At 41.2% G+C, this 121,017-nt stretch overlaps 2 protein-coding genes and 1 pseudogene across 2 annotated transcripts; 1 reads left to right on the forward strand and 2 right to left on the reverse strand.

Annotated features, from left to right (window-relative positions):
- Positions 1–59,169: 59,169 nt before the first annotated feature.
- LOC133083025 (testis-specific Y-encoded protein 3-like) lies at positions 59,170–69,885 on the reverse strand (the record flags this gene model as incomplete). The annotated part of the gene is made up of 5 exons (XM_061179685.1): positions 69,307–69,885; positions 68,091–68,168; positions 59,597–59,708; positions 59,354–59,499; positions 59,170–59,239 (listed from the first exon to the last, which is right to left on the reverse strand). Coding segments are annotated over exons 1-5 (985 nt in total), but the record flags the coding sequence as incomplete, so codon positions are not given.
- An 8,682-nt stretch (positions 69,886–78,567) lies between these two features.
- On the reverse strand, positions 78,568–88,276 carry LOC133083026 (RNA-binding motif protein, X chromosome-like). Its single transcript, XM_061179686.1, is given in 9 exon segments — positions 78,568–78,869; positions 79,390–79,478; positions 79,551–79,685; positions 80,620–80,734; positions 81,885–82,028; positions 85,219–85,402; positions 87,352–87,360; positions 87,362–87,459; positions 88,168–88,276. Coding segments are annotated over 9 exon segments (1,185 nt in total).
- On the forward strand, positions 82,598–83,565 carry LOC133083035 (protein SET-like; annotated as a pseudogene).
- Positions 88,277–121,017: the final 32,741 nt, after the last annotated feature.

Genomic DNA, 121,017 nt, shown 5'->3' on the forward strand with positions numbered 1-121,017 from the left:
TGTCTTTTCCTCTTGGTTGCAGTTTCCTTTGCTGTGCAAAAGCTTCTCAGATTATGTGTAATTTTTAAATTTTTGTTTTCATTTCCATTTCTGTAGGAGGTGGGTCAGAAAGGATCTTGCTGTGATTTATATCATAGAGTGTTCTCCCTATGTCATCCTTTAAGAGTTTTATAGTGTCTGCCCATAGATTTCAGGCTTTAATCCATTTTGAATTTATTTTGCTGTATGGTGTTAAGGAGTGTTCTAATTTTCTTCTTTTACATGTAGCTGTCCAGTTTTCCCAGCACCACTTACTTAAGAGTCTGTCTTTTCTCTATTGTATATTCTTGTCTCCTTTTACAAAGACAGTTAATATTATGTGCGTAGGCTTATCTCTGGTTTTCTATCCTGTTCCATTGATCAATATTCCTGTTTCTTTGCCACTAACGTACTGTCTTCACTACTGTACTTTGTAATACAGTCTGACATCAGGAAACCTGATTCCTCCAGCTCCGTTTTGCTTTCTGAAGATTGCTTTGGCTATTCAGGGTATTTCGTGTTTTCATGCAAATTGTGAAAGTTTTTATTCTAGTTCGGTGAAAAATACCAAGGATTGTTTGACAAAGATTGCATTGAATCTGTGGATTCCGTTCGGTAGTATAGTCCTTTTCACAATTTTCATTCTCCCAATCCAAGAGTATGGTATATCTCTCCATCTGATTGTATCATCTTTATTTTCTTTCATCAGTGTCTTATCGTTATCTGCATACAGGTCATTTGTCTCCTTAGGTTGGTTTATTCCTAGGTATTGTATTCTTTTTGTTGCAGTGGTAAATCTCAGTGTTCCCTTAATTTCTCATGCAGATTTTTCATCGTTAGTGTATAGGAAAGCAAGAGATTTCTGTGCATATAATTTTTATTATGCTACTTTAGCAGATTCATTGATTATCTCTAGTAGTTTTCTGGTAGCGTCTTTAGGATTCTCTGTGTTTAGTATAATGTCATCTTCAAACAGTGACAGTTTTATTTGTTCTTTTCTGATTTTGATCCATTTATTTCTTTTTCTTCTCTGATCACTGTGGCTAAAACTTCCAAAACTCTGTGCAATAATAGTGATGAGAGTGGCGACCTTATCTTGTTCATGACCTTAGGGGAAACGTTTTCAGTTTTTCATGATGGACAAAGATGTTGGCTGTGGGTTTGTCATATATGGCCTTTATAATGTTGAGGTTTGTTCCCTCTATGCCTAGGTTCTGGAAAGTTTGTATCACATTTGAGTGTTGACTTATTTTTTAACATAAGTTTATTTATTGATGTATTGATGTATTGATTGATGGATTGATTGATTGATTGATTGATTGATTGATGGCTGTATTGGGTCTTTGTGGCTCTGTGTAGGCTTTCTCTGGTTGCGGCGAGCGGGGTCACTCTTCCTTGCTCTGCACAGGCTGTAGGCGCGTGGGATTCATTACTTGTGGCATGCAACTGCAGTACCTGTGTCTCACAGGCTCTAGAGCAAAGGGCTCAGTAGTTGTGGTGCACGGGCTTAGCTGCTCCGTGGCATCTGGGATCGTCCCAGACCACGGTTCGAACCCATGCGCCCCGCATTGGCAGGCAGACTCTCAAACACTGCGCCACCAGGGAGGCCATGAGTGTGGACTTTTGTTGAAAGCTTTTTCGGCATCTAGTGAGATGATCATGTGGTTATTATCACTCAATTTATTTATTTTTTTTACATAGGTGGACATCAGCTACGTTCAAACATGATTGCTGCGAAATGTATTTCTTTATTTATTGTTTCTTTAATTTTATTTGTTGTCTATTTTTTATACAGCAGGAACTTATTAGTCACCAAGTTTATACACATCAGTGTATACATATCAATCCCAATCTCCCAATACATCACACGACCACCCCCAACCCCCCACCGCGTTCCCTCCTTGGTGTCCACACGTTTGTTCTCTATGTCTGTGTCTCAGTTGCTGCCCTGCAAACCAGTTCATCTGTACCAATTTTCTAGGTTCCACATATATTCATTAATATAGAATATTTGTTTTTCTCTTTCTGACTTACTTCACTCTATGCCAGTCTCTAAATCCACCGGCGTCTCAACAAATGACCTGATTTCTTTCCTTTTTATGGCTGAATAATAATCGATTGCATATATGTACCACATCTTCTTTATCCATCCATCTGTCAATGGGCATTTAGGTTGCTTCCATGACCTGGATATTGTAAACAGTGCTGTAATGAACATTGGGTGCATGTGTCTTTTTCAATGATGGTCTTCTCTGGGTATATGCTCAGTAGTGGGATTGCTGGGTCACATGGTATTTCTCTTGTTAGTGTTGTACGGAAACTCCATACTAGTCATCAAAGTAGCGGTATCAATTTCCATTCCCACCAACAGTGCAAGAGGGTCCATTTTTCTGCACACCGTCTCCGACATTTACTGTTTGTAGAGTTTTGGATGATGACCACTCTGAATGGGGTGAGTTGATACCTCATTGTAGTTTCGATTTACATTTTTGGAATGACTAGTGATGTTGAGCATTCTTTTATGCATATGATGCCTATCTATATATCTTCTTTGGACTAATGTCTATTTAGTCTTCTGCCAGCTTTCGTATTGGTTTTTTGTTTTATTTTGATATTGAGCTGCCTGACTGTAAACGTTTGAGATTAATCCTTGGTCAGTTGCTTCAACTGAAAATAGTTTCTCCCATTCTGAGGCTTGTCTTTTCCTCTTGGTTGCAGTTTCCTTTGCTGTGCAAAAGCTTCTCAGATTATGTGTAATTTTTAAATTTTTGTTTTCATTTCCATTTCTGTAGGAGGTGGGTCAGAAAGGATCTTGCTGTGATTTATATCATAGAGTGTTCTCCCTATGTCATCCTTTAAGAGTTTTATAGTGTCTGCCCATAGATTTCAGGCTTTAATCCATTTTGAATTTATTTTGCTGTATGGTGTTAAGGAGTGTTCTAATTTTCTTCTTTTACATGTAGCTGTCCAGTTTTCCCAGCACCACTTACTTAAGAGTCTGTCTTTTCTCTATTGTATATTCTTGTCTCCTTTTACAAAGACAGTTAATATTATGTGCGTAGGCTTATCTCTGGTTTTCTATCCTGTTCCATTGATCAATATTCCTGTTTCTTTGCCACTAACGTACTGTCTTCACTACTGTACTTTGTAATACAGTCTGACATCAGGAAACCTGATTCCTCCAGCTCCGTTTTGCTTTCTGAAGATTGCTTTGGCTATTCAGGGTATTTCGTGTTTTCATGCAAATTGTGAAAGTTTTTATTCTAGTTCGGTGAAAAATACCAAGGATTGTTTGACAAAGATTGCATTGAATCTGTGGATTCCGTTCGGTAGTATAGTCCTTTTCACAATTTTCATTCTCCCAATCCAAGAGTATGGTATATCTCTCCATCTGATTGTATCATCTTTATTTTCTTTCATCAGTGTCTTATCGTTATCTGCATACAGGTCATTTGTCTCCTTAGGTTGGTTTATTCCTAGGTATTGTATTCTTTTTGTTGCAGTGGTAAATCTCAGTGTTCCCTTAATTTCTCATGCAGATTTTTCATCGTTAGTGTATAGGAAAGCAAGAGATTTCTGTGCATATAATTTTTATTATGCTACTTTAGCAGATTCATTGATTATCTCTAGTAGTTTTCTGGTAGCGTCTTTAGGATTCTCTGTGTTTAGTATAATGTCATCTTCAAACAGTGACAGTTTTATTTGTTCTTTTCTGATTTTGATCCATTTATTTCTTTTTCTTCTCTGATCACTGTGGCTAAAACTTCCAAAACTCTGTGCAATAATAGTGATGAGAGTGGCGACCTTATCTTGTTCATGACCTTAGGGGAAACGTTTTCAGTTTTTCATGATGGACAAAGATGTTGGCTGTGGGTTTGTCATATATGGCCTTTATAATGTTGAGGTTTGTTCCCTCTATGCCTAGGTTCTGGAAAGTTTGTATCACATTTGAGTGTTGACTTATTTTTTAACATAAGTTTATTTATTGATGTATTGATGTATTGATTGATGGATTGATTGATTGATTGATTGATTGATTGATTGATGGCTGTATTGGGTCTTTGTGGCTCTGTGTAGGCTTTCTCTGGTTGCGGCGAGCGGGGTCACTCTTCCTTGCTCTGCACAGGCTGTAGGCGCGTGGGATTCATTACTTGTGGCATGCAACTGCAGTACCTGTGTCTCACAGGCTCTAGAGCAAAGGGCTCAGTAGTTGTGGTGCACGGGCTTAGCTGCTCCGTGGCATCTGGGATCGTCCCAGACCACGGTTCGAACCCATGCGCCCCGCATTGGCAGGCAGACTCTCAAACACTGCGCCACCAGGGAGGCCATGAGTGTGGACTTTTGTTGAAAGCTTTTTCGGCATCTAGTGAGATGATCATGTGGTTATTATCACTCAATTTATTTATTTTTTTTACATAGGTGGACATCAGCTACGTTCAAACATGATTGCTGCGAAATGTATTTCTTTATTTATTGTTTCTTTAATTTTATTTGTTGTCTATTTTTTATACAGCAGGAACTTATTAGTCACCAAGTTTATACACATCAGTGTATACATATCAATCCCAATCTCCCAATACATCACACGACCACCCCCAACCCCCCACCGCGTTCCCTCCTTGGTGTCCACACGTTTGTTCTCTATGTCTGTGTCTCAGTTGCTGCCCTGCAAACCAGTTCATCTGTACCAATTTTCTAGGTTCCACATATATTCATTAATATAGAATATTTGTTTTTCTCTTTCTGACTTACTTCACTCTATGCCAGTCTCTAAATCCACCGGCGTCTCAACAAATGACCTGATTTCTTTCCTTTTTATGGCTGAATAATAATCGATTGCATATATGTACCACATCTTCTTTATCCATCCATCTGTCAATGGGCATTTAGGTTGCTTCCATGACCTGGATATTGTAAACAGTGCTGTAATGAACATTGGGTGCATGTGTCTTTTTCAATGATGGTCTTCTCTGGGTATATGCTCAGTAGTGGGATTGCTGGGTCACATGGTATTTCTCTTGTTAGTGTTGTACGGAAACTCCATACTAGTCATCAAAGTAGCGGTATCAATTTCCATTCCCACCAACAGTGCAAGAGGGTCCATTTTTCTGCACACCGTCTCCGACATTTACTGTTTGTAGAGTTTTGGATGATGACCACTCTGAATGGGGTGAGTTGATACCTCATTGTAGTTTCGATTTACATTTTTGGAATGACTAGTGATGTTGAGCATTCTTTTATGCATATGATGCCTATCTATATATCTTCTTTGGACTAATGTCTATTTAGTCTTCTGCCAGCTTTCGTATTGGTTTTTTGTTTTATTTTGATATTGAGCTGCCTGACTGTAAACGTTTGAGATTAATCCTTGGTCAGTTGCTTCAACTGAAAATAGTTTCTCCCATTCTGAGGCTTGTCTTTTCCTCTTGGTTGCAGTTTCCTTTGCTGTGCAAAAGCTTCTCAGATTATGTGTAATTTTTAAATTTTTGTTTTCATTTCCATTTCTGTAGGAGGTGGGTCAGAAAGGATCTTGCTGTGATTTATATCATAGAGTGTTCTCCCTATGTCATCCTTTAAGAGTTTTATAGTGTCTGCCCATAGATTTCAGGCTTTAATCCATTTTGAATTTATTTTGCTGTATGGTGTTAAGGAGTGTTCTAATTTTCTTCTTTTACATGTAGCTGTCCAGTTTTCCCAGCACCACTTACTTAAGAGTCTGTCTTTTCTCTATTGTATATTCTTGTCTCCTTTTACAAAGACAGTTAATATTATGTGCGTAGGCTTATCTCTGGTTTTCTATCCTGTTCCATTGATCAATATTCCTGTTTCTTTGCCACTAACGTACTGTCTTCACTACTGTACTTTGTAATACAGTCTGACATCAGGAAACCTGATTCCTCCAGCTCCGTTTTGCTTTCTGAAGATTGCTTTGGCTATTCAGGGTATTTCGTGTTTTCATGCAAATTGTGAAAGTTTTTATTCTAGTTCGGTGAAAAATACCAAGGATTGTTTGACAAAGATTGCATTGAATCTGTGGATTCCGTTCGGTAGTATAGTCCTTTTCACAATTTTCATTCTCCCAATCCAAGAGTATGGTATATCTCTCCATCTGATTGTATCATCTTTATTTTCTTTCATCAGTGTCTTATCGTTATCTGCATACAGGTCATTTGTCTCCTTAGGTTGGTTTATTCCTAGGTATTGTATTCTTTTTGTTGCAGTGGTAAATCTCAGTGTTCCCTTAATTTCTCATGCAGATTTTTCATCGTTAGTGTATAGGAAAGCAAGAGATTTCTGTGCATATAATTTTTATTATGCTACTTTAGCAGATTCATTGATTATCTCTAGTAGTTTTCTGGTAGCGTCTTTAGGATTCTCTGTGTTTAGTATAATGTCATCTTCAAACAGTGACAGTTTTATTTGTTCTTTTCTGATTTTGATCCATTTATTTCTTTTTCTTCTCTGATCACTGTGGCTAAAACTTCCAAAACTCTGTGCAATAATAGTGATGAGAGTGGCGACCTTATCTTGTTCATGACCTTAGGGGAAACGTTTTCAGTTTTTCATGATGGACAAAGATGTTGGCTGTGGGTTTGTCATATATGGCCTTTATAATGTTGAGGTTTGTTCCCTCTATGCCTAGGTTCTGGAAAGTTTGTATCACATTTGAGTGTTGACTTATTTTTTAACATAAGTTTATTTATTGATGTATTGATGTATTGATTGATGGATTGATTGATTGATTGATTGATTGATTGATTGATGGCTGTATTGGGTCTTTGTGGCTCTGTGTAGGCTTTCTCTGGTTGCGGCGAGCGGGGTCACTCTTCCTTGCTCTGCACAGGCTGTAGGCGCGTGGGATTCATTACTTGTGGCATGCAACTGCAGTACCTGTGTCTCACAGGCTCTAGAGCAAAGGGCTCAGTAGTTGTGGTGCACGGGCTTAGCTGCTCCGTGGCATCTGGGATCGTCCCAGACCACGGTTCGAACCCATGCGCCCCGCATTGGCAGGCAGACTCTCAAACACTGCGCCACCAGGGAGGCCATGAGTGTGGACTTTTGTTGAAAGCTTTTTCGGCATCTAGTGAGATGATCATGTGGTTATTATCACTCAATTTATTTATTTTTTTTACATAGGTGGACATCAGCTACGTTCAAACATGATTGCTGCGAAATGTATTTCTTTATTTATTGTTTCTTTAATTTTATTTGTTGTCTATTTTTTATACAGCAGGAACTTATTAGTCACCAAGTTTATACACATCAGTGTATACATATCAATCCCAATCTCCCAATACATCACACGACCACCCCCAACCCCCCACCGCGTTCCCTCCTTGGTGTCCACACGTTTGTTCTCTATGTCTGTGTCTCAGTTGCTGCCCTGCAAACCAGTTCATCTGTACCAATTTTCTAGGTTCCACATATATTCATTAATATAGAATATTTGTTTTTCTCTTTCTGACTTACTTCACTCTATGCCAGTCTCTAAATCCACCGGCGTCTCAACAAATGACCTGATTTCTTTCCTTTTTATGGCTGAATAATAATCGATTGCATATATGTACCACATCTTCTTTATCCATCCATCTGTCAATGGGCATTTAGGTTGCTTCCATGACCTGGATATTGTAAACAGTGCTGTAATGAACATTGGGTGCATGTGTCTTTTTCAATGATGGTCTTCTCTGGGTATATGCTCAGTAGTGGGATTGCTGGGTCACATGGTATTTCTCTTGTTAGTGTTGTACGGAAACTCCATACTAGTCATCAAAGTAGCGGTATCAATTTCCATTCCCACCAACAGTGCAAGAGGGTCCATTTTTCTGCACACCGTCTCCGACATTTACTGTTTGTAGAGTTTTGGATGATGACCACTCTGAATGGGGTGAGTTGATACCTCATTGTAGTTTCGATTTACATTTTTGGAATGACTAGTGATGTTGAGCATTCTTTTATGCATATGATGCCTATCTATATATCTTCTTTGGACTAATGTCTATTTAGTCTTCTGCCAGCTTTCGTATTGGTTTTTTGTTTTATTTTGATATTGAGCTGCCTGACTGTAAACGTTTGAGATTAATCCTTGGTCAGTTGCTTCAACTGAAAATAGTTTCTCCCATTCTGAGGCTTGTCTTTTCCTCTTGGTTGCAGTTTCCTTTGCTGTGCAAAAGCTTCTCAGATTATGTGTAATTTTTAAATTTTTGTTTTCATTTCCATTTCTGTAGGAGGTGGGTCAGAAAGGATCTTGCTGTGATTTATATCATAGAGTGTTCTCCCTATGTCATCCTTTAAGAGTTTTATAGTGTCTGCCCATAGATTTCAGGCTTTAATCCATTTTGAATTTATTTTGCTGTATGGTGTTAAGGAGTGTTCTAATTTTCTTCTTTTACATGTAGCTGTCCAGTTTTCCCAGCACCACTTACTTAAGAGTCTGTCTTTTCTCTATTGTATATTCTTGTCTCCTTTTACAAAGACAGTTAATATTATGTGCGTAGGCTTATCTCTGGTTTTCTATCCTGTTCCATTGATCAATATTCCTGTTTCTTTGCCACTAACGTACTGTCTTCACTACTGTACTTTGTAATACAGTCTGACATCAGGAAACCTGATTCCTCCAGCTCCGTTTTGCTTTCTGAAGATTGCTTTGGCTATTCAGGGTATTTCGTGTTTTCATGCAAATTGTGAAAGTTTTTATTCTAGTTCGGTGAAAAATACCAAGGATTGTTTGACAAAGATTGCATTGAATCTGTTGATTCCGTTCGGTAGTATAGTCCTTTTCACAATTTTCATTCTCCCAATCCAAGAGTATGGTATATCTCTCCATCTGATTGTATCATCTTTATTTTCTTTCATCAGTGTCTTATCGTTATCTGCATACAGGTCATTTGTCTCCTTAGGTTGGTTTATTCCTAGGTATTGTATTCTTTTTGTTGCAGTGGTAAATCTCAGTGTTCCCTTAATTTCTCATGCAGATTTTTCATCGTTAGTGTATAGGAAAGCAAGAGATTTCTGTGCATATAATTTTTATTATGCTACTTTAGCAGATTCATTGATTATCTCTAGTAGTTTTCTGGTAGCGTCTTTAGGATTCTCTGTGTTTAGTATAATGTCATCTTCAAACAGTGACAGTTTTATTTGTTCTTTTCTGATTTTGATCCATTTATTTCTTTTTCTTCTCTGATCACTGTGGCTAAAACTTCCAAAACTCTGTGCAATAATAGTGATGAGAGTGGCGACCTTATCTTGTTCATGACCTTAGGGGAAACGTTTTCAGTTTTTCATGATGGACAAAGATGTTGGCTGTGGGTTTGTCATATATGGCCTTTATAATGTTGAGGTTTGTTCCCTCTATGCCTAGGTTCTGGAAAGTTTGTATCACATTTGAGTGTTGACTTATTTTTTAACATAAGTTTATTTATTGATGTATTGATGTATTGATTGATGGATTGATTGATTGATTGATTGATTGATTGATGGCTGTATTGGGTCTTTGTGGCTCTGTGTAGGCTTTCTCTGGTTGCGGCGAGCGGGGTCACTCTTCCTTGCTCTGCACAGGCTGTAGGCGCGTGGGATTCATTACTTGTGGCATGCAACTGCAGTACCTGTGTCTCACAGGCTCTAGAGCAAAGGGCTCAGTAGTTGTGGTGCACGGGCTTAGCTGCTCCGTGGCATCTGGGATCGTCCCAGACCACGGTTCGAACCCATGCGCCCCGCATTGGCAGGCAGACTCTCAAACACTGCGCCACCAGGGAGGCCATGAGTGTGGACTTTTGTTGAAAGCTTTTTCGGCATCTAGTGAGATGATCATGTGGTTATTATCACTCAATTTATTTATTTTTTTTACATAGGTGGACATCAGCTACGTTCAAACATGATTGCTGCGAAATGTATTTCTTTATTTATTGTTTCTTTAATTTTATTTGTTGTCTATTTTTTATACAGCAGGAACTTATTAGTCACCAAGTTTATACACATCAGTGTATACATATCAATCCCAATCTCCCAATACATCACACGACCACCCCCAACCCCCCACCGCGTTCCCTCCTTGGTGTCCACACGTTTGTTCTCTATGTCTGTGTCTCAGTTGCTGCCCTGCAAACCAGTTCATCTGTACCAATTTTCTAGGTTCCACATATATTCATTAATATAGAATATTTGTTTTTCTCTTTCTGACTTACTTCACTCTATGCCAGTCTCTAAATCCACCGGCGTCTCAACAAATGACCTGATTTCTTTCCTTTTTATGGCTGAATAATAATCGATTGCATATATGTACCACATCTTCTTTATCCATCCATCTGTCAATGGGCATTTAGGTTGCTTCCATGACCTGGATATTGTAAACAGTGCTGTAATGAACATTGGGTGCATGTGTCTTTTTCAATGATGGTCTTCTCTGGGTATATGCTCAGTAGTGGGATTGCTGGGTCACATGGTATTTCTCTTGTTAGTGTTGTACGGAAACTCCATACTAGTCATCAAAGTAGCGGTATCAATTTCCATTCCCACCAACAGTGCAAGAGGGTCCATTTTTCTGCACACCGTCTCCGACATTTACTGTTTGTAGAGTTTTGGATGATGACCACTCTGAATGGGGTGAGTTGATACCTCATTGTAGTTTCGATTTACATTTTTGGAATGACTAGTGATGTTGAGCATTCTTTTATGCATATGATGCCTATCTATATATCTTCTTTGGACTAATGTCTATTTAGTCTTCTGCCAGCTTTCGTATTGGTTTTTTGTTTTATTTTGATATTGAGCTGCCTGACTGTAAACGTTTGAGATTAATCCTTGGTCAGTTGCTTCAACTGAAAATAGTTTCTCCCATTCTGAGGCTTGTCTTTTCCTCTTCGTTGCAGTTTCCTTTGCTGTGCAAAAGCTTCTCAGATTATGTGTAATTTTTAAATTTTTGTTTTCATTTCCATTTCTGTAGGAGGTGGGTCAGAAAGGATCTTGCTGTGATTTATATCATAGAGTGTTCTCCCTATGTCATCCTTTAAGAGTTTTATAGTGTCTGCCCATAGATTTCAGGCTTTAATCCATTTTGAATTTATTTTGCTGTATGGTGTTAAGGAGTGTTCTAATTTTCTTCTTTTACATGTAGCTGTCCAGTTTTCCCAGCACCACTTACTTAAGAGTCTGTCTTTTCTCTATTGTATATTCTTGTCTCCTTTTACAAAGACAGTTAATATTATGTGCGTAGGCTTATCTCTGGTTTTCTATCCTGTTCCATTGATCAATATTCCTGTTTCTTTGCCACTAACGTACTGTCTTCACTACTGTACTTTGTAATACAGTCTGACATCAGGAAACCTGATTCCTCCAGCTCCGTTTTGCTTTCTGAAGATTGCTTTGGCTATTCAGGGTATTTCGTGTTTTCATGCAAATTGTGAAAGTTTTTATTCTAGTTCGGTGAAAAATACCAAGGATTGTTTGACAAAGATTGCATTGAATCTGTTGATTCCGTTCGGTAGTATAGTCCTTTTCACAATTTTCATTCTCCCAATCCAAGAGTATGGTATATCTCTCCATCTGATTGTATCATCTTTATTTTCTTTCATCAGTGTCTTATCGTTATCTGCATACAGGTCATTTGTCTCCTTAGGTTGGTTTATTCCTAGGTATTGTATTCTTTTTGTTGCAGTGGTAAATCTCAGTGTTCCCTTAATTTCTCATGCAGATTTTTCATCGTTAGTGTATAGGAAAGCAAGAGATTTCTGTGCATATAATTTTTATTATGCTACTTTAGCAGATTCATTGATTATCTCTAGTAGTTTTCTGGTAGCGTCTTTAGGATTCTCTGTGTTTAGTATAATGTCATCTTCAAACAGTGACAGTTTTATTTGTTCTTTTCTGATTTTGATCCATTTATTTCTTTTTCTTCTCTGATCACTGTGGCTAAAACTTCCAAAACTCTGTGCAATAATAGTGATGAGAGTGGCGACCTTATCTTGTTCATGACCTTAGGGGAAACGTTTTCAGTTTTTCATGATGGACAAAGATGTTGGCTGTGGGTTTGTCATATATGGCCTTTATAATGTTGAGGTTTGTTCCCTCTATGCCTAGGTTCTGGAAAGTTTGTATCACATTTGAGTGTTGACTTATTTTTTAACATAAGTTTATTTATTGATGTATTGATGTATTGATTGATTGATTGATTGATTGATTAATTGACTGATGGCTATATTGGGTCTTTGTGGCTCTGTGTAGGCTTTCTCTAGTTGCTGCTAGCGGGGTCACACTTCTTTGCTCTGCGCAGGCTGTAAGCGCGTGGGATTCATTAGTTGTGGCACGCAACTGAAGTAGCTGTTTCTCACAGGCTCTAGAGCAAAGGCTCAGTAGTTGTGGTGCACGGACTTAGCTGCTCCGTAGCATCTGGGATCGTCCCAGACCACGGTTCGAACCCATGCGCCCAGCATTGGCAGGCAGACTCTCAAACACTGCGCCACCAGGGAGGCCATGAGTGTGGACTTTTGTTGAAAGCTTTTTCGGCATCTAGTGAGATGATCATGTGGTTATTATCACTCAATTTATTTATTTTTTTTACATAGGTGGACATCAGCTACGTTCAAACATGATTGCTGCGAAATGTATTTCTTTATTTATTGTTTCTTTAATTTTATTTGTTGTCTATTTTTTATACAGCAGGAACTTATTAGTCACCAATTTTATACACATCAGTGTATACATATCAATCCCAATCTCCCAATACATCACACGACCACCCCCAACCCCCCACCGCGTTCCCTCCTTGGTGTCCACACGTTTGTTCTCTATGTCTGTGTCTCAATTGCTGCCCTGCAAACCAGTTCATCTGTACCAATTTTCTAGGTTCCACATATATTCATTAATATAGAATATTTGTTTTTCTCTTTCTGACTTACTTCACTCTATGCCAGTCTCTAAATCCATCGGCGTCTCAACAAATGACCTGATTTCTTTCCTTTTTATGGCTGAATAATAATCGATTGCATATATGTACCACATCTTCTTTATCCATCCATCTGTCAATGGGCATTTAGGTTGCTTCCATGACCTGGATATTGTAAACAGTGCTGTAATGAACATTGGGTGCATGTGTCTTTTTCAATGATGGTCTTCTCTGGGTATATGCTCAGTAGTGGGATTGCTGGGTCATATGGTATTTCTCTTGTTAGTGTTGTAAGGAAACTCCATACTAGTCATCAAAGTAGCGGTATCAATTTCCATTCCCACCAACAGTGCAAGAGGGTCCCTTTTTCTGCACACCGTCTCCGACATTTATTGCTTGTAGAGTTTTGGATGATGACCACTCTGAATGGGGTGAGTTGATACCTCATTGTAGTTTCGATTTACATTTTTGGAATGACTAGTGATGTTGAGCATTCTTTTATGCATATGATGCCTATCTATATATCTTCTTTGGACTAATGTCTATTTAGTCTTCTGCCAACTTTTGTATTGGTTTTTTGTTTTATTTTGATATTGAGCTGCCTGACTGTAAACGTTTGAGATTAATCCTTGGTCAGTTGCTTCAACTGAAAATAGTTTCTCCCATTCTGAGGCTTGTCTTTTCCTCTTCGTTGCAGTTTCCTTTGCTGTGCAATAGATTCTCAGATTATGTGTAATTTTTAAATTTTTGTTTTCATTTCCATTTCTGTAGGAGGTGGGTCAGAAAGGATCTTGCTGTGATTTATATCATAGAGTGTTCTCCCTATGTCATCCTTTAAGAGTTTTATAGTGTCTGCCCATAGATTTCAGGCTTTAATCCATTTTGAATTTATTTTGCTGTACGGTGTTAAGGAGTGTTCTAATTTTCTTCTTTTACATGTAGCTGTCCAGTTTTCCCAGCACCACTTACTTAAGATTCTGTCTTTTCTCTATTGTATAATCTTGTCTCCTTTTACAAAGATAGTTAATATTATGTGCGTAGGCTTATCTCTGGTTTTCTATCCTGTTCCATTGATCAATATTCCTGTTTCTTTGCCACTAACGTACTGTCTTCACTACTGTACTTTGTAATACAGTCTGACATCAGGAAACCTGATTCCTCCAGCTCCGTTTTGCTTTCTGAAGATTGCTTTAGCTATTCAGTGTATTTTGTGTTTTCATGAAAATTGTGAAAATTTTTATTCTAGTTTGGTGAAAAATACCAAGGATTGTTTGACAAAGATTGCATTGAATCTGTTGATTCCGTTAGGTAGTATAGTCCTTTTCACAATTTTCATTCTCCCAATCCAAGAGTATGGTATATCTCTCCATCTGATTCTATCATCTTTATTTTCTTTCATCAGTGTCTTATCGTTATCTGCATACAGGTCATTTGTCTCCTTAGGTTGGTTTATTCCTAGGTATTGTATTCTTTTTGTTGCAGTGGTAAATCTCAGTGTTTCCTTAATTTCTCATGCAGATTTTTCATCGTTAGTGTATAGGAAAGCAAGAGATTTCTGTGCATATAATTTTTATTATGCTACTTTAGCAGATTCATTGATTATCTCTAGTAGTTTTCTGGTAGCGTCTTTAGGATTCTCTGTGTTTAGTATAATGTCATCTTCAAACAGTGACAGTTTTATTTGTTCTTTTCTGATTTTGATCCATTTATTTCTTTTTCTTCTCTGATCACTGTGGCTAAAACTTCCAAAACTCTGTGCAATAATAGTGATGAGAGTGGCGACCTTATCTTGTTCATGACCTTAGGGGAAACGTTTTCAGTTTTTCATGATGGACAAAGATGTTGGCTGTGGGTTTGTCATATATGGCCTTTATAATGTTGAGGTTTGTTCCCTCTATGCCTAGGTTCTGGAAAGTTTGTATCACATTTGAGTGTTGACTTATTTTTTAACATAAGTTTATTTATTGATGTATTGATGTATTGATTGATGGATTGATTGATTGATTGATTGATTGATTGATGGCTGTATTGGGTCTTTGTGGCTCTGTGTAGGCTTTCTCTGGTTGCGGCGAGCGGGGTCACTCTTCCTTGCTCTGCACAGGCTGTAGGCGCGTGGGATTCATTACTTGTGGCATGCAACTGCAGTACCTGTGTCTCACAGGCTCTAGAGCAAAGGGCTCAGTAGTTGTGGTGCACGGGCTTAGCTGCTCCGTGGCATCTGGGATCGTCCCAGACCACGGTTCGAACCCATGCGCCCCGCATTGGCAGGCAGACTCTCAAACACTGCGCCACCAGGGAGGCCATGAGTGTGGACTTTTGTTGAAAGCTTTTTCGGCATCTAGTGAGATGATCATGTGGTTATTATCACTCAATTTATTTATTTTTTTTACATAGGTGGACATCAGCTACGTTCAAACATGATTGCTGCGAAATGTATTTCTTTATTTATTGTTTCTTTAATTTTATTTGTTGTCTATTTTTTATACAGCAGGAACTTATTAGTCACCAAGTTTATACACATCAGTGTATACATATCAATCCCAATCTCCCAATACATCACACGACCACCCCCAACCCCCCACCGCGTTCCCTCCTTGGTGTCCACACGTTTGTTCTCTATGTCTGTGTCTCAGTTGCTGCCCTGCAAACCAGTTCATCTGTACCAATTTTCTAGGTTCCACATATATTCATTAATATAGAATATTTGTTTTTCTCTTTCTGACTTACTTCACTCTATGCCAGTCTCTAAATCCACCGGCGTCTCAACAAATGACCTGATTTCTTTCCTTTTTATGGCTGAATAATAATCGATTGCATATATGTACCACATCTTCTTTATCCATCCATCTGTCAATGGGCATTTAGGTTGCTTCCATGACCTGGATATTGTAAACAGTGCTGTAATGAACATTGGGTGCATGTGTCTTTTTCAATGATGGTCTTCTCTGGGTATATGCTCAGTAGTGGGATTGCTGGGTCACATGGTATTTCTCTTGTTAGTGTTGTACGGAAACTCCATACTAGTCATCAAAGTAGCGGTATCAATTTCCATTCCCACCAACAGTGCAAGAGGGTCCATTTTTCTGCACACCGTCTCCGACATTTACTGTTTGTAGAGTTTTGGATGATGACCACTCTGAATGGGGTGAGTTGATACCTCATTGTAGTTTCGATTTACATTTTTGGAATGACTAGTGATGTTGAGCATTCTTTTATGCATATGATGCCTATCTATATATCTTCTTTGGACTAATGTCTATTTAGTCTTCTGCCAGCTTTCGTATTGGTTTTTTGTTTTATTTTGATATTGAGCTGCCTGACTGTAAACGTTTGAGATTAATCCTTGGTCAGTTGCTTCAACTGAAAATAGTTTCTCCCATTCTGAGGCTTGTCTTTTCCTCTTGGTTGCAGTTTCCTTTGCTGTGCAAAAGCTTCTCAGATTATGTGTAATTTTTAAATTTTTGTTTTCATTTCCATTTCTGTAGGAGGTGGGTCAGAAAGGATCTTGCTGTGATTTATATCATAGAGTGTTCTCCCTATGTCATCCTTTAAGAGTTTTATAGTGTCTGCCCATAGATTTCAGGCTTTAATCCATTTTGAATTTATTTTGCTGTATGGTGTTAAGGAGTGTTCTAATTTTCTTCTTTTACATGTAGCTGTCCAGTTTTCCCAGCACCACTTACTTAAGAGTCTGTCTTTTCTCTATTGTATATTCTTGTCTCCTTTTACAAAGACAGTTAATATTATGTGCGTAGGCTTATCTCTGGTTTTCTATCCTGTTCCATTGATCAATATTCCTGTTTCTTTGCCACTAACGTACTGTCTTCACTACTGTACTTTGTAATACAGTCTGACATCAGGAAACCTGATTCCTCCAGCTCCGTTTTGCTTTCTGAAGATTGCTTTGGCTATTCAGGGTATTTCGTGTTTTCATGCAAATTGTGAAAGTTTTTATTCTAGTTCGGTGAAAAATACCAAGGATTGTTTGACAAAGATTGCATTGAATCTGTTGATTCCGTTCGGTAGTATAGTCCTTTTCACAATTTTCATTCTCCCAATCCAAGAGTATGGTATATCTCTCCATCTGATTGTATCATCTTTATTTTCTTTCATCAGTGTCTTATCGTTATCTGCATACAGGTCATTTGTCTCCTTAGGTTGGTTTATTCCTAGGTATTGTATTCTTTTTGTTGCAGTGGTAAATCTCAGTGTTCCCTTAATTTCTCATGCAGATTTTTCATCGTTAGTGTATAGGAAAGCAAGAGATTTCTGTGCATATAATTTTTATTATGCTACTTTAGCAGATTCATTGATTATCTCTAGTAGTTTTCTGGTAGCGTCTTTAGGATTCTCTGTGTTTAGTATAATGTCATCTTCAAACAGTGACAGTTTTATTTGTTCTTTTCTGATTTTGATCCATTTATTTCTTTTTCTTCTCTGATCACTGTGGCTAAAACTTCCAAAACTCTGTGCAATAATAGTGATGAGAGTGGCGACCTTATCTTGTTCATGACCTTAGGGGAAACGTTTTCAGTTTTTCATGATGGACAAAGATGTTGGCTGTGGGTTTGTCATATATGGCCTTTATAATGTTGAGGTTTGTTCCCTCTATGCCTAGGTTCTGGAAAGTTTGTATCACATTTGAGTGTTGACTTATTTTTTAACATAAGTTTATTTATTGATGTATTGATGTATTGATTGATGGATTGATTGATTGATTGATTGATTGATTGATGGCTGTATTGGGTCTTTGTGGCTCTGTGTAGGCTTTCTCTGGTTGCGGCGAGCGGGGTCACTCTTCCTTGCTCTGCACAGGCTGTAGGCGCGTGGGATTCATTACTTGTGGCATGCAACTGCAGTACCTGTGTCTCACAGGCTCTAGAGCAAAGGGCTCAGTAGTTGTGGTGCACGGGCTTAGCTGCTCCGTGGCATCTGGGATCGTCCCAGACCACGGTTCGAACCCATGCGCCCCGCATTGGCAGGCAGACTCTCAAACACTGCGCCACCAGGGAGGCCATGAGTGTGGACTTTTGTTGAAAGCTTTTTCGGCATCTAGTGAGATGATCATGTGGTTATTATCACTCAATTTATTTATTTTTTTTACATAGGTGGACATCAGCTACGTTCAAACATGATTGCTGCGAAATGTATTTCTTTATTTATTGTTTCTTTAATTTTATTTGTTGTCTATTTTTTATACAGCAGGAACTTATTAGTCACCAAGTTTATACACATCAGTGTATACATATCAATCCCAATCTCCCAATACATCACACGACCACCCCCAACCCCCCACCGCGTTCCCTCCTTGGTGTCCACACGTTTGTTCTCTATGTCTGTGTCTCAGTTGCTGCCCTGCAAACCAGTTCATCTGTACCAATTTTCTAGGTTCCACATATATTCATTAATATAGAATATTTGTTTTTCTCTTTCTGACTTACTTCACTCTATGCCAGTCTCTAAATCCACCGGCGTCTCAACAAATGACCTGATTTCTTTCCTTTTTATGGCTGAATAATAATCGATTGCATATATGTACCACATCTTCTTTATCCATCCATCTGTCAATGGGCATTTAGGTTGCTTCCATGACCTGGATATTGTAAACAGTGCTGTAATGAACATTGGGTGCATGTGTCTTTTTCAATGATGGTCTTCTCTGGGTATATGCTCAGTAGTGGGATTGCTGGGTCACATGGTATTTCTCTTGTTAGTGTTGTACGGAAACTCCATACTAGTCATCAAAGTAGCGGTATCAATTTCCATTCCCACCAACAGTGCAAGAGGGTCCATTTTTCTGCACACCGTCTCCGACATTTACTGTTTGTAGAGTTTTGGATGATGACCACTCTGAATGGGGTGAGTTGATACCTCATTGTAGTTTCGATTTACATTTTTGGAATGACTAGTGATGTTGAGCATTCTTTTATGCATATGATGCCTATCTATATATCTTCTTTGGACTAATGTCTATTTAGTCTTCTGCCAGCTTTCGTATTGGTTTTTTGTTTTATTTTGATATTGAGCTGCCTGACTGTAAACGTTTGAGATTAATCCTTGGTCAGTTGCTTCAACTGAAAATAGTTTCTCCCATTCTGAGGCTTGTCTTTTCCTCTTGGTTGCAGTTTCCTTTGCTGTGCAAAAGCTTCTCAGATTATGTGTAATTTTTAAATTTTTGTTTTCATTTCCATTTCTGTAGGAGGTGGGTCAGAAAGGATCTTGCTGTGATTTATATCATAGAGTGTTCTCCCTATGTCATCCTTTAAGAGTTTTATAGTGTCTGCCCATAGATTTCAGGCTTTAATCCATTTTGAATTTATTTTGCTGTATGGTGTTAAGGAGTGTTCTAATTTTCTTCTTTTACATGTAGCTGTCCAGTTTTCCCAGCACCACTTACTTAAGAGTCTGTCTTTTCTCTATTGTATATTCTTGTCTCCTTTTACAAAGACAGTTAATATTATGTGCGTAGGCTTATCTCTGGTTTTCTATCCTGTTCCATTGATCAATATTCCTGTTTCTTTGCCACTAACGTACTGTCTTCACTACTGTACTTTGTAATACAGTCTGACATCAGGAAACCTGATTCCTCCAGCTCCGTTTTGCTTTCTGAAGATTGCTTTGGCTATTCAGGGTATTTCGTGTTTTCATGCAAATTGTGAAAGTTTTTATTCTAGTTCGGTGAAAAATACCAAGGATTGTTTGACAAAGATTGCATTGAATCTGTTGATTCCGTTCGGTAGTATAGTCCTTTTCACAATTTTCATTCTCCCAATCCAAGAGTATGGTATATCTCTCCATCTGATTGTATCATCTTTATTTTCTTTCATCAGTGTCTTATCGTTATCTGCATACAGGTCATTTGTCTCCTTAGGTTGGTTTATTCCTAGGTATTGTATTCTTTTTGTTGCAGTGGTAAATCTCAGTGTTCCCTTAATTTCTCATGCAGATTTTTCATCGTTAGTGTATAGGAAAGCAAGAGATTTCTGTGCATATAATTTTTATTATGCTACTTTAGCAGATTCATTGATTATCTCTAGTAGTTTTCTGGTAGCGTCTTTAGGATTCTCTGTGTTTAGTATAATGTCATCTTCAAACAGTGACAGTTTTATTTGTTCTTTTCTGATTTTGATCCATTTATTTCTTTTTCTTCTCTGATCACTGTGGCTAAAACTTCCAAAACTCTGTGCAATAATAGTGATGAGAGTGGCGACCTTATCTTGTTCATGACCTTAGGGGAAACGTTTTCAGTTTTTCATGATGGACAAAGATGTTGGCTGTGGGTTTGTCATATATGGCCTTTATAATGTTGAGGTTTGTTCCCTCTATGCCTAGGTTCTGGAAAGTTTGTATCACATTTGAGTGTTGACTTATTTTTTAACATAAGTTTATTTATTGATGTATTGATGTATTGATTGATGGATTGATTGATTGATTGATTGATTGATTGATGGCTGTATTGGGTCTTTGTGGCTCTGTGTAGGCTTTCTCTGGTTGCGGCGAGCGGGGTCACTCTTCCTTGCTCTGCACAGGCTGTAGGCGCGTGGGATTCATTACTTGTGGCATGCAACTGCAGTACCTGTGTCTCACAGGCTCTAGAGCAAAGGGCTCAGTAGTTGTGGTGCACGGGCTTAGCTGCTCCGTGGCATCTGGGATCGTCCCAGACCACGGTTCGAACCCATGCGCCCCGCATTGGCAGGCAGACTCTCAAACACTGCGCCACCAGGGAGGCCATGAGTGTGGACTTTTGTTGAAAGCTTTTTCGGCATCTAGTGAGATGATCATGTGGTTATTATCACTCAATTTATTTATTTTTTTTACATAGGTGGACATCAGCTACGTTCAAACATGATTGCTGCGAAATGTATTTCTTTATTTATTGTTTCTTTAATTTTATTTGTTGTCTATTTTTTATACAGCAGGAACTTATTAGTCACCAAGTTTATACACATCAGTGTATACATATCAATCCCAATCTCCCAATACATCACACGACCACCCCCAACCCCCCACCGCGTTCCCTCCTTGGTGTCCACACGTTTGTTCTCTATGTCTGTGTCTCAGTTGCTGCCCTGCAAACCAGTTCATCTGTACCAATTTTCTAGGTTCCACATATATTCATTAATATAGAATATTTGTTTTTCTCTTTCTGACTTACTTCACTCTATGCCAGTCTCTAAATCCACCGGCGTCTCAACAAATGACCTGATTTCTTTCCTTTTTATGGCTGAATAATAATCGATTGCATATATGTACCACATCTTCTTTATCCATCCATCTGTCAATGGGCATTTAGGTTGCTTCCATGACCTGGATATTGTAAACAGTGCTGTAATGAACATTGGGTGCATGTGTCTTTTTCAATGATGGTCTTCTCTGGGTATATGCTCAGTAGTGGGATTGCTGGGTCACATGGTATTTCTCTTGTTAGTGTTGTACGGAAACTCCATACTAGTCATCAAAGTAGCGGTATCAATTTCCATTCCCACCAACAGTGCAAGAGGGTCCCTTTTTCTGCACACCGTCTCCGACATTTACTGTTTGTAGAGTTTTGGATGATGACCACTCTGAATGGGGTGAGTTGATACCTCATTGTAGTTTCGATTTACATTTTTGGAATGACTAGTGATGTTGAGCATTCTTTTATGCATATGATGCCTATCTATATATCTTCTTTGGACTAATGTCTATTTAGTCTTCTGCCAGCTTTCGTATTGGTTTTTTGTTTTATTTTGATATTGAGCTGCCTGACTGTAAACGTTTGAGATTAATCCTTGGTCAGTTGCTTCAACTGAAAATAGTTTCTCCCATTCTGAGGCTTGTCTTTTCCTCTTCGTTGCAGTTTCCTTTGCTGTGCAAAAGCTTCTCAGATTATGTGTAATTTTTAAATTTTTGTTTTCATTTCCATTTCTGTAGGAGGTGGGTCAGAAAGGATCTTGCTGTGATTTATATCATAGAGTGTTCTCCCTATGTCATCCTTTAAGAGTTTTATAGTGTCTGCCCATAGATTTCAGGCTTTAATCCATTTTGAATTTATTTTGCTGTACGGTGTTAAGGAGTGTTCTAATTTTCTTCTTTTACATGTAGCTGTCCAGTTTTCCCAGCACCACTTACTTAAGATTCTGTCTTTTCTCTATTGTATAATCTTGTCTCCTTTTACAAAGATAGTTAATATTATGTGCGTAGGCTTATCTCTGGTTTTCTATCCTGTTCCATTGATCAATATTCCTGTTTCTTTGCCACTAACGTACTGTCTTCACTACTGTACTTTGTAATACAGTCTGACATCAGGAAACCTGATTCCTCCAGCTCCGTTTTGCTTTCTGAAGATTGCTTTAGCTATTCAGTGTATTTTGTGTTTTCATGAAAATTGTGAAAATTTTTATTCTAGTTTGGTGAAAAATACCAAGGATTGTTTGACAAAGATTGCATTGAATCTGTTGATTCCGTTCGGTAGTATAGTCCTTTACACAATTTTCATTCTCCCAATCCAAGAGTATGGTATATCTCTCCATCTGATTGTATCATCTTTATTTTCTTTCATCAGTGTCTTATCGTTATCTGCATACAGGTCATTTGTCTCCTTAGGTTGGTTTATTCCTAGGTATTGTATTCTTTTTGTTGCAGTGGTAAATCTCAGTGTTCCCTTAATTTCTCATGCAGATTTTTCATCGTTAGTGTATAGGAAAGCAAGAGATTTCTGTGCATATAATTTTTATTATGCTACTTTAGCAGATTCATTGATTATCTCTAGTAGTTTTCTGGTAGCGTCTTTAGGATTCTCTGTGTTTAGTATAATGTCATCTTCAAACAGTGACAGTTTTATTTGTTCTTTTCTGATTTTGATCCATTTATTTCTTTTTCTTCTCTGATCACTGTGGCTAAAACTTCCAAAACTCTGTGCAATAATAGTGATGAGAGTGGCGACCTTATCTTGTTCATGACCTTAGGGGAAATGTTTTCAGTTTTTCATGATGGACAAAGATGTTGGCTGTGGGTTTGTCATATATGGCCTTTATAATGTTGAGGTTTGTTCCCTCTATGCCTAGGTTCTGGAAAGTTTGTATCACATTTGAGTGTTGACTTATTTTTTAACATAAGTTTATTTATTGATGTATTGATGTATTGATTGATTGATTGATTGATTGATTAATTGACTGATGGCTGTATTGGGTCTTTGTGGCTCTGTGTAGGCTTTCTCTAGTTGCTGCTAGCGGGGTCACACTTCTTTGCTCTGCGCAGGCTGTAAGCGCGTGGGATTCATTAGTTGTGGCACGCAACTGAAGTAGCTGTTTCTCACAGGCTCTAGAGCAAAGGCTCAGTAGTTGTGGTGAACGGACTTAGCTGCTCCGTAGCATCTTGGATCGTCCCAGACCACGGTTCGAACCCATGCGCCCCGCATTGGCAGGCAGACTCTCAAACACTGCGCCACCAGGGAGGCCATGAGTGTGGACTTTTGTTGAAAGCTTTTTCGGCATCTAGTGAGATGATCATGTGGTTATTATCACTCAATTTATTTATTTTTTTTACATAGGTGGACATCAGCTACGTTCAAACATGATTGCTGCGAAATGTATTTCTTTATTTATTGTTTCTTTAATTTTATTTGTTGTCTATTTTTTATACAGCAGGAACTTATTAGTCACCAATTTTATACACATCTAGTGTATACATATCAATCCCAATCTCCCAATACATCACACGACCACCCCCAACCCCCCACCGCGTTCCCTCCTTGGTGTCCACACGTTTGTTCTCTATGTCTGTGTCTCAATTGCTGCCCTGCAAACCAGTTCATCTGTACCAATTTTCTAGGTTCCACATATATTCATTAATATAGAATATTTGTTTTTCTCTTTCTGACTTACTTCACTCTATGCCAGTCTCTAAATCCATCGGCGTCTCAACAAATGACCTGATTTCTTTCCTTTTTATGGCTGAATAATAATCGATTGCATATATGTACCACATCTTCTTTATCCATCCATCTGTCAATGGGCATTTAGGTTGCTTCCATGACCTGGATATTGTAAACAGTGCTGTAATGAACATTGGGTGCATGTGTCTTTTTCAATGATGGTCTTCTCTGGGTATATGCTCAGTAGTGGGATTGCTGGGTCATATGGTATTTCTCTTGTTAGTGTTGTAAGGAAACTCCATACTAGTCATCAAAGTAGCGGTATCAATTTCCATTCCCACCAACAGTGCAAGAGGGTCCCTTTTTCTGCACACCGTCTCCGACATTTATTGCTTGTAGAGTTTTGGATGATGACCACTCTGAATGGGGTGAGTTGATACCTCATTGTAGTTTCGATTTACATTTTTGGAATGACTAGTGATGTTGAGCATTCTTTTATGCATATGATGCCTATCTATATATCTTCTTTGGACTAATGTCTATTTAGTCTTCTGCCAACTTTTGTATTGGTTTTTTGTTTTATTTTGATATTGAGCTGCCTGACTGTAAACGTTTGAGATTAATCCTTGGTCAGTTGCTTCAACTGAAAATAGTTTCTCCCATTCTGAGGCTTGTCTTTTCCTCTTCGTTGCAGTTTCCTTTGCTGTGCAATAGATTCTCAGATTATGTGTAATTTTTAAATTTTTGTTTTCATTTCCATTTCTGTAGGAGGTGGGTCAGAAAGGATCTTGCTGTGATTTATATCATAGAGTGTTCTCCCTATGTCATCCTTTAAGAGTTTTATAGTGTCTGCCCATAGATTTCAGGCTTTAATCCATTTTGAATTTATTTTGCTGTATGGTGTTAAGGAGTGTTCTAATTTTCTTCTTTTACATGTAGCTGTCCAGTTTTCCCAGCACCACTTACTTAAGATTCTGTCTTTTCTCTATTGTATAATCTTGTCTCCTTTTACAAAGATAGTTAATATTATGTGCGTAGGCTTATCTCTGGTTTTCTATCCTGTTCCATTGATCAATATTCCTGTTTCTTTGCCACTAACGTACTGTCTTCACTACTGTACTTTGTAATACAGTCTGACATCAGGAAACCTGATTCCTCCAGCTCCGTTTTGCTTTCTGAAGATTGCTTTAGCTATTCAGTGTATTTTGTGTTTTCATGAAAATTGTGAAAGTTTTTATTCTAGTTTGGTGAAAAATACCAAGGATTGTTTGACAAAGATTGCATTGAATCTGTTGATTCCGTTAGGTAGTATAGTCCTTTTCACAATTTTCATTCTCCCAATCCAAGAGTATGGTATATCTCTCCATCTGATTGTATCATCTTTATTTTCTTTCATCAGTGTCTTATCGTTATCTGCATACAGGTCATTTGTCTCCTTAGGTTGGTTTATTCCTAGGTATTGTATTCTTTTTGTTGCAGTGGTAAATCTCAGTGTTCCCTTAATTTCTCATGCAGATTTTTCATCGTTAGTGTATAGGAAAGCAAGAGATTTCTGTGCATATAATTTTTATTATGCTACTTTAGCAGATTCATTGATTATCTCTAGTAGTTTTCTGGTAGCGTCTTTAGGATTCTCTGTGTTTAGTATAATGTCATCTTCAAACAGTGACAGTTTTATTTGTTCTTTTCTGATTTTGATCCATTTATTTCTTTTTCTTCTCTGATCACTGTGGCTAAAACTTCCAAAACTCTGTGCAATAATAGTGATGAGAGTGGCGACCTTATCTTGTTCATGACCTTAGGGGAAATGTTTTCAGTTTTTCATGATGGACAAAGATGTTGGCTGTGGGTTTGTCATATATGGCCTTTATAATGTTAAGGTTTGTTCCCTCTATGCCTAGGTTCGGGAAAGTTTGTATCACATTTGAGTGTTGACTTATTTTTTAACATAAGTTTATTTATTGATGTATTGATGTATTGATTGATGTATTGATTGATTGATTGATTGATTGATGGCTGTATTGGGTCTTTGTGGCTCTGTGTAGGCTTTCTCTAGTTGCGGCGAGCGGGGTCACTCTTCCTTGCTCTGCACAGGCTGTAGGCGCGTGGGATTCATTAGTTGTGGCATGCAACTGCAGTACCTGTGTCTCACAGGCTCTAGAGCAAAGGCTCAGTAGTTGTGGTGCACGGGCTTAGCTGCTCCGTGGCATCTGGGATCGTCCCAGACCACGGTTCGAACCCATGCGCCCCGCATTGGCAGGCAGACTCTCAAACACTGCGCCACCAGGGAGGCCATGAGTGTGGACTTTTGTTGAAAGCTTTTTCGGCATCTAGTGAGATGATCATGTGGTTATTATCACTCAATTTATTTATTTTTTTTACATAGGTGGACATCAGCTACGTTCAAACATGATTGCTGCGAAATGTATTTATTTATTGTTTCTTTAATTTTATTTGTTGTCTATTTTTTATACAGCAGGAACTTATTAGTCACCAATTTTATACACATCAGTGTATACATATCAATCCCAATCTCCCAATACATCACACGACCACCCCCAACCCCCCACCGCGTTCCCTCCTTGGTGTCCACACGTTTGTTCTCTATGTCTGTGTCTCAATTGCTGCCCTGCAAACCAGTTCATCTGTACCAATTTTCTAGGTTCCACATATATTCATTAATATAGAATATTTGTTTTTCTCTTTCTGACTTACTTCACTCTATGCCAGTCTCTAAATCCATCGGCGTCTCAACAAATGACCTGATTTCTTTCCTTTTTATGGCTGAATAATAATCGATTGCATATATGTACCACATCTTCTTTATCCATCCATCTGTCAATGGGCATTTAGGTTGCTTCCATGACCTGGATATTGTAAACAGTGCTGTAATGAACATTGGGTGCATGTGTCTTTTTCAATGATGGTCTTCTCTGGGTATATGCTCAGTAGTGGGATTGCTGGGTCATATGGTATTTCTCTTGTTAGTGTTGTAAGGAAACTCCATACTAGTCATCAAAGTAGCGGTATCAATTTCCATTCCCACCAACAGTGCAAGAGGGTCCCTTTTTCTGCACACCGTCTCCGACATTTATTGCTTGTAGAGTTTTGGATGATGACCACTCTGAATGGGGTGAGTTGATACCTCATTGTAGTTTCGATTTACATTTTTGGAATGACTAGTGATGTTGAGCATTCTTTTATGCATATGATGCCTATCTATATATCTTCTTTGGACTAATGTCTATTTAGTCTTCTGCCAACTTTTGTATTGGTTTTTTGTTTTATTTTGATATTGAGCTGCCTGACTGTAAACGTTTGAGATTAATCCTTGGTCAGTTGCTTCAACTGAAAATAGTTTCTCCCATTCTGAGGCTTGTCTTTTCCTCTTCGTTGCAGTTTCCTTTGCTGTGCAATAGATTCTCAGATTATGTGTAATTTTTAAATTTTTGTTTTCATTTCCATTTCTGTAGGAGGTGGGTCAGAAAGGATCTTGCTGTGATTTATATCATAGAGTGTTCTCCCTATGTCATCCTTTAAGAGTTTTATAGTGTCTGCCCATAGATTTCAGGCTTTAATCCATTTTGAATTTATTTTGCTGTATGGTGTTAAGGAGTGTTCTAATTTTCTTCTTTTACATGTAGCTGTCCAGTTTTCCCAGCACCACTTACTTAAGATTCTGTCTTTTCTCTATTGTATAATCTTGTCTCCATTTACAAAGATAGTTAATATTATGTGCGTAGGCTTATCTCTGGTTTTCTATCCTGTTCCATTGATCAATATTCCTGTTTCTTTGCCACTAACGTACTGTCTTCACTACTGTACTTTGTAATACAGTCTGACATCAGGAAACCTGATTCCTCCAGCTCCGTTTTGCTTTCTGAAGATTGCTTTAGCTATTCAGTGTATTTTGTGTTTTCATGAAAATTGTGAAAGTTTTTATTCTAGTTTGGTGAAAAATACCAAGGATTGTTTGACAAAGATTGCATTGAATCTGTTGATTCCGTTAGGTAGTATAGTCCTTTTCACAATTTTCATTCTCCCAATCCAAGAGTATGGTATATCTCTCCATCTGATTGTATCATCTTTATTTTCTTTCATCAGTGTCTTATCGTTATCTGCATACAGGTCATTTGTCTCCTTAGGTTGGTTTATTCCTAGGTATTGTATTCTTTTTGTTGCAGTGGTAAATCTCAGTGTTCCCTTAATTTCTCATGCAGATTTTTCATCGTTAGTGTATAGGAAAGCAAGAGATTTCTGTGCATATAATTTTTATTATGCTACTTTAGCAGATTCATTGATTATCTCTAGTAGTTTTCTGGTAGCGTCTTTAGGATTCTCTGTGTTTAGTATAATGTCATCTTCAAACAGTGACAGTTTTATTTGTTCTTTTCTGATTTTGATCCATTTATTTCTTTTTCTTCTCTGATCACTGTGGCTAAAACTTCCAAAACTCTGTGCAATAATAGTGATGAGAGTGGCGACCTTATCTTGTTCATGACCTTAGGGGAAATGTTTTCAGTTTTTCATGATGGACAAAGATGTTGGCTGTGGGTTTGTCATATATGGCCTTTATAATGTTAAGGTTTGTTCCCTCTATGCCTAGGTTCGGGAAAGTTTGTATCACATTTGAGTGTTGACTTATTTTTTAACATAAGTTTATTTATTGATGTATTGATGTATTGATTGATGTATTGATTGATTGATTGATTGATTGATGGCTGTATTGGGTCTTTGTGGCTCTGTGTAGGCTTTCTCTAGTTGCGGCGAGCGGGGTCACTCTTCCTTGCTCTGCACAGGCTGTAGGCGCGTGGGATTCATTACTTGTGGCATGCAACTGCAGTACCTGTGTCTCACAGGCTCTAGAGCAAAGGCTCAGTAGTTGTGGTGCACGGGCTTAGCTGCTCCGTGGCATCTGGGATCGTCCCAGACCACGGTTCGAACCCATGCGCCCCGCATTGGCAGGCAGACTCTCAAACACTGCGCCACCAGGGAGGCCATGAGTGTGGACTTTTGTTGAAAGCTTTTTCGGCATCTAGTGAGATGATCATGTGGTTATTATCACTCAATTTATTTATTTTTTTTACATAGGTGGACATCAGCTACGTTCAAACATGATTGCTGCGAAATGTATTTCTTTATTTATTGTTTCTTTAATTTTATTTGTTGTCTATTTTTTATACAGCAGGAACTTATTAGTCACCAATTTTATACACATCAGTGTATACATATCAATCCCAATCTCCCAATACATCACACGACCACCCCCAACCCCCCACCGCGTTCCCTCCTTGGTGTCCACACGTTTGTTCTCTATGTCTGTGTCTCAATTGCTGCCCTGCAAACCAGTTCATCTGTACCAATTTTCTAGGTTCCACATATATTCATTAATATAGAATATTTGTTTTTCTCTTTCTGACTTACTTCACTCTATGCCAGTCTCTAAATCCATCGGCGTCTCAACAAATGACCTGATTTCTTTCCTTTTTATGGCTGAATAATAATCGATTGCATATATGTACCACATCTTCTTTATCCATCCATCTGTCAATGGGCATTTAGGTTGCTTCCATGACCTGGATATTGTAAACAGTGCTGTAATGAACATTGGGTGCATGTGTCTTTTTCAATGATGGTCTTCTCTGGGTATATGCTCAGTAGTGGGATTGCTGGGTCATATGGTATTTCTCTTGTTAGTGTTGTAAGGAAACTCCATACTAGTCATCAAAGTAGCGGTATCAATTTCCATTCCCACCAACAGTGCAAGAGGGTCCCTTTTTCTGCACACCGTCTCCGACATTTATTGCTTGTAGAGTTTTGGATGATGACCACTCTGAATGGGGTGAGTTGATACCTCATTGTAGTTTCGATTTACATTTTTGGAATGACTAGTGATGTTGAGCATTCTTTTATGCATATGATGCCTATCTATATATCTTCTTTGGACTAATGTCTATTTAGTCTTCTGCCAACTTTTGTATTGGTTTTTTGTTTTATTTTGATATTGAGCTGCCTGACTGTAAACGTTTGAGATTAATCCTTGGTCAGTTGCTTCAACTGAAAATAGTTTCTCCCATTCTGAGGCTTGTCTTTTCCTCTTCATTGCAGTTTCCTTTGCTGTGCAATAGATTCTCAGATTATGTGTAATTTTTAAATTTTTGTTTTCATTTCCATTTCTGTAGGAGGTGGGTCAGAAAGGATCTTGCTGTGATTTATATCATAGAGTGTTCTCCCTATGTTATCCTTTAAGAGTTTTATAGTGTCTGCCCATAGATTTCAGGCTTTAATCCATTTTGAATTTATTTTGCTGTATGGTGTTAAGGAGTGTTCTAATTTTCTTCTTTTACATGTAGCTGTCCAGTTTTCCCAGCACCACTTACTTAAGATTCTGTCTTTTCTCTATTGTATAATCTTGTCTCCTTTTACAAAGATAGTTAATATTATGTGCGTAGGCTTATCTCTGGTTTTCTATCCTGTTCCATTGATCAATATTCCTGTTTCTTTGCCACTAACGTACTGTCTTCACTACTGTACTTTGTAATACAGTCTGACATCAGGAAACCTGATTTCTCCAGCTCCGTTTTGCTTTCTGAAGATTGCTTTAGCTATTCAGTGTATTTTGTGTTTTCATGAAAATTGTGAAAGTTTTTGTTCTAGTTTGGTGAAAAATACCAAGGATTGTTTGACAAAGATTGCATTGAATCTGTTGATTCCGTTAGGTAGTATAGTCCTTTTCACAATTTTCATTCTCCCAATCCAAGAGTATGGTATATCTCTCCATCTGATTGTATCATCTTTATTTTCTTTCATCAGTGTCTTATCGTTATCTGCATACAGGTCATTTGTCTCCTTAGGTTGGTTTATTCCTAGGTATTGTATTCTTTTTGTTGCAGTGGTAAATCTCAGTGTTCCCTTAATTTCTCATGCAGATTTTTCATCGTTAGTGTATAGGAAAGCAAGAGATTTCTGTGCATATAATTTTTATTATGCTACTTTAGCAGATTCATTGATTATCTCTAGTAGTTTTCTGGTAGCGTCTTTAGGATTCTCTGTGTTTAGTATAATGTCATCTTCAAACAGTGACAGTTTTATTTGTTCTTTTCTGATTTTGATCCATTTATTTCTTTTTCTTCTCTGATCACTGTGGCTAAAACTTCCAAAACTCTGTGCAATAATAGTGATGAGAGTGGCGACCTTATCTTGTTCATGACCTTAGGGGAAATGTTTTCAGTTTTTCATGATGGACAAAGATGTTGGCTGTGGGTTTGTCATATATGGCCTTTATAATGTTAAGGTTTGTTCCCTCTATGCCTAGGTTCTGGAAAGTTTGTATCACATTTGAGTGTTGACTTATTTTTTAACATAAGTTTATTTATTGATGTATTGATGTATTGATTGATGTATTGATTGATTGATTGATTGATGGCTGTATTGGGTCTTTGTGGCTCTGTGTAGGCTTTCTCTAGTTGCTGCTAGCGGGGTCACACTTCTTTGCTCTGCGCAGGCTGTAAGCGCGTGGGATTCATTAGTTGTGGCACGCAACTGAAGTAGCTGTTTCTCACAGGCTCTAGAGCAAAGGCTCAGTAGTTGTGGTGCACGGACTTAGCTGCTCCGTAGCATCTGGGATCGTCCCAGACCACGGTTCGAACCCATGCGCCCCGCATTGGCAGGCAGACTCTCAAACACTGCGCCACCAGGGAGGCCATGAGTGTGGACTTTTGTTGAAAGCTTTTTCGGCATCTAGTGAGATGATCATGTGGTTATTATCACTCAATTTATTTATTTTTTTTACATAGGTGGACATCAGCTACGTTCAAACATGATTGCTGCGAAATGTATTTCTTTATTTATTGTTTCTTTAATTTTATTTGTTGTCTATTTTTTATACAGCAGGAACTTATTAGTCACCAATTTTATACACATCAGTGTATACATATCAATCCCAATCTCCCAATACATCACACGACCACCCCCAACCCCCCACCGCGTTCCCTCCTTGGTGTCCACACGTTTGTTCTCTATGTCTGTGTCTCAATTGCTGCCCTGCAAACCAGTTCATCTGTACCAATTTTCTAGGTTCCACATATATTCATTAATATAGAATATTTGTTTTTCTCTTTCTGACTTACTTCACTCTATGCCAGTCTCTAAATCCATCGGCGTCTCAACAAATGACCTGATTTCTTTCCTTTTTATGGCTGAATAATAATCGATTGCATATATGTACCACATCTTCTTTATCCATCCATCTGTCAATGGGCATTTAGGTTGCTTCCATGACCTGGATATTGTAAACAGTGCTGCAATGAACATTGGGTGCATGTGTCTTTTTCAATGATGGTCTTCTCTGGGTATATGCTCAGTAGTGGGATTGCTGGGTCATATGGTATTTCTCTTGTTAGTGTTGTAAGGAAACTCCATACTAGTCATCAAAGTAGCGGTATCAATTTCCATTCCCACCAACAGTGCAAGAGGGTCCCTTTTTCTGCACACCGTCTCCGACATTTATTGCTTGTAGAGTTTTGGATGATGACCACTCTGAATGGGGTGAGTTGATACCTCATTGTAGTTTCGATTTACATTTTTGGAATGACTAGTGATGTTGAGCATTCTTTTATGCATATGATGCCTATCTATATATCTTCTTTGGACTAATGTCTATTTAGTCTTCTGCCAGCTTTCGTATTGGTTTTTTGTTTTATTTTGATATTGAGCTGCCTGACTGTAAACGTTTGAGATTAATCCTTGGTCAGTTGCTTCAACTGAAAATAGTTTCTCCCATTCTGAGGCTTGTCTTTTCCTCTTGGTTGCAGTTTCCTTTGCTGTGCAAAAGCTTCTCAGATTATGTGTAATTTTTAAATTTTTGTTTTCATTTCCATTTCTGTAGGAGGTGGGTCAGAAAGGATCTTGCTGTGATTTATATCATAGAGTGTTCTCCCTATGTCATCCTTTAAGAGTTTTATAGTGTCTGCCCATAGATTTCAGGCTTTAATCCATTTTGAATTTATTTTGCTGTATGGTGTTAAGGAGTGTTCTAATTTTCTTCTTTTACATGTAGCTGTCCAGTTTTCCCAGCACCACTTACTTAAGAGTCTGTCTTTTCTCTATTGTATAATCTTGTCTCCTTTTACAAAGATAGTTAATATTATGTGCGTAGGCTTATCTCTGGTTTTCTATCCTGTTCCATTGATCAATATTCCTGTTTCTTTGCCACTAACGTACTGTCTTCACTACTGTACTTTGTAATACAGTCTGACATCAGGAAACCTGATTCCTCCAGCTCCGTTTTGCTTTCTGAAGATTGCTTTAGCTATTCAGTGTATTTTGTGTTTTCATGAAAATTGTGAAAATTTTTATTCTAGTTTGGTGAAAAATACCAAGGATTGTTTGACAAAGATTGCATTGAATCTGTTGATTCCGTTCGGTAGTATAGTCCTTTTCAAAATTTCCATTCTCCCAATCCAAGAGTATGGTATATCTCTCCATCTGATTGTATCATCTTTATTTTCTTTCATCAGTGTCTTATCGTTATCTGCATACAGGTCATTTGTCTCCTTAGGTTGGTTTATTCCTAGGTATTGTATTCTTTTTGTTGCAGTGGTAAATCTCAGTGTTCCCTTAATTTCTCATGCAGATTTTTCATCGTTAGTGTATAGGAAAGCAAGAGATTTCTGTGCATATAATTTTTATTATGCTACTTTAGCAGATTCATTGATTATCTCTAGTAGTTTTCTGGTAGCGTCTTTAGGATTCTCTGTGTTTAGTATAATGTCGTCTTCAAACAGTGACAGTTTTATTTGTTCTTTTCTGATTTTGATCCATTTATTTCTTTTTCTTCTCTGATCACTGTGGCTAAAACTTCCAAAACTCTGTGCAATAATAGTGATGAGAGTGGCGACCTTATCTTGTTCATGACCTTAGGGGAAATGTTTTCAGTTTTTCATGATGGACAAAGATGTTGGCTGTGGGTTTGTCATATATGGCCTTTATAATGTTGAGGTTTGTTCCCTCTATGCCTAGGTTCGGGAAAGTTTGTATCACATTTGAGTGTTGACTTATTTTTTAACATAAGTTTATTTATTGATGTATTGATGTATTGATTGATTGATTGATTGATTGATTAATTGACTGATGGCTGTATTGGGTCTTTGTGGCTCTGTGTAGGCTTTCTCTAGTTGCTGCTAGCGGGGTCACACTTCTTTGCTCTGCGCAGGCTGTAAGCGCGTGGGATTCATTAGTTGTGGCACGCAACTGAAGTAGCTGTTTCTCACAGGCTCTAGAGCAAAGGTTCAGTAGTTGTGGTGCACGGACTTAGCTGCTCCGTGGCATCTTGGATCGTCCCAGACCACGGTTCGAACCCATGCGCCCCGCATTGGCAGGCAGACTCTCAAACACTGCGCCACCAGGGAGGCCATGAGTGTGGACTTTTGTTGAAAGCTTTTTCGGCATCTAGTGAGATGATCATGTGGTTATTATCACTCAATTTATTTATTTTTTTTACATAGGTGGACATCAGCTACGTTCAAACATGATTGCTGCGAAATGTATTTCTTTATTTATTGTTTCTTTAATTTTATTTGTTGTCTATTTTTTATACAGCAGGAACTTATTAGTCACCAATTTTATACACATCAGTGTATACATATCAATCCCAATCTCCCAATACATCACACGACCACCCCCAACCCCCCACCGCGTTCCCTCCTTGGTGTCCACACGTTTGTTCTCTATGTCTGTGTCTCAATTGCTGCCCTGCAAACCAGTTCATCTGTACCAATTTTCTAGGTTCCACATATATTCATTAATATAGAATATTTGTTTTTCTCTTTCTGACTTACTTCACTCTATGCCAGTCTCTAAATCCATCGGCGTCTCAACAAATGACCTGATTTCTTTCCTTTTTATGGCTGAATAATAATCGATTGCATATATGTACCACATCTTCTTTATCCATCCATCTGTCAATGGGCATTTAGGTTGCTTCCATGACCTGGATATTGTAAACAGTGCTGCAATGAACATTGGGTGCATGTGTCTTTTTCAATGATGGTCTTCTCTGGGTATATGCTCAGTAGTGGGATTGCTGGGTCATATGGTATTTCTCTTGTTAGTGTTTTAAGGAAACTCCATACTAGTCATCAAAGTAGCGGTATCAATTTCCATTCCCACCAACAGTGCAAGAGGGTCCCTTTTTCTGCACACCGTCTCCGACATTTATTGCTTGTAGAGTTTTGGATGATGACCACTCTGAATGGGGTGAGTTGATACCTCATTGTAGTTTCGATTTACATTTTTGGAATGACTAGTGATGTTGAGCATTCTTTTATGCATATGATGCCTATCTATATATCTTCTTTGGACTAATGTCTATTTAGTCTTCTGCCAGCTTTCGTATTGGTTTTTTGTTTTATTTTGATATTGAGCTGCCTGACTGTAAACGTTTGAGATTAATCCTTGGTCAGTTGCTTCAACTGAAAATAGTTTCTCCCATTCTGAGGCTTGTCTTTTCCTCTTGGTTGCAGTTTCCTTTGCTGTGCAAAAGCTTCTCAGATTATGTGTAATTTTTAAATTTTTGTTTTCATTTCCATTTCTGTAGGAGGTGGGTCAGAAAGGATCTTGCTGTGATTTATATCATAGAGTGTTCTCCCTATGTCATCCTTTAAGAGTTTTATAGTGTCTGCCCATAGATTTCAGGCTTTAATCCATTTTGAATTTATTTTGCTGTATGGTGTTAAGGAGTGTTCTAATTTTCTTCTTTTACATGTAGCTGTCCAGTTTTCCCAGCACCACTTACTTAAGAGTCTGTCTTTTCTCTATTGTATAATCTTGTCTCCTTTTACAAAGATAGTTAATATTATGTGCGTAGGCTTATCTCTGGTTTTCTATCCTGTTCCATTGATCAATATTCCTGTTTCTTTGCCACTAACGTACTGTCTTCACTACTGTACTTTGTAATACAGTCTGACATCAGGAAACCTGATTCCTCCAGCTCCGTTTTGCTTTCTGAAGATTGCTTTAGCTATTCAGTGTATTTTGTGTTTTCATGAAAATTGTGAAAATTTTTATTCTAGTTTGGTGAAAAATACCAAGGATTGTTTGACAAAGATTGCATTGAATCTGTTGATTCCGTTCGGTAGTATAGTCCTTTTCAAAATTTCCATTCTCCCAATCCAAGAGTATGGTATATCTCTCCATCTGATTGTATCATCTTTATTTTCTTTCATCAGTGTCTTATCGTTATCTGCATACAGGTCATTTGTCTCCTTAGGTTGGTTTATTCCTAGGTATTGTATTCTTTTTGTTGCAGTGGTAAATCTCAGTGTTCCCTTAATTTCTCATGCAGATTTTTCATCGTTAGTGTATAGGAAAGCAAGAGATTTCTGTGCATATAATTTTTATTATGCTACTTTAGCAGATTCATTGATTATCTCTAGTAGTTTTCTGGTAGCGTCTTTAGGATTCTCTGTGTTTAGTATAATGTCGTCTTCAAACAGTGACAGTTTTATTTGTTCTTTTCTGATTTTGATCCATTTATTTCTTTTTCTTCTCTGATCACTGTGGCTAAAACTTCCAAAACTCTGTGCAATAATAGTGATGAGAGTGGCGACCTTATCTTGTTCATGACCTTAGGGGAAATGTTTTCAGTTTTTCATGATGGACAAAGATGTTGGCTGTGGGTTTGTCATATATGGCCTTTATAATGTTGAGGTTTGTTCCCTCTATGCCTAGGTTCGGGAAAGTTTGTATCACATTTGAGTGTTGACTTATTTTTTAACATAAGTTTATTTATTGATGTATTGATGTATTGATTGATTGATTGATTGATTGATTAATTGACTGATGGCTGTATTGGGTCTTTGTGGCTCTGTGTAGGCTTTCTCTAGTTGCTGCTAGCGGGGTCACACTTCTTTGCTCTGCGCAGGCTGTAAGCGCGTGGGATTCATTAGTTGTGGCACGCAACTGAAGTAGCTGTTTCTCACAGGCTCTAGAGCAAAGGTTCAGTAGTTGTGGTGCACGGACTTAGCTGCTCCGTGGCATCTTGGATCGTCCCAGACCACGGTTCGAACCCATGCGCCCCGCATTGGCAGGCAGACTCTCAAACACTGCGCCACCAGGGAGGCCATGAGTGTGGACTTTTGTTGAAAGCTTTTTCGGCATCTAGTGAGATGATCATGTGGTTATTATCACTCAATTTATTTATTTTTTTTACATAGGTGGACATCAGCTACGTTCAAACATGATTGCTGCGAAATGTATTTCTTTATTTATTGTTTCTTTAATTTTATTTGTTGTCTATTTTTTATACAGCAGGAACTTATTAGTCACCAATTTTATACACATCAGTGTATACATATCAATCCCAATCTCCCAATACATCACACGACCACCCCCAACCCCCCACCGCGTTCCCTCCTTGGTGTCCACACGTTTGTTCTCTATGTCTGTGTCTCAATTGCTGCCCTGCAAACCAGTTCATCTGTACCAATTTTCTAGGTTCCACATATATTCATTAATATAGAATATTTGTTTTTCTCTTTCTGACTTACTTCACTCTATGCCAGTCTCTAAATCCATCGGCGTCTCAACAAATGACCTGATTTCTTTCCTTTTTATGGCTGAATAATAATCGATTGCATATATGTACCACATCTTCTTTATCCATCCATCTGTCAATGGGCATTTAGGTTGCTTCCATGACCTGGATATTGTAAACAGTGCTGTAATGAACATTGGGTGCATGTGTCTTTTTCAATGATGGTCTTCTCTGGGTATATGCTCAGTAGTGGGATTGCTGGGTCATATGGTATTTCTCTTGTTAGTGTTGTAAGGAAACTCCATACTAGTCATCAAAGTAGCGGTATCAATTTCCATTCCCACCAACAGTGCAAGAGGGTCCCTTTTTCTGCACACCGTCTCCGACATTTATTGCTTGTAGAGTTTTGGATGATGACCACTCTGAATGGGGTGAGTTGATACCTCATTGTAGTTTCGATTTACATTTTTGGAATGACTAGTGATGTTGAGCATTCTTTTATGCATATGATGCCTATCTATATATCTTCTTTGGACTAATGTCTATTTAGTCTTCTGCCAACTTTTGTATTGGTTTTTTGTTTTATTTTGATATTGAGCTGCCTGACTGTAAACGTTTGAGATTAATCCTTGGTCAGTTGCTTCAACTGAAAATAGTTTCTCCCATTCTGAGGCTTGTCTTTTCCTCTTCTTTGTAGTTTCCTTTGCTGTGCAAAAGCTTCTCAGATTATGTGTAATTTTTAAATTTTTGTTTTCATTTCCATTTCTGTAGGAGGTGGGTCAAAAAATATCTTGCTGTGATTTATATCATAGAGTGTTCTCCCTATGTTATCCTTTAAGAGTTTTATAGTGTCTGCCCATAGATTTCAGGCTTTAATCCATTTTGAATTTATTTTGCTGTATGGTGTTAAGGAGTGTTCTAATTTTCTTCTTTTACATGTAGCTGTCCAGTTGTCCCCACACGACTTACTTAAGAGGCTGTCTTTTCTCTATTGTATAATCTTGTCTCCTTTTACAAAGATAGTTAATATTATGTGCGTAGGCTTATCTCTGGTTTTCTATCCTGTTCCATTGATCAATATTCCTGTTTCTTTGCCACTAATGTACTGTCTTCACTACTGTACTTTGTAATACAGTCTGACATCAGGAAACCTGATTCCTCCAGCTCCGTTTTGCTTTCTGAAGATTGCTTTGGCTATTCAGGGTATTTCGTGTTTTCATGCAAATTGTGAAAGTTTTTATTCTAGTTCGGTGAAAAATACCAAGGATTGTTTGACAAAGATTGCATTGAATCTGTTGATTCCGTTCGGTAGTATAGTCCTTTTCACAATTTTCATTCTCCCAATCCAAGAGTATGGTATATCTCTCCATCTGATTGTATCATCTTTATTTTCTTTCATCAGTGTCTTATCGTTATCTGCATACAGGTCATTTGTCTCCTTAGGTTGGTTTATTCCTAGGTATTGTATTCTTTTTGTTGCAGTGGTAAATCTCAGTGTTCCCTTAATTTCTCATGCAGATTTTTCATCGTTAGTGTATAGGAAAGCAAGAGATTTCTGTGCATATAATTTTTATTATGCTACTTTAGCAGATTCATTGATTATCTCTAGTAGTTTTCTGGTAGCGTCTTTAGGATTCTCTGTGTTTAGTATAATGTCATCTTCAAACAGTGACAGTTTTATTTGTTCTTTTCTGATTTTGATCCATTTATTTCTTTTTCTTCTCTGATCACTGTGGCTAAAACTTCCAAAACTCTGTGCAATAATAGTGATGAGAGTGGCGACCTTATCTTGTTCATGACCTTAGGGGAAATGTTTTCAGTTTTTCATGATGGACAAAGATGTTGGCTGTGGGTTTGTCATATATGGCCTTTATAATGTTGAGGTTTGTTCCCTCTGTGCCTAGGTTCGGGAAAGTTTGTATCACATTTGAGTGTTGACTTATTTTTTAACATAAGTTTATTTATTGATGTATTGATGTATTGATTGATGTATTGATTGATTGATTGATTGATTGATTGATTGATTGATGGCTGTATTGGGTCTTTGTGGCTCTGTGTAGGCTTTCTCTAGTTGCTGCGAGCGGGGCCACTCTTCATTGCTCTTCACAGGCTCTAGCCGCGTGGGATTCATTAGTTGTGGCACGCAAGCCCAGTAGCTGTGTCTCGCACGCTCTAGAGCGAAGGCTCTGTAGTTGTTGCGCACGGGCTTAGCTGCTCTGTGGCATGGGGATCGTCACAGAATACGGTTCTAACCCTTGTCCCCCGCATTGGCAGGCAGACTCTCAACCACTGCGCCTCCAGGGAAGCCATGATTGTGGACTTTTGTTGAAAGCTTTTTCAGCATCTATTGAGATGATCATATGGTTGTTATCCTTCAATTTATTTATTTTTTTTAGATAGATGTACATCATCTTCGTTCAAACGTGATTGCTGTGAAATGTATTTCTTTATTTATTGTTTTTTTAATTTTATTTAATTTTTTTTTACAGCAGGATCTTATTAGTCACTAGTTTTATACACATCACTGTATACATATCAATCACAATCTCCCATTACATCACACCACCACCCCCAACCCCCCACCACTTTCTCCTCTTGGTGTCCACACGTTTGTTCTCTATATCTGTGTCTCAATTTCTTCCCTGCAAACCGGTTCATCTCTATGATTTTTCTAGGTTCCACATATATGCATTAATATAGAATATTTATTTTTTTCTTTCTGACTGACTTCACTCTTTGAGAGTCTCTAAATACATCCGCGTCTCAACAAATGACCTGATTTCTTTCCTTTTTATTGCTGAATAATAATCGATTGGATATATGTACCACATCTTCTTTATCCATCCATCTGTCAATGGGCATTTAGGTTGCTTTCATGACCTGGATATTGTAAACATTGTTGCAATGAACATTGGGTGCATGTGTCTTTTTGAATGATGGCCTTCTCTGGGTATATGACTAGTAGTGGGTTTGCTGTGTCGTAAGGTATTTCTATTTTTAGTTTTTTAAGGAAACTCCGTACTGTTCATCATAGTAACGGTATTAATTTACATTCCCACCAACAGTGCAAGAGGGTTCCTTTTTCTCTACACCCTCACTGTTATTTATTGTTTGTAGAGTTTTTGATGATGGCCATCCTGAATGGGGTGAGTTGATACCTCATTGTAGTTTTGATTTGCATTTTTCTAATGACTAGTGATGTTCAGCATTATTTTATGCATCTGTTGACTATCTGTATATCTTCTTTGGACTAATTTCTATTTGGTCTTCTGCCAATTTTTGTATTGGTTGTTTGTTTTATTTTGATATTGAGCTTCCTGAATGTAATCTTTTGAGATTAATCCTTGGTCAGTTGCTTCAAATGAAAATATTTTCTCCCATTCTGAGGCTTGTCTTTTCCTCTTCTTTGTTGTTTCCTTTGCTGTGCAATAGCTTCTCAGATTATGTGTGATTTTTAATCTTTGTTTTCATTTCCATTTCTCTAGAAAGTCGGTTAATAAGGATCTTGGTGTGATTTACATCATAGAGTGTTCTCCCTATGTTTTCCTTTAAGAGTTTTATAGTGTCTGCCCATAGATTTCAGGCTTTAATCCATTTTGAATTTATTTTGCTGTATGGTGTTAAGGAGTGTTCTAATTTTCTTCTTTTACATGTAGCTGTCCAGTTTTCCCAGCACCACTTACTTAAGAGTCTGCCTTTTCTCCATTGTATATTCTTGTCTCCTTTAACAAAGATAGTTAATCATATGTGCGTGGGCTTATCTCTGGCTTTCTATCCTGTTTTATTGATCAATATTTCTGTTTTTTTGCCACTACTATACTGACTTGACTTCTGTAGCTTTGTAACACAGTCTGGCGTCACGCCACCTGATTCCTGTAGCTCCATTTTGCTTTCTGAAGATTACTTTGGCTATTCAGGATATTTTGTGTTTTCATACAAATTGTGAAAGTTTTTATTCTAGTTCCGTGAAAAATGCCAATGTTTCTTTGACAAACTTGCATTGAATCTGTTGATTCCTTTAGGTAGTATAGTCATTTTCACAATTTTCATTCTCCCAATCCAAGAATATGGTATAGTTCTCCATCTGTTTGTATCATCTTTATTTTCTTTCATCAGTGTCTTATAGTCATCTACATACAGGTCGTTTGTCTCCTTAGGTAGGTTCATTCCTAGGTATTTTATTCTTTTTTTTGCAATGGTAAATCTCAGGGTTTTCTTAATTTCTCATTCAGATTTTTCATCATTAGTGTATAGGAATGCAAGAGATTTCTGTTTTTTAATTTTGTATCATGCTACTTTACCAAATTCATTGATTAGCTCTAGTAGTTTTCTGGTAGCATCTTTAGGATTCTCTATGTGTAGTATCATGTAATCTGCAAGCAGTGACAGCTTTACTTCTTTTCTTATTTGTATTCCTTTTATTTGTTTTTCTTCTCTGACTGCTGTGGCTAAAACTTCCAAAATTATGTTGAATAATAGTAGTGAGAGTGGGCAACCTTGTCTTGTTCCTGATCTTAGTTGAAATGGTTTCAATTTTTTACCATTAAAGACAATGTTGGCTGTGCGTTTGTCATATATGGCCTTTATTATGTTGAGGTAAGTTCCCTCTATGCCTACTTTCTGGAGGGTTTTTTTCATAAATGGCTGTTGAATTTTGTCAAAAGCTCTCTCTGCATCTATTGAGATGATCATATGGTTTTTCTCCTTCAATATTTTAGTATGGTGTATCACATTGATTGATTTGCGTATATTGAAGAATCCTTACATTCCTGGGATAAACCCCACTTGATAATGGTCTATGATCCTTTTAATGTGCTGTTGGATTCTGTTTGATAGTATTTTGTTGAGAATTTTTGCATCTATTTTCATCACTGATATTGGTCTGTAGTTTTCTTTCTTTGTGACATCTTTGTCTGGTTTTGGTATCAGGGTGATGGTGGCCTTGTAGAATGAGTTTGGGAGTGTTCCTCCCTCTGCTATATTTGGGATGAATTTCACAAGAATAGGTGTTAGTTCTTCTATAAATATTTTATAGAATTCGCCTGTGAAGCCGTCTGGTCCTGGGCTTTTGTTTGTTGCAAGATTTTAAATCACAGTTTCAATTTCAGTGCTTGTGCTTCACCTGTGCAAATTTTCTATTTCTTCCTGGTTCAGTCTCGGAAGGTTGTGCATTTCTAAGAATTTCTCCGTTTCTTCCAGATTGTCCATTTTATTGGTATATAATTGCTTGTAGTAAACTCTCATGATCTTTTGTATTTCTGCAGTGTCAGTTGTTACTTCTCCTTTTTCATTTCTAATTCTATTGATTTGAGTCTTCTCCCTTTTTTTCTTCATGAGTCTGGCTAATGGTTTATCAATTTTGTTTATCTTCTCAAAGAACAAGCTTTTAGTTTTATTGATTTTTGTTATTGTTTCCTTCATTTCTTTTTCATTTATTTCTGATCTGATTTTTATCATTTGTTTCCTTCTGCTAACTTTTGGGTTTTTTTCTTCTTCATTCTCTAATTGCTTTAGGTGTAAGGTTAGGTTGTTTATTTGAGGTGTTTCTTATTTCTTAAGGTAGGATTATATTGCTATAAACTTCTCACTTAAAACTGCTCTTGCTGCATCCCATAGGTTTTGGGTCATCGTGTTTTCATTGTCATTTGTTTCTAGGTATTTTTTGATTTCCTTTTTGATTTCTTCAGTCATCTCTTGGTTATTAATTAGTGTATTATTTAGCCCCCATATGTTTGTATTTTTTACAGATTTTTTCCTGTAATTGATAGTAATTCTAGTCTTATAGCGTTGTGGTCAGAGAAGATACTTGGTACGATTTCAGTTTTCTTAAAATTGCCAAGACTTTATTTTGACCCAAGATATGATCTATCCTGGAGAATGTTCCATGTGCACTTGAGAAGAAAGTGTATTCTGTTGTTTTTGGATGGAATGTCGTATAAATATCAATTAAGTCCATCTTGTTTAATGTATCATTTAAAGCTTGTGTTTCCTTGCTTATTTTCATTTTGGATGATTTGTCCATTGGTGAAATGGAGTATTAAACTCCCTTACTATGATTGTGATACAGTCAATTTGCCCTTTTATGGCTGTTAGCATTTGCCTTATGTATTGAGGTCCTGCTATGTTGGGTGCATAAATATTACAACTGTTATATCTTCTTGGATTCATCCCTTGATCATTATGTAGTGTCCTTCTTTGTCTCTTGTAATAGTCTTTGTTTAAAGTGTATTTCGTCTGATTGGAGAATTGCTACTCCAGCTTTCTTTTGATTTCCATTTGCATGGAATGTCTTTTTCTATCCCCTCACTTTTAGTCTGTATGTGTCCCAGGTTTGAAGTGGGTCTCTTATAGACAGCATATATACGTCTTGTTTTTGTATCCATTCAGGCAGTCTATGTCTTTTGGTTGGAGCATTTAGTCCATTTACATTTAAGTTAATTTTCAATATGTATGTTCCTATTATCATTTTCTTAATTGTTTAGGGTTTGTTATTTTAGGTCTTTTCCTTCTCTTGTGTTTCCTGCCTGGAGAAGTTCCTTTAGCCTTTGTTGTAAAGCTGGTTTGGTGGTGCTGAATTCTCTTAGCTTTTGCTTGTCTGTAAAGGTTTTCATTTCTCCATCAAATCTGAATGAGATTCTTGTTGGGTAGAGTAATCTTGGTTTAATCACTTTAAATATGTCCTGCCACTCCCTTCTGGCTTGCAGAGTTTCTGCTGAAAGATCAGCTGATTACCTTATGGGGATTTCCCTTGTATGTTATTTGTTGTTTTTCTCTTGTTGCTTTTAATATTTTTTCTTTGTATTTAATTTTTGATAGTTTGATTAGTATGTGTCTTGGTGTGTTTCTCCTTGGATTTATCCTGTATGTGACTCTCTGTGCTTCCTGGACTTGATTAACAATTTCCTTTCCCATGTTAGGGAAATTTTCAACTATAATCTCTTGAAATATTTTCTCAGTCCCTTTCTTTTTCTCTTCTTCTTCTGGGACCCATATAGTTCGAATATTGGTGTGTTTAATTTTGTCCCAGAGGTCTCTGAGACTGTCCTCAGTTCTTTTCATTCTTTTTTCTTCATTCTGCTCTGCAGTAGTTATTTCCAGTATCTTATCTTCCAGGTCACTTATCTGTTCTTCTGCCTCAGTTATTCTGCTATTGATCCTTTCTAGAGTATTTTTAATTTCATTTATTGTGTTGTTCATCATGACTTGTATCTTCTTTAGTACATCTAGGTCCTTGTTAAATGTTTCTTGCATTTTCTCTATTCTATTTCCAAGATTTTGAATATCTTTACTATCATTATTCTGAATTTTTTTTCAAGTAGACTGCCTATTTCCTCTTCATTTGTTAGGTCTGGTGGGTTTTTACCTTGCTCCTTCATCTGCTCTGTGTTTCTCTGTCTTCTCATTTTGCTTAACTTACTGTGTTTGGGGTCTCCTTTTCACAGGCTGCAGGTCTGTAGTTCCCGTTGTTTTTAGTGTTGGTCCCCAGCAGCTAAAGTTGGTTCAGTGGGTTGTGTAGGCTTCTTGGTGGAGGGAACTAGTGCCTGTGTTCTGGTGGATGAGGCTCAATCTTGTCTTTCTGGTGGGCAGGTCCACGTCTGGTGGTGTGTTTGGGGTGTCTGTGACCTTATTATGATTTTATACAGCCTCTCTATTATGATTTTAGGCAATTGTGTTCCTGTCTTGCTAGTTGTTTGGCATAGGGTGTCCAGCACTGTAGCTTGCTGGTCATTGAGTGGAGTGGGGTCTTGGTGTTGAGACGGAGATCTCTGGGAGATTTTCGCCATTTGATATTATGTGGAGCTGGGAGGTGTCTGGTGGACCAATGTCCTGAACTTGGCTCTCCCACCTCAGAGGTACAGCCCTGATGCCTGGCTGGAGCACCAAGAGCCTGTCATCCACAGAACTCAGAATAAAAGGGAGAAAAAAAGAAAGAATAATAGAAAATAAAATAAAATAAAATAATGTTATTAAAATAAAAAATGATTATTAAGAAAAATTTAAAAAGTAATAAAAAGAAAGAAAGAAAGAAGAGAGCAACCAAACCAAAAAAACAAATCCAGCAATGATAACAAGTGCTAAAATCTCTACAAAAAGAACAAGAAAAAAACACCAAAAAACCAGACAGACAGAACCCTATGACAAATGGTAAAAGCAAAGCTATACAGAGAAAATCACTCACAGAAGCATACACATACACACAAAAAGAGAAAAAGGGAACAATATATATATATATCATTGCACCCAAAGTCTACCTCCTCAATTTGGGAAGATTCATTGTCTATTCAGGTATTCCGCATACCCGGGGTACATCAAGTTGATTGTGGAGGATTAATCCACTGCTCCTGAGGCTGCTGGGAGACATTTCCCTTTCTCTTTTTGTTCGCACAGCTCCTGGGGTCAGCCTTGGATTTGGCCCTGCCTCTGCGTGTAGGTCACCTGAGGGCATCTCTTCTTCTCTCAGACAGGATAGGGTTAAACGAGTAACTGCTTTGGGGGCTCTGGCTCATTCAGGCTGGGGGAGGGAAGGGTACGGAGTGCGGGGTGATCCTGTAGTGGCAGAGGCCGGCGTGACATTACACCAGCCTGAGGTGTACCATGTGTTCTCCCGGGGAAGTTGTCCCTGGATCACGGGACCCTGGCAGTGGCGGGCTGCAAAGGCTCCTAGGAGGGGCGATGTGAATAGTGACCTGTGCTTGCACACAGGCTTCTTGGTGGCTGCAGTAGCAACCTTAGCATCTCATGCCCGTCTCTGGGGTCCTCGCTGAAAGCCGTGGCTCATGCCCGTCTCTGGAGCTCCTTTAAGAGGCGCTCTTCATCCCCTCTCCTTGCACACCAGGAAACATAGAGTAAGGAAAAAGTCTCTTGCCACTTCAGTGGCTCCAGACTTTTGACCGGAGTCCCTCCCGGCTAGCTGTGGCACACTAGCCCCCTTCAGGCTGTGTACACGCAGCCAACCCCAGTCCTCTCCATGGGACCTGCTCTCCGAAGCCCGAGCCTCAGCTCCCAGCCCCCACCGGCCCTGGTGGATGAGCAGACAAGCCTCTCGGGCTGGTGAGTGCTGGTCAGCACTGATCCTCTGTGCGGGAATCTCTACCCTATGCCCGCTGCACCCCTGTTGCTGCACTCTCCTCTGTGACTCCGAAGCTTTCCCCCTCCGCCACCCGCCGTCTCTGCCTGTGATGTGGCTTCCTAGTGTGTGGAAACCTTTCCTCCTTCACAGCTCCCTCCCACTGGTGCACGTCCCATCCCTATTCTTTTGTCACTGTTATTTTTTTTTTCTTTTGCCCTACCCAGGTATGTGGGGAGTTTCTTGCCTTTTGGGAGGTCTGAGGTCTTCTGCCAGCGTTCAGTGGGTGTTCTGTAGGAGCTGTTCCACATGTAGATGTATTTCTGATGTATTTGTGGGGAGGAAGGTGATCTCCACGTATTACTCTTATGCCATCTTGGAGCTCCTCCTGATGGAAGATTTTTAATCACAGTTTCAATTTCAGTGCTTTTGATTGGTCTGTTTATATTTTCTATTTCTTCCTGGTTCACTCCTGGAAGGTTGTGCTTTTCTAAGAATTTGTCCATTTCTTTAGGTTGTCCATTTTATTGGCATATAGTTGCCTGTAGTAATCTCTCATGATCCTTTGTATTTCTGCAGTGTCAGTTTTTACTTCTCTTCTTTTCTAATTCTGTTGATTTGATTCTTCTCCCATTTTTCTTGATGAGTCTGGCCAAAGGTTTATCAATTTTGTTTATCTTATCAAAGAACCAGCTTTTAGTTTTATTGATGTTTGCTATCATTTCCTTCATTTCTTTTTCATTTATTTCTGATCTGATTTTCATTATTTCTTTCCTTTGGCTAGCTTTGGGTGTTTTTTTGTTCTTCTTTCTCTAATTTCTTTAGGTGTAAGGTTAGGCTGTTATTTGAGATTTTTCTTGTTTCTTTAGCTGGATTGTATTGCTATAAACCTCCCTCTCAGAACTTCTTTTTCTGCAGCCCATAGGCTTTTGGTCATTGTGTTTTCATTGTCATTTGTTTCTAGGTATTTTTTGATTTGCTCTTTGATTTCTTTAGTGATCGCTTGGTTATTTAGTAGTGTATTGTGTAGCCTCCATGTGTTTGTATTTTTTACAGCTTTTTTCCTGTAATTGATACCTAGTCTCATAGCATTGTGTTTGGAAAAGATACTTGATAATGATTTCAATTTTTTTAATTTACCAAGGCTTGATTTGTGACACAAGATATGGTCTATCCTGGAGAATGCTCTATTAGCACGTGAGAAGGACGTGTATTCTGTAGTTTTTGGATGGAATGTCCTATAAATATCAATTAAGTCCATCTTGTTTAATGTGTCTTTTAAAGCTTGTGTTTCCTTAATTATTTTCATCTTGGATGATGTGTCCATTTGTGAAAGTGGGGTTTAAAGTCCCCTACTATTAATATGTTACTGTTGATTTCCCCTTTTATGGCTGTTAACATTTGCCTTAGGTTTTGAGGTGCTCCTATGTTGGGTGCATAAGTACTTACAGTTGTTATATCTTTGTCTTGGATTGATCTCTTGATCACTAGGTAGTGTTCTTCTTTGTCTCTTGTATTAGTCTTTATTTTACATTTGGTATTGTATGTATTAATATAATAAAAGTACATGTAACTTTACTGAAAAAAATAGTCTTTATTTTAAAGTCTATTTTGTGTGACATGAGAATTGCTACTCCAGCTTTCTTTGATTTCCATCTGCATGGAATATCTTTTTCCATCACCTCACTTTCAGTCTTTCCTAGGTTTGAAGTGGGTCTCTTGTAGACAGCATAAATACAGGTTTTGTTTTTGTATCCATTCAGCCAGTCTATGTCTTTTGATTGGAGCATTTAATCCATTTACATTAAGGTAGTTTAATATGTATGTTCCTATTACCATTTTCTTAATTGTTTTGGGTTTGTTATTGTAGGTCTTTTCCTTTTCTTGCGTTTCCTGCCTCGAGAAGTTCCTTTATCATTTGCTGTAAAGCTGGTTTAGTGGTGCTGAATTGTCTTAGCTTTTGCTTGTCTGTAAAGGTTTTAATTTCTCCATCGAATCTGAATGAGATCCTTGCTGGGTAGAGTAATCTTGACTGTAGCTTTTTCCCTTTCATCACTTTAAGTATGTTCTGCCACTGCCTTCTACCTTGCAGAGTTTCCACTGAAGGATCAGCTGTTAACTGTACAGGGATTTCCTTGTATGTTATTTGTTGTTTTTCCCTTGCTGCTTTAAATATTTTTTCTTTGTATTTAATTTTTGATAGTTTGATTAATATGTGTCTTTGCTTTTTTCTACTTTGGTTTATCCTGTTTGGGACTCTCTGCACTTCCTGGACTTGACTGACTATTTCCTTTCCCATTTTAGGGAAGTTTTCAACTATAAAATCTTCAAATATTTTTCTCAGTCCTTTTCTTTTTCTCTTATTGTTCTGGGACCCATATAATTTGAATGTTGGTGCATTTAATGTTGTCCCAGAGTTCTCTGAGACTGGTCTCAAATATTTTCATTCTTTTTTCTTTATTCTGCTCTGTGGTGGTTATTTCCACTATTTTGTCTTCCAGGTCACTTGTCCATTCTTCTGCGTCAGTTGTTCTGCTATTGATTCCTTCCAGAGAATTTTAAATTTCATTTATTGTGTTGTTCATCATTGTTCGTTTGCACTTTAGTTCTCCTAGGTCCTTGTTAAAGGTTTCTTGCATTTTCTGCATTCTATTTCAAAGATCTTGCATCATTTTACTATCATTACTCTGAATTCTTTGTCAGGTAGACTGCCTTTTCCGTCTTCGTTTGTTTGGTCTGGTGGGTTTTTACTTTGCTCCATCACCTGCTGTGTATTTCTCTGTCTTCTCATTTTTCTTAACTTACTGTATATGGGATGTCCTTTTTGCAAGCTGCAGGTTCATACCTCTCATTGTTTTTGGTGTCTGCCCCCACTGGGTATGGTTGGTTCACTGGGTTGTGTAGGCTTCCAGGTGGAGGAGACTGGTGTTGGTGTTCTGGGGGATGAGGCTGGATCTTGTCTTTCTGGTGGGCAGGTCCACATCTGGTGGTGTGTTTTGAGGTTTCTGTGAACTTTTTATGATTTTAGGTAGCCTCTCTGTTAATGGGTGGGTTTGAGGTCCTATCTTGCCAGTTGTTTGGCATGGGGTGTCCAGCACTGGAACTTGCCGGTCACTGAGTGGAGCTGGGTCTTAGCATTGAGACAGAGATCTCAGGGAGAGCTCTAGCTGATTGATATGACATCAGGCCGGGTGGTCTCTGGTGGCCCAATGTCTTGAACTCGGCCCTCCCACCTCAGAGTCTCAGGCCTGACACCAAGTTGGAGCACCAAGACCCTGCCAGCCATACAGCTGAAAAGAAAAGGGACAAAAATAAAATAAAATAAAGTTATTAAAATAAAAAAATTAAAATATTATTAAAATAAAGGAATTAATAATAATAATAAATTAATACATGGAAAAAAGAACAGAGCAACAAAACCAATAAACAAATGCAGCAATGATAACAAGTGCTAAAACTATACTAGGATATACATAAAAATCAGAAATTAGTAGTCACATACAGCAAACCACAAGTCTACAGTTGCTCCCAAAAGTCTACAAAATCAATTTTGGGATGATTCGTTGTCTATTCAGGTATTCCACAGATGCAGGGTATATCAAGTTGATTGTGGAGATTTAATCCATTGCTCCTGAGGCGGCACAAGGAAATTTCCCTTTCTCCTCTTTGCACTGCTCCTGGGGTTCAGCTCTGGCCCCACCTCTGCATGTAGGTCACCCTCTGGCGTCTGTTCTTCGCTCAGACAGGATGGGGTTAAAGGAGGTGGTGTGGTGTGTTTTGAGGTGTCTGTGAACTTATTATGATTTTAGGCAGCCTCTCTGCTAATGGGTGGGGTTGTGGTCCTATCCTGCTAGTTGTTTGGCATGGGGCGTCCAGCACTGGAGCTTGCTGCTCGTTGAGTGGAGCTGGGTCTTAGCATGGAGACAGAGATCTCTGGGAGAGCTCTCGCTGATTGATATTACGTGGGGCCGGGTGGTCGCTGGTGGTCCAATGTCTTGAACTTGGCCCTCCCACCTCAGAGGCTCAGGCCTGACACCCGGCTGGGGCACCAAGACGCTGCCAGCCACACGGCTCAAAAGAAAAGGGACAAAAAGAAGAAAGAAAATATAAATAAAATATAATAAAGTTATTAAAATAATTTAAAATATTATTAAAATAAAAAAATTAAAAATAATAAAAAAGTAATACACGGAAAAAAAGAAGAGAGCAACCAAACCAATAAACAAATCCACCAATGATACCAAGGGCTAAAACTGTACTAGGATACACATAAAAATCATAAACTAGTAGTCGCATACAGCACACCCCAAGTCTACAGTTGCTCCCAAAGTCCACCGCCTCAATTTTGGGGTGATTCATTGTCTATTCAGGTATTCCACAGATGCAGGATACATCAGGTTGATTGTGGAGATTTAATCCGCTGCTCCTGAGGCTGCGGGGAGAAATTTCCCTTTCTCTTCTTTGTTTGCACAGCTCCTGGGGTTAAGCTTTGGCCCCACCTCTGCGTGTAGGTCGCCCTCTGGCGTCTGTTCTTCAGTCAGACAGGACGGGGTTAAAGGAGCAGCTGATTGGGGGCTCTGGCTCACTCAGGCCGGGGGGAGGGAGGGGTACGGAATGCGGGACGAGCCGGGGCAGCAGAGGCCGGCGGGACGTTGCAGCAGCCTGAGGCGTGCCGTGCGTTCTCCCGGGGAAGTTGTCCCTGGATCACGGGACCCTGGCGGTGGCGGGCTGCACAGGCTCCCAGGAGGGGAGGTGTGGATCATGACCTGTTCTTGCTCACAGGCTTCTTGGTGGCGGCAGCAGCAGCCTTAGCGTCTCATGCCCGTCTCTGGTGTCCTCACTGACACCAGAGCCGCAGCTCACGCCCATCTCTGGAGCTCGTTTAGGCGGTGCTCTGAATCTCCTCTCCTCACGCACCCCAAAACAATGGTCTCTTGCCTCTTCAGCAGTTCCAGACTTTTCCCTGCACTCCCTCCTGGCTAGCTGTGGCGCACTAGGCCCCTTTAGGCTGTGTTCACGCCGCCAACCCCAGTCCTCTCCCTGGGATCGGACCTCCGAAGCCCGAGCCTCAGCTCCCAGACCCCGCCCGCCCCGGCGGGTGAGCAGACGAGCCTCTCGGGCTGGTGAGTGCTGGTCGGCACCGATCCTCTGTGCGGGAATCTCTCCGCTTTGCCCTCCGCACCCTTGCTGCTGCGCTCTCCTCCGTGGCTCCGAAGCTTCCCCCCCTCCGCCACCCGCAGTCTCCGCCCACGAAGGGGCTTCCTAGCGTGTGGAAACCTTTCCTCCTTCACAGCTCCCTCCCACTGGTGCGCGTCCCATCCCTATTCTTTTGTCTCTGTTTTTTCTTTTTTCTTTTGCCCTACCCAGGTACGTGGGGAGTTTCTTGCCTTTTGGGAGGTCTGAGGTCTTCTGCCAGTGTTCAGTAGGTGTTGTGTAGGAGTTGTTCCACAGGTAGATGTATTTCTGATGTATCTGTGGGGAGGAAGGCGATCTCCACGTCTTACTCCTCCACCGTCTTGAAGGTCCTCCCACATTTGTTAATCACTTGCTAAAAGGCTGACTGGAGAGTTAGCTGGTCTCTATCTATCCTACTGCCCCTCTCCAAATACTCACTATGCGCCCCTTTACAACCTATTGTAAAGGCTCTTATTAACCTTTACTTTTTCAATGCAAAGAGTACCAACCAACCAAACACTTGCTTATGCCAGTTTACCACCCCCTGGCCTAACTGATCTGACCGCTGGTCATGCCGGCCTCTAGATACTGCTAAAGAACCTGAACTGTTCTTTGTTTCTGCCGATATGAACATCTGGTGGACCAAGTACGGAAGGCAGATAAATGACAAGGTATGGCACCCATGTCTAAGAAAACGTTGCTCTGTCCCTCCTTCTGGTGAGTTATTTGGGTCTTGCATAACCTACATGGAAGGGCAAGGACTGTCCCTTGCCCACATAAAGACCAACAGGTGAAAAATTGTCCCTTTGCTTTGAAACAAACATGATACTCGGCCTTTCCCGAGTGACACTCCAGGACCATAGTACATTCAGACTCTGTGGTTTGATCCCACAGGTGGCATCTTCAAATCCCTGGAAAAGATTGTAAGTGACTCTAGCGCTACCGTTCTTGGTACAAACGTCTGCCAAATCAACAAATGTTTTGGGTGACTCGTAAGCCACCTCCGTACAACCTGGGGTACTACGGCTGCTCCCATGACTAAGCTGCCTACTAGCATAAGCTATATACGGGTGGACCACTATAAAAATCTGGACTCACTTGGCCACAGAACCAAGCTTTAGAGCTGCCAAAACCAGACCACAGGCCTCCTGTACCAACTCTTTTGCAACCTGTTCCGCTCTCACAGATTGACAGGAGCACATGGGAAATGGAGGGTATGGATGCTAGCATTACCAATGGCAAAGGTCGTGGAATACTCCAGCTCCTGGAGATTGCAGGTTCCGTTGTAACCTTGTCTGCAAACCACACTGGTCTTTTTATGTTAGGTGGCAACAAAGTATATAAAGGGTGTCCACCTTAACGGTCAGGACAATGGGGACTTGGATACCTGGCCCCTTCTGTCACCAAATACTCCACCCTAAATGCAGCCAAATTACAAACCTGGGCTCCTTTGTTCATAAAACTGTGTCCCATAAATGTGCCAGCAGGGAAGTCATAGACAATCCACTGGCATAGACAATATCACAACTCCAACTTCTTTTCATTGTTCAGGATCTTATTCCCAAGCTATGGAGGTTGTGAATTAGAAAAGCCATCTTAACTCTCCATGGTAGTGGAACAAGAGTTCAGTTCCCCTACGCAAACTTTGAAAATACTTCAGTCAGAAGTTAACAGCCTAGCATCAGTGGTGCTCCAAAATGGACTTGCTCTGGACACCCTGACTGCTCAGCGAGGATGAGCTTATGCAATCATCAGTGGAAAATACTGCTTCTACGTAAATCAAATGGGAAAAATAGTGTCCAACTTATTAAAAGTGAAGAAAATGCTTTCGTCACGTAAATGAAGCAAAGCCGTTTTATTGGACTGATCTCTTCCCAGGACTGGGGAACTGTTTCAATAGGGTTTGGGGAAATGTACTTTGATTTGATTTGTTCTTTTCTGTTTCTTCATCCTCCTTCTAACCTATGTTCTTTTCTCCCTTTGCAGATCTCTTACCACTGAGCTACTCACCCAGTTTTGCTCTCCACAGCCATCACCTTAGCCCTTTCTTTGTGAAATATCAAGGGAAGTTGCAGAGGAGGGAATCCTTGGGGCTCAGAGCGGGCCGCCCAAGATATGCTTCACCGGCACGTTGATTATTTTGAACGGAGGCTACCTGGGAAACGGTCAGTGAGGGGAAATGATTGAAAACAACAACAAAAACACTCTGGTCCCCTCCCTTCCCCCAAAGTGGTAACTAAATCCATGTGACGGTATCCTCCCTATGACAGGAGGCTAGAAAGCATCCTTGTCACCACAGTTAGGAAATTCAAGGCTAAGAAAGCTGGATAAACGAACGCTGACACTTCTTCATTAGGCTGCTTGCCCAAGCACAAGCCTCTTTGTTTTGTCAAATGTACAAAAATATTTATTTGTCCAAAACTAAATACATTCAGCCTGCTTTGTTCACTTCAGGCGGTCCCATTTCTATGAGACCTCTGTGTACATGAATTAAATTGGTTTATTTTTCCCGTTAATCTGTCTTGCGTCCACATAATTATTAGGAGAGCCAAAAGGACCTCAAGAGGGGTAAAGGAGAAATTTGTCCGTCCCCGTGTTGCTAGACAAGGTCACACACAATCACGGGCTCAGAAGAGATTTGAGGAGACCCTAAGTTTTCACCTCTGGCTGATCTTTAGTCTCCAAGTGTACTGGGTGGGAAAACTTGGGAAAATGAAAATGGTGTATACAGTGATGAAGCTGTGCACCCAGCCCCAAGGTAATCTGCAGAGCCCAGGAGAGTGGTTTTTAAAATTTGTGTTTTCTTGTTACCTCCCCAACCCCCCTGACCCAGCACCCCGGCGGTTTAAAAAAAATAATAATCTGTTGTGTCCACCCACGTAGTGGAACAGAAACACCAGTGACTACACAGCACACGGCAAAGAAAACCGTCTAACCAAAAACAGTTTGGCATAGTAACGGAGAGAATCAACTACAACCAGCAGCCACAAATGAATACGAGGGAGAAAAACCTCCTCCCCATTTACTGCATTCCAAACTTCAAAATCTCTAGTTTTCAACACCACTTACAAGGCATGCAATGAAACAAGTGTGTATTTGCCCCGTCACAGGTCAGATAAGCAAATTAATAGAAACTGTGCATGAGGAAACCAAGTACTTTAACTTTGTAGGCAGACATTCAATCAAGAGTCATACCTATGCTCACCTGACAAAGGAAACCATGGAGCAAGAACTGAAAGAAACCAGGAGACCAAGGTCTAACGAAAGGGAGACTCTCAACAAAGAGACATTTAAAACAGAAACAAATAGGAATTATGGGGCTGAAAAACCACAGCATGTGAATCAAAACCTTCAGTAGAGACTTCAAAGGAAGGTTTGAGCAGGCAGAAGAATCACAAAACCTAAAGTTAGGTTAATTGAAATCATCCTGGCTGAGGAGCAGAAAGAGAACAAAAATAATGCAGAAAATGGAACAGAGCCTAGATTATTTGCCAGACTCCACTGAGCAATCCGAGGCATATGTAATTGCAGTCCCAGGTGGAGACAGGAGAGAAAGGGGCAGAACAAGTATTTCAAGAAATCATGCCCCTCACACTCTTCAGATATGGCAAAACTCATGAATCTACACATCAAACTTCCCTTTCCTCATACCTCTCTCTTCCTGAAGCCCTCACATTCCTTCAGCACCACCTGATCCTCTGGGTGAGGTGCTCGGTCCACGATTTTCTATTCGGTATGCCCGTATTTTGTTCATGCACCCCCCCTCACTGGGTCAGAGGAGGTCACCGAGGACAAGGATTCTCTAACAACTTTTCTCTTCACAGAAGGACTAGCCCCAATTCCTATCGTCTGGGTGATGCTTTATTAAAAATCATGAAAAAATTGTGCCTACATAATGTCGGTTTAATGACCAACGCAAGAATAAAATGGGGAGGAATAAGAGTCAATTTCCTTCGCTCCTGCACTAGTGTTTACAAAACACTAACAAGTCAACCCCAAACGTTCTCCTCCTGGAAGATTCCCTGACAAATGCATTCCCTCAATGTCCTCGTCACCCTCTGGGGGCCCTAATTAATATTCTCACCTCCACCAAGATGTTCTTGTCCGTCGGTGATTTGCCATAAGTGCGTGCCTATTCCTCTGTTTCCAAAATGTGTGTCACTGCTAACTCTACCTGCAATAAAGCATTTCTTGTTGCTCACAAAGATAATGGAACTCACAAAAAAGTCCCAGTTCAAGGTGGTGGAAGCATTTGATGCAGGAATGGAGGAAAGGGTCGAACGCAGGCACAGACCAACTCAGAGACACACACTGTAACAAATAAGTAAGTGAGTAACAGCAACCCAGAGCATGTGTATCGAAACAGGTACATGAAAAGACTGAGACAGCTACAGCAATAGAGGTGTGCATATGGGCACAGGCACGGGTGGAAGATCAGAGAGATGAAGGCATGGGCAAAGCCAGAGGAAGGAGCACCAACTCACGCTCAGGGTGAGAGATCATGGGCAAACACAACACAGACACACAATCTTCATTTTAAACAGAGGAAAACATGAACACGTCCAGAGACCAGGAAACACCAATGCGGCTCAGAGTGACTGAGCCAGAATGCTCATAGATTGATCAGTAATCTGCTGGGCCTCACATGCCCTGAAATTCAATGGAAGAAAACCTTAGGCAACATGTGCAACTGTGCATTCAATCTACTCGCACCTAGATATTAGGTCCCACGTGAAAGCCCTTAAGAGACCGGGTCACACCTACGTCTAAGCTCTGTAGCCCAGGAGGAAACTCAGTAAGCTATAGCCTCTGGGGCACACATCATGCCAAGTCTCCAGAGAATGACAATCAAGCCAACCGTCCACTGTTTACAGTTCCGCTACCTGTTCCATGAACGTCTGCCCCGCTTCACTCCAGGACAGGTCAGACCTAAGCATAGCCTTGGTACCTAAGCACTGGCAGGAGATATTAGGAGTTGGGGGACCCTGTTCCAACCTTTTCTTTGGTGTTTAAGTCCTTTGCAAGACCTTACCAAATGTTCTGAATGTGGATAAATATCCTGGAGTCCTTAGAACAAGCCCCGTCTGAGGTCCCCTAAGACCACGCACCAATATGCTGTCCCACTCCCACTGCAGGGTTATTAGAGCATAGTTTATTTTTACCAGCACCAGGAAAGACAGGGACCAGCAGGTGGGAGCCCCAAGGGTTCCTTGAGGTTTACAGTTCAAGAAGCTGAGAAGACCTGTTTCCACAGTGTCTGTGGGGTGGTTGTGGGGACAGCAGCTGGCAAAGGCCAAGCCTTGCCTTCTAGACCTTCGGATGTCTCCACTGTAGAAGGGGCATAGCTGGGGTGTAGATGTTCAAATACCTGACACTGAGCAGGCGATCTAACTCAGTGCACTTTGAAGGGGACATCCGTGGCTCCATGAACTTTGATTGTCAACCCCTCGTCCTGGAAAGAGCTGGGGCTTTTGGGAGAAGGCTCTTCTACCAAAAGTTGTGGAGTGAGAGCTCAACATGTGGGACGGAAATGGTACTGTCAATACGCCACCCTCAGGGACGCCTGTGTTGGAGCCGCTGTATCTGGGAAGAGAGAAGAACACTGGGGGGACAAACATTGAACATTCCCTGCTCCGTTTGTGGCAGAGTCTGTCCTTTGCCTGGTCCAGAGACAGACGTGCTTCTGGGAAGCAGCCAGCCACTTGGCAAGGAGCACCCGAAGCGCTCACCACTTCCTGGGTGAGCTCGGTATGCTCTAGGTCTTCCCATTGGCCTCAGGGGCACAGAGTGCTGGCAAGGCCCCAGAAGAAGGACAGTGCCTTTGTGGTTGCAACACAGTGTGTCCAGCCATTCAGCGAGGATGGGACACCTCTACCAGAGTGTTCATGAGAAAACTGTTTACTTTTTGGGGACTTGGTCTGAAGCGGGCCTTGGGCAAAGGGCTTAAGCCTGTCTGAAAATAGGGATATTAACCAGTGTGCCGTCACGGGACAGAGAGCACACAGCTGGGTGGCCTGGCACTTGCCTGTTTAACATCCCCAACTCCCCACTCCCCTCACCTCGCACCTCTCCCCGTGTGCCCTTTGTACCCAAACTGAGTCCGCCAGAAAAAAGAACAGAGTTCACGTGAGCTCACTCAGATGTGAGGGAATCTGTTTTTGTTTGCTTATCCGTTTCCCAGCAAAGTTACCTTTTCCCCTGGTCACCTTTGCCAGAGCAAACTAACACCCTCACTGCCTTCCCACCCGTGTCTCTCTCACCTCCCCACATGCCCTCCATATACCTTATACCCCCATGTCCTAAGATGTTGTCTGGAACCCTAGCCCTGAGAGGCTAATTGTCTCAGCAAAAGACCCTGTGTTCATATACACTAGAAGGGCATCTGGTCCAACAGTGAATTAAATGTTAAGGCTTCCTCCCATTGTATCCCATTAAAGTGTCTGATGATATGCAACAGGGAGGTTACATGGAGGACCACTATCCAACAAAATTAACTTCCAGCATTTCAATCTCAGGCCCTAGCTCACCAGCCCCTTTCCTTGAACTTCCACATTTCCCTTGGGAAAATGACAGGCCCCAGTTAACCAGCCCTTCTCTTATTTCTCCTTCCTCCCCAACCCCCATCCCACAGGAAGAACTGCATCCTCTGACGCAATCCCAAAGTATGATTTCCCCCCGCCTCTACAACTCTCCATGGACTGGTAACTCCCAGGCAGCAAACTGAGAAGCCTACCTGTGGCTGATGTATCTACCCAGAGCCCCTGCGCAAACACCACACAAACACATACAACTGATGCTGTTTATTTATCTTCCGGTTTTATTCCAGGTTTACTGGTGTCTCCCTCTCTGTACGTTTCACCACCAGACCTCTCTTCATTTCTTCGTGTGCATGACAACCATGTTGACCGTTTGCCTTCATCTGAAGCAGCTTCTTAGGTCAAGGGTGATGCTCCATCACACGCATCTCAAAATCGGCAGTTCCTTTGGAAACACACACAGACACACACATAATAACCCATCCTCTCTGAACAACGCTAAAGACCGCTTTAACTTTTTAAGGCCCTGCCCAGGAGACAGAGTCACATCCCCTGTGATCTCTTACATTTCCTCCAACCACATATTAGAAACGATTCTTCATAATCTATGCAAGATGGCCGCTGTTCTCACCATAGCCATGGGAGGTGAAGGAGATGCATAAGAAAGTTAAAAGGTGACTGTGATGATCAAAACAGAAAAAAACGAGGGGACAGCGGGGTAAGGCTTTGCCCAAAGGGGACTCACAGACCTTTGTGGAAAGGGGGTGGTGGGGGGAACCTGAGGCAAGCCCAAATTTAAGGGGGCGGTACAGGAGGCCTGAGGGTGGGGTTGACGGCCGTGGAATGACAGTTCAGAGACGTGCACCTTTGAATCTCAGTGACTTTGACTCTCATGCTGCTTCACTTGCCTAAAGCTTCCCTAGTCAGAACCAGTTCTGCACTGCAGTTTTCCAGACGTGCTGTCTCACCCTGATGCCCTCACGCCCTGGTGTCACTGTATGCCTCTGAGCCTCAACTTCTCCATGAGTGAAATAAATGACCCAGCTTACTCGTTTCAGCGCCCAGCCCCTGGGCCCCTCACCTACCTGTCCTCTTCTCACTTACCTGTCCCGGTGGGGCGTTCTTCCCTGGGGTAGTAGCGCAGGGGATTGGGCCACAGGTCCTCGCTGATGATCTGGTAGGGGAAAGGGGCCCGGTCGGGACAGGCCAGGCCAGGCCAGGCCCACACCCCTCCCCCCGAGCAGCCAAACAACATCGCCATTGCTGAGGAGGCCCAGAGGCACCCCACCTCAGCAATCCTGCTAGATCCTGCAAAGCTGTGGTCAGAGAACCACCTGAAGAAGTCAAGGCTGCTGCTGTGGTGCCTGCGGCTATACGCCTCACTTTCAAAACGCTGGTGCCACTGAATTGGAGTGGAATGAGATGCCATATATCCTGTGGGAAAAGGAGCATGGGAGAAGGGCCTAAATCATGTTTCAAGTTCACCTCACCCCATCTGCCCTCCCCCACAATCCAGGGAGCTGTCTCTTACCAGTGACGTTAATGAGATACTCCTTAACAACCACTTCATTCTGGAAATAGCGGTTGTTCCGGAAAAACAACACGATCTTGCAGCAATCACTGGGATATCTGAGTTCCTCCACCTGATGGGACAAAGTGAAGGAGGAGGGTGAAATCTGTCTCCAGTAGACCTGCTCTTTCCTGCTTTCCGGGATAAATCATTTCCCCTCTCCTCCCCAGCCTCAGCCTCCCCAGCCTGACCTTCAAGTTGGTCATGTAGCTAAGCATGTCTTTATCTAGGTCATTCATCGTGGCCGACATCTGGGGGTGGTTCACAAACTGCTTTACGTCAAGGAGCCTCTAGATGCCGGAGGTGAAAGGCCTACGAGCACAGAGCGAGCCTGGAGAGCAGCCTGGGAGTGTCTGATCTCAACTCCCCACTAGTATCTAGTCCTATTCCTTCAATACAGACTGCATGAAGGCACAATGAGCCCCTCGGGGTGTGCATATCTGTGCACGAAAACAGGGAGCCTCCGTTTCTGAGAGGGAGGCCCTGATCTCCATCTGGACAGAACAAGCTTATATCCACACAGCAAACACTCCTGGCTCTAACTAGGATGAGCATTCATAACTCCCCACTCTCACCCCCATTTCCCTTGATGGTTATTCCAAGGAGAACCTGTGCACAAGACAACTCTTTTGTCTCAAGAGGCCCTGGTACTAATGACAATACCTTTTTGGACCTCTGCAACTAAAGCCCTAGTCTTGTTTCCTGCTATGCAGAAAATCAGCATGCCCCCACAATTTCAGGATCACATTTCCATGAGTGTGCCCACAATGCAAAATCTAATGGATACATTTTGGTACCCAAACGGCCCTCTATGTTAGGTACCTCTTGCTGTAGCCCAGCCACAACGTGGTCTCTCAACTACAAAATTAAGGATACAACTTTGACCCAGAAGCCAGGGATGCTCTGGATGATGGTGCTTCTGTGTTCTTGATAGGTCTTCCGCCTCCAAAGTGTTCTGCGCTTGAGACGAGAGTAGGCTCGGCGGCATTGCCTATTCAGAGGCTCCATCTGTAACTGCACGGCCGCCAGCGCCTCCAGCGGGGGCGGGGCGCTCTTCGGGGACGGCCCTGGCTCTTCCTGACCCTCCTCCTGGGGCTTCTCCTCCGGCTCTTCCACCAGCATCTGTTCCTCCTGCTGTTCCTGCTCCTCCTCCTCCACCACCACCTCCACCTCTTCCTTGATGTCCTCCACAGGCAGCCAAAACACCTGCATGATCCGCGCCAACTCTCCCTACAACCGGGCCGCGCCTTGCGGCACCACCTCCCCGCTAAAGATGGCGGCCTCCTCGCCGCACCCATCAGCTAGTGCCGGCACCCTACCCACCTCCCGCACCACACCTGGGGACCCGCGGGCCCCTGCTTCCTGAGGACCTCCTCCCACACCTAGGATGACCCAGGGTCCCTGGGCAGTGCCGCCTTCCCCGGGCCCCGCCTTACTGCCCATGTGGACCTGGCTCTGAGCAGGGGCAGTGGCAAGGTGGGGCAGTTGGAAACTCAGCACGTGGGCGGCAGAAAACGCAGGACCAGCGACTACAGTCACGCTTCGCTGCAGACTAAATCGTTCCCTGGAGCCTCTGCGGTGAAGAGGCCTGAGACGCATGCGCAGGAGCTTTTTATACCAGGCACACGTGACCAGGTGGCAGGAAGGAGCTGCAAGCCGCGCCCAGGCCGCTCGTCCCCATCACGACCAATCAGCGCGAGGACAGTGGGCGTCACCCTCGTGTCCGGCAAACCCACCTCTTTGCTAAAGTTGATTTCTTTTGCTCAACAGCAGAAAAGCCATGAAGTGAAGAGCTCCGTCTGAGTGTCTGTCTCCTCTCGGCCTTTCTGTGTGGATGTGTGTGTGTGTGTGTGTGTGTGTGAGTGTGTCTCTGGTCCCTCCCTCCGTGGCCCACTCTCCTGGGAGCTCTGTCCCTTCTGGATACTTAAACTCTCACACAAAGAAAGGTATCTTGCCCGGAACCAAATGACCTCTCCTACTCTATAACTGGCACACATGGGTGCTCGGACTTTCTGCATCCACACGTTTGCATACTGCCTTTTGGATGTTTGAGTGGCGGTGAACATTTGCCGTTCTTCTAGCCAACATAAGGTGACAGGTGTCCCTCCCGCAATGGACACTGACATTGCACGAGACGAAGGGGACTTGGCCATCCTGTCTTTACAGAGATGGACAGAGGGACGACACTGGGGGAACACTCGCAACACTGTTTGGACACCAACACAGTGAGGTGCTGAAGACTGCACCCAGTCAAGCGCCACTACACTCGCACGCAAACCTTCACCACTGCCGACTCGAGGCATTGAAGTCTGCCTACCCCAAGGATGCCCTTTGAAAGTGGTTCTGCTCTTGTCCACCTTCCAAATGAGATCACATCCCAGCCCAGCCCTTTGCCCCAGGCTTGTGGGACAGGGGAGCAGGGGTAGAATCAAGCTAAGCCATCAGGTCCATAATCCTGAGCCACAAAAGTTGTCAGAAAATAAAAGAGTGATGTTTTAAACTATCAGGATAAGTGTGAGGCAGTCGGTTATGCCTCGGTGTGGGTCGGTCTGCCAAGCCTTATCACAAAAAAGGCAAGGTGTTTCTCAAGGGCCTACACAGGCGTGGGGGGAAAGGTTGCCCGTGCACTGGAGAAGGAGATAAAGGTGGCTGTAGCTGGGATGGGAGTGGGGCTGGGGGAGGGGGTGGTCTTTCCTCTTCTGGGCCTGGGCATCGGGCCCTTTATGATTCTCATGTACTTTGCAACCTCCCTGTCCTTCCACAGGTGCTTTCTTCCTCCCTCTAGTCTCAGCCCCTGGTCGAGGGTGCTGGCGAGTGATGCCACTTACACTTTGCTCCAGGGGTGGATCTCTGGGCTGGATTCCCTGGCTTGGGGGCTTCACCTGGCCCACGGTTTATATACATTCTATAAGCTGTTTAAGCTTTTCTATGTCCCCGCGTCCACCCAACGTCCATGCATGCATGACAGTAGTCGTGCCTATCCCTGAGCATGGACATGCACACATGTACATACACACACACACGGGCATGTACCTATGCAGAACTCCACATGTACGTGTCTCCACGAGAGAGGATTTTGGTCTGCGCCCCCTTGTTTACTGTCCCAGTTGCTTTCTGTCCCCCACCTCCCCTCTGTGGATCAAGCCCATGTGCACATTTAGCTCCACGGGTCGTTCTTGGAACGATACAAACACCTGGGATTGCCCTGCCTATGGGACGGTGTGGTTGAAAGTGGGCACAGTGGGAGGCTGAGTCACGTGCACCTGTGTTCTGTTTCCTCCCGGTTGCCTTCGACAGGTTGACCGTGGGGAGCACGCAGGCTTGATTCCATTCCCCGTGCCCCTGTCTGTGGCACCATACAGGAAGACAAGGTGCTAGGGGCCCAGCCGACTTGGGACACGCTTTCCTCTTCCTGCAGCTCTCAGGTTCGTTCGAGTGTCCCCGGGCCGTCTTCTTAGACAGGTGCTCCTGGGCTCCCTTTGCTCTGTAGGTGTTGGCCCTGAGCTGGTTTCTCTTTCCCCCTCAGGCAGCTGTGGGAGGCCATTGGGAACCAGGTCGTGGCTACGTGTGTGCTACAATGTCCTGAAGAAAGTGCAGATGGATCCAGCACTTGGGTGAAGGAATTAGGCTCTGATGGTGAGGCTGAAAAGAGGAGGTGGGCTCCCTTCCCGTCTGCCCTACTGTTTACTACTAAACACGCACAGAGCCCCCACCCTGATGGCCACCCTGGGAATCTTGCCTGCCCCGGGGGCCACAGTCAACCCGTCCCTGGTGCAGAAAGCGGCACCCTCTTCATTCGCCGGGAGGCCCTCTGACCACTCGGGGCCTCACTGACTTCCTCAAGGACAAGGCTACCTTTCCGTTCCTCTCGGTAGCTCCTCTGTGTTGGCTGAGCCTACCGCTCAGCTGTCCCCAGCAGCTTACACACCCCGTGGTCCGCAGACCCCCTGGTAACGGGTTGGCCAGGTGACACTGAAGAGCCTGACTTAGAAGCCGGGGGCCCTGTCAGTGTCACCTGGGGCAGACCCCCTTCAGGTTCTGTGTGATACACAGAGAGAATGTGCCCCCAGCGGCACCGGGCAGAGACGTGCCAGGAGAGAAGGGCATAGGGACCGGAGGATGTGATCGCTTTAGACAGGCAGGGAGGCGGGATATCTGACAGAGGGGCTCCCGGCCACAGTCAGAGAAAGAGACACAAGCTCACGCGCGGAAAGGGCAGAGCCCCCAACACGGGCAGGGCTGAGCTTAGAAGCTGCCTCACAAGGGACAAGGACACCAAGACCCTGGCCGACTTCAACACATAAACCGTCTTCACAGAGACTGAGCCTGCGTGCTCCCTCCTGAGTGGATGAGGGAGATCCCCGCTGGACAAGAAGTCATACGCCTCAGGGCCCCGACGCCCCGATATGCCAAGGGACGATGCGGTGAGGGACAGCATGGAGGAAGTGGGCCCTCCACCTTGAACCACCCCTACAGGGGAAGCCCTGCGTGCCGTGCCCCAGCGGGGCTGACAGGTTTCCACCCTCAAAGCCGAAGCTTTGTACCCCAGGGTGAATCTCAGTGAGGTGCATCCACTGGGTTGGACCACGAGGCCCCGGCGGCGGGCACCCGGGGCCACAGCGGGCAGTGTAAGCCTTCCTTCCCCACCGGAGGAGGGCCTGACCATTTCCCCCACATCATGCCCGGGCAGGCGGGCCGCACCTGAACCCAGCCACGGCGCCTTACGCGTGGGTGGCCCAGGACAAGCTGTGCGAGGACGCTGTCCAACCTTCCCTCCAGCCTTTCATCCTTGCCAGGCCCCTCCCAGCAGCGCCGACCAGGGCAAGAGGGCTCAAGGGACTTGGCCCCGGCTGAGGGTCGGAGGTCCCCCGCTGCCCTGTGTCCCGCGTTCAGCCGCAGGGCCGCTGCACGTAGTTTCCCTTTGCCTCCACAGTAGGGAACCCTAGGCACCGGAGTGTGGGAGCCACGAGGAGGCTCCCTTCCAGCTTAAGGATCACGGAGCTGAGGAGGGACAGAGTTCCTGTCTGTCTGTGTGTCTGTCTGTCTGCCTGAGAGAGGGGACAGCAGCCAGAGCGGGGCAGGCCTTCCTCTCTAGGCCACGGCTGTGTGCCACCCTAGTAGTGTACACCACGGCCCTCAGGGCTTCAGATCGCCAAGGCTGATGCACGGCAGGTCGCAGCCAGTGCAGCTGGGAGGCGAGGACGAGGATTCCTGAACCCGCCCTGGTGCTGCAACCCTCCTCGGCCTTGAAACAGCTGCGGGGGTGCAGTGGGCACGCACGTGTTCTCAGGAGTCCAAACAGGCAAAGGAAGGTCAGCGTGGTACCTCAGGGACAGAGGTGCTCCCCTTGGAACCAAAGTGCAGGCAACGGGGAGGGAGCGCGGGGGCCCACGCTCCACTCTCCCAAGCCCAGCTGCCGCAGAGTCAGTCCCGGACCTTGTGCGCTGGACCAGAGGTGTGCCTGGAAAGCAGCTGTCCGCTCAGGAAGGAGCACTCCCGGTGCCCGCCATCCCTTCCCCTCACCCGCCCCGGGCCACCCCCCATGCCCCACCCCGAAACGGATCCCCGGGCCTCCCGCCCGAGATCTGTCTGCTCCAGGCCTTTCTCTTTCCCGAGGCCTGGCGCACAGTAAGCTGAGGGCAGCCTGCCACGTAGAGGGGTCCAGACCTGCCGAAAGGGTGTGCGGATGGAGGCTCCCAGAGGACGAGAACTGCTCAACGGACTGTTTCCTGAGGAGAAGTGTGCTCCTCTTGGGCATTAGTTCCGCTAAGCGTCCCACCCCCTCCGCTCCCTAGGGCAGGCTCGGGTAGAGGTTTTTAGCCTCAGTGTAGCAGAGACTGAGCAACAGTTACGTGCTGCCCCTCGGATCGCCGGGGCGGGAAGAAAGGCAGGCGGCACACCTGCGGTTTGGGAAGGCAGGTGCCCTTCAGCCCCTTCCCCTCAGCCCTCAGCCCTCACCTTTGCCCCTCTGCCTGTTGCATGCAAGGATGAGACCCCAGGAAAAGGAAGGGATTCACGGGCGGCCTTCCGCTCACGAGGGAACGGGGCTTCTCTCTGGCAGTTCCTCTCTTCCCCAGTCAGCAGAGCCTGGAAGCCAGCAAGCCGTCTGCCTGCGCCCGCAGGCATCGCTCTCTGTCACTGTCCCAGGGTCCCTGCATGCAAACAGCCCGGCACCCTTCCTTGCCTGCTCGCTCGCTCGCTCGCTCCCTCGCACGCACACATTCACCCTCGCCGCCACCGGGGCACACACCTACACGTCACGCTGGCGTCTGCCTCACGCGTCCTTGGAACGCCGCCCCGCGGGTTGGGCTGCTAGTGCCCCCAAGGATCCCACGCTCCCACCCTGTGTGCTCAACGGTGAGCCTGAGCTTCAGGAGTCACCTGCCTTGCATCGTGCCAGTGTGTGCCAGACGTCCTGGACGCAGGCTGCTGGCTCAGGCACGGAGCCTAGGCGGCACCAGGCCATTAGGCCCCTGCAGGCCAGGGCCCTTCCCTGTCTCCTTGCGCTGCCTGCGGGGCAAGTCTCCAGTTAAGCAGGCTCTCTTTCTTTGCCTCCTCCTCCTCCCAGTCCCTGCCCTGTTAGGAAGGCCCTGGGCCTCTCCGGAATCCCACGTCGTCCTGCCCTCCCCACGTCCTCCACTTCCACAGGCCCGCCATCTCGCCCACAGACAGGGAGGTCTGCAGGCACGGGCTAAGAAGCCCCACACCACTTGATTCACTCGTGAATACTCCACGAACCCCCGTACCTATACACACACACTGAGACAGGAGCACTTGTGAGCGTGTTTATGTCTCTCTGGGTGTCATTCCCGGCACGTGGGGCCCCGCTCTCCGGAACCTTCACCGGCCATCCTTTCCTCGTTTCTCCTCTGGGCACCCGAACCGCGTAGGTAGACACCTCCACCCGTCTCCTGCATCTGTAGACGTCTCCTGCATCTGTAGACGCCTCCTGGCTCTGGTGCTCTTGGCCAACCTCTGAGGCTCCCCCGGCGCCTTCATCTCTGGGTCTGGAGTGCGCCCGACACACAGACGCATGCACACACAGGAGCACAGGGACAGGAACACAAACAGGGAGCACGAGGCCTTTCAGCAGGGGACACTGGCTGTGTCCAGCAATATGAGACATGGCGTTGGTAGGCGGTAGGCCCGGCCCTTTTGTGGTCCCTTGCCATTTCCTGCCCCAGGTCCTCAATATTTTCCCCAGCTAGCCTTGTGCCGTTTCCAGGACTGTCTGTGTGGTGGCGCTGGCAGGCTCAGGGGTGGACGTGAAAATTCAAAGAAGACTCGGGAAAGTCAGCAAACAGGCGGGAGGAGACTCGGAGTGAAGCTCCTCAGCATCTGTAGGCCTTTGCCAGGAGGGAGGGGCCCAGGTGATCCCCAGCTGAGGGCAGGCTGAAGCCAGGGACTGGTGATTCACACAAAGGTGCCTGCTTAAGGAGGTGCCTGCCTCTTTCATAGACACCCGGGGCACTCACTCTGAAAGCTTAGCTGGTTAGAGTCCTGCTACCCCGTGTGCCCTACAGTCCTCCCGGCTCCATTCTCACCTTCTCACCCGCTGCCAAGGCCGGGATGACCTGAAACCCAGCTCCGCCCACAGTCTGCTCTCAGCCTGAGCCTTCCCATTTGGGAAAAGGGAGAGCCCCAGTGTACCCGGACCACACTCGTTTCAGCGCCCAACCCCTGGGCTCCTTACCCACCTGTCCTCCTCTCACTTACCTGTCCCAGGGGGGCCTTCCTCCCTGGGGTAGTAGCGCAGGGGATTGGGCCACAGGTCCTCGCCGATGATCTGGTAGGGGAAAGGGGCCCGGTCGGGACAGGACAGGCCAGGCCAGGTCCACACCCCTCCCCCCGAGCAGCCGAACAATATCGCCATCGCCGAGGAGGCCCAGAGGCACCCCACCTCAGCAATCCTGTTAGACCCTGGGCAGTTGTGGTCAGACAACCAGCTGAGGAAGTTAAGGCCGGTGGGGTCCTGCCTGCAGCTGGGAGCTCCCCGTTCATAATCCCAGAACCAACGGATGCGAGTGGAACGAGACGCCCTATATCCTGGAGGAAGACAGGGGAGATAGGAAAGGATCACAGTCACGTTGGCCCAGCATCCACGCCCTTCCGCAGCCTCCCCTCACCCCCCAGCCCCCCCGGGAGCCCCTCCTACCAGCGATGCTAAGGTGATACTCCTTAAGGATCACGTCATTCCAGAAGTAGGGGTTGTGCCGAAAGAAAAACTTCAACTTGCAGTGGTGCCTCGGATGGCCCAGTTCCTTCACCTGCCATGCCCAAGAGGAGGAGAAGGGCGGGAGCTCTTCTAGGGGTCCCGAGCTTGCCTGCTTGGCAGCCACGAACCATTTCCCCTTCCCTTCTCCTGCTGCTTACACCCAACCTTTAAGGACAACCCCGCCCCCTCCCTACCGGCCACCCGCCTCCACCCACGAGGCCCCAGTCTCTCCAGACTGACCTCCAAATTGATCATGTAGCTAAGCAGGTCTTCATCTTGGTCACTGATCACGGCCGAAATCTGGGGGTGGTTCACAATCTGCTTTAGGTCAAGGAGGCTTCACATGCCACATGTCAGGGAAGGAAGAGCCACAAGCCACAGAGCCAGTCCCCAGACCAGCCAAAGGAAGAGACTGCGGCAGGACATCTGCCAGATCCGTGAGCGCTAATGGCCGTCCGGCCCTCAAAGACGTCCTCAGCCCCTGCCCTGCCATCAGACGTGCTCTTGCCTGTGGCTTCCTTGGGGCCCAGTGCACCCACCCAGGGGAGGGCCTGTTTCCTGGACGTACCTTGTCTCTCCCTGGCCTGTGTGTGCTGGGTGCCGGCATGTCACTTCTTAAGCAGTCTAGATGCGCTGTCGCTGCCTCATGCCTTCTCTTACGCCGTGTGTGCGTGTGGGTATGTGTGCATATGTGTGAGTGCCTGTGTGTGTGTGTGTACGCGCGTGCGCGCGCGCACGTGTGTGTTCACATATGAAGCCTTGGGCCTTTGCCCTGTTTCCTGTCTTCAGAAGGGGCTGCGTGGGTGTGTCTGGAGCTCTGCAGGACTCACAGGGTCCACGGGGAGGTCAGGTGCGTGCCTGCGTGTGTGTCTTCCACAGACTCGAGTGTGCTGGTGAAGGGCCCGTGGAGGTAAGGATTCTTGCCGGCCCAAGAGTGTGTCCGGGGTCCTGGTGTCCGGCCAAGGACCGCTGCCCCTTACAGCTTCACCCTGTGTGTAGGCAGGACCTTGTGCTTTTGCACTGAGGCAGCTGGAACAACTACACGGGCTCTGACTGACCAGGACGGGTATTGGGACTTCGGCTTGTCTGCTGCCAGTTTCCCGGGATAATGCACACTTCCAATAACTGCTCTGTGTGAGGGGTGCTCAGGGCTACTCCCAATTGTGACCTTGCCACGGGCTCTTCCCCCCACCCTGGGGAAGTACTGCTGTGCACGCTGCAGGCCAAGAGCATTCACCCAAAGTTTTGGCTCAGACACCTACAGCTGTGGCCTCAGGCCCACCCTCTGCTCCCGCTGCCTCTTTGGAGCCCCCCATGCCATCCTGTACCCACAGTCCTCAGTCCTCTGGGCCTGCGCCTGCGCCCACCGCTCCCCCTCCCCCACCCCCACCCCCGCTGCTCCTACGCCTGCTCCTCCTTCACCGCAGCCAACCCCAAGGGACCTCTGTAAGGATACGGCTCTGGCCCAGAAGCCAGGGATGCCCTGAATGATGGCGCTTCTGCCATCCAAGTGAGGCTTCCGCCGCTCACAGATCTTGCGCTTGAGCCCAGTGTAGGTCCTGCTGGCTTGGGTATTCAGAGTGCTCAGCTCTAACTGCAGGGCCTCCAGAGCCTCCAGCGCCTCCAGCGGGGACGGGGCGCTCTTCGGCGACGGCCCTGGCTCTTCCTGACCCTCCTCCTGGGGCTTCTCCTCCGGCTCTTCTGCCAGCATCTGCTCCTCCTGCTGTTCCTGCTCCTCCTCCTCCTCCGCCACCACCTCCACCTCTTCCATGATGTCCTCCACAGGCAGCCAAAACACCTCCCCGATCCGCGCCACCTCTCCCTCCAACAGGGCCGCGCCTTGCTGCACCACCTCCCCGCTGAAGATGGCGGCCTCCTCGCCGCACCCATCAGCTAGTGCCGGCACCCTACCCACCTCCCGCACCACACCTGGGGACCCGCGGGCCCCTGCTTCCTGAGGACCCCCTCCCACACCTAGGATGACCCAGGGTCCCTGGGCAGTGCCGCCTTCCCCGGGCCCCGCCTTACTGCCCATGTGGACCTGGCTCTGAGCTGGGGCCGCGGCGAAGGAGCGCAAGCTGCAAGCACAGCACGTGGGCCGCACAGCACGCAGGCCCAGCGACTACAGACACCCTGTGCCCGTGGACTTCCGTGTGTAGGGGGAGGGCGGTAGAGGGCACAATTCCGGCGGGGCGGGGGTGCGTGGGGGGGAGGGGACGCATGCGCAGGGGCATGAGAAGCCGTGCCTGCCTCAAGACTTGGGGGGACGGAGGGTACGAGCTCCGAGCCACGCCCAGGCCGCTAGTCCCCAACACCACCAATCAGGGCCAGGGCAGTGGGCCTCCCCCTCGGCTGCCCGCGCCCCTCACCCTGCGGGAACAGGCCAGCCTCTAGGACTCCATGTTCCTCCGAAACAACGCTCCGCCCGCCGGTCTAGCAGCCCAGGTTCCACAGGGAGCTCGCCTCCAGGGAGGCCTCCGGCCTGCCCGGGTGCCCTGCGATACCTATTTTGGCCTGTGTCAGTTGGAACTAGGAGTTCCCGCTTCGAAATCAGAAAATCAGAATCCGGTTTCCCTCAGGACCTTTAACCACTGGGAGCTCTCAAAAACTGTACAAGGAGATGCATGGTGGCCAAAGTTGCTAGATAGTTTTCTTCCAGGGGACAGAGAGCCCGAAGCTCTGTGACATGAGAGGCGAGTGTCCGGCAAACCCAGCTCTTTGCTAGACTTGAATTCCTTTGTTCAAGTGCAGAAAAGCCATGGAGTGAAGAGCTCCGTCTGAGTGTCTGTCTCCTCTCGGCCTTTCTGTGTGTGTGTGTGTGTGTGTGTGTGTGTGTGTGTGTGTGTGTGTGTGTGTGTGTGTCTGCGTTCTTGTTTCTATATGTATCTGGTCCCTCCCTCCGTGGCCCACTCTCCTGGGATCCCTGTCCCCTCTGGAGACTTAAACTCTCAGAGAAGTTTATATGTTGGTTTAATTAATACAGACTCTAAATGTCTTTAGAGTTATCAACACCATGTATAATACTTTTATTGCACTTAGGTTAACTAAAAGTCAATAACCTCATCTAGTCTGTTACAAAATTTGTCAACAACAAAAAATGGTATTGTGATATTTTCATATGTAATAAAATAGAAATAAATGGGATTAAAGCTTTTAGGTAAACTCTTTAAGAATAATTTTGTTTTATGGTAGGTTACTTAAAAATAGTTTCTCCGAACCTTTCTGGTAACTTGAATCTAGAGGTTTTCGACATTACGTTAAATGATGAGAATTCAGTGAATATCCATATAATTTCCAAAATAAAATACTGAAATATTAAATGCCTAGCAAGTCAGCTTACATACTTTTGCCTTATTAGAGAAAAGCTAAAGATGTTTGACGTTATTGGACACATCTTATACCACATTGAGGAAAGAAACTACACTGTGAGACGATGTATGTTTCTAGAGGTGGTTATTGAATATATTCATAAGTTTGCCAGTTAGGAAATGCTGATATGACAGATGGTTACCGATTACTTCTTGGTTTTATCTAGACATTGGAGTTTTAATGGTTAAGAATTTTAATTAATATATGTAATTGGATCTGCTAGAAAATAATAAGGGAAATATATACCTGCTTCTGATAACAGATTGTAAATTTTCTTTACTGTTAAGTAATCCATTTTAAATATCTGTGTTTACCTTTGAAATTTTTCACTGCCACTTTGGTTGATTAAATAGCTATTGTTTCATAGCAACTTACCATCCTACTTAAGTGTTGTCCCTGCCCTAAAGTTCATTTGTAAAAGAAGTACATTAATGATGTATTTCTGCAAAATAAGAAACTGAGAAATGATAAACTATGAAGGAACAATCCTTGGTTGTATTAGTATGTACGATCTCTATTTAAAAAGATGGTGACACAGGGAATGTATTCACTAAAAGGGAAATTTAAGCTGAGACGAAGAAATACAGGAAACAACTAGGAGTAGGATGGGCATAGAGTGCTGGTAGTTTCCAATCAGACATACATTACCTGTAAATGCCTCATGATAGAACAGAGCATAATTTAAATGCTTTGATAGGAAAGGTATATACAATAATATACAATCTAATGAAAGGAGATAGTTGTAAAGTAGAATATATATGATATGTTTCTCCTTAGTATGAATATACCCTTGGTTTGGGTGTATAATCATTAACAAATATCCTTGGCTATATATACTTCTCTATCTCCATTGCAAGTAATAAAAACCAAAAATTGTCTGAAAAGTACTATCTGGCTCTTCTGGGGCAGACACTGTGGAAACATAATAATTAAATAACCACTTAACCCATTACTCAGAATTCATTATTACCAGTCTTGAGTACTCAGCATATATTGAAGATATTGGGGAAATAAATTTATCAAATCTTCCTCTATGGTTAGTATCCCAGCAGCCATACACATTTTAGAGATATTAGTAGTTCCTAGGATTTTTTAAAGCCTACAGGTCATTAGGAGAAGAAACTGAAAGAGGTCTTCTTATCTAGAATCACAGGGGCAGGCAGAAGACCTGCCATACAGTAAGATGTTCCTGTCAAATGTGAGATAAGCAATAAAGTACTGGTTCTACAAATCTAATACTGAAATACAGTTACCTAAAAATCATAATACAGAAAATGTTAGCTTCCTTTTGCTGTTGTACGACAAACTTAGTGGCTTAAAACAACATAAACTATCTTATACTTATGGAAGCCAGTCTGAAAGAGGTCTTAGGGGGCTACAGTTATGGTTTCCGCAGTTGCTTCTGGAGGCTCCAGGAGAGAATGTTTGTCTTCCTTGCCTTCAGCTTCTAGAAGATGTCTGCATTCCTTAGCTCATGGCTGCATCACTCCACCCTTTGTTTTGCTTTTCGTATCACCTTCTTTGATTCCCTCTTCCTTTTGTAACAACCCTGAGATGACTTTAGGTCCCCTTGGATAACCCAGGATAAATTCCCATCTCAAGGTCTTTAACCTAATCAAATTGGCAAACCATGTTAGGTAGCATATCCATTCTCATGTTCTAGGGATTAGAATATAAACATCTTTAGGGGCTATTAGTCTGCCTACCACAGGACAGACAGAGATGAAATTTCTGAATCAGTTAGTATAAAGACAAAAAGGAAAATCCAAAATATGCGTTTTTAAGTAGGATTCTTTTCCTCACAGATTCTTTCCTATGAAAGATCCCTAAACACTATTTTGTCCGGGAGATCAAGGCTATCCAGGGTACAATAGGGAAATACAATTTCTTAAAAGTCGTTTTAGAAAGATCTGTGGTTTTAATGCTTTGCATTGGTAGTTTCTTAATCTTATATTAACCATTATTATTGAGCACTTGAGAAAACTATGAGAAGTGTTCCTGTAAACACAAGTTGATCAGTTGATGGTGATCAGTTAGTATTTATTGGGACACTTTCCATAGTCTAGATAGATAACAGCTGTATGCATTATACAAAAGCTGATCTTTAAATCAGGCAAAGTTATAATTGTTCCCTAATTTAGGGGGTTTATGGTTTCTACCTAATATGTAGGCCAACCAGCAGCTTCCAAGCAAGTCTACTGGAAGGGACAAGTTCAGTATATAGGGGGAAATCAAACAATTTTTATTATTTCAATAATTATTGTTTAATATTTTAATCCTGTAGTTGACAGGAAAGAAACACTAGAGAGGAAAAACAATTGATGTTAAATCTCAGACGGTGTCTGAGAAAATGTTACAGAGGTTTGGATATCACTCATTCATGAACAAAATTAAATCTGGCTGTTAAGCAGTAGAGCTAAAAGTCTGTTTCATGCCATAAGTGTGTTTTTCAGTGACTGCAATGCAATTAAAGGACTGTGAGGTTAAGACTACTGCAATTGCTACAGCAGGCAAGTAGCTAGATATGAGCAGAGTAATGGAAGAGGGGCCAGGTGGCAGGAAAGCAAGCATCTTGTAAACAGCAGGGGTCCATGGGCAGACAAAGAAAAACAGGAACCTCCCAGCTGACAGGAAACTGCACATTTTGGGTGGTAAGTGTCCTGAAGGCAGACAAAGAAAGATGAGCAAAGGCAGGAATCTCCTGCTTCCAAATGTAACCTGTTGCTCATTATGCTCTCCTTATAATAAAATAAGCCTTGCAGACAAGAAGCACACACCATGCACTGAGGCCATGACACTTCTGATGAAGCTAAATAAGGACAAAAATCCCTTCTGGAGCTGGAAAGAAACAGGGAATACGACCCCCAAACTCCTGCATCCCCAATGAGTATGCCACCCCTTCATTTGTATGCCCCTCATAACTGACTTGCCAATGGAACCCAGGGCAGCAGCTCCTCACCTATCTGCCTGCTCTCCCTCTGAGAGCGTATTCTTGCTTAAATAAATCCTCACTTTACTTCCTTAACCTCGCTGTCTCATGGCCAAACTCTTTGCATGAGCAAGAACCTTAAATTCACTGGGAACACAATGAGTATTTTACACATGAGGAAGAAAGGAACAAATACATTTCTCTTAAAAACTAGTGGAGAAATACATATTTTCTGTTAATAGGAAAGACTGGGTTACATAAGCAGCCATGAAATTGAGAAATGTTTTAAAAGTAAATCCAAAGATATCTTTTAACAATTTTGCAGCAAATACAACTCAAAGTTTAATTCCTCAGGATGGAGGAAGAAAAAAAAGGATACAGATCAAATGACAAAACTTCTCTTTAAAGGATGGACTATGTAGAAAATTCCAGAGAATCTAAAAAATATTTTTAATAAAGTATCACTTGAATAAATGAACTTTAAAACCAAAAGAACACCTATTCATCCATTATAATTCACCCAAGATTATAATTGTAAAAAGTATCATTCAAAATCTAAACATTAGAAATTACCTTAGGAATGCAGCTAAGAAATGATGTAATAAGGGCCTTTCCAGACAATCTGTCAGGTATTAAAGGTCTGAATATAAGGAAAGATGGGTGGGAAAGCTCAAGACATTGAAGTCAAGTTTCCCCTAATTCATGTATAAATCTAAAGTAATGTCAGTCAAAACTCCAGAAATAACTACGATAAAAATGAACAGTAAACAAATTACTTGCATTAATGTGAAATTCTTAAATTATTTCTAACAATCATATAATGTAATGTGGTATTTGGCACTGTAAGAATGAATAGAATAGGTAGCCTAGAAAAAGACATGTGCATATTTACAAATTAACTTTCATGGTATAAATCAGTGGAAAACTTGGTCTCAAAGAAATGAAAGTGTCTATCTTACAACACAGTAAGAAAAAAGGAAATTACAGATCTAGGTGTAAAAAGCCAAACTTTAAAGTAACACTTTTAGAAAAAATATACAACTTTTAAATTTCAAGATAATCGTTAATTCTTAAAATTCTTAAAGAATTCTTAAATGAATTCTTAAAATTCTTAAGTCCACAGGGACTTCCCTGGTGGCCCAGTGGCTAAGACTCTGCAATGCCAATGGAGTGGGCCCGGATTCAATCCCTAGTCAGGGAACTAGATCCCGCATGCTGCAACTATTATGAGTTCAACTGCCCCACAACTAGAATATCCCGCATGCCACAACTAGAGATCTCACACGCTGCAATGAAGATCCCGTGTGCCACAACTGAAAGATCCCGCGTGCCGCAACTAAAAGATCCCGTGTGCCACAACTAAAGATCCTGCATGCCACAACTAAAGATCCTGCATGCTGAAACTAAAGATCTCCCACGCTGCAACGAAGATCCCGCATGCCACAACTAAGACCCAGAACAGCTAAATTTTTTTTTTAAAGTAAACTATTGTCTAAAAATGTTGACAAGACATAAAACGGTAATTAAACTGCAAGTGAGAAAGGTTTTCTCTAACATCTATAAAAACACAAAAGTACCAAAGAAAAACAAAATAAGCAGTGCACAAAATAAGCAGTGTATGAGATAATCCCTTTAAGCAAATAAATTTTCACGAACATCGTTCAATCTCTGGCTAAATCATAGGTGATTTCAAATTCACTGTATATGAAACACAGACTAAACATAAATTATGTCCTACTATGTATCCAGAGTGTTGAGTGTCAGCTCCATTAGAAGATACACATCATGAGGTAAGATCTCATTCACTGCCTTTAGGTTTAGCACATGCAACAAAGCCTAGAATACTGACTGCTGAATCAAGGAACAGAAGAAAATTTCCTTGTGTAGGTTTTTCAATGTAGTTTCTGAAGGCAACTTGATATGCTTTAACATTACAAACCAGTTTCAATGACTCGAGTCAACAGAAAAACATTTAATTCTTACAAATTTTTTCAACAGGAAATTTTACATTTTTGGGTTAAGTACCATTTTTCAAAACAAGCCAACTAAGGTAAACCACACATAGGACTAATTTTAAAATTATTTATCTCCCTGTATTACTCTCATATGTAAAACATACAGAGAACTTTAAAAGTTAACATCCTTCACAGCACTCAAATTTAAGTAAACTTATAGTTGGCATTTACTTTTTATTCTCTGTACTGCAAATTTGTTATGTTCCTACAAAAACTTTTAACAGGACAGGCCTTAGCACTGCTTACGATTTTCAGCATTTACTTTAACATGTTCAAATACAGAATTCTTGTTCCAAGGTTGAGGAGAAATTTTATCTTCTAGGTTACTCCTTTCATCTTCTTACAAATATTATCACTATAATAAACAGAATATCTTGTCAAGAATCTTTTGGTTGGAGTTCAAAATTCCTAGGGGCAAGGTATCATAGATGCTATTTCCTGTGCACCTGTTGTTACAGTACAAATAATGCTAGGAAGTTTATAGTCTTCTCATTCAACCCTCACAATCCTACAGGATAGGTGAATGAAAACATGTCTCTGTAAGTTAACTTACAGTAAGGAATTCACCAAAATACCAAAGTTGGCAACCGGTCCTCTGAAATATACTTTCATCCTATTTCTGGTTTCTCAATCAACTAATCTTTCCTGTTCTTATTGGGAAACCCCAAAACCATGACTTGCTTTACTCTTCTGGAACCAAACCCACAATATCCCTGTACTTTTAAGATCACCCAACTGTTAAACATTTAAGAGTTTTATGGGTTTTTCATGAACATGTACTCAGGAAAAGTAATCGGTTCAGTTTTGGGTTCGAAACTTGGTTTGCTTTACCCTTCCTTTTAAGGATTTGATTCATCAACCTGATATGTTAGATACTAAAAGCAAACCTTTGATGTCCAGTAGGATTTTATGAAATATGGTACTTTAAGGCCAGCCAAGAAAAATTAAACATAAAATTCTGTGTTCATTTGGACATCCTCACTCCCTTCCTAATGTCTGCATTACACATTAGCCAGAGTTCCTCAAAGACAGAGTGCCTTCCTGATCATAAAGGTCAATTATTTTTACTTTCCTCTGACACTTACGGTGTAACTTCTTAAAAAGAATACTGTTCTTTCCCAGCTCTGTACTGGGATCATGTTGACTTGCTGCTCACTTTGTACCTGCTTACCCAGACTACGTATCCCTGGTGATCTTCATGTAAAATATCTGTATGTCACTTTGATGTGATACACTGTCCTTTCTCTTCAAAATGTATGTAACTATGCCTTTGACTTCTAACAGGTGGAACAGTCCTCAGAACTTTCTGAGTCTGTCTCCTGAGTTATAATCCTCAGTTTGGCTCAAATAATACTCTCCTTCGCCTTAACTTCATTTTTGCTGTTCCTTTAAAAGGAAATTGCAGATTTCTGTACTAGTTTTGCAGACTCCAATTTGGCTTAAAGTTTTTACACTCAAGTTTCTTCCCAAATTTAAAGCATTACTAATTAAATGTCACCTGAAGTCACTGACAAAAAACCCTTAACCCTCCAGATAACTCTACACTTATGAGTATATTACTAAACCCTTTGTGTTACATCAAGTACGCCAAAATAAAGTTCAAATCAGTATTACTTAAAACGTTTCCCAATGTTTTAAAATCCAGGGGTACTAACTTTCACTAAGATATATAATCAGAAAACTTAACTGGTTCCATTTACATTTAAGTGGAAAATTGGTTTTATTACCATTATTCCCACGTTGGTCATCAGCCACTTGAATATGGATCAGAAAATAGATACTTAACCTCAACATTTCTTAAACTCTTTACAGTCACATGGCTAAATTTTCCTTTCATTTATACTATTGCTTTAAAAGGATAAAGACACATAGAATTTCAGTAATAATGCAAACATTGTTTTTCAGCCTTTTTGGAGACTTCTCAAACCTTTTATACATTTAAGCTTTCAAAAAGGAACATTTAATTTGTTTAGCCTAATTGGAAAACAGTCACAGCTTGCGATGGAGAAATAACACATTGCTTAATTTTGAATACATTCATGTTCAAAGACACACAGGAAAAGTTTAGGCAAACAGCACTATTCACCCTCCAAACAAAAGTTTTATGCTTGTTCAACTCAGCAGTATAATCGACAAGAAATATTTCATGAAATTTTTTTACTCTGAAAATTTTGAACCTTAAATTTTAAATACAACTTCTATTTTTCAATTAATATTAACTACGAAAGTACTTTGAATAATTCCATGTTTTCATTTTGTCTGAAAATTCATAGAGGAAAAGTTAATATATGCCTCTTCCCCCAAACCAACATTTTTCTTTTAGTAGTATTCAAGCATCAATTAAAGAAAACAACTTAAACTTTTCCTTTGTAAAGAACATTCGGTACATAACTGAGTGTTACTTTTAACATCTGCTTTGGCCCTCTCTTTCATATTGGCTTCCCGCATTACCTCCTCTGGAAGCCCCCCAACCTGAGCTACTGTATGACTCACGAGGAGCAAGGTACCCCTTATTCACAGAGGGTGAAAACCCTCGTTGTTCTTTTCTTCCAGGCTCACGACCACTTGAATAAGTATTACTTTGGCTGCTTGAGTAACCTTCCAGACCTCCTCTATATCCATCTCTTGTATTGCTATAATCATAGCAACTGCTTCCACCGTAAGTCACAGGGGCCCTTCGTGCTGCTGGTGCACCATGGGAGACACCTGTGAAGTTAATGATTGATAAAATTTAAACATTACAAATTTTTCTGGTATCATATAACATGACTTAAAGTGCTAAATATTTGAAAAGATAGGCTTTGTCTGTCTCTGCTATGAAAATATAAACTATGTCCCAACAGTGAAGGACTTTCACATTTATTTAAAAGAGCGAGCAATATTTTTCAGCCTAAGTAGTTTATTTTAAAGTAAATTTTCTGAAAATGGACTGAAATTCTGACCTTCACAATGTTCCTATGCTTCATACTTTTAATAGCACTCTGATTATTTTTAAACGTTAAAACAGTTTTTCTGCAATGAGAAAAAAAGATGAGACTGCCAATTTACCCTTCATAGCATTTTATTTTAAGTGAGCTATCAAGAAAATAATTCAAAGATCTTCAACTTATCAAAAAGGCCATGCTAAACACAGTTTTACCTTTGAGGAATCAGAAGTAAAATTAGAGTAAACAATGATCTGGTTAAGTCTAATTCTATGATTTACAAGTTGTAACTGGACTCTTACCGTAACTCTCATATGAATCCCTGTGAGAGCTTCCACTTGGATATTCAGAATAATCTCTATCACGACTTCCACCATAGCCATCACGATCACTAAATTTAAAAGAATGTCATAATTAAGAATTTCAAGAAGCTATTTGATAAAAACACAAAATTTTATATTACCTATGTTCTCTAGAGAGATGATCATTCCGAGAACTTGAATGTCCATAATAACGGTATGCATAGACTCTGCTGGACTCTGGTGCTGGAGCATAATCCTTTTTGTCTCGGGAGCTTGGATGATCTCTGCTTGAATAACTTAAATAAAGCAGATAAAATTTTAAATGCAACTTATAATATCCAGAATATATAAAGAATTCAGACAACAAAAAGACAAAAAATTTTAAACGGGCAAAGGACTTGCATATACTTTTGTTCAAAGAAGATATACAATGACCAACGAGGACATGAAAAGCTGCTCAACGCATTTATTAGGGAAATGCAATTCAAAACCAAAATGAAATATCTACTTTGCACCTATCAGACTGGCTATAATTAAAAAAAAACAAACAGAATATATCAGTGTTGGTGCAGATGCAGAGAAACAAATCATGTATGTGCGTGGCAGAAACGTAAAATGGTACAGGCTCTGTGGAAAAGATTAGCAGTTCCTTAAAAAATTAAAGAATTACTGTATGTCCCAGGAATTCCACTCCTAAGTATATATACACTCAAAAAGAATTGAAAACAGGTACCCAAATGCTTGTACAGGAATATTCATGACAGCACTATGGTGGGAATAACCCACACAGATGGATAAACCATGTTAACCACACAGAAAATGGAATATTTAGTCAGCCAAAAAAAAAAAGATCTAAGGTACTGATTCATGCTACAGCATGGATGATCCTTGAAAACATTTATGCCAAGGGAAAGCTGGATAATAAAGGTCACATATTGTTTGATTCCATTAGTATGATATATTCAGGATTAGATAAATTCATAGATAAGGACACAGATGGGTACCTACCAGGGACAAGGGGGAGAAAATGGGAGTGACTGCTTATGAATTTTATTTAGGGGTAATGAAATGTTTTGGAACTGAACAGAGTTGGTGGTTGCATAACACTGTTAAGTGTACTAAATGTCACAGAATTGTTCACTTTTAAATGTTCAATTTTGTGTTAGGTAAATTTCAACAAGAACAACAAAATTAACCATGACTTAATTCATATACTGTGTTTTTTCTTACCTATCTTTAATAGCATAACCACCATCTCTTGATGACATATAGCCAACTCTCCGAAAAGGGACTGGCTCTCTATGAGGAGAACCTCCATTATTTTTTCTTCCACGTGATTCTGAGCCTTTAATTTAAAAATGCTTATGTAAGTATCTCAAAATTGACAGTAATGTTTCAAAGAAAAATTCAAAAGACTGATATCCTTCCTCTCTCCAAAATCATTTTAAAAAACTACTCCTTCTAAAATTCCATTTATGCACATTTTTGTTTCCCTTTAAATGTTACCACTGAACATTCTATTTTCTGACATCTCCCGTTCCCTATACATTTTGCATAACCTTTAAATTACCAGTAGTAGGGAAAACGTCTCAAAATTTGAGCAAAAAAATAATTTTTGGTAACTACTGTCACATATTCAATCACCAAGTGGTTGGCTCTCTCCTTTAAGTGTACAGCCTTAATTATTGACCTTTTATGATGATAGCAATAGTGACTTCTACTGTTTATTAGCAATACTTAAAGGGCTCATTTGAAAAACACTGTACCACTTCCAAAATATGAAACTATCTCCCATAAATAATGTTCTCTTCATGTGTTAATTCTTATTCCTAATCCCTAGAGGTCAACCTTTCTCTTCTCTTGTTTGTTCACTAGGCTAACCATCTAATAACGGAAAGGGTAGGCTTCTTAGCTTCTTTTGTATTTTGAAGTGAATACCGTGCTACATTTGGTTTCATTAATGTTCTACACATAAAATGGCAATTTGATAATGACTGTTTCAAGTCTGTACCATATTAAGGATCAGAAAACAGTGCTAAAAAAGTTAAGAGCACAAAGTACAGTTCATATGGCAAGTTTCAGTTACTGTTTAAAATAATTAAATAAAAAATCAGGTGGCCAATATACATAGTTAAACTACTCTACAGACCAGAACATTCTCTCCCAGGACATAGTTTTCATGAAAATTCTGATATTGAAACTATGTGATAAAGAAGCCTACTAACCAAAAAGTGTTAGCAGCAACTTAAACTAAGAGGAATTCTATAGCAAACATGGACTTACAAGCAATGTTTTCCCCACTGCAGTGCTAATCACCTACTACATCTATAATTAGAAACTGAAAAATTATTTCCCAACCACAAATCAATAAATAAATTAGTGATCGGTAAACATGTTCATATACTTCTCACTTTCCATTTTGCTTAAACATTCTGTTTAAAATAGCTCACTTTCATTAATAAGAAACAACTGTCTCTGCATTACGTAGCATTTACCTCGTCTTCCCATCCTACTACTGCTTGGTCCTTGAGCAGATCTTTTAGGAGGAGGACCTCCACTTCTCGAAGATGGTCCTCTTTTAACTGGAGAGGGTCCCCTGGAAGAATTCGCCTTGAGACTAGGAGTATATCCACCACCACCTGTGTTTAAATGAAATCTTTTTAATTAAGTAGAATCAACATTTTTTCATTGGTCAAGTTTCACTTATTGTTATAAATTTTCACTAAACAATTACTCCAGTCTTCAGCTTTCATATTTGTCTAAACCAAAAAGATTGTTTCCTCATATGACACATAAGTTAGTACAGTTCAAAGACTTACCGTAAAAGTCAGTTTGGAAAATCTAGGAAAAAATTCAAGAACCACTGGTATGAAAGCAGTTTGGGGAGAAGGGAGAGAGTACAGAAAAACCTGGATAAATTAAATATAAAACTGAATTTTTGATCGTATTAGGAGGAAGATGGTAAGTTATTAGTTATATAATTCTGGTGTCAAGGAAGCTTTTTAAAAACACAACATCCTAGGTATAAATCACAACATTAAAAATAAAAAATGCATTACCTAAAAGTTAAGTATATACATACAAACAACCCCCTTTGCAGGAGAATATCTGCTTATAACTTTACAGTTGGCCCAGTATCCCTAGGTCTGCATCCATGGATTCAACCAACCTTGGATCACGTAGTGATGTAATACGTATTTATTGATTTGTTAACCATCCACAAGCATCTGCACTGCGTGGGGAGGAGGATGAAGAGGCGCTGCATTATTTGACAAGAGTCAAAGTGACAGAATTTGAAGATATTAAATCAGGTTACAGAATAGATTTGTATTTTGATGAACACCCTTACTTCGAAAATAAAGTTCTCTCCAAAGAATTTCATCTGAACGAGAGTGGTGATCCATCTTCAAAGTCCACTGAAATCAAATGGAAATCCGGGAAGGATCTGACAGAACGTTCAAGTCAAACGCAGAATAAAGCCAGCAGGAAGAGACAGCGTGAGGAACCAGAAAGCTTCTTCACCTGGCTTACTGATCATTCTGATGCAGGTGCAGATGAGTTAGGAGAGGTCATCAAAGATGATATTTGGCCAAATCCATTACAGTACTACTTGGTTCCAGACATGGATGATGAGGAAGGGGAAGGAGAAGAAGAAGATGATGATGATGAAGAGGAAGAAGGATTGGAAGATACTGATGAAGAAGGGGGTAAGGATGAAGGAAGATGAAGGAGAAGATGACTAATGGAACACTGATGGATTCCAACCTTCCTTTTTTAATTTTCTCCAGTCCCTGGGAGCAAGTTGCAGTCTTTTTATTTTATTTTTCTCCTTCTCCTCTTGTGCTCAGTTGCCCTGTTTTTGAGGTCTCTTTTCTCCTTTATACCATGGCTCACAATTTATTTTGGGGGGAAATACCTTGAGCAGAATTCAGTGGGAAAAGAATCTCTACGCCTTTCTGTTCCAGATTCATTTTTATCCCTTCCTGTCTCAACAGAAGCTTTATGGAATCAACACCACCATGGTCTGTGGGAAAAAAGAAAAACCTTCTGCTCCCTTAGCTCTGCTGGAAGCTGGAGGGTGCTAGGCCCCTGTGTAGTAGTGCATAGAATTCTAGCTTTTTTCCTCCTTTCTCTGAATATTGGACTCAGAGATTGCACTGTGTCTCTCTGTGAATATGGACAGTTAGCATTTACCAACATGTATCTGTCTACTTTCTCTTGTTTAAAAAAAGAAAAAAGAAACTTAAAAAAATGGGGTTATAGAAGGTCAGCAAAGGGTGGGTTTGAGATGTTTGGGTGGGTTAAGTGGGCATTTTGACAACATGGCTTCTCCTTTGGCATGTTTAATTGTGATGTTTAACGGACATCCTTGCAGTTTAAGATGACACTTTTAAAATAAAATTCTCTCCTAATGATGACCTGAGCCCTGCCACTCGATGGGAGAATCAGCAGAACCTGTAGGATCTTATCTGCAATTGACATTCTCTATTGTAATATTGTTCCTGTTTATTTTTAAATATTTCTTTTTGTTTCACTGGAAAGGAAAGATGATGCTCAGTTTTAAACGTTAGGAGTGTACAAGCTGCTTTGTTACAATAAAACTAAATGTGTAAAAAAAAAAAGAAAAAAGAAATGCACATTAAATATTGAAAATTTGTTTTACCTTTCTAACCAGAAAGATGTTTAGATATATTCCAATTCCCCTGTATTGCCACAGGCAAGAAAAAATGAGTATTCTTACACATGGGAGAATATGAACTGGTAAACTTTTCTCAAGATCAAGTTAGCGGGAAAAGAACAAAACTATGTTATCTTAAAATGGGCACACCCTTTAACTGAACTTGCAAAAAACATTTCCTAAAATTCACACATCTAATTATCACAAAAAGAAGCTAAATGTTTTATTTCTGAAGACTGGTTATGGTTAATAGATGAAGCAAAGGTTGTTAGATATATGGAAGTTTTTGAAATGCAAAGTGCTTTTCCTCCTTTTCTTACTAAGTAGAAAACTTCTCTGAAAAGTCCAAAAAATACATTTTCAAAGACTTTCTCCTCTAATACACACACAAAGAAAACATACATATTTCTGAAGCAGAGGTTTTTACTCTTTTCCTGAATCAAAGACACCTTGTAGAATCTAAAGCTCTATTTATTTCCCTAAGGTATTTTCCCAAATGCAAACAACAGACCCAGGTAGAAAAGCCTCATATCAAAATGACAATGGAGAGTTGCTTAGATGTCAAATACTGCAAGGTGAAACCTAAAATATGAAGTGTTTATCCCTGAATTGTGGATATTCTGAGTGACTTTTATTTTCTGTTGTGTAGTTTTCAAGATTCTCTAGTATTTTTTATGATGCAATAAGGCTACTCTCAGAATAAAATTAATCAATGTATTTTTAATAGATTATGAATGAATCATTGATTTAAACTCATATAAAGTTATTGGCCCTAAAGTGAAAAATTCTAATGTATGATCGATAGTAGTAAATTCTGTAGAAAAGTTCTTGGAGAAAAGAAACAATCAGTAATAATGGTAAAAGAGACTGAATTTAGTTTAAAATTTATGCTAGAGACTGAATTTAGTTTAAAATTTATGCTGTTTCCCTGTAAGGTGATTAACTTTTTGCACATTATCTAGTTAAGTCATTTTATAACTACAATAATTCTTTACCACTTAGAAATACTTCTGACTATCAATGTAATTCATCATCTAATAATTCTTAAAGACTACTTTGCTCATAAAGGATGGAATAAAAATTGAGATGTTTCTATACAGTTAAACTATTTTTCGGTCCTATGGCTGCAGCCTTGTATTTTAAAACATTACCCAAGTGTCCTCCACGTGAGGGATGCTCTCTTGCTCTTCCATTTCCTCCTCTTCCATATCTCAGATTTCTCGTATTTCTCAGACGGCCCCTGTTTCTTGCAGGAGGTTGTGGTCTCTGTTTACCACCGCTTTCAAAAGATAGTTTTTTGGCTTGCTCTACTTTAATTGCTTTTCCATCCAAAGACTAAAAAGATTAAGTATAGCATTAGTAACATTACATCAAATTTATTTACTACTGCACTAGTTCAAGATCAGTATTTTTTCCCCAAAGCAAACATTTTCTTCTGAAATGACTGTGTCCTTCACCATGCCAAATAAATGAGACTTAATTAGTAACTGCCTTTCATTAAGTCATCCAACACAAAGTGCATGTGTTGGCAATTAGAGCGCCCTGAAATGTCCTCTGGTATTAAAAGAAGATTAATACCTCTCACTTATCATGAGAGAATATACCCTTTTATTTTCTATAATGGATAACTAAACTCACTTCATTTCTGTACTTCTACCATTCAAAGTTTTCAGTGCCCCAAGGATATATAAAAGTATAAGCGTCATTTAAAAAATAAAATTATTCAGTTATTTATTCAAAATGGTTATTCCTAATTATTTTTAGCATTTATTAAAAATTAAGAGAAAGAAAATTTTCCAACATGATTGCTGTTCTGTATTTACTCTACTTCTAATAATTTCCTTGATGTTTTTTTAAAATAGAGCCCTTATTTGGTCCTTAACATTTCTTGCCTTATTCAATTCTTTAAACATGTCCCCAAAGAGTAATTTATTATAACAGTACTTCATATTCTTATGTTTCAGAGATGCTTACATTTCCTAATCTTCCAACAACTTCCTAAATTAACCTTTTATACAGACCAAAGTGATTTTTGAAAACATAATTCAAATCATAATATAATTGCTCTATATAAAACACTGTTTCATGTTATTTTTGGAAAACAATTTTAAATGCTGATATTCCTACTAAGACTTCTGGTGGATATGGATGGGCCCTGGCCCAATACAAACAGCCTCAACAGCCATGTGTTCCCACTTTAGGGCCTCCTTTTCTGTCTCTGGATCCAAAATATTTTCCATAGACTTACGAATGGCTGCCTCCCTCCCAACATTCAGGATTTAACATTCTTAGATCTATATGTATAGAAATAGTGTCCACCACTCCCCTTAAGCTCTAATGAAATTACCTACTTTATTTTCCTTAATAGTTTTGCATATGAAATCGTATTTATTTTTACTTGTACATTTCTTATCTTTCACCCTAGAACACAAGTGTCCAAGAAAATAGGTATTTTGTCTTACCCACAACCATTAATCAATTGCTAAATCAATGCCTGGCAATAAAATATCTGTTGAATAAAGAATTTAAGAATAATGTCTACACAAACTATGCATTCTTGTGCTTGAAAACAAAAAAAAAAACGGGGGTGGGGGTATCACCATCAACTATTCTTCATAACGCAAATTTATCTCTGCACCCAAAATAAAATCATGAGTCAAAATCAACTTTTAGGTACTACCATACCTTAAAATATGAAAGTAAAGTAAAAACATGTCAACATGTGCCAAGTGCCTGCAGCATACCAGAAACCAAGCTATAGGAAAAAGGGAATTAATGTATGTGTTCCACACCATGAGAACTGAGAAACACTGGAGGTAATTTTAACAATTAACAATTCACAGTATGATGAATATAGAAAGATATTACCTGCAATATGAAATGGGAAAAATATTACCTACAATATAAAAAAAAGTCTTGGAGCAAATATGCAATTAAAAGTACAGTTTTAAGGGACAGAGGATTACTTGTAACACTGACACATGGAAGAGTGACTCTTAAGTACAAATAAGCCAAGACTTAAGAATAACAGTATGGGATATTGGGGAGAGCTGTACAGGCTAGAACTTACTTACTTTTACGTTTGAATGCTAAAACAGGTTTAAAATATATTGTTAAAGCTAATGTTAATTTCAATCTCTTTCCAACCAGACAATCCAGTACTTATGTGACAAAAAGGAGAGTGAAGGCTTATATGGCATTATGTTACTTTAGAATATTAGAAAAAAAAAAATCTAGAAATAGTACTAAATGGAGAACACAAAATATTATTAAAAGACTCTTACCTTTCCATTTCATATCTTTGGCAGCCTCCTTTGCATCTGCAGGATTCTCAAAAGTAATAAAAGCAAAGCCTCTAGACTTGTTTGTTTCCCGAGCCTTCATCAAAATAACTGTAAAACACATAAATCTTTTTAATTTAAAATTTCACATAAAATTGAACTTTTCATGTTTTCAAAATTATCAATCCTTTGACAATTTCTCATAAGGCCTCCTTAACTTAATTTGATGTTATGGACACAGTACAGTAACAACCTCCCAAAAGTTACTTAAAAATGAAACAAAAAACAAAAACAAATAAACCAAAAAAACCCTTTTCATTTTATATCACTTCCAGTATTTTAAAAACAGAGTCAATAATTTCAAACATTCTACAATTAGCATATCTCATCCTATTTCATGTCCTATGACCACAGTATATTGAAAAAGCCCTAGGACTTCCCTGGCAGTCCGGTGGATAAGACTCCACGTTCCCAATGCAGGGGACACAGGTCTGATCCCTCGTCAGGCAACTAAGATCCACATGCCGCATGCCACTCGGCGCGGGCTTGATCCCTGGTCAGGTAACTAAGATCCTGCATGCCACAAAGCGCAGGTGGGGGGAAGAAAAAAACGCTGCTTTTTTCCCTTCTCAGTAGTAGGAGACCCTAAGGTGTACACTTTCCCTCATTGCCCAGTGCTTTCCTGATAAAAAATAGAAACTTAAAAAAAAAGTGCTCATGTGTTAAGAATAGAAAAAGCATTTTAACTTAGCTGTTCAATGGTGTATATTTAATACACATTTGCTTTGAATAGATACATATATTGGTTCTAAAAATTACCTTCCGTAATGCGACCATATTTCCCAAATACCACTTCAAGAGAATTTTCCCTGGTGTCAGCATGGAGACCTCCTATGAACAGTTTCCCAGGCTGATCTGCTTCTGCCATTTTTCTGTAAATAATTAAAAATATATCTTTATACATGTAGCAAAAAATAAATTATAAGCCAAAAGTATCAAACTTTATTACACCTGTTTAAAACTCAAGTGAAGTACCCTGTATCAGTGAAAATTTCTGCCGTTTCTTACTTAAAAGAGAGGAAACTTGTAACACAAAGCAAAACAAGCACTGGCGTAACAAACAAATGCTCCATTTTTATAGATATCTTACAAAAACCTGTATGTAAAAATTAGATTAGAAGACAACTATAAATTCTTTTGAGCTGCAGGGTTCAAGACTTCATTTCCAAAAAACAACAAAAAAATAAGCAATAAAAAATGGTCCCAGATTCTACACATCTAACAGTTAATACGTTTTATGAAATGTGCAGAAAATACCTTAAACATATTTTCAAATTTTTCCCATCTACTTACATTTTTCTTGATTACACATCAAAGACTGTTTAAAATATTTTTTTTCCACAAACTTTAAAAATGGTAAGTCAAAAAAGCAAAGGAGGGAGTTACATCCTTTATTGAGGGAAATTTAAACTGTGTTTACTTATACTGATATACTTTAAGAAACACTGGTCCAAAGCGAGTAACGTAATTTATATGCAAAGTTAAAATCCGGCGGTTTTGGTCAAGTGAATCAACAGCTTGACATTTGATAACTAAAATTACAAGTTTTAAATCATTTAAGTTAAAATAGTTAGGTATCTTGCCTGTATTGTTCAGTACCTCTGCTTTCACAAAGAACACCCGTAAGAAAAAAAAAAGTGCACGTGGAACAAAAAGGCACCCCGGCGTCCGCTCCACTACCGGCAAGTGAGAGAAAAAAACCAAGTTGAACAGCAAAGAGGGTATGCTGCTAATCAAAGGTAAATTTCTCAGTCCCCCCCAGGTTTAACTAAGTTAAACAGCAAAGAGGGTACGCCGCTAATCAAAGTTAAACTATCTACTCAGTATTCCGTCCCACAGCATTTCAAACCTATCTCCGCCCCTCCCCCCGCCCTCTGAATTCACGGACAAAATCCAGGAACTTCACGGGCTTTCCATTGCTGCCTGGGGAACTGATTCTCCGGAAGAACAAAAATTAAACGTACTGTTCAAGAACAACTGATAGACTTCTCGAGACAGTGTATATTCATACATATTTATACAAACACAACTTACTCGGCTATTAACTCTTACAGTAAAAGCCTGAGAGAAAAATCAAAACCTGAATTACCATGCTTTCTCTGGCAACAGGAGAAAATATAGGTATCAACTCTTTCTCCGGAGGTATAAATTATTCTCTCCTCCCTAAAATGCCGAATTCCTTACCTTATTTTGTCCTCTTCTTCAGAAGTCTTCCGTCCACGTCTCTTCAGGCGACGGCTAGCTAAATTAACGGTCGAGCGCCAAGTGCTCCACTTATAGAAAGAGGCTAAGGAACCCGGATGTAGCGGTTGGTGGGGGAAGGGATGAGCCGCAGGGGAGGGGGTGCGCCGCCGAGGAGGTAGGGAAGATGGAAGATGTAGCGGTGGGGGAGGGGTGAACAGAGAAACTCGCGAGAGACACTCGCGGGAGACACTCGCGGGAGACACTCGCGAGAGACACTCACGAGAGAAACTCTAAAGAAAACTGGAACAGCCGAATGTGTCCTCTACTTTTTTACTGCATACTTTTCCCAGCCGCTTTAATTTAATCAATACAAAGGAGAAAAGCAAAATTTTACTATCAAGTATTCAGTCATAATTTATTCTGCTCCCAAATGTTGCCGATATGATCGCTCTCACATGGTGTCCGCTTTAGTATTTTTTTAAAACGGGCAAAAGGAAACTAAGTAATAATAAAAGTAAGGAAAAAACAGTAAGAGAAAAGACTGAAAATATTTAAAACATTTAGGAATCCAAAGCCTAAGTATCTTTGAAATAGACATATTTGAAATTTTTAATCTTCACTCTTCTCATTAAGCAAATACGTGTGTTTTGACTAAAAATTCCAAAATTAACAAAATGAACAAATCCACTTAAGACAATTTCTCTCATCTCAATTTATGTATAATAAACATAATTTTTAATTAGTAACCTGAAATAACCTGAAAAAATACTGTATTTGCTGACAGATTATTTTTCCCTACTATAAAATTATTCCTTCTAGGAATTAACTTGCAAACTCAAATCCAATATTAGAATATACATCTAAATAATAACAGAATACAACTAAAACTTATTTTTTCCTGAATTTCTCTGGAATTTGTCTACAGTTTACATAGACATAATATGGATCAATATGTATATTAAAATTCACAACTCTTAAAAAACAATATTATAGCTTCCATTTTCAGTGCTTATATTTTATTTTAACAAACTGATGTCTGCTAATCTTTGTAATATTTCTCCAGTTACGAAGCACTTAGAATTTCCGCATGTACTGTTATAAATAATATAGTGCTGATCATTTCTGCTAAAATATTAATTTATCTTTTTAATAGTTTTCCTTTAGGTAAACAGCTCGGCACTGAAATCATGCACCAAAGGTTAAGCTATCTTAATACATTTATATATAGTTTAGAAAATTGTTTTTGAAATGACACTTACTAGTCTCTTAGCACTGGTATTAATTTCTTGCTGATGAAAACCACTCTAACAATATATCTCCATATTTATCACATTCTTACTAGAAAGACATTACTTTTCTCATGGCTTTGTTGACATTATTGATTACTCTTTTTCATTTTGAACAGGTAAAATGGGCCCTTTGTTTTAATTTAATATCTTTCTGGGAAAATAAATACTATTGATGAATTTTACTGATAATGCAGTAATTAATGCTATAAAAATTGAATGGTGTAATCAATTACAATCAACTAATAATCAATTGATAATCCAAATAAAGAATTAATACATTAACCATTGAGAGGACACCATCGGGAAAGCATTATTGGAAATAATGCATTATTGTAGGTGCCATAAAAGGCATGAGAAAATGCTCCAGTGATTTAAAAATAATACACAAAATAGTGACTGTCACTTTCTAAACAGTTATCAGACTCAATCAGCCATTTAGATAAGAGGTCTACATATATTGTATTACCTAGTTAATTTTTAGAACTCCTATAACAATATTACTATTATGTCCATTTTCAAAAAATGGAACAAGGTACAAAGCTTTAAAACTTGCCCACATTTTTGGGAATCTATTTCCAGAAAAAATGATTTAAATGTAGTAATTTCCCCCGATGTATTGTTGTTATAGAAAACCAACTTTTAAAAAAATATATGGCAAAAACATTACTGAGATGTATTTTGAGCAAGATTTGAAAATGTACTGTTACCTATTTGGCATACTACTTAAGGAACCTGTAGGCTGAGATAACAGTATTTGCAGAGGCCTGGCATTATTAAAAGCAGTGGAGGAGAAGAAAAAGGAGAACAATATACAATGAGATTTGCTGGGAAGAATGTACAGAAATATGTAATGTTAAAAGTAAAAGGCAAATTGGGGGAATAACGTGAATTTCCATATAATCAGTAGGGAGAGTTCAGGGATTTTTTGATAGGTGAAAAATGGGGAGGACCAGATCATGAAGCATTTTGCTTGCTATGCAAATATGCTACTTACTTTATTTTTTAGTGGAACTGTTAAAATAATTTTAACCAGAAAACATGAATGTCTACAAGATATAGTGCATATGGTGATTTAATATGATACAAAGTCAGGCGGACAAAAAATAATCTAAGCTTCAAAATTTAGTAGCTACATGAAACTGGGTAAACTACCTAAACTCTTAAATTTACCCAGTCTACAGAAACAAGATGATAAAGAATTATCAGATAGGGTTATTGTGAGGTTAAATGATGTACTGAGCACATTGAGCACAATGCCTAAAACATAATTCAGGGTTCACAACACAAGTGTGGAAATATTGTAATTACTTTTATATTAAGTGGGAGCCTGAGGTTAATTTGTAATCCTGCCTTTTTTTAGAGACTGGTCAAAATCATGAAACTGGTTTTTTAAAATTATGTTCCTTTGCATATTTTGCATAAAGTAAATTATCATTGTATACTTTCACTAATAATATGCCTAAAAGAGCATAGGAAGACATGACGGAACACACACACGATTGTAGTGAAGAATAATTAATAATAAAAAGAAATGAAAAATAATTATTAGAAATCTTTGGTGGATAACAAATGATTTAACAGAAGACAGTTTACCAATAATTATTCAAGAAGAAGTAGAAACCCCAGATGTAATTTATAGTGAATTCTAGGGGATAGCTGAAATTTTGCTAAAAAGCTAGTATACTGATGATAAACATAAATAAATGCTGTTACTCAGATGACAAAGGTTGTGTGTCAATACTGTTTACAGACATAACCTCTAAAGATAGCATGCACAAAATGTATGACAATACAAATGGTAATGAATTAGAAACAGGGCCACTTCCTTTATGGGAATAAATACTGCAGACTAACTGGTCAAATAAAAATATCTAATAAATATTTTGTGCTGGCTACTATAGAAAGTGCTTCATTTACTTATGAATTTAACTATCTCATTTGATTATTGCCACAATTTGCCACAATCCTATTGACTACTATTCTTATCCTTATTATACAGATTAAAAACTTTTTTTCTCAGGTATGTGCAAGACTTTTTTGAAGAAGAAAACAGTAAAATTCTTTAAAATACATGAAGAATGACTTGAGCAATTGGAGATGGATGTTCTAATATGAGTCCAATATGACCTTAAATAATATGTAAATAATATAAATAATGTGAATGAAAATTATAAGGTTATCATATGTATACATGTATTTAGGTATTTATGTTTATATATGTATATATCTGTATGTATATATACATATTTACTTACATATAATATGTATATACATATTACGCATATTGCATTCTCAATTAGATTTTGAGAGTTTATTTCGAAGAATTAACATTCAGAAATCATTTAGAGAATATTCTAACAAAGGGCCTCCTTTCTGGATATTAAAGAGGATTATAAAGCCATGGTAAATGAAATGATTTAGTGAACACAAAAAAAGTAATAATCAGAAACCATGTCCATAATAATAAAGGAACGGGGCTTCCCTGGTGGCGCAGTGGTTGAGAATCCGCCTGCCAATGCAGGGAACACGGGTTCGAGCCCTGGTCCCGGAAGATCCCACGTGCCGCGGAGCGGCTGGGCCCGTGAGCCACAATTGCTGAGCCTGCGCGTCTGGAGCCTGTGCTCCGCAGCGGGAGAGGCCGCGATAGCGAGAGGCCCGCGCACTGCGATGAAGAGTGGCCCCCGCTTGCCACAGCTGGAGAAAGCCCTCGCACAGAAACGAAGACCCAACACAGCCATAAATAAATAAATAAATAAAATTAATAATAAAGGAACAACTGGTAATTTTAAAGCATTCTTGATAAAACAGAAGCCAAAGCATAATCCATACATTTTGCTATTGATTTTTTAGGAAATATTGTGTGTAGAGGAACATGTTGAATGAGACTGCATGGATAGATTCAAGAAGCAAAATTCAGACTATAGGAGACTAGATGGGATAATCAATCTGGTTTTATAATAAATTGAAACAAAAATAAAGAATTGAAGAGGAAAACTGTTTTAGAAAACGATTAAAAACATTTGAACAATTGCAAAGTTCAAGCCTTATTTGGATTTTATTTCAGAGAAACTGAAAACATTTTTAGTTTGCCATTTATGAGAAAAATGGAAATTTGAACATACTTGATATTTAATGATATTTTAGAAATTATTAATATCCTTGTGGGTCTTTTTCTAGTAATGTGATGGCCTACAATTGTCCATTACATATATACTGATTTGGCTTGACCAAACTTTAATCAGCCTTCTCTCCTCCTCACAGTGTGCTAAACTTTGACCTGCCCCTCAACTTCGGGGAATCACTAATATACTAAGGTCAGAACATATTCCCTAACAGCTTATTCTGAGAATCAGCTGGCAGAGGAAACATTTTCTGTTAAAATACCCCTATTTTACCTCCTGTTCACCCCTCTGCTTCTGTCCCACTAGGTTTCTGCTAGCCTTGCTCATCCTTTACTCTTAAAGAATACTTTTTCTACTTGATTTTGAAATACTTGCAGATTCTGAAATCAAAGTGTTCTATTCAATCGTCTTTTTGAATAAACTCTTTCCTTACCTAGGTCTTAATTTGTTTTTCAGTTTTCTGGTGCTATGACGCAGATGAAGTGTTGAGAGCCTTTTGATCTTTATCATCCTGACTAACAAGTGCTGCCCAAACTGGAGGGGTTCCAACCCAGGATTTGTGTCTCTCAACTGAAAAAGTGTAAATGTTACTCTTGAGTAGAACTGCACCCTAACTGAGGCCTTAAACTGAGGTGTTCTCTCTCTATTGCCCAGGAGTGGATAGCACCATGAGACAGATAGTTCTTGATAGATAGTTCTTGTTTCCTAAGAACATGGCACCAAGCAGGTGACATCAGGAGTTGGTCAGCTTCTACCCAAGACACTGGAACAAGGTCCCCAGCCTCCAGGAGTTCCTTATCTTTCTACCCTCACCATTTTAACTGTCTTTCTTTGATGATCTTTCATCTCTGTCCACTCCAGCATCACTTTTGCTATCCATATAACTGATCCTATTACAACTGTAGCTCTCCATAATAAGCCTCACACTGTATTACCTATTTTTTAATTAATTTTTCATAGGAGTAGAGTTGATTTACAATGTTGTGTTAGTTTCTACTGCACAGCAACGTGAATCAGTTATATATACACATGTATCCACTCTTTTTAAGATTCTTTTCCCTTATAGGTCATTACAGAGTATTGAGTAGAGTTCCCTGTGCTATACAGTAGGTCCTTATTATCTGTTTTATATATAGTAGCGTGTATATGTCAATCCCAATCTCCCAATTTATCCCTCTCCCTCCCTTCCCCCCTTGGTGTATTACCCCTCTTTATCTTCTTCCTTACATGAGCTGTTTCCCCTGTAAGAATTACTCTGTCCCTCCCAGGAGCCCCAGATGTATAATATTCTTTCACATGATTCAGAGCTAAATCTCACAGTCCTACTTCTGATTGATTTTATCTACCCACTTTCCTTTGGAAACCTGCAGTTTTCCCCAAATTCCCATACTGTCTCAGGTTTAAGGGCATCCTTTGTGTTGACACTTAGTGGGGGGACCTTTAGATTTTCTCTCTAGACTAAAATACTTTTTAGAAAAAGCAATGCATATTTCCACTGTAACATAACCAACAGCGGTTTAAAAGATCTAGGTATTTTAAATTATACTACTTTGCCACCAATACAAATACTTACACTATTATTATGGGGGGGTCAAAGTACATATTCCTTACCTTGTTATTTTAGTACAGTATACTGAGAAGGCCCTAAATATAATTTAACCTTTACTTGGAACTGTGTCCTGCCATCCAAAACTTGGGAACTTTCCTCTTCCAAAATGGATGGGACAATACTTTCATCAAAAGGGTCATATGAACTCTGAAGTATAAATCCATCTGACAACCATTTTCATGCACTCTAGGTAACTCCTAATGAGACAGATTTATGACAACTTTGCATATTAGTATCTTTCTGCCAGATGGGCCGCTATCTGTTATCTAGCTAATTAGTCCCTATCAAATCTTTAACTAGATTATCTTCTTTTCTCACTTTAACTACATTTTTACCTCTGATTTAAGTTTTCTAGGAACTTGATGAATCTACAAAGACATGTGACAACTACAAATTAGGTGCAGAATTCCACCTAACCATGGATGTGACCTTTCTTGCTCAAGAGGTTCTCAAGAAGCCTTAGAAAAAGAGAGTAAGAGATTGAGAGTTAACTTTAAAAATTGACTATTGCAGGCCCGCCGGAGAGCGCCGGAGAGCGCCGGACGGCGCGGAGTCGCGACCGATGCCACATTAAGGAGCGCGGATCCCGGGACACCGTCAGCGGCGGCCGCGGCCGGACGCGGCGTAGCTGCGCGCGGACGAGGCGGGCGCGGCGCGGCGGGGCGTCAAGAGAGGCGGAGCCGGCGGGCGAGCGGGGAGCGAGCCAGGAACGGAGTCCACTCGAAGCAGTACGGACAGGGCCATACCAAGCCCTGCTGGCCACCCCTACAGCTGCCAAAATACAAGGCTTTACTCCTTGGATCCATATGTCACGACTAAAGGCAGCCCCTCCTCCAGGGGACAAGAATCCTCAATCCAGCAGTGATTCACCAGATGCCTCGTGGTTGCGAGCCTTTGGACAGCTTCCGCTTTCTCTTCAAAAGACAGGTGATGCCCCCCCCAACCCTCAAGCCTCCATAGCCTGATTTTTTAATCTTGTCACCCTCCTTTTCTTTTTCTGGGCTTTTTCCCTCCCATGGGTTATCCTATTCTACTCCTGTGGAACTGCCTCTTGGTATTTTTGTCTTAACTCAAATATCCCAAAGGTGGTATAACTCTAATTCCACCTACACCATCCGCTCCTAATTTAAATGTGCACTATGAGTCAACTCCTCAGTCTAACCTTTTCGTCGTCTCCCTCCGATTGGCCTCGGATTTCTGCCTCAGCACTCTGCTTTTACTGCTCCTTATTACAAGATATAAACCTCCAAAACCCCCATCTATTGAATCTAACCCCAACCCAACAACGACAATACATATATCAGTTAGCATGGGACAAAACCCTCCAAGGAGACTTTGAAGATTATACCCTGGACCAACTTTATCAATACTTAAACATAGCCTCCTAAAAACCGTTCTGATTCTTCTCCCTTTTTCCATTCCTGTGCATACATACAGTCGACACCCATATTTACCGCCAGTTCAGGAAGCCCTCAAACTCCTCAACCAGTCTTCACCAGGTTCATACAGAAACTGTTGGATATGTACCACTGTCTCCCGTCAGTACGGCCTAAAGGCAATTCCCATTCCGCCAGATGAATGGAACCAACTTGAATCCTATTTAGCCCCCTCATATTTCAATAGACCAGGATGGGCCGTCAATTCTAGAGTAATACCTGCAGTGGACCATATACTTCTCAACCGCATACATCAGAGGCCTCACTATAACCTTCAAGGGCCCATATTCTCCTCAGTCTCTGTGGCACAACCGGCTCCTCTATGTGTATCCTCTCTCTCGACCAGGGCCCCCTGTAGGTAAATTCCTCAGTATTTCCCAGGCCTGTAATCATACATTCGCTCTTTCCCCTACTCAAACATGGGTTTCCCTCGTAACTGACGACAAAACAAACTATCCCCATACTTACTATTTTGATTCCCCTTTCTACAGCATGTACTTCCCAAAACCTCCCAATGTCACCACCGATTGGACACAGGCTAGCTATTTTGGGACCTCCATCTGCCCCACCCCATCCCCAAGTTGTCCCTATCAGAACCACAATTTTTGGTTCCAACCCTCTAATATTAAACAAGAAGACTACAGAAAACTCAAGACACCCAAGGACTATGACATAGGGTGGAACCCTACTATTCCTTCTTTTCACTGGGCTTATAACTTTTTTCCCGTTCCCCAAAGATTGCTTGCCTCTCCCCTTTAGCTGGAATGACTTTAGCTACCACCTATGGGGGCATAGAACATTCCCGTACTCATTTAGGGAAACCCTACTTCAACATCACTTTAGACATCTGCTTAGACCCTACAAATCAGCACCTATTTCCTTTGCTGATCCAATGCTTATTTATGCCTTCCAGCCAACTAAATGGGGACCTGTACCCTTGCATACATTATTCCTAACCTTACCCTTATGAGTGACCATATCCTGCTTCCGTTATACTCTCAATCACATAAACAAAAGCAGGCAGCCCTCACTGTAATATCAGTCCTAGGGATTATCATTGGGATAGGAACAGGCTCAGCTGGACTTTTAAACTCTATTTTCACTGCTCGACAGCTCTCTCGAACTCACACAACAGATTGTCAACCTAGCAGCTCAAATTAACACTCTACAGGAACAAATAAATTCTCCAGCAGGAGTGGTTGTACAGAATAGGAGACCTTTAGACTTACAGCTAACCAAGGTGGGACCGGTGCAATGTTAAAGGAGGATTGCTGTTTTATTTGCTTATTTAAAGAGAGGGAGAAATGTGGTGCTCCGAGTACAAAGAACAAGATAAACTCAGAGGGCCAACATCGCCGGAACAGAGAGTTACGGGACTCATCACTCTGTCACGTAGCAACCATTACATCTTTTAGCCTTCCGAGGCATTCTGCCCTGCTCCTTTCCCGTCCCATATAAGGAAGGGTATTTGTCCTGTTCTTCCCCCACTCTGCACACTGGAAGTATACAAACCTAACCCAATCAGCAGATGACTCGCAAGTTCCTTTGTTCCCTGGCTATAAAAACAGACAAGTAACCCATGCTCGGGGTCAGCTCTCCCTATCAGAAAGTCAGCCCGGTGTTTTGGCAGCGACCCTTCCCTTTAATAAATTCTATCTTTTTTACAAAAAAAAAAAAAAAAAAAAAAAATTGACTATTGCAGCAGAAGACAAACAAGCAACCTTTATTCTTGGAGCTTGTGCTGTGTAGGCCACTCAGGAAGGTCACCAAAACTCCTGCATCTTCCACGTTCTACTTTAGTAAATAACTATGACTGTGGGCAATCTTATCAAAACTACCAGCATCATCACCAGAGAACTCCAAAACTCCAGTGAGTAGTCCTTAATTAACTGACTGGCATTGAACATGATTCTGGCTTCCTGCCTGTGGCCATTCTGTTGTAGCTGGAAGTACCTTCTCTGCATGTTTGCTGAAACCTCTCTGATGTCTATGCCATCACCAAAACATTCAGACTACAAACTGGAAATATCATCAGATAGGTTATCCTTAGTGTCCTCATTCTGCCATGTAAGGTCACTTTGGGCTTCACGTCTGAAAATTTTATCAGTTGACTCCCTTGAAACTCAGTTGTTGGTTTTTACATTCTTTTTCACCTTAAATAATCATCCTTTTATTTATATTCCTAGGAAAGCTTTTCATTAACAGCTGTTAGTCCAAAACACACCCAACAGATGATGCAACTAATCTTTTGAGGGCAAAAACATGTGGGTCAGCTGAAGTGAGTTCAGGGCTCCTAAATTGCATTTAGGCTCCTTGGGGTGGGAATGGATATCTTCAGAGCTGAGGTAGGTCTCTGGGGCCAGTGGAGTGTCTAGGGTCCCCTGGGGTCAATTTGGGGTTACCAGAACAGGGTCCGGTTCCCCTGAAGTGGGTTTATGCTCCTCTGAGGTGGGTCTGGCAAATTGTGAATTGCTTCTGGAATCTTCTGAGCTGAGTGTGGCCCCCTGATGGATCTGAGATCCCTGATGTGTTCCCTGAGATGCCTGGAGTGAAGCTGGTTCCCTGATACAGGTTTTTGTTCCCTAACAGTAGGCCTGGGGATCCCCGATGTGGGCCTAGAATCCCCTGAAGCGGTACTTGGGTCTCCGACACTGAGGCCAGGTCTTCTGAGTTTGCTTTTAGGTCTTCTGAAGTGAGTCTGGATCCCTTAATGTGGTTTTGGAGTTCATGGTGGTTGTCTGGGCCCTATGAGGTGGACAGAGGTTCCTAGGTGTGATTTTGGGCCCCATGAAAAGAGAATGGGCCTCCTATAGTGTGTTCTTATGGTGTTGGGTTGTGTCTGAATACCTGACATGGATCTTGGGTTTGGGAACTTAGTCTTAGAGCACTTAATTTGGTGATTTAGGAATTTCTGAATTGGATTTGGGGCTTCTGAATTAGATATAGAGCTGTCTGGAGTGTGGTCTGGTGATGCCTAAGCTGAATTTAAGTCTCCTGATGTGGGTATGGTGACCCATTGAGGTGGGTCTCAGATCTTTTGACCTGAATTTGAATCCTTTGAATTGGGTTTGGGACCTGGCGTATTGTCTAGTAGGCCTGAGCTGTGTTTTGGTCCCTTAATTAGATCTGTGATCCCTAGAGTTTTGTCAGGATGTGCTGCGCTGAGCCTGTGTGCCCTGACATGGGTCTGGGAACCTAAGAGTTTAGCCAAGGGTATTCTGAGTTGTGTATTGGGCCCCCTTTTGTGTTGTCTGGGGATGCCTGCAGTGTTAGAAGTCTGAGTTGGGTCTGATGTCTCTCTCCTGATCAGAGTCTGGGTCTACTGTGGTCTTTTGAGTTGGTCTTGGACCCCATGAAATGAGTCCAGGTTATCTTGAGCTAAGTGTTGGTCTGCTGAGGTGGGCTTGGTATCACCTTTGGTAAGTCTCAGGTTCTGCATGTGGGTCTGGGTCCTCAGAGGTGGGTGTCTGGTCTCCAACCTTGGGTCTTGGGCCCTGAGCTCAGAAGTGGGTCTGGGGGTCCCTGATATAGTATGGGTCTTCTGCTGTGGTTCTGGGGTCCAGTGAGGTAGGTGTGGAGTCCCTTAAGATATGTCTAGGGTCCCCTGTGTTTAATAAGTAATTAGTCTTGGTCCAGTGACCCAGGTTCAGCTGATTCTTGAATTGAAATTAGACCCTTGATGTGGCCCTGGGGCACTTTATTTGGCTGTGGGACAAACTTGGTGTATTGTCTGGGGATGATTGAGATGATATCTGGTCTGCTTAGGCAGATCTAGGGTCTCCAGAGATGGGTCTATGGCTTCCTGAGCTAAGTCTAGGTTTCCTAAAGTAGGTCTGGGGTCTCCTAAGCTGAGCCTGATTTTCCGTAAGTGGGTTGTTGCTTCTCCAAGGTTAGTCTGGCATGTCCTAAAGTGGTTTTATGGTCTCCTGAGCTCAGGGATCCCAGAGGTGAGAGTCTTGGGTTCTAGTGTACATGTAGGACCCTTGAGGGTGTCTGGCACTCTTAGGAATTGTCTGAGGCTGTCTGAATTGAGGCTAGATCCCCGTCTACGCTTCCATGATTTGAGTCTGGAACTCCTAAGTTGGTTCTTGGGCCCACTGTTACGTTATTGAAGATGTCTGAGCTGAAATCTTGTTGCCAAGATGAATCTGGTGCCCTCAGAGATGGTTCTGTGGTCTGAGATGACTCTGGATTTCTTGAGGAAGTCTGGGGGTCTCGAGCTAAATCTGGATCACTTGGTATACATTAAGAGCCACCTAAGGTGGATCTTAGGCCTTCACAAATGTTGTATGGGTATGCTGGAGTTGATTCTGGGCACCCTGAAGTAAGTTGGGTGTCTTTTGATGTTGGACTGGGGTCCAGGTGGTCTGGGGCCACTTAAGGTATTTCTGGATCTCTCATGATGAATTGGGGTTCCTCTCTGGGTTTGGGTCGCCAGATTTTATTCTAGGTCCCCCTAATGTGAATGTAGGGCCCCTTGAGTTTGATAAGGGTCCCCTTAGGTGGGTCGAGGACTCCTCAGGTGGACCTAGGTTCCCCACGGATGGAATCTGGAAGTGTCTGAAATGAGTCTGAATACACTGACATAGGTCTAAATCTCCTGAGCAGAGTCTGTGTTGCCTGATTTTGGTCTTTGATCTTCTGAGGTGGGTCTGAGGTCTATCAGGATACATACGGCTGGGTCTGTTTTCTCCTGAGCTAAGTCTGGGACCATTATGGTTGTTGTTAGGGAACACGTACGTGAATTCTGAGCACACCAAGATGTGTCTGGGGTCTCCTGAGCTGAGGCTAATTCCTCTGAGATTTGTCTAGGTTCCCTTAGGTGGAGTCCCTGAAGTGGATCTGGTGCCATCTAGGGTGTTTTCTGTGATCTACTGAGCTGAATATTGATCTCCTGAGTTTGTTTGGTGACCCCACAGTGAGTCTCAGCCATCTTGAACTGCATCTACATCACAAAAAGTGGACTGATGTTCCCAGATGTGGATATGGGTCTCCTTAGGATAACCTGGTATTCCCTGAAATGTGTGAGGTCGATGTGAGATTTTCTGAACTGAGTCTGGTTTTCCACAGCTGAGTATCAATTCCCTTGTGGTTGGTTAGCGTCACCTGAACTGGCTGAGAGGTGTTTATAGCAGCACCGAATGTGTTGTCTGTGTCCCCTGAGCTAAGTGTGTGAGTCCTGTGAGGTTTGTCAGGGATCTAATAAGTAGGTCTGGTGTCTCCTGAGCTGAGTTCAGTTAAGTTGTGAGGGGCTGAGGTATCTTCAGATGGGCCTGGGTTCTCATGTAGGTGACCCTGGGGTATTGTCTGGGGATGCCTAAGTTGAGTCTAGCTCCCCTCAAGTAGGTCTTAAATGTTCTGAGATCTCAGTCACCAGGGTATAGGGTTCACTGTCCTGGATCTGGACCTCTGAATTTGGTCTGGGATGTTGTCTTGGGGATGCCTCAACTATCTCTTTCCCTGAGATGAGTGTCAGTCCCCTGAGCTGAGTCTCTGTCTCCAAAGATGGGTCTGGGATATAGGGCCCCTGAAGTTGGGTCTGTATCCCCCTGGGTTGTTGTATTAGAATCCCTGAGCTAAATTCCTGAGATAAGTCTTAGGTCTCTTGAGCTGAGTCTGGTTGCTCCAAGGTCAGTCTAAGGTCTCTGGATGTGAATAGGTAACCCCTGATGTGAGTCTTGTAGTATTGTATGAGTTCTCCTGAACTGAGTTTGGGTCACTTGAGTTGGACCTGGGTCCATTACGTGGGACTAGGATACCCTGAGCTGGATCTGTAATCTCCTTTGGTGGGTCTGGGGTTTCCTGAGCTATAATGCTCATTTTATGGTGAGTCTTGGGCCAACTGAGATAAGTCTGAAGCCCTTGAGATATCTGGGGCTGCTGAGGTGAATCTGGGGTACAGGGAAGTAGATTATCTATAAATGCCTAAGCAGAATTGGGACTGCTAAGGTAGGGGTAACGTCAACTGTGGTGAAACTGGGTTCTCCTGAGCCAAGTGTGGGTCCTGTGGGGAGGATCTAGTATTTCCTGGAGTGTTTTCTTGGGGTTTCTAAGCTGCATATGTTGCTAGGAGTGGGGTTTTCAGTCTGTTGAACTAAGCCATGTCCCTTGACAAGGTCTGAGTTGTGCCTGAAAACATTTGTTCCCTGCTGAATGTATGTGGCTTATGGAGTGGGTCTGGGAATCCACTGATTGTTTCTAGAGATGAGTGAATTGAGTCTAAGTCCTGTGTTGTAGGTCTGGGGTCCACTGGGGAGGATTAAGGTCTCTAAGGCAGGTCTGGGTTCTTTAAGTTGAGTTTGAGTCCCTGAACTGAGTCTGGATATTCTGCTTGGGTATTAGGGCCCTGAAAAATGTCTAGGGTGTCACCTCGGATGTTTTCTGGGGATTCTTAAACAGAGTCTTATGATTCATTGGAGTATAGAATATCCAGAAGTGTGTCTGGTTTCTGTGGGAAGAGTCTCAGTCATTTCTGTGGATACTGAAGCTGACTGTTGGTTCCCAAATATAGGGAGCCCTTTGCTCCCTGAATAATGTGAGATCTCATAGATTGTTTTCTTGGGATGACTGTGTTGGATCTTAGTACCCTAATGTGAGACTGGATTCCTCAAGGAGGGTTTGTGTGCCATTGGTGGGTCTGGGTTCCCTGACTTGAGTCTTCATAAACTGAGTCTGATACCCTGAGATGGACTTGGGACCCTGAGTGATGTTTTGCATTCACAAGTGTGTTATCTGTTAATATCTGAGTAATCTGAGTCAGGTCTCTGAATTGGGTCAGGATTGCCTGGTGTTGGCCAGTAGCTTACTCAGGTGTTTTATGGGAGGGCTAAGCTGAGTATCTAAGTCCTGATCAGGTCTAGGGTCCCTGTGATCCTTTGATGTATGCTTGGGGGTCATTAAGACAGGTTTGGTGTCCTTTGAAGTAGATTTTTACTCCTTGGATTATTATGTAGCATGCCTTATGTGAGTCTTTAAACCCTGAATTGTGTCTGGGTTTTCCTTAAGTGGGTCTAGGTCTGCAGAATTAAGTCTAGGTTTTCTCATATGGGTTTGTTTTCCTTTGAGTTTGGCCTGTGCCACTCCAATTGTCTTGAGGAACTCCTTAGCTTCTCTGAGTTCCCCAGATGACGCTGGGTCTGTTGAGTTGTGTCTCCTGAGCAGGGCTTGGAGGGTCTGGTCTATGGTTTCCTGAATTGGTTCTGATATCCCATATGCTAAATGTGGGCCTGTTAAGGTGTTGTTTATTCAGGTATGAGTCGAGTCCTAGTCCATCAGGTGGTTCTGTTGTGAGGGGAATTGGCCCCTTCTTTAGGGCTGTGACTCACTGAATTTGGCCTGGGATTACCTGTATGGTTGACTGTGGTCCCTTGAACTGAATATGAATCTTCTGAGGAGTGTCTGAGTTCTCCTGTGTTGAATATGGGCCCCCTGGTATATTGTTCAGGGGTGCCTGACCTGAGTCTGGGTTCTGTACTGAGTCTGTGTGTCTCCTTAGGTGGGACTGGGATCCATTGTGGGTCTTGAGCGCCTTTGTCTGGGTTTGGGGCTGCGTAGAATTCGTCTGGGTCCATCTGGCATGATGTCTAGCATTCTGTGAGTTGAAACAGTGTCCTCTGAGGATAGCTGGACCCTCTGAGGTGGGTCCTGGTGGGGATGACTGAACAAATTTGAGATCCTCAAGTGGTTGTAGTGTCGGCTCTCCAAGGTCTCAGTCTGGGTAGCTTAGTCTGGGGTTCTTTAGGAGTGTCTAGGTTCCCTGAAGTATGTTTCAAGTGCAGGAAATGCCTGAGTGGCATTCTTGTGAGGTTCTGAGACCAGTAGGGTACTGTTTGGGAATACTTGAGCTGAGTATGGACCCTTAGAGGTAGCATTCAGGCCCAGAAACTGAATCTGGGTCATCTGAGTTGGGTCTGGGGCACCCAGAGATTTGTTTATATTCTCTGAGGTGAGTCTGGGTCTCATGGAGATAAGTCACAGTTCCTGGTAGTATATTAGGTATCTCTAGAGTTGGGTGTTTCTCACCTGAATGAAGTCTGGGTGGATCTTGTCATGGGTCTGAGCCCTCTGTGGTTTGTTCTGTGTCCTATATATCTTGTATATTGTTACCTGAACTGACTCTGGGTGTCCTTAGGTATGTCAGAGGTTCCTGAGTTGGAACTGGAGTTCCCAGGTGTACCTGGCTCTCCCTGAGTTGTGTCTTAGATTCACTGAGGTGGATTTGGGGTCCTTTGAGGGGAATATTTGCACCTCTGTGTTATTTGTGTATGTCTTACCTGTTATTTCCTCACTTGAACGGTGTCTGGTTTCTCCTTTGGGCGGTCTGTGCCTCCAGAAGTGAATCTGGATCTTCTAATGTGTTTCTGTGTTTTTTTGAGTTCGTTGTTGGATCTGGAATATCCTTAGCTGAGTATTGGACCCCTGTGCTGATTCTAGACTCTCTGAGGTAGGTCTAAGACCCCTTACTCCTAGTGTGGATTTTTCAGAGTATTGGTGGTGGTTGCCTGGAGTGAGTCTTAGTCCCCTCAATTTGTGATTTTCTGTGGGAGGACTTGGCCCTTTCTTTGCGTCCTGAACTCAGTGAGTTTCTCTGGAGTCACCTGCTGTTTTCCCAGGGCCTCCAGAAATGAGTATGGGACACGTGAGGCATGCCTAGGGTTCCCTCACATGCATCTGGGGACCCTTTGGGTGGTCTGAGTTCCTTTCTGTTGAAGGTTGACTTGGTGGGGTGTCGTTTGGGAATGCGTGAGTTATGTTGAGTCCCCTGTACTTAGTATGTATCACTTTGGGTGCATCTGGGATCCCATGTGGTGGGGTCCTTAGCTCCTTCATTTAGGTCTCAGACTCCCTGACTTGGTTTTGAGGCTAGCTGGCATGTTGTCTGTTGCACCCTGAACGAAGTCTGCATCTCTTGAGGAGTACTGAGTCCCTGTGGTGGGTGGGCTTTATCTGGAGATGCCTGAACAGAGTTGAGTGCCCTAAGTGGTATGAGGTTTACTGTAGTAGGTCTTGCATCTCCTGAGCTTAGTCTTCTATGGTATTGTCGCTTGTTCCTTGAACTGAGTCTGGTTACCCTCAGGAATGTGTAGGTCTCCTGAGCTGAGTCTGGACCTCTGAGGAGGGTCTGTGTCACCTAAGTTGGGTCTAGGTTTCCTTGTGTTGAGCGTGAACATGTTCAGGTATTGTTTGGAGATAACTGAGCTGAGCTGATTGGGTCCCTGTGCTAAGTCTAAATGTCTTATGTGGATTTGTCATCTTCTGTGTTAGTTTTTCGTGCATCTTTATGTAGATGGAAGATCCATAATTTGAGCTTGGAGCCACCTAGCATGAAATTTGAGGTCCTCTGATCTAAGTGTGGGTATCCTGATAATATCTGGTTTACCTGCGGTTTTTCATGGGCCCAGTAGGTTTTGGTTCCCTATTATGGGTATGGCTATACTGTGGTGGGACTGGGTCTTCATATAAGGGTCTAAGACCCCTGTGATGTGGCCTGGGCATGCCTTAACTGAATCGGGGTCTCATAAGGTGGGTGTGGGATCTGTTAACGTAGATCACTGGCCCCCAAACTGATTCTGCGTCACCTGACTTGCATCTGCAGTAACTACAGGTGCATTTGTGTTCTCTGATCGTGGTTTGGGATCTCTTGAGCTTACCTGGGGTATCTGAAGCTGTCTGTAGTCCCCTGAGGTGGGTATGTGATCCCTGAACTGAGTATGCACCCCCCTGATATGGGTCTGGGGATTTTGTGAGTATCTGAGACTCTGTGGTGTTTTCTGAGGATGTCTGTGCCTTACTGATATAGCTGTGAGAAACTTAGATGTGAAAGTGGACTCTATGGTGATATGACTCTGCATACCCTGAACTTGGCCTGTATTTTCCTGAAGTGTACCTGGGTCTTTGGAAATGATTGTGTTCTATGATATGGGACTGTGCTCTTTTGAGGTGACTCTGCACCCCTCTGGTTTGGGTTGGAGATCTCCTTAGCTGGAATCTGAGTCTCCTCAACTGAATCTAGGACTCTAGAGTGAGACTGGATCCCACAGGTGGGTCTGAGGATCCTATGTGGAGTGTGGAGCCATTGGTGTATTCTTTGCAGATGCCTGAGTTGAGTCAATATATCCATAGGTTGATCTGGCATCCACTGTTTGTGGTTTTGGCTCCTTCATTTGAGTCTGGACTCAGTATAGTCTGGGACTACCTGGTACGTTGTCTGGGGTCTCCTGGTGATTCTGCCCCCTCTCAGCTGAGTCTAGGTCACCTAAGATGAATTTAGGTCCCTTGTGAGTCTAAAGTCCCTTAAGGTGGGTCTGACATATGTTTTGAGTGTGGGGTATTAGGGTGTTGTTTGGGGATGCCTCTGAAGAGTTGACATCCCCTGTACTGAGTCTGTGTCCCATTAATTGTGTATGGGATCCCTTTAGTGGTATTGGTCCTTTCAGTTTGGTCTGAAACTCTGAGTTTGGTCTGTATCCACCTGGCATGTTGTCTGAAATCCCTTTGCTGAATCTGAGTTCCTGAGAAGGTTTGAGTTTCCTATAGTGTCCATGGCTCCTTGGGTTTTAGCTGGGGATGACTGAACAGAGTTGGGTGTCCTAATATGGGAGTGGTTCCACTGTGGCTGGCCTGGTTCTTTTTACAAGAGTGTAAAACCCTGGTAATGTTGTCTTGGGTACCTTAGCTGAGTCTGGGTGTAATGACAATTATCAGCACTCTCTTGTTGGTTCTATGGTCCATGATGTATGTCTGGGTCCCCGGAGGCATGTTTCAGCCTTACTGAAGTATGTTTGGGCCCTTTTTTGGTATCTTTATATACCCCAAGTGATGTCAGTGAATGCTGTATCTGAGTTTGTGTACCTGAATTTGGTCTGAGTTATCCTGTGTGGAACTTGGGAAATGAATCTGGACTTTCTGATGGGAATCTATCTTTCTTGCTGGTTGGTGTGCCCTCCTCTGAGATGGATTTGGATACCCTTATGGTTTGGGGTAGCATCCGGATTACCTTAGGTGGATCTATGGTCCCTTGAGGCGAACCTGAGCACCGCTGTACTGAGTGTGGCATTATTGGAGTGTTGTTTTCACGTACCTGAATTGAGACTTTATCCCTTTAGGTTGGTCTGAAATCCTTGTATTGCTTTTTAGGACCCTTTATTTGGATCTGACACATCCTCATTTCTGCCTTGAACCTCATATTTTTCAGATTTCTCTGAACTTAATGTCCCGTCAGCTGAATTTAGGTCTCCTGAACTGAGTCTGTATATCTTTAGGTGGGTGTGGGTTCCCTGTGGTGGGTGGTATGTCCTTCCTTTTAGACTGGAATTGTAGTTTGAGTCTGACATTGTCTTTGGTCCTCTGAGCTGAATCTGGGTTCCCTGAGTTCCCAAACATCCCTGAAGATGTTTGAGTCTCCTGATGTTTGGGTTATTGGCCCTCTGGATACCCAGGGATGCCCGGGGAAAGCTAAGTCCACTATGATGGTTGCAGGTGTAGGGGGGTCAGGTGTCTCCTGAGAGTAGTCTGAGTTGCCTCTAGAGATCTGAATTACCTAGAGTCACTGGCTGCCTCAACTGTTGTGTGGGCACACCTGACAGATCTTGAACTGTTTTGTGTCTTTTAGTAGATCTGGGTCTCCTTGTATCTGAATCCCCTGGAGATTTATGAAGTACCTGAGCTGAGTATTGGTCCTATACAATACTGGGTCTATACAATACTAGGCCTAGGGCCTAAAACTGAATCTTGATCACCTGAGAAAGGTGTACCTGTGTACCTGCCAGGTGCATTTTATTTCCCTAATGTGGGTCTAGGGTCTCTAGAACTGAGCCGGGGTACTCTGAAGTTGATCTGGTTTCACTGAGGTGGATCTGGCATCTCCATGGTGGGTCTGCAGTATTCAAATGAGTCTGCTCACTTTGAACTGAGTATTGGGTCTAGGTCTGCAGAGGTGCATCTGCATGTCTTGAGCCTATTTCATGTCACTTGTGGGGTTTTGGGGACAATCACACCATAAGTGTGAAGTTGGTTAGAGTTTTCTGATAGTGTCTGGGGTACCTATGGTATGTTTGGGGTCTCTTGGAATGTTACTTGGGGATGTGTCAATATATACTGTGTCTGGTGTCCATGAGGTGATCTCCTGATTTGAGCCTGGGTCCTATGGGACCTGAGTCTAGATACTTTGGGGTAATGTTGGTGGATATTTGGGGTCATGCTAGGGAATCTGGATTCCATTATGTAGGTCTTGGATCCCTGGGGTGGGTCTGGGCCTCTTGAGTGGATGTCTGGGCGTGTGTGAGTTGAATATGGGAACCCCAGAGGAGAGTTTGGGTGCTTGACATGATTCTGTGTTCCCTGAGTTGAGTCTGTTTCCCCTGACCTGAGTGAGGTTCCTTGAGGATGGTTCAGTCCCATTAGGTAGGTTGTGGGCCCCCTGTATTTTACCCTGAGTTGGGGCTTAGACCCCTATGGTGTATTTTGAGTTCCCAAGTATATTGCCTGGGGTGCTTGAGGTGAGTCTGAATTCATGAAGGGGATATTATTGCCCTTAAAGAGGTTTGGGTATCTGAGGTGATTCTAGGCTACCTGGAGCCTGTAACACAAGCTTGAAGGCACTGGGATATTGTCTGGGAGTGACTGAGCTGAGTCTGAACAGGATGATGTGATGTATACCAAAGGTCTTCTGAGTTTGGCCTGGCGTCCCTGAAGTATGTTTGCGTTTCATTGAAGTGGGTTTGGGTCTCTTTCAAAGAGGCTCTGTGTACCCTAGGATAATGCTTTTGATGCCCATTGTGAATCTGTATAATCTGATTTGGGTCTTAGGTGGGTCTGTACTCTCCTAACTTGGATCTTGGGCCCTTTCATTTTGATCTTCAACTCAATGAGTTGAATCGGAGACCATCTGGTATGTTGTATGTAGTCTGATGAACTAAATCTGGATCCCTTAAAGAAGGCTGGGTTACCTGTTGATGTCACAGACCTCCTGGGTTTTATATGGAGATGACTGAAGAGAATTGGTAATCTAAATGTGGAAGTGTGGCACCCTGTGGTAGATGTGGGTCTTCTTGTGAGGGAATGAGACCCCTTAAGTGTTTAGTGTGGATGCCTGAACTAAGTCTAGATGACCTAAGGTATTTCATTGGTCTCCTGAGTTGAGTCATGGGTGTGTGTCTTTGTCCCCCTGAGGCACCTTTGGGACCTTTCCCAGTTATCTTTGTGCATCTGAGCGTGGTATCTATGGATGCTATATCTGAGTCTTCATATCCAGTATTTTGGCTTGGTTCTCTTGACATAAGTATGGACTTCCAGAAATTAATCTGGGCTGTATGATGTTGGTCAATGCTTATTTCTAGGTAGGTGTGGGCCTCTCTGAGCTGTATCTGTGTCTTGGCTTCCTGTGCTGAGTGTGGGTCCATTAAGTAGGTTTGTGGTCTCTAACTTGGGCACAGTATCTAGTGCTGAGTGTGTGGTCGTTAAGTTATTATTTGCAGATTCCTGAGTTGAGTCTGTGTACCTTTAGGTGGGTCTGGTATCCCAGTTACACGTCTCAGGCTTCTCATTTGAAACAACTCAGTCATCCTGATTTGTGTCTAGCACCATGTGCCTACTGTCTGGGTTCCCCTGAAATGAGTCTGGATCCTTCAAGCGAGTCTTGTCTTTTGAATTGAGTCTAGTTCCCATGAGAAGACTTTGGAGTTCTTCTGTGCTGATTGTAGAACTACACTAATGGTTTTTTTCCCCAGAGGGATGACAGCTGATTCTGGATTTCCTGTGCTGTGTCTGTGTTTCCTTAGGTGGGTTTGAGGTCCCACAGTGTGGTCTTGAACTCTATATTTTGGATCTGGAATTCATGAGTTGTGCCTCCAGATTCAAGTGTACTGTCTGTGGTCCCCTGACCTAACTCTCTTATGTGGGTTTCCGTATGTGGGTTGTGGTCTTTTTTCCCCACTTTCTTCTTTTATTGGGAAGCATACATCTGGATACACCTGGGATGCCTGACTTGGGTCCCTTGACGGTTATGGAGTCTTATGTGGTGGATCTGTTGTCTCCTAAGCTTAGTGTAAGTAACTGAAGGCATCTGGGTTCTATAGTACTGTTGTGGGTTCCCAGGGCTGTGTGTGGGCCTGCCTGAGTGGTATGTTTGTATGTACTCTGAAACAAGTCTTGGACCTGTAGGTGGATCTGAGTGTTCTTTTGAGTATCTGAGGACACTGCTGTTGTCTGGAGATGCCTGAGCTTAACCTAACTCATTCCTATGAATTAGGTATAGGATCCCTGAGGTGTATGTATGGCAATGAATATGGGTCACCTGAGATTATTCTGTGATACCCCCTGATGCATTTGGTTTCTCTGAAGTGTGTCTGGGTCTCCAGAGCTGAGCCAAGTTACTTTGAAATTGATCTGCAGTCTGCTGAGGTGGTTCTGGCAATTCTGAGGTGGATTGGGACTATTCAAACTGAATCTGCCTCTCTAGCTTGGGTCTGGGATTTCCAGAGGTGAGTCTGAATGTTCTGAGTTGACTTTGGATCAACTGAGGTGTTTCTAGGCTTTTAATATGTTGTCTGTGGAAGTCTGTGTCATTGAGATGGATTAGGACTGGCCAGTATCAGTTTGGGGTCCCTGAGGTGTGTCTGGGATCCTCTAGAGTATTTTCTGGGGATGTAGGTGCTAAGTTTGGTGCCCATGAACTGATGTCAGCTTTTCTAATCAGAGTCTGGGTCCTGTGGACAGAGCCTGCATTGAATTTGGGTCTGTTTGAGGTGAGTCTGTGTTAGTCATATATGTCTGAGGCCTCCTGGGGTGGGTCTGGGGACCTCATAGACTGATAATCTGGGAGTGTGTGAATTGAATCTTGATCCCTTGATGTAATCTGGGGTCTCTAGAGGTGTGTTAGGTTACTTGAGAAACTTCTGGTTTCCTTGAGTTGAATCTGTGTCCTCCAAACTGAGTTTTGGTATCCTGAGGATGGCTTGATTCCTTTAAGTAGGTTGCGAGCCCCATATCTTTTACCCTGTGAACTTGCAGTATGTTTCTGTTTTCCAGGTCTGTTGCTGAGGAATGCCTAAACTGAGTCTGGATTCCTGAAGTTAGTCTTCTTTGCTCTGAAGTGGATCTGGATCTGAGGTACTTCTTGTGGATTTAGAGCCACTTGATTATGGGTCACTTGAAATAGATTTGTTTTCTCCTAGTTGGGTCCGATGTCTGCAGAACTGGGCCAGTGTACCTTGAAGTGGGTTTGAAGTTCCCCTACATGTCATAACATAAATATATGTAATATAAATAATAAAATATTTATGTGTATAATTATATATAAAATTATGTAATTATCTGTAAAACATATACTTTTATATAAACCTTATGATAACCATAAAGCAAACACCTGCAGTAGATACACAAAAGATAAAGAATGGAATCAGAGCATACTACTACAGAAAATCAGCAATTTACAAAGGAAAGCAGCAAGAGAGGAAGAAAGGAACAGTGAAACTACAAAACAGCCAGAAAATAATAGGACAGCATTGGTAAGTGTTTACCTATCAGTAATTAATCTAAATGTAAATGGATTGGATTATCTAGCGAAAAGACATAGAGTGGCTGGATGGATAATAAAACAACCAACTACATGCTGCCTACAGGAGACTCACTTTACCTGTAAGGACACACATAGAATCAAAGTGAAGGTATAGAAAAAGATATTCAATGGAAACCAAATGAAAGTAGGGTAGCTATAATTATATCAAACAAAGTCAGCTTTAGCCAAAACATTAATGAGACGAAGATGATCGTACTTTAGCCCAGCGGTCCCCAGCCTTTTTGGCAGCAGGGACTGGTTTCATGGAAGACAATTTTTCCATGGACTGGGAAAAATTGGGGGGGGGTTTGGGGGGGGATGGTGCAGGCTGTAATGCGAGCGATGGGGAGCAATGGGGAGTGGCAGATGAAGCTTAACTCCCTCACCTGCCGCTCACCTTCTGCTGTGCAGCCCAGTTCCTAACAGTACTGGTCCGTGGCCCAGGGGTTGGGGACCCCTGCCTTAGACCACCTAAATATATCAAGTAAGTACTAACAGATCTGAAGGGAGAAAAACACATATTACAGTGATAGTAGGGGGACTCCAGTACCTCATTTTCAACAGTAATAGATGATCCAGGCAGAAATTCAACAGCGAAACATTGGATTTGAACTATACCTCAAACAAATGGACCTAACAGACATTTTTCAGAACATTCCATCCAACAACAGCAGAATACACATTCTTCTCCAGCACACACACAACATCCTCCAGGACAGACCATGTGATGGGTCACAAAACAAATTTTAACAAATGTAAGAAGATTAATATCATACCAAGAATCTTTTCTGACCATAATGGTATGAAACTAGAAATGACTAACAGAAGAAAAGTTCAAAAATTCACAAACGTGGAAATTAAGCAACACATTTCTGAACAAACAGTGAGTCATAGAAGAAATTTAAATATCTTGAAACAAATGAAAATGGAAACATATATCAAAACCAGTGGGGTACTGAAAAAGCAGTTCTAAGAGGCAAGTTTATTGCAATAAATGCCAACATTATGAAAAAAGAAAGATCTCAAATAAACAAACACCTCAAGGAAATAAGTACAAATTAAGACCAAAATTTCTAAAAAAGGAAGGATATAACAAAGAGTAGCAATAACTGAAATAGAGACCAGAAAAAAAAAGAAAAGATCAAAGAAACTAACAGGTAGATTTTCAAAACGATAAAGAAAATTGAGAGGCCTTTAGCTGGGCTAACTACGAATAAAACAGAAAAGACTCAAATAAAATCAGAAAAGAGAAAACATTACAATTGATACCACAGAAATACAAAGATCCTAAGAGACCAATGTGAAAAATTTTATGACAATAAATTGATAAATTCTGAAAACATACAACCCACCAAGGCTGAATAATGAAGAAGTAGAATATCTGAACAGACGAATAACAAGCAAGGAGATTGAATCAGTAATCAAAAGCCTCCTAACGCAAAAAAGCCCAGGACCGTATGGTTTCACTGATAAATTCTACTAGATATTTAAAGAATTAATGCCAGTCCTTTTCAAACTCATTCAAGAAATTGAAGAACAAGAAGTACTCCTAAACTCATCTCATGAGGCTACTACTCTGATACCAAAGCCAGATAAGGACACTACAAAAAAAAGAATACTATAGACCCATATCCCTGATGAAGATAGATGCAAAATTTCTCAAAATATTAACAAATGGAATTCAATAGCTCATTAAAAGGATCATTCACCATGATCAGGTGGAAATTATCCCTGGGATGCAAGGATGGTTCAAAACATACAAATCAGGAAGTATGACACACCGCATTATTAATGAAAGATAAAAATAATGTAATCATCTCAATAGATGGAGAAAAAGCACTTGACAAAATATAATGTCTTTTCATGATAAACATACCTAATAAACCGGGTATAGAAGGTATATACTTCAACACAATAAAGACCATATACAAAGCCAGAGATAATATCATACTCTAGGCAGAAAGGGTAAAATCTCACCACTCCTATCCAACATTGTACATCAAGTCCTAGCTAGGACAGTTGGGCAAGAAAAAAAAATTAAAGTCATCCAATTTAAAAGGAAGAAGTGAAATTATCTTTGTTTGCAAGTGATTTGATATTATATGTAGAAAACCCTGTGGAGTCCACCACCAATTGCTAAAACTAATCAACAAATTCATTAAAGTTGCAAGATACAAAATTTACATATAATTGCATATTTGTACACTAACAACAGAACATCTGAAAAACATAAAATGGTCCAATTACAAAAAGCATCAAAATAATAAAACACTTAGAAATAAATTTCATGCAGGAGGTGAAAGATCTGTACATTAAAACAAAAAGGCTTTGATGACGTTAGGAAAAATATCCCATATTCTTAGATCAGAATAATTAATTGAATTTCCCATACTATCCAAAGCCATTTATAGACTGAATGAAATCCCTCTCAAATTTCCAATGGCTTTAAAATTTTTTTTTGCCACGCCATGCGGTGTGTGGGAGCTTAGTTCCCCGACCAGGGATTGAACCTGTGCCCCCCTGCAGCGGAAGTACGGAGTCTTAACCACTGGACCACCAGGGAGGTTCCTCTGATGTCTTTTATAGAAATAGAAGAAGCAATTCTAAAATTTGTACAGAAGCACAGAAACCCTGAGTAGCCAAAGCGATACTGAGAAAGAAGAACAAAACTGGAGGCATCACACTTCCTGATTCCAAACTATTACAGAGCTAGAGTAATCAAAAGAGTATGATACTGGCATAAAAACAGGCACCTAGATCAGTGGAACAGAATCAAGAACTCAGAAATAAATCTCCCAACTAATATTTGACAGGGCAACCAAAATGCTCAATGGGGAAAGAATGGTCTTTTCAATAAATGGTGTTGGGAAAACTGATAACCACAAGGAGAAAAATGAAATTTTACTCCTATCTTACACTATTCACAAAAATTAACTTGAAATGAATTACAGATTTAAGTAAGTCTATAAGAACTGGGACCGTAAAACTCTTAGATGGAAACATAGGGGAAACACCTCCTTGATAGTGGTGTTGGCAATGATTTTTTGTATATGACACCAAAAGCACAATCAACAAAAGCAGAACTTAACAAATTGGATCACATTAAACTAAAAAGCTTCTGCACAGCAAAATAAACAACGCATGAAATGGCCATGTATGGAATGAGAGAAGATATTTGTAAGTCATACATCTAATAAGGGGTTAACATACAAGGTATGTGAAGAACTCATATAACTCAATGCCAAAAAAGTAAATAAACAATGTGATTAAAAACTGGGCAGAGGAACGAAATAGAAATTTTTCCCAAGAAGACATACGATGGCCAACAAGAGCAGGTAGAGATGTTCAACATTGGTAGTCATCATCAAAATGCAAAACAGAACTACAATGAGCTATTATTGCATACTTGTTAGGATGGCTATCATCAAAAAAACAAGAGATAGCAAGTGATGGAGAGGGTGTGGAGGAAGGGAGCCCTCCTACACTGTTGGTGGGAATGTAAGTTGGTGTAACCACTATGGACAACAGTATGAAGGTTCCTCAAAAAATTAGAAATAGAGCTACCATATGATCCAGTAACTGAGTTTCTATGGATATATAGAAAGAAAATACAAAGCAGTATCTCCAACAGTCAAGATATAGAAACAAGAGTCGAGATACGGAAACGGCATTTCCTGGTGGTCCAGTGATTAGGACTCTGCGCTTCAACTGCATTCAGTCCCTGATTGGGGAACTAGTATCTTGCGTGCTGCATGATGCAGCCAAAAAAAAAAAAAAGAGAGAGAGGTGGAAACAACCTATGTCTATTAATGGGATGAAAGGATAAAGAAAACGCTGCATCTTTACCCATTCATCATGTTATCTATCTATCTACCTATCTATCTATCTATACAGTGTATTATTATTCAGTCATGAGGGAGAAAGAAATTCTGCCATTTGGCAAGGCAACATGGATGAACCACGAGGGTATTATCCTAATTAAGTCAGGCAGAGAAAGCAAAATACCATAACTGCTTATACATGGAAACTAGAAAAACTGAACTCATAGAAACAGATAGGGTTGTAGTTACCAGGGGCTGCGGGAGTGGGGAAAATGGGCAAATGTTGGTCAAAGTGTACAAACTTCCAGTTATAACATGAATTAGCTGTGGCAGGATCAAGATACAGCATGGTTACTGTAATTAATACTGTATTGTGCATTTGAAACTTGCTAAGAGAGTAGGTCATAACTGTTCTTACCACAGAAAGAAATGGTTAACTATGTGACATGATGGAGGAGTTAGCTAACTCTTTGTTGGGAATCATCTCTAGTATATGTGTATTAAATCAACACATTGTACACTTTAACTGTATTTATTGTTATATGCCAAACAATCTCAATAATGCAGAAAAAATAAACTGTCAAATAAGTCCAAAGATTTAATTTCTGAATGGTTGGTTTTTGGAGATTTATTTTGTTCCTTTGAATAGGCCATGCTTTCCTGTTTTTTTTTTTTTTGTTTTTTTTTTGTCTTGGTTTTTGTTTCTTTGTTTTTTATCTCTTTTTTGAAAATCTGGCATTTGTAATAAACATTGCAGTCTGGGTTGGTGCAGGAGAAGACATTTACTAACTATTATGGAGAGAAGATTTGGGTCTTCTCAGGCCTTTTCTGGGTATGTGGCTCTGTAGGCTTCCACGTGTAGTTTTTCTTCAATTGTTTCCTATATACATCTACTTTTACAAGCCTTATTTTTCTAAGAGGCCCAGTCTTGTTTCTCCTAGGGCCTGAGATGTTCCATTATATTCCTGTTCCCGTAATCTCTTGTACTCAGCCATTTGCAGGTCTTTACTCTTCTGGCAGTTTTCACATGCTGTGCACCTGCCATTGTTCAGTGGCCTCCAACCTATATCCAAACGATGCTTCCAAACCTTTCTGAGCTTTCAGTCAGTGAGGACAGAAAGCAACCCTTTGGCTATCATCAGGCCATAAAACGGCAGACATTTGGTTTTTTTTTTTTTCCTTCCATCCTGTAGGAGGAACCAAGGATAGGTTGTTTCTTTCCAATTGCAGGGTTTTGAGACTGGGAGGAGTTGGGCCAAGAGCAAACAAAAATGCTATGGAATTCCGTAACATTCTGAGTGTGGATTTTTCTGATTGTGCACTTGCTTGGTTGCTGCAGATCCTGACTGGTTTCTAGAGCTCCCACAAAGGTATTTGAATTAATATATTATTGTTGAGTTGGTGTTGGAATGCGGATGGGATCCTGGCGCTTCCTAGTTTGCCATCTTGATATCACCTCAGTCCTTGAATATTTTTCTGTTACCTTTAAGAATAATTAAAAACCCAGTATAAAAATCCATGACCACTGCTGGAAGAAGCAGGGGCGCTGAGAATTTCTCACAGGGGTATACTGAGTAAGTATCTCCTTCTCTGCCCTTATGATGCTTCCCCCTCTCTTGTTTTTTTTTACTTTCTTTTAACTGGCTCTCTTTAAATACCTTGGATACCACATGCTTTGTTTCCTCTAAACAAGTTACTTAAAGAGTAGTAACTCCCTTCTCAAATTTTGTTTGCTTGATTTTTACTCACCCTTCAGATTTTAATTCAAGTGTAAGTTTAATACCTATAGTTTTTCCATAGCTCATTATTATAGCATTGTGCTCCTCTCGTTTGTGAGTGGTCATTTTTACAAATTTATTACTTTAAAATGTTTCTGAGTGTTATTGTAAAGCTGAATTGATAAGAGTAGTGCCTTGCACAGAGTACGAAATAAAGGGAGAAATACAATGGGGAGCATTGGAAGTGTCAAAAAAGGCTACTTATTGAGACTTAAATGTCTGACTCAGCTGGAAGGTAGGAGATTTTGCCCTATTTCATTTCTTCTCTGGAATAGAGAAGGCATCTTTCAGTCATCTTGAGGATGGATGTCAAGCACAAAAATTTCCAAGCAGATAGAATGAACTCAGATTTCTGATAAAATCGTAAAGCTGACTTGGCTGCTACCTCATGACTCATATGATACGAAATGTAAATTTATTCTTATATAATTGATTTTATATTGGATTGGCCAGCAGAAATTCACCTTAAAAAACATATTCTTCCCCTAAATTGAAAACTCAATTAGGGTAAAAGCTTCTTTCCTCATGTTTATGTGTTCCATATATAGCACATTCTATATGAGGGCTTTGGCAAATAATGATTGAATAGTTTCTCTTTGCCCCAGATTGCCATCATAGAAAAGTGAATTTAGGTCTTGAGATAATTTTCTACAAATTTATACGATAAGTATTTCTGAGTTGAGAGTGATGAGTAAGTAGGTATGGGCATGTGAATAAGTGTATAAATAAAATATGCTATCATTTGTGTATTCTGTAAATTATTGTGTAATCAATAATTACACAAATTATTGTGTATTGTGTAATCTGTAAATTATTTTAAACTATAATCAATCAATATTTCATTAACTTCTATGTCAGGTCATATAGGCCTACCTAATTCCTTTAATTAATAAGTAGTATGTAGTAGGTAAAGAAAGCCACGTGGTAATGCCCAAATAGATCATAATTTTTTCAAGGTGTGGAACTGGGATATTGCTTGTCCCATTCCAAAAATGAAAGTTAATATTGAGATAGATAAAAATTTTAATTTAAAAATATCTAACTTCATTAAATTTCTTATGTATAACATTTCTAGTTGATTAATTGTGATAGAAGGAAGGTAGCTATCTCACTAGTAGTTATTGTGATGTCAGACATTCTGTACTCTGTAATCTCAGTCTCAACCTTGAGAGCTATTCTACTAGAATCCTCTCTTGCATTCACCTACACGTGAGCCAACATGAAAGCTCCACTTTGCTTCTACCAGTTTTGGGGATTGTTTTTTCACTGATGTGGTAGTAAGTTATAGATACCTGGAAATTTTCTCCTCTTGTTTGTCTTAGTACTGGGGAAGATACTTTTGTTTTTCTTTAACCTCTTAAAATATCTTCTGTTTTTCTCATTTTTTAAATCTCATTTGCTATTTCTTATTCATTCTTCTCTTTCACTGAATCTTCCATTTTTGCAACCTTTATCCCTTCTCATTCTTCTCTGTGTTCTCCTCTTTTCCATCTTCATCAAATAAAAAATGTAGGACGACAAATCTCATTAATCATTCAACAAGATGTTGTTTTTCATGTTATGTTTACCTCTTCCCCTCACTATCTGACCCTTTTAGTACCTAATTCTCAAAAGCAGTGCTTAAGCTCATTGACCCCAATGACTGCCCCACTGTCAGCATCCAGTGACATCCCATGGCTAGTATCCATGGCTGAAACCTGCCAGGGCATTATTATTCATGAGTCGGTGGTCGATCCTCTCCACAGCCAGCTGTCTGACTAAACTTTAAGTATACCTGGAGCCATAAGGGAATCATAGTTATGTTTGCTTTTTATATTTGCTTCATTATAATTAACTATATTGGCTTTGGATTTTGATGCATTAAAAGGACTTTTATCTTCTTTGGAAAATATATTAAAAATGAAGCTTGAAGTTCTAAAACTCAAATTGTATTCAGTGTGTAATGTAGAACTTCAGTTTACAGGGATATAAAGTAGAAATTTGTGGATTATATTGCTAAGTAAGTAAAAGACCTTATACTGGCAGACATTTTGGCTTAAATGGAAGTTTAATGAAATGTTTTTCTCACTCTAATTTTATTATGTTGTTCTTTATTTTTCTTTTCCCTTAGGAAACATTTAAACTCTGACATTTTAGGAGTCACTGATCAAGAAGGTATCTTACATGGCTATAGACTGGAAAAGATCCAGTCAAAGGAGACATAGGGGTGGTCCTCCTGCAATACCCTATCAGGAGGGAAGAAATACCGCTTTCTCACACTTATAACATCTTCTGGAAGAGCTGTTATAACTGCCAATACAGACACTGCAGGATATACCAATATCAGAGTAAGCCACCAAAGTTATGGTCTGTTGTATCATAAATGTAGTTTAGAAATTAATATAAAAAAGCAAATGAAGCAGAAAATAAAATGGAAAGTTTAAAAACTATTAATAATTAAATCCATATTACTCCACTTTACAGGGGGAAACAACTGAGTCCTTAAGGAAGTAAAGTAACTATCAGTGGGTACCATTATTCTGTGTTCTATTATTCTATTTAGCAAGGATTTGGGAAGAGCTGCAAATTCCAAGAGTGTATAATGTAAGTGTATATGAGATGAGATGGAAGGAAAGAAGTGAGGGTATTTCAGGAATTTTATGTAATTAAAAAAATTGAAAGATATACTGTAAAAATCTTAGGAGGCTATGGTATAAAATATTTAAGAGACATAATAACCCATATCTCACAATCCTTCCTATATCTATTCCTTCAGACCACGGTAACTTTGGGAGCAGTATCAAGAAGTTGTCAGTTAAGCTGGTGGACCTCTCA

This window comes from Eubalaena glacialis, unplaced genomic scaffold (genome assembly GCF_028564815.1).
Source record: "Eubalaena glacialis isolate mEubGla1 unplaced genomic scaffold, mEubGla1.1.hap2.+ XY H_4, whole genome shotgun sequence".
In the NCBI taxonomy this organism is placed as follows: domain Eukaryota; kingdom Metazoa; phylum Chordata; class Mammalia; order Artiodactyla; family Balaenidae; genus Eubalaena; species Eubalaena glacialis.